The 142446-nt window shown below is 40.1% G+C and overlaps 1 protein-coding gene across 4 annotated transcripts; it reads right to left on the bottom strand.

Annotated features, from left to right (window-relative positions):
• Positions 1–50352: 50352 nt before the first annotated feature.
• NCK2 (NCK adaptor protein 2) lies at positions 50353–135250 on the bottom strand. 4 transcript variants are annotated; one of them, XM_066313711.1, is made up of 5 exons: positions 134904–135250; positions 103155–103226; positions 81489–81730; positions 61096–61817; positions 50353–51743 (listed from the first exon to the last, which is right to left on the bottom strand). In XM_066313711.1, exons 3-5 carry the CDS (start codon positions 81712–81714, stop codon positions 51549–51551), a joined length of 1143 nt encoding a protein of 380 aa, XP_066169808.1. In that variant the 5' UTR covers positions 81715–81730; positions 103155–103226; positions 134904–135250; the 3' UTR covers positions 50353–51548. The 4 variants fall into 4 exon arrangements, with proteins under 4 accessions (XP_066169808.1, XP_066169809.1, XP_066169811.1 ...); XM_066313712.1 differs by lacking the exon at positions 103155–103226; XM_066313714.1 differs by lacking the exons at positions 81489–81730; positions 103155–103226; positions 134904–135250 and adding an exon at positions 64461–64615.
• Positions 135251–142446: the final 7196 nt, after the last annotated feature.

Genomic DNA, 142446 nt, shown 5'->3' with positions numbered 1-142446 from the left:
TAATTACTGACGTCTTTTGGAAATAACATGATCATGCATACCTCAAAAGTACCACCACTGTGGCTTGCTGTTTACTCAGCAAAACCCAGTCCACCTGGCACAGATTTTTAAACCTAAAGGAACTGTGCCTGGAAGCCACCAAAAGCCTTTTTTTTTTTTTTTTTTTTTTTGCTGACTCCACCGAAAATACGAAAATATCAGTGTTTACTTGAGATGTCTTCTTAGGAAAATAAAATTTAGCTTCAGGTCTGATCTGTGACACTCCAATGCAGTGAATGCTTTTTCAACAGCAAAGGCGAGTTAAGCAAACTCTGCCCTGCTTTTCCCCACATTGCTGTATCTGCCCACATGGCCCTTCATAGAGTCATGCAGTGGTCCAGATCAGGGAAACAACTTTGGCAGCAAATACCCCAAAGGAAAAGAGAGAAAAAACCTTCCCATCATTTCAGTTGATCTCCTGATTCACCTTCTCACTGCCTGAATGAGACACCGCACAGGGGATGGGAAAACCCCATGCAATGTTGAGAGCCAAGTCAGATGAGACTGAGACACATGGTGACGTCTCACCACCAAGAAGAGCCTCTCTTCTCCCTTCATCCCTTCCAGGAGCTACTCTCACCACCTATACCACCTTGACTCCAACATCATGTCTTCACCCACACAGTTTAACTCACGAACTCACCAGAAGAGTAAGCAGGCAGAAGAATAATCCAGCAAAAACGAGCCCAGCAGTAATGGAGGATTAACCCCTCCTTCAACTGCACAGTGGCAGCAGCAAGACGTTTTGTGATAAGGGCTGTACCAACACACAGAGAGGCTTGTTTCCTGTAAGTATTCCTTAAGAAGCTCTCGTAACATTTCAGCCTGTTTTCCCAGAAAATTAAGAAGTCTCTGCAGAGATACCTGCTCAAAAGCCACCCAGATGACAAGCACCTCCAGTATTTTGTCCTGCAAGGGCTTTAAAATCCCTGTCCCTCCATCCGGCCCAAAGGTCTTGTCTTTTGTGAGTCATTTCCCTGAAGCAGGTGAAGTGCTGCCAATCAGAATAATCTGGGAGAGAAATCCAGTCCTTGGGACAATTTTGGGCTGGGAGGTGAAGAGACAAATCTGCCACTAGTTTTATTTTTACAGCAACAGGAACAAAAAGGGACTGTACTGGCATGATTGCTTTTTATCACCTTGCTGACTCCAACTTTTGCAGCAAGAAGAGAGTGCATGTCCTTGCTCGTCCCCAGGCACTAATCTTCATGCAGGTTTCTGTCTGCACACACCTTGCTGGCTGTCTAGAGACTGAAGCATGTGCCAAGGAGTTGCTTTCATGGATGTTTGGCAGTATGCAAGGGACACCTGCCTGCATTTCCTCATGGAGCGGGTTTCTGCTGCACACATGCAACTTACAGCACCCTGATCCTCACTGTCCAGGTGCCACAGAGCAGGGGATGCTGAGGGCACCCAGCCCTTTGCCACAGGCCTTCATGAAGAGGTAGCTGATGTTACACTTGTGGCTGAAGGCCGTTCATGGGGGACCTTTGCTGCTCTCTCTTTCCAGCTGCCATGATCCATGACTGTTCTCCAGCCAGAAGAGCCCAATGATGCCCCAGTATGCCACTGCCGAGGGTGAAGTGAGATGGCAGCTACACCAGAAAAGCACCTCAGTAAAGCTTATGAGCAAGAGCAATCCTGCCATATGGCCTAATCCAGTCTCCTTCTGTAGGCTGTGTGTCCCAGCCTGAACATCCTGCATGTGGATGATACAACAAATCACCAGACAGAAGTGTAATTCCCTGTCTGTCTGGAAAACACTGATAGGTAGCAAGTCTGGGACAAACCTTCCATAATATAGAAACCAAAATTTCAGCTAAGCAAAAACTGCATAAAAGGATTTCTGATGTTGTTCATAGCCACCTTTCTTACAGCGTGTGACTCCAAGGCTGCATCTTTTGTAATCAAAACTTTACCGCATAAACCCAGAGTCCAGAAGAACAGCTCTGAAGCAATACCCCAATTCAGAAGTACAAATCTTTATATGCTAGAACTAGTTGCTCAGATAATGTTTTTCAAAAACTAAAAAAATAAGGATTAGGAAAACAGTCATGAGACAAATCAAGTAAGACTTGAGTGAGAATTTTGCCTCGGCACATAGCCTTGTGTTATTAAACCAGTAACTGGAGCAGAACTCTCCTTCTAGACAGATGCAAAAGAAAAAAAAAAGAAAAGAAAAAAAAAAAGGAGGTGTTGACGAGTCATTATTCTGAATTACTGGAAAGTGGGCAGCAAATTGACAGGTAGCTTCCAGCAAATTTCTGTGCAAAGGTTTAGTAGAACTTTCCCAGTCAAAGCTTTGAGATTTTCACGACTTTCATTCCTGATCACTAAGAAAGGCTTAGACATTACCCTGAGGAAGCTTCAATATTTAGAGATCTGATAATGCACATGTGATGAGGAAATGTCAGCAGAAGGGGGCTACTTTTAGCACTGTGGGAGATGGACAGAAGGGAATTCTGTTCATGAAGATATTTTATTTCGGATTGCTTGACCCACATTATTTAAATAGCATGTCAGCCTAAATCAGAAAGAAAGACAGTTTCCTTTTATACATTTGTGATTTTCCTTTGTGTTGTCTGTAATTGCTGTAAATAGATCCTGCAGTTACTGAGCTATATAATAACTAAATCATCTATCTTGGGAAAATTCTTCCTGTTCTCCTGACGACTGCCTCTTTTTGGCTGCCCCCCACCTCCTCACATTCCAGTCATGGCTCTGTTTATACTCCTGTATTTTTCACAGTACCAGTAGCTCAGACTGGAACATATTTGCACCTCTCTCCCTTATGCTAATGGACCTTGCTATGAATGGCCCCTTCTGTGAGGACACACGTGAGCTTTCAGAGCTCAGCAGCATTTTGTTGAAGGCATTGACACAGAGGTACCCTGCTGCCAGCTTTATTCCATAAATAACTACTGCATCATTTTTTGGAGAGGGGTGGCGAGAGTGGTGAGAAACCACAGCATCCCTTCCACAATCACCTTGTCCCAGTTAAAGGAGTGAATTCCATCAAAATCCTCCTCCCCTTCGGACTTCAATGCTTGTCTAAAGCAGATGGCCCCATAAATAATACATCCTAGGAAACCCGATCAGTCACCTCTGGGATATGCTTGAGCTCCTGTCTCTCATCATATCATCACTAGATTAGCTCTGGGAATTCTTTTAATTTAATCCTTTTAACAGGTCATGTGTCAAGGAGCGATGACTGTGAAATTAGATGCATTTGATTGGGCTGCATTGTTGGTAGCCTGAAGTCAGCAGGTCCCCACTCACTCCTTTTGGGGATATTTTGGGCACTGCACTCAGCTGCTGACCCCTCACTACCCAAGCCTGAGGCAAGGAGGCCCAGGTCTGATATGGCTGAACATGGGGAGGCCAGGGAAAGGGGGCCAGGGGCCAGAGTATCTGAGCAGCACCATCACAAGTGGGCTGAGTACTCTCAGCTGGAAGACTTTGAGCAGGGAGGTACTTGCTACCTTCACTGGGAATGGAAAATGCCATATTTATTTTAGGATGTAAGACATAAATCTGTAAATTCCACTGTCTTTAGTCCCCTATACTTCCTCAAATTATTGGATTTTAGCAGGGGCTCAGAGACATCCCACAGGACTTCTTCTCATATTCATGCAAACCTCACTTCAGGTAAGTGGGAAGAAATTCTAGGTACCAGTGATGAGGTGGGTCCTTTTAACTGTTACTGCCATGATGACACCAGTCTCAGGGCTTCCTGCCCTCCTGCCCTCCCTGCCCTGCTACAGCCTCAACCCCACACACAATGGCAAAATGTCCCAGCTCAGTTTGTGTTACCTTCATCAATGTCTGCAAGGATGGCTGTGCAGGGTGGGGCTGGGGGAGACACAGGGTCTTTTCACATAGGGAACAGAGGCAAGAACAGGGCTTCTTTCCATGCCTCCACGCCTGTGGAGCCACAGCCTGGTCCCTGTGGTCACACAGGCTGCAGCAGGCAAGCTCAAAGTTCCATTTCCAAAGGGTTTGGAAACCACTCTGCTTTTTTTAAAAATTTGTACCGGAAAAGAAAAGCTGGGCTTGAGTTCTTATCTGGAAATGCCTGCAGGATGCAAATATTTGAAAGTAGCATTGCTAAACGAGAATGGCTTTTAAATCATAACAAATCATATCTTGCATTTCTGCAATGCCTTTCATCCTATGTTCTCTTCACAAACATAAACACATGAAGTTCAACAACACATCTGGCAAAGCATTGTGCTGTGTGGGAGCTTTCACATCCCAGTTTGGTAGATGAGCAGACATGTGGGGTCAGTGGTGGCTGCCCATCCCACGTCAGACAGGATATCTGCAGCAGTGGTTGGAACATGGCCAAGATCTCAGCTGGAGTTGGGAGAAATCTTTCCCTGGTAGCCCTGGAGATTTATTTGTCAAGACATTTGTCACAGACCCAGAAAGTTAAATCTTGAAGACCGAAGGGGACGAAACAAACTCAACTTTTCCAGTTATCTTTTTTGAGATTTTCTGTGTTCATCCAATGGATTGGCAATGTGGAGATGTCACCCCATCTAGGTTTCTGTCTTCTGCATGCCCAGTTGGTATTCTGCTGGAAACCGATTATCAAGAGACACATTTACTGTGTGGCGAATCAGAATTTGTTATTATCACCACCCCATTAATTTCCACACACATCTGCTAGAGTACTTGTTTCTGCTTGTGTCTCACATTTATCTTAATCTAATCCACTTTTTGCTGCCCTTGTCTTAGTGCCAGCAGTTATCATGAGGTGCCGTAAACATTTGTTAGTTAACCATTTATGATCACCAGCTTTTCACACTCTATATTACACTACTTGTTGGAGTTTAGTGTGTTTAAGATCTGCCATATCGTTACTATTTTGCTACATTATGAAATAAGTTGCAAGTAAGCACTCTGAGATGGTCCCAGCCCTCCAGGGGCAGGAGGGGAGAGGAAGTTTGGGATGTTCAAAGAGGTCCAGGAACTAAGGAGCCCAGTTCCTCCTGGTTATCAGAGGGGCTGAGCTGGGCTCAGTCTGTGCCAGCTTCTTCTGGAAAGCTAAACCTAAATCCTTTGATGAGCAAATAAGTCAAGAGGTTTTGCACAAGCCTTCTTCAGGTCCAACACCAGCCTAAACGTGCCCTGGCAGATCCCACCGCACTGGCTGCTGCCACCCCTCTGGTGCAGCAGGAAGGTGGAGTGGTGCCAGCTGGTAGGAAACCTCAGGCTCAGCAGCCCTTCATTTCAGAAATGCTGGCTTTATATCTGCACCAGCTTCCTACAGGACACCTCAGGTTAAAATGACTTCTGCTAAATCAAAAGTATTTTTTCCCATACTACTTGACAGCCTCTTCCTCTGTCAAATACAATTATTTCCCGCTAATTAAAGGGCTGCACCCAGGCTCAGCAGGATGTCGGAGGAATCCCAAAGGTCAGGAAACCCAAGCTGACTCCCTCATAGCACTACATCCCATTGACCCTCTCCTCCTTGGAGAAAGAAGCAAAGCCTGGGCTCCATCAGCTGAGGAGGCTGTGCTGGTGTCAGATGGGATTGGGCAGCAGGAGTCAGCACTCCCATGGTGGCCTCTCAGCATGGTGGTCACAAGCAGATGTTACTCAAAGGTTTAGTATGGGCCAATTCTGTATCTGTCAATGGGCTAAATAAAATGTAAAAAGGGTCTTGATATCATCTCCTAGCACCAAAAAATTGCCTTGGTGTGCTGTGATCCATCCTGTTTGGATTTACTGTGCCTTGCTGGGGTTAAATTTCCTCTTTCTGCCTTTCTCTGAAATACATATACAGTAGGCAAACATTGGCAGGATAAAAATATTCCCCCAGAACCTCCCAGGCAACTGCACAAAGCCTAGGTGGAGGGAGTTTCACTGCACTAATGGCCTTATCAACATGTGCTGGCACTGCCTGGACCTGTGGCGCTCCCCAGCCTCTCTGTGGAGCAACGAGGCACCAAAGAGAGGATTCACCGTATTTTTATCCATGCAGCAGCAAGGAGGCACCAGAGAGAGGATCCATCCATACAACCTGCAGCAGTGCAAATAACAAGTGTGTGCCTTTACCAGATCTAATCTGCCCCGATATTCCCTCTGCAGCTGCTCCCCTGTGCCTTGGTCTCCCTCCAGCTTGCTCACTACTCTGTGACTCTCTATGGATTATGTGCAGCTGATCCAAAGAGAGCAGCATGTTGTAAAGGGCTTGTGTTATCACACTGACAGAGGTGCCCACCTTCTTCCCTCTTCAGGCTCTGCAACATCCCATTAACTTTAGCAGTGGGAGATTAGTTCTTGTGTTAACGATGAATTCACCTGACTTAAATTTCTATCCACTGGATCTTGCTATCCTCTTGTCCTGTAACTTTATACCACCCCACTATTCCTTTATCAGATAGATTTTTCTGTCTGCAAGAACATAAGGCTGTTAAGATTTTCATCTAGGTGGGAATGACAGCCCTTCTGCCTCAGGTCACACCTGGGAAGGCTTGGTCTCCAGGCTGAGGGTCACTTGGACTGTGTTCCTGCAGCTCTCCCCAGTATTCCTCAGTCCTCGTGCAGCATGGACCCCCTACCTGGGCATCTCTCTCAGAGTGGTCTTGTACACACTGCACAGACAAACAGCAACATGACTGCTTCTGGCTGATGTTCCTCTTCTTGTGCAACACTGTCCTGGGAAGTTGTGTTGAGGAGGCTATTCATAATCCCTCTCAGGGCCTGTCTGGGACAGATTCTCCTGTCTTATAGGTACTCCTTATATTTTCCAAGCTGTAATGTGCCTCTGTTTTAGAAATATTTAAACATGTTTTGGATGGCGACTATTAACCAGATATTATTCTTTCTCAGTAACCTATCATTATCACTGTAGTTTCATCCTCTAACTTTCCCAGAATGCATTTTATTTTATAGCACAAGCTGATCGTAGCACTTAATGATTTAAATACTAGACGAAATTCTGCTAGTTATAATTCTTTAATGTTTTTCTTTTTAAACAAGCCTTCTTAACTGTAGTTAAATATGGGTCTCTTCCTCTTAAAATCTGTTTCTGGTGGTGGCTTGGACTATAATGATGGCTGCCAGAATCCTGCTCCAGACTCTTGTAGTGTAGAAGACAAGACAAGAATACTGTTGATCTCCGTGCCAAAATTAAATCCCAGGAGCTTATTTAGAAGCAATTTAGCTTCTAAAGTTAAATTACTAAAGTATCTGAACATTTACCAGCTTAATTAGACTGGATCAGCAAAATCTCATTCAGATGTAGTGGTTTCCTCATTTCCATTTAGATATGGATCTGTTTCGGCTTCGGCTGTGAGCCTTCATATCCAAGTCAGCAAAAATGCCTACAGCCTTTTTTTTCCTCTTCTCACTTGTTTCTTCCTTTTTTTTTTTTTCTTTTTTTTGTCTGTCTAATTTTTTGTCATTACATAATGGTATTCTGCTTCACTCCAAATACATTGTTCTATCTGAAACTCACTGGAGCTGATGAAAGTCCTTCCACTGCTCTCAGAAGGCTCTACCTGAGGCTCATAATTTATGCATTACCTCGGCTGTAAGCATCTGAGATATGTAAAGAATATAATCGCTTTCTATCATGTCTTCTTTTTGTTCCTTCTTTTTTTTTAAACACTCCATACAAGCTCTTAATGGAGCAAATGACATGGAAACATAATCGCTATTCCTGCAGGTTTTGTGGCTGTGCTTGCTACTTATTCCTTATCACCTGAAGCGATAAAGCTGTGTTGGTGATACCATAATTGAGTTAGTGGAAGTGATTTATCAAGTTGCCAACAGAGAATGAAAACTTTGGGGGCATGGGGGGAAACAAGCAGCAGGAGAATATGGACTTTTCAGAAACAAGGATCTTGCTTTTTATGCAAATGGTTATGTTAATGAAAATCAAGGGGGAAAAAACCCACAGTCAACAATTTTGCTTACAGAGCAGATGATAGCTTATCTAAGGAGAAGGCTTTCAAAGCTCGCCCTGAAATGTCATGTGTGTTTCATTATCTCTCTGATAAAGCCTAGTGTGTAGGATCTGTTCTTCACTCCTTGCTGCTAAGTGATTAGGAATAAGTCTATAATTCATTATGAGGAGAAAATGCGGAAGAATCCCATACTTGAATGCAGGAACAACAAACATACTTCTAGTGTTTCTTTCATGAGAAAAAAAAAAAAATCTCAAGAACCAAATCAAAATCCTAATGGCTTCAAAAGAAAAGCCTCACTGACTGCAACGGAGTTTGAGGCAAGCTTTTGGTTACTTCATTCTCTTATTCTTACTTCTATAAATTATTATCTAATATTTGCATTGTAGGACCACTCAAAACCCCAAAACTTGGGGTTCCATTGAGCTGAGCTCCAGATAAGCATCAAGACATCAAATTCTGTAAGTGAATGTGCACCTAACAGCTTCTGGAGCCTGTGAAAGGGCAGAGCCCTGCAGCGGCCTCAGGCCTGGTTGCTCCCCCTCTGCCAGGGCCAAGGAGAAAGTCAAGTCTTCCACGAGGGCTGCTGTGGGGACCGTGACCTCCAGCTGTGACATCCTGGGGGTGACACCCACAGGTGGAGGAGGCAGCTGCCCAGATGTCCTGACCTGCCCAGGTGTCCTGACCTGCAGCTACATGTTTGATGAAGCTGCACCTCAGCAGTTAATCAGTGAGCCAATGAGTTTAAAATTAAGCTGGTGTTCAAATGTTGCTGAACAGTTTAGGAGGAGAAAGCGCTGACACCTGGCAACAACACTGCAGTTTGAGAGCTCATACAGTTTCTGGGCACTGGTGTCTATGGAAGCTGCTCACCTCTGGAGATCACCACCTTTCTCACCAAGCCCAAAATAAATTCATTACCACAAGAGGTTTAATTTTATTTGGCTGGGGAGTCATTGCTTTGGAGAAATTCTCCTTTTTATTTAATTAATTGTTTGGTTTTCCTCCCTACAAGTACAGGAACTCTGAAACAACCCTATCAGTAATTCCTAATTTTGATAAATTAATTGTCTCCCTGTAGAGTGATTGATTACAGGAGATGTTGAGAAACGCATTTGCATGTTTCAGAGTGCCTCAAATTAATTAATTATTCCACTTGAGTAACAAGTTAGTGAGCAAGATGAAGCAAATGCCTTTGGAATAACTGTTTGCAGCTCCTTTGTTTTTAAATAGGCAGCTAACAATGTACCACTCTCTCCTTTTCACCTGTTTTATTTAAACTAAAGAGTTCATTAAACTTAAAGCTTAACAAAGTTTTTAAAGATTGTTAAAATGAAGTTTCTCAGAGAGGAGAACCTCAATGCATCCCTTCCAGTTTGATGCCAGGGCCACCATGAGATGCCCAGAGCCTGGAGAAGGATCACAGGTCATCAGGAGAGCACCTGAAGGGCAGCACAAAGGAATTCCTGCCACCCCAGCCAGTCATCTTCATCAGGGGGCTCAGCTTAAACACCTCTGTTCAAACACACAGCACGGGGAATAAATGAGAGGGGTTAGGGTTGTGTGCATCCCTGCAGAGCTGTGGCCTTAACAGCAGCATGGAGGCATGGCTGCTGTGACTGGGATGTTGGAATGGAAGGGTACAGGCTCTTCAGGAGGGACAGGCAAGGGACACGAAGGAAGTGGTGCTGCTCTCTGTGTCAGTGACCAGCTGGAGGGAATGGAGCTCCGCGTGGGGATGGATGAAGACGTGACCAAGAAATTATGAGTTCAGAATAGAGGGAGGGCAGGGACATGTGTCAGTACCATGGGGGTGTGCTACAGGCCACCCAGCCTGGAAGACCCAAAGGATGTGTCCCTCTATAGACAGAAAGGAGCAGCCTCATGTTCACAAGCCCTGGTCTTCATGGGGGACTGACCACCCTGATATCTGTTGGAGAGAAAACACTGCATGGTGTCAACAATTCCTGAATGCACTGATAACTTCTTCCTCCAAGTGGCAGAACACCCAATGAGGACAGGGTGTTAAACTGGACCTGGGTCTCACAGCAAGGAGAGGCTGGTGGGAAACGTGAAGCCCAAGGGCAATCTGGGCTTCAGTGACCATGAAATGGTGGAGCTCAAGATCCCCAAGGCAGTGAGGAGGGTATGTCACCCTCCTGCTCTCCTGGACTTCAGGAGCAAAGATTTTAGCAATTTGTGGATCTGCTTGATAAAGCACTGTGCAGTAAGGCACTGTAGGGAAGAGAAGCCCAAGAAGACTGATTGATATTCAAGAATCTCCTCCTTTGAGCTCAGGAAGGTGCATTCCAACAAGGAGGAAGTCAGGCAGAAACACCAGAGAAGTGTGGATGAACAAGGAGTTCCTGGACAAACTCAAACACAGAAAGGAAACCTGTAGTGGTGGAAACAAGATCAGGCAGCCTTTGAAGAATGCAGAGAAATTGTTCAAGCAGTTCAAGCAGATCAAGTAAGGAAAGTTAGAACCCTGACAGAATTTAACCTGGCCAGGGACATCAAGGGTAACAAGCAAAGCTTCTATAGGCACATCAGTGACGGAAAGAAAACACAGGGAAGCGTAGGCCCTCTCAGGAAGGATGTGGGATACTTGGTTACCTGGGGCATGGAGAAGAAGACTGAGGTACTCTACAACTTTTCTGTCTCCATCTTCACTGGAAAGTGTTCCAGCCACACTACTCAAGTTGCAGAAGGCAAAGGCAGGGACTGGGAGAATGAGGAATTGCTCATTGTCGCACAATTCCACGGGACCTGAGGAGATACATCCTTGGGTCCTGAGAGAACTGTCCAGGGAAGTGGCTAAGCCACTATTCATCCTACTTGAGAAGTTATGGCAGTCTGAGGAAGTCTCCACTGGCTGGAAAAGGGAAAATATAACTTCCAATTTTAAAAATGGAAATAAGAGACACCTGGGGAAATACACACCAATCAGTCTGTTCATCAAGATCATGGAGCAGAGCCTTCTGGAAAATATATTAAGGCACATGTAAAATAAGGAAGTTGTTGGTGACAGCCAGCATGGCTTCACAATTGGCAAGCCATACATAGCAAATATTGTGGCCTGCTATGATGGGATTACAGCACTGGGGTATAAGGGAAAAACAAGTGATATCATCTACCTGGACTTGTGAAAAATATTTGACACTATCCCAGATGACATCCTTGTCCCTAAACTGGAGAGATGTGGATTTGATGGTAGAGGACTGGATGGATAAGAAATTGGGTGCATGGCCATAGTCCAAGAGTTGTGGTCAATGGTTCTATGTCCAAGTGGAGAACAGTGACCAGCAGTGTTCCTCAGGAGTCAATACTGGGATCAGTGCTGTTGGGACCTTTGTCAGTGACATGCACAGTGGGATCGAGTCCACCCTCAGCAAGTTTTCTGGTGACAGCAAGCTCTGTGGTGTGGCCAGCATGCTGGAGGGAAGGGATGGCATCCAGAGGGACCTGGACAGGCCTGAGAGGTGGGACCATGCAAACCTCAGGAAGTTCAAGGCCAAGTGCCAAGGTCCTGCACCTGGATTGGGGTAAGCCAAGTATAAATACAGGCTGGGCAAAGAATTTATTGAGGACAGACCTGAGAAGAAGTATTTAGAGGTACTGGTGGTGCATGAAAAGCTGGACACAAGCTGCCAATGTGCACTTGCAGCCCAGAAAGCCAACTGTGTCCTGGCTACATCAAAACCAGCAAAGCCAGCAGGGCAAGGGAGGGGATTCTGCCCTTCCACTCCGCTCTGGTGAGAACACATCTGGGGTGCTGCATCCACCTCTAGGGGCCCAACACAGGAAAGGCATGGATCTGTTGACATGAGTGCAGAGAAGCGCCACATATGATTACATCTTTGAAATGGGCTGAAACATCTCTCCTGTGAAGACAGGCTGAGATTGGGGTTGTTCAGCCTTGAGAAGAGAAGCCTCCAGGGAGACTTTATAAATGCCTTCCAGTACCCAAAGGCAGCCTACAGGAAAGGTGGAAAGGGTCTTCTCACAAGGGCATGGAGTGATAGGACAAGAGATAATGGCTTTAAACTGAAAGACAGCAGGTTTAGATTAGATATTAGGAAGATGTTCTTTACTGTGAGGTTGGTGAGGCACTGGCACAGGTTGCCCAGAGAAACTGCAGATGCCTCATTCCTGGAAGTGTTCAAGGCCAGGTTGGATGGAGCTCTAAGCAACCTGGTCTAGAGGAAAGTGTCCCTGCCCATGATGGGGGAGGATTGGAATGAGATAATCTTCAATGTCCCTTCCAACTTGAACCATTTTATGATTTTATGATTTTTCATATGAAAGAAAATGCAATCAGCTTTTCTATTAAATAAAAAAGAGGATAAAACCCCCATTTTAAAAACATATCCACAGGCATTTTTTATTTCTGCAGCACAATAGATGTTTTCTAATCTTCTATTTCCCATTATAATGTGTGTTTTTAGTTCTTGCTTTTTCTATCAAGACATCTCTAAGGAAGACCTGTAAAATTGCTGTGGCAACATTTTGGCTCATATTTTATTCTCTTGGTTTGTAGACAGAGGTGCCTTCCTTCCTTCTAGGTCAGTCCAGAAGCCATGCAGGGCTCCTTACCATGGCACCAGTATGGATCTTCCCATCTCCCCTGCATCTTCCATGGGGCTACCTTGAGAAGACAGCACCACAGTCCCCTGTGCTTTCTCTTTCAGAAAAGCCACTGAAATGCTCAGAAGCAGTGAGGGTACAGCGGAGGAGGTAACTCTGGTCTGTCATAGTTGATGCTGCATTCAGACCCTTTTGGCCATGTGAATCCATGAGGAAGCACTGAAGAGCTGCTTTGGTAACTCTCCCTCAGCCCCTTCATGTGCCCTGGTTGTTTGCTCTCCAGTTCCCATGCCAGGACAATGCCTCCTGGCCAGAACAGTAATGCAGCCGTGCAGATTTATTAAATGTCTGTGGGGTGAGGATGCCTCCACTTGTCCAGTGTCTAAGAGACTGCATGATCCTGCCTGATGAAAGATGATGAAAAAGACATGACAAACAAAGGAGCAAAAGTATGGAGGGGGTGATAAGAACTGTGATGAGGTCTCCAAAACTCCAGCAGAGGAGCAGGCAATGAAGGAATAGTCCCACAGCCACTTCAGTCAAACTTCAAAACTCATAGAGAAAATAAGGACGGTAGTCTATCTGCAGTATTGTGGTTGCTGCCAAAAGTTTTTCCTGTTGATTCTTTAATTTCTGTTTCATGATTAAAGTGTCAAGAAGCCTCAGGCAAGTTTAAGACTGTGATATGTAAAGAGACTCCATTGCTGCATGGGGAATGAGAAAGTCTTTATCTAAAAAGTCGAATTCAGAAGAAGAATTTGGAATGCAAAAGTCAAAAGGCTTAAAATCCTTGATATCTGTGGAGACCTCAGGCAGTAGACTGCTCTCTTCAGCTTCTTCCTCTGGGTCACTTGCAACTTTCAGAATCCATTACAAGAGTCCTGCTCCCAACACAGGCCTGGATGCAAGTAAAGCATAGTCAGGGCAATAATCCAAATTCTCCTACAAGCTCAGTCTGAACTACTAGTATGAATAATACAACTGGAAGAAGCCTGACTACTAGTATGAGTAATACAACTGGAAGAAGCCTGAAGAGTATATACATATATATATATATATATATATATATATATATATATATATACAATCTTTGGCAGTCACAGGCAACCATATAAAGGAAGGACCCACACACTTTCCTTGCTTTGCCACAAAACACTTCATTAATCCATGAGAAAATCAAGATCTTTGGTGCAGAAATAAAGTATGCAACAGCCACCCCTAAGGACCACAGAAAGGTGAAAATAAGTGTCCTAATGGCCTAGGACAATGCCAGAGTAAGAAGCCTGTCAGCAGAAAAAGCCTAGATGATGTCTTTGGAGGCAACTCATTGGTTCTTGATTTGATTCTTGTTTCTAATCTGGCAATCATCTCAGTTCTGAGTTTGAAGACCAGAGAGACGACCTCGTGAGGTTTCTTGGTCCTACATAGGGAAGCTTTGCCTCTTATCCACCTTCTCCCCTCCTGCTGTAGCCAGTCTCTGACCTCCAGAAGGAGGAGAGACACCAAGAATCACATCCTGTCCAAACCTCCCCTGTTCCCCCTATTCAGATAAAATGAGCATTTTGGGAAGACAGGATGTGCCCTGGGTCCTACAAAGGACCATCAGGAGCACAGAATTAACTAATCTTTATCCCACCCTGGCAGACGTCCCAATTAATGGAGCATTTTGCCAGGGAATCTGTGGCTGAGGATCTAGCTGCATTTTTGGGATAAACTCTGATTTAGAAGTTTAAATATTTTAAATATCTCATATTGAATCAGGGAAACTCTGGGTAGCCATACGTGTTAGCAAGGGACATGGTAGGTAGGTAGGAGGTTTATTGTTTGAAAAATTATTTTTTCGACAAACAGATTAAAATCAGGGGGTTTGAGAAGACAAAAAGTGAAAATGAGGACACTTTTTAAAGTTCCCCAGAAACACTGTTATTTCCCTGCATGATGTCATGTTCTTCTATTTTTGAGTTGCTACCTCAGCAACAATTTGATGTCACAAACAGAAAATAATGGTTTCAGGAGAGAGAGATATAAAGCAGGAGCAGATGACCTCTTTAAAATTAATAATAATAATCCTCTTTTCCTGCAAAAACCTTTTTTTGGTGACAAAAAGCTAGCAGAAAAGTAGAAAAATGAAGTGATATACAAGTCCCAGAACTGTCACTAAAAACTGTGGTTTGTTTTAAAGCTTTCAAACAAGACATAAGTGGGTCTTCTAGCCTGTAGATATTGCTGCACCAAGAAAAAAGTCAAAAGAAAATAAAAAAGATTCTTCTGTCTACTCTGGAATTCCTACCAGAACATGGTCTTGAGCATCATATCAGAGCAGTTCCCACAGAAGACAAGGTCAGAGTTTGACCCTTCACTTTATTTTTAAACACACTTTTTTGCATTTGAACATGTAAGTAGTAGCAGTTCAAGGGAAAAATAAGAGGGTCCAGATACTTGAAATATCAGCAAGGAATGAGTTGATTCTGCTTCCAGTTGATGCATTTATTGCCTCTATTGCCATGGTAGGACACCACAGTATACTGGACAAGCATACCCCAGTAGATACATTTTTTGCTTTAGAGTGAAATAAATGTCTCAGAAAATGCAAAACTGAAAAAAAAAAAATGTACCAGATCATAAATTAGGGCAAATTTATGATCTGCCTTGAGTCAAGAGAATACAGAAGATAAATCAGGGAGAATTGAAGGATGTTACGTGCAGTTCTGAAGGTGGGCGAAAGAAGACTTTTCATTGAAGTGCCTTGAAAGAAAAGAAGACTTTGGAAAGAAAAACTTCTTAAACATCAAAAGATAAAGGACACCAATCAGGCTTAGGGAGTTAGTCTTTGAAATGCAGTACCAAACTTCTAAGTCAGCAAAACATGTGCAGATTTAAGTAAAACAGCACAATGTTCTCCCATACTTATGAAGTTATTTTCACAAATGAGACTGCATGCCTCTATTAACAAAATTCCTTTTTCTGCAGCCTGCATATCCAGAAATAAACCAGTAAAGCAGAAAATCCTCATGGTGAGAGAAACTGAGAGGAGTGCCAGAGCTGCCTATTTAAAATCTCTCCTAAAGTTGGATACATCCACTTGCTTACACATGCTAGTGTGTATCTAATCACTGCAGTTAACAACCCAGCTGCAGGGTGTAATTCAGGCACTTTCATAGCCCAGACTGAGTGCATCAGGTTGGACATGGAAGCACCTTCTCATCATTGCTGTCAGTCTACTTTTGGGGGGATATTTTAGCACTAAGATGGTGAAGCTGAGTGAGAGGAGCCAGGGGAAGGAAGTTGCAGTGCTGGTTTTCTCACATAGCTCATGAGTTTAAAGCACCCAAACAGGAGACGCACTTAAACCCACACCCATCCAGGTACACGCATCATCTGTGTATTGCCTTCCACGAGATAAAAGGTTTCATTTCCAGCTTGCAAGAGATGGTGGCAAACAACCTGGAGAACAACAGGGCTGCTGAAGTGATTTTGAAGTTTGTTTGAAGGTGCTGGAATACGGAGGCAGAAAGAAAACCACAATGAAGTCTGTAAGAGGATCTGGACACATATACTGTAACAAAAATATGTTATCACAGTTTCTGAGGGACTTCCCCACCACGGCAGGGATGTTTGTCAGCAGTCCTGAGTTGCATATGAGGTGAGAGTGGCACTTCCTTGAGCCACAACATTGGATGGGACAAACATGGTCACCTTCCCCTTCTGGCAAGACTTCTGAAGGAAAAACTTCCATAAATCCAAGGGAGCAAGACTGGGAGGCTCATTGTCTATTAACAAAGAAAAAAAAATGGTTCTTGTCCCACTAAGGAAACCTGAATAAAGAAGAGACAGAAGGAAGATATTTACCTATTAAAAATAAATGATGCAGACATGAATTTTTGAGACTGGCACCATATGGCTGGAAAACATCTCCAGGAAAAAAACCCAACTTAATCCTCCTGAGACTGACTTTCTATTTAATAGGAACTTGAGCAAGGGTGTGCTCACTGGGGACCTTTTAGCACTTCTTGTTAAAGCAGATGCCTGGCTGCTCACCTGTGGTAGCAACACATGGCTTTTCCCTTCATCAGTGGCTTGTGTTACTTTGGAAGTGTTGGGTTTGTAGATCTTCCAGGACTATAAAAAATCGTCACTTGTTGGGTCTCTCCCTATACGCTGCTCTTTCAAGCAAAGACCAGACAGCATGCAAACCACATGCCAAATGATATTTAAATACATGTCACCTTAAGGACCCTGTGGTTAGGAGGCAGGTGTGTGAGCACTGTGAGCACTCCTGAAGTGCTTTGGGAAGAAAGAGGGAAGGAAAGTCAGCAGACACCATGCTGCTGGCACTGCTGGCCCATGGAGAAAGGGCCAGGGGGTGCAACCCCCACATCTACACTGCCCAGACCTACAGTCTCTGCCAGCCCTGAGCCTGAGTTTCCTGTCTGGGACACCAATTACATCACTACAGACTCCAGTCCAAACCCGAAAAAAACATACTGGACAGACTGGGAGGGGTGGGGAGCAGAATCAGGCCAGGCTAGTAGTGGGTTTGAGACTGAAATTCCCAGTATGACTACATACATACTGAATGAGAGTACAGTAAAACAGGCAGGTCAGACACACCTCATCCCAGGATTCAGGGTCAGACATGGGAGAGTCGTAACCTTCTTTCTCACCTGCCCATGGGAGACCAGATTGTGCAGAAGGTCCATTTTACTCCATCCTTGACTCACATCTTGCATGTGAATGGATGCAGCAGGATGCATCAAAGGAGCTGAGGAACAAAAATTTAATCTCTGTGAAGTTTTGGCTCAGACATCCCACTGATGTTTTAGCAGCCCTAAAATGAGGTGAGGATTGAAGAAAGCAGGTTCCTGGGAGACAAGGGATGTGACCTGTTGAGGAGAGCTGCCACTCACTCCTTGTGAAGAATGGATTAACATAATATGATAGACAGGTCATGCATGTATTTTAATTATGTGTCATTTATTGCTTGAATAATGAAATATCAGGGTCTTGCTCAGGCAAAGACACTGAAGAACAACAGAGGGAAATATGTCTTTGGGAGAAGGCTGCAGGATTTGTCTGGGACTAGTAATTTAGAAGGGGTTATGGCTCCTGTATGTCAATAATGTATGAAGGACAGGGGTGTGGGGGCACCCCAGCAGCTGTAACACAGCTGGCGCAGGTCTGGCAGGTGATGGAGAGACCAGATGCTGTGCAGCAGCTGCTTCAGCCCCTGGAGGGGATGTACACATCCCATGCCATGCTCTTTGGCCTTCTGGCTGTCACACCTAGGGAAGCTCATGGAGCTGAGAGCAAGTTAATGATTTTTCAGAAGTGAAGCCTGGAGTGAAGGAGGGCAGTGTGAAGCTCACTGCCCACAGGAGGTGATTATGCCCCGATTCTTCTAAAAGCAAAGACAGATGAGAGGTTTTAGCCCAGGTCAAGCTACCCTAATACGGTCTGTCAGGGATGGTAATTAAACGCACACACACACACGGAGGAGGAGGAAGGGCAGAGCACTCCTGTGGACTCAGATCTAGCCCTGTTTTCTGTTCTCTCTCCCTGTATGCTGGAGTTGCAGCTACGCCACAGCCCCGAGCCCCAGAGGAGCCGTGCTCCCCCACTCAGGCCACGCTCACCAGCCTTTGTTTCACAGGTTTTTGCACAAGGTTTACATCGCCTGGCTGCTTTCCCTGCCCCCATCCTGCTGCTGCTTTTTAAGGCGGTTTCCGAGAGGAAAGCCCGAGGACGGCCGGCACATTCGCAGCAGCGCGGGGAGCTGTGTGACCGCAGGGCTGGCGGGCCGCCCCGTCCTGGGAGCACAGGCCCAGCCCCGCGGCGTGCAGGGCACACGGGGAGCGCTGGGGCCTGGGTAGTCTTCCTTTGTTTAATATCTTTCTGTATCATACACAAAGCTGTATATACAGCACAGCAGCTGTCACAAGAGTGGACATGTCCTGTCATGCAATGTTTAACTCTCTCCCGCTGCCCCAAAGCCTGATCTTGCAGCTATTTCCAGCAGTGGGACAACAGTGCCTTTTGTCTGCATTTGCTTTGAGCAGCTGGGCCTCCAAAACATGAATGCTTACATTTTCCCCCTTTCCTTCTCCCGTTCTCTACAGCCTCAGCTGGAGTTCTTGCATAATAGATTGAGCCTCTGGAAGTCAAGCATTTGTGAGTTTCTTGTGAGACCGCCTCATTCCTCCCTCAGTACCAAAGCACCTTTGCTTTGTCATCACTGAGCTGCTGGCAGGGCTGGACTCTCTGACACAATGATTGCAGGTTATGAAGTAATATCTGCCTTGCATCACTGTTTTCTTCTACACATTGTGATCAGGTAGCTGTCACCATCACTCTTTGTCCCTGTGGCAGCTGACTAAAGTATCTGTGTCCCCGGCACCATCAAGCCCTGCCAGTGTCTGTATCTGCCATTGAGAGTCCCTCAGGTGACACTTTCCATTTTCTTCTGCTTCTGTCAGCAAAAATAATGTTGCTTTTGTTGTTCCTTCCCTTCACTCAGTTCTGCCTCCCTGCCAAGGTGTTTGCCACACAGGACTCCCCCTGCTCCCCCAAATGTCACAGGTCCAGCTGCCAGCAACCCCCATCACTGCAGAACCTGTAACAGGCCTTTTGCACTTATCTGGATTATTAGAAGCTATTAGTCAAGTACCTGAATGCACTGGGCTATGCAGAGAGATAATTTTCTCTTTGCTTTTTCTCTTCTGCAACAAGCCTTCCCTCACAGCAGTCACATGCCAAACTCCTACCCATGCACTTAATTTTTGGTATGGATGCCTAGAAACAGAGAAGCTAAATTGGAAACCCTTCTTCACTGCTGCATCTGGTAAACATTATCAGCCAGGGGTCTGCAAGCTTTGATTCAGGTCAGCTGGCATCAAAGGAGACTTGGGAGTGTTTGCTTTCAGTTCCAAGGTTGAACAAAATAATCTGTTCTAAAGCTCAGGCCTCTTCCTGCCCTTCATCAGGGGTCACTTTGTGCAGGGAGAGCAGGGGAGAGGAGAAATGGTGTGCTGAGCAAAAGTGTCTGCTTTGTTCTGCTGTGTTAGGGCTGGTGTCAGCAGACCTCTGAAAGAGGGAGGTAACCATGCTACCACTTGTTCAAATATTTTGAATAATAAAGGTGTTGGTTTAATAAATGTCCTGGAGGAGGAAGAATTGTCCAGCAATAATAGTTCAGCATTTTCCCTTCTGAGCCTGGAGAAACTGTAACCAGTAGTTAGTGATCTGAGAGGGAGGGCAAAGGCAGGATGGGGATCAAGATTTAATTGTTGTAAGAGGGTTCTTTTGGCTTTGCTTTCAGACATGACAGTCACTACTGCAAGTTCCTCCCTGGCTGATCCCTCCTTAAATACAGAGTGGCAATGTGCAAAGCTGGAAAAATATTCACATTCAAGCTCAGGCTGTGCTTTTCCCCAGTCATTTACCTTCCTGATTAGGCAAATCCTTCATCTCCCAATACTAATAATCTTCAGCAATTTTGTATATTTTTTCGTTCTTGTCATTTCCCTACACTTTATTTTTTTGTTGTGCAAAAGGAATATTCACCCTGATTTCTGAGGATCAGCTGCATTCCCTCCCTCAGGCAGAGCTGAACAGGCAGTAACTCTACATTTCTGGCTATGTTGGAGAGTAAGAAGAGTTTAGAAACGACAGGTTTGCTTCCTCAGTGTCCTTCTATCTCACATGTGGAGAGCAGGGCCAACAAATCTTCTGTCTCTTGTCCTCTCAGAGGTGCAAGTAACTAATCAGAAAAATGGTCAGAACCCAATGTGATTCGGGCAGCTGTTCAAGAGTAAATTGTTATTATTATTATTAGTTCTACTACTACCAGTATTTTTATCACAGTTGCCTTGTGTTTGCTCTTTTTTTCCTCTAGCCAAGAGACTACTGAAACAAAGGGAAGCAGTTTCAACAGGAAAGTGTGAGAGATGAGCCCAAGGAACCGGAGAGAAAGAGGAGAAAGCCTCTCATCTAACACATCCTGGACTAAGCCTGGCACTTTCTAAGGAGAGGGGGTCCTCTTGTTTCTCCTGATGTACTTTTTGAGAAAGACTTACTAAGCACATTTCATTCAGTGCACCCCCCTCAGGCACTGTAAAAGACCCTGAGCTGGGAAACTGAGTGTGCAACAAGGCACTGACCTGACACCAGACACAACCCCCACTCTGAGTAACCACAGGAAGCAATAATCACTAACTCCTGGAAGAATAAAAATCCACCTCCACGCAGCTACTCATTTTTGAGGCCCACAGATTTCCTTGGGCTTTCTAAATATCATCCCAAATGCTGTGTCCAGAGAGGACCATAATTTTTAAGTATGTTTTCAGTTTGTTGAATGAGTGGTGTAATGTATGTCCTTCATGCCTCCTGCTGGAAATGCACTTCCTGATTTCTATAACGAGAATGAACTTGTTTGTTGTGGATATATAACCTAAGAAATTCAGCCTCTTTTTGAATCTAAAAAAAATGTTCCTCAGCTTAATTTGGTCCCATGAGCAGGTTGCGATGTTCTGTAAGCTTTTGTGAGCACAACTAACCAAAATACATCAGAACAAATATTGGCAAATTGTTATTTCTGCTGCTTCCTCTGTTTTGCATAACCACTGTCTCAGGCTTAAAAATGTCATGGCAAGACAAGCTAAAGACCTCACCCCAGCCTGCCCATTCACACGACCTCAACACCCAGTAAAAAAAAAACCAACAAGAAAACCCCAAACCAAAAACAAACAAACAACCTCCCCCCCAAAAAAAACCCAGCCAGCCAAACAAACAAACCCAAAAAAAGCACCAAAACAAAAACCCAATAAACAAAAAACCAAACCCAACTAAACAAATAAACAACAACAGAACCCCCCCAACCCCCAAAAAAACCAAACCCCTTTTTTAAGATTTTTTTTTTCTCCTGGGTATTGCTCTGATCTGGTGTCACAGCCCCATGCCCAGGGGACGGGAGTTCTGTCTTTAGTACTGCTGCAGAATTCACTGCTTCATCAGGTCACAGCCCTTGTTAATTCAGTTAAATCACATGAAAAAGTGTTCTGGCTGAGGTGAAAGGGTCAGGAAGAAATAATATATCTTGCTTCAAAGTGTCATTTCTACTAAAATGCAACACATTTCAGGATACAATGATTTGATGAATAAGTCTTTCATCACTGACCTAGCGAGCACATGAAATGGCCAGATATGTGCCAGGGCTGGAGATTTATGGGTTTACCAATGGCTTTACCCTTGTACCAGCTCCAGCATTCATTCCTCCCCTAGGGACCTTCCCCATTGCTGTCTCCTACAGCAGGAGAGCGCTTTGGCAATTCCAGCCTCATCAAACCCTCCCACAGGTCCTGCTCCTGTTGGCCATTACCCTGCACAACAACACAACAGCCCCACGAGGGATGCTGGCAGCAGGGTTTCGGTGTGATGTGCCAGGACACCTCTTCCAGCCTTGGCTCACCCAGCCTTTCACCTCTTCTGCCTGCAGATCCATGTATCCTGCTGATCCTTCGTGTCAAGGAGCTGGAGAGATGACCATGCAGCAAAACAAAGCTTTTTTTTTTGTTAAATTATGTCACAGGGATTGAGTTAGGGTTTTTTAGTGATTTTCTCTACCTTTGGGTAGAGAGCTGTGACTCAATGTCAGTGTCATCACAATGCTGCAAACTTCTGTGCAGGTGGTGGCTCTATCGGCTTGAAGTTTTTCACGTCCACACAGCCTTCTTTATTAAATATGTGGGAATTGGATCCCATCAGTCTAACTGAACCCATGCCAGAGGGAGGTCCTGATTTAATTGCTACAGATGGAGTTACAGCACTACCAAAACCATGTAGGTAAACCCTTTTGTATCACACGAACATGCAGCAGGGCTCTTTCTGCTGCATGAGGAAGCTCAGTGTAGTCTATTCCCTTCCACCATACAATAGCTCGTGAGTTATGCATGGGCAGTTACCATTCATCAGCACTCAACCTCGTATTTGCCTAAAGAAATCTTTACTACAGCAATTTTCTTTCCTATCAGTGGCTCTTTCCATTTTCCTTCAAACTTTCAGAGTCATCCTTCCTTTCTGGCCTCAAACCCTCAAGCTCCCTGAAAAAGCAATCACACACGCTGGACATCTACCTTGATTTCCACTGTGCCAATCTAAAGTCAATCCCACAGCTCTGAGTCCGGGTGCAGCCACAGCTTTAGGTGCAGTTGGGCTGATCTCAAGGAGCAGATTTTATTCTTTCGTTAAAGATCTGAGAAGCTAGAGGAGATAACTCTCATCCAGAGCCATATGAAACAATAATTACCAGGGAGCACACCTCAGGGTGAGGACCTGTTAATATTCACTGTTTCATTTTTCAGACACACACGACTAATTCCTTTCCCTGATGGAAAACATTTCTGGGGGGTGAATGCCCCATCTCAGCATTAAAGCATAATAGGGAAGATGCAGAAGTTCTTGAGAATATTGGAACACATAGCAGAAGCTACAGAAATAATCTCTTCTATTATGGGAAGCTTTTTATTTGATTAATAAGTGACTTTCTAACATGAGCACACAGATTTGAAGGGGGTGGCAGGAGAGGGAATGCCTGCAGAATTTAGATGGCAGGGATCCATGCCTTGCTCCAGCTGATGGGTGGGAGACACTACATGAAAATAAACACATGGTCTTTCTCTGGGTGCAGTTGGCAGGAACAGCAAGAACCGGATGCAAAAGAACAGGGAGTTGGTTTGATCCTTCTGTTCTTCCAACTGGATGCCAGTAGAAAGTCTTCAGCATGGGGACAAAGAGTGCATGGCCTGTATCAGAACAGGCAGGAAGATAGCTGGTATCTGAAGCTCCCGTCCCCACCAGTTCATCACACAGTCCACACAGGTTAGTGAACAAATGTGCTCATGTCACAAGGATGTCATCTGGTCTTCAATCCTCCCCATAATTAACCACACACACAACAGTGCTACCTAGCAGAGGTGTTTGGGTTTGGTTTGTTTTCTTCTTTTTTCCACTAGAGAGGAAGAACTCTAAATAGGGCTCACAAACACACTAACAATACATGTCTGTTACTAATATTTAACTGCTGTGCCTGGCTGAGGCATTAAGAGTCAAAAGGAGCACAGGGTGTAAACAGTAAAAACAAGTCACTGTAGCTGGAAGGAAGGCTAAAGACTGTCAGCATTTCAACACTGGAATTATGTGATTATGTCTTGAAGAGCCCAGTTTAGGGATAAAACTCAGGTTACAGTAACATTGTTTAGAGATGGGACAAAGCCTGAAGCTCCAGTTGGCAATGGACTGCCAAAGCAATGTATAGGCTGAAAAAAAATTACCCCCAGACAACCTTTTTCCCTGGGCTCAAGGTAAGCTGAGAGTCTAGGGTAGGGTTAGGTTTGGGACAGAAACAGGGAGAAAATTGGGACAGAAGCTCTGTTGGCATGGGGCTGCCAAGGGGATTCCAAAGTAAGGAGGATGAGGAAAGAAAAATGTTTCTTCCCTACCCCTTTTTCTTTTAAATGATGGCCCAGGGCTCACTTCACATTTAGTGTTAGGATTAAGGTTTGGGTTTCCTGAAAGATTGCTCCTTTGACATCTTCATTGGGACCACAGCAGGTTATTCCTAATGATAGTTAACCCAGGGTCAGGTTTTTGCTTTAGGAGGGAGCGATACCCTGAAGCTTCAGTAGATGTTGCATTTCCCACAGGCTGCCAGGAGAAGCAGCAGTCTCCTGGAAAGTCATTCCTTTGACAATTGCTTGATTTGGGCTGTTGTTCCTCAGCAAAGGGTTACCCCAGGCACAGCCTTAGAGCTGAGTTCAGTGTTGGGAAAGGGAAAAAGTCTATAGCAACTTATGGCATTGGTGTGGGATTTCTGAAGGGAAGTGCAGGTCACAGAAATATTTCTCTTCTGATTGCTTTTTCATCTGGACCACTGTTCAGTGTGCTTGACTGAGGATCAGCTGTCCTCAGGGTTTAGGGCAAAAGAGGGACAAAGCCTACTGCTCCAGATTGCAAAGGTCTGCAAAGGGTTTGGAAGTGGCTGGAATGAACAATTAAAAATTTAACTCCATGCTACAGCTTCCATCTCAGCCACAGCTGTGTTCTTACCTGTGACACAGCCCACACCTGGGCTTGGGGTTACAGTTTGAGCACTTAGAGGTCCTACAGTTCCAGCTGGCATGGGGTTGTTAGTGCACTGCCAAAGGCAAAGGAGAGGCAGCAAAGAGCTATCTCCCCTCACAAGTTTGTAATCTTGGCCATGTCTTAGTCTCTTTGGCAAATGCTCAACTCACACAGAAGATTTAGGGCTAGGGTTAATTCAGGGGAATGTCAAAGCCTAGAACTGCATGTGATGTGGAGCTGCCAAGGAGCTCCTCAAAGGGAGGGACTGGATTCATTAGGATTTTGTTTCTGAAAATTTCATCATTGGTGTGGCTTGTGATAATCCAGCCAAGGCCAATGTTTAGGGTTAGGAGAGGGAAAACCCTTGAACTCCAGTTGTGTTGTGGCTGACAAGAGAGAATGTAAAAATATTTCTCCCATGATAGCTTATTGATTTCTGGTACAGCTTGTGGTCCTTGGAAAAGGGCTTAGTCTGTGCTTAGGGTTAAGGTTTGGGTTGGGAAAGGAGCAAAGCTGAAAGCTCTCATTTGCCTAGGAACCCTGGGGTTTCCAAAGGAAAGAACAAGCTGCACAAAGACTTTTCTGGGAATCTCTTCGTCTGGGACCATGGCTTAGGGTCCTTGGTTAAGCCTCACTCAAGTCCATTTGTCAAAGGATGTTTGTAGATTTTTTTCCTCAGTAAGTGGGAATTTGGTCATGCCTATTAGTTTTATTTTCCTCCTCAGGGTTAAAATCAAGTCTTATTTTAGATGTTACCTAGAAGTCCTTTGAACTAAAACTCCCAAATCTCACAAACTTGGCTGTACAAAATGACTGTTCACAGTGCTCAAAAGGAGGAAAATATAATTGATATGAGGAAAACACCATAAATAACTCCATGAGACTGGCTCTGCTCAGTTGTGCAAGCCAGGGGATATATTCCACAGACAAATTCATAATTTTCTTGAAGTGGATAGAAGTCTACCAGAACTTGCTGAAAACTTGCTGATTCTGGTCATAACTTCATACTTGCAAGCCTGTTGACAATTCCACTTAAGTAGCACCAAGTAATTCCCTACTGGGATATGGCCAATTCAACACTGTATTGCCAAAACAATCGAGCTCTTCTGCAAGCAGTCACATGTGCCTGAGCTCAGGCAAATGGGCCACAGTACACACGCTTGGGCAGGTCAAGAAAATTTCTAGCCTTCAATTCTTCTCTTTTTCTTAATAGAATCAGTGGGACAGTTCACCATTCCCAAAACATGAACAATACCTACAAATTGTACTCTCCACCCTGTGAGTGGAAGGAGGTAATGGTATGCTCTTACAGCCTGGGTCTGCTACGAAAGTGATGAGGAAGGGCAAGCTCACTCTGAGGTACTCCAGTGAAAAAACTAAAAAACACTTGAAGCTGAACAAATCCTTCTTGGCAGAAACTAAGGGAAAATGGGGGAATGATAGAGTGAAATTGTGAGGAAAGGCATCAGTGGGGAAGAGAAGGCTGAGGATGCCTATTAATGGGGAAGGGTAGTTACCATTGCAGGTGTGAGGTACCAGAGATCACTCAGAGTTCCTTCTCACATCTGCAGTAGAAAAGGCTCCAAGGAGCAAGACTTGGCTTATGGTCAATGGGTCAGGAGTGTGTGGCCTAGTGGAATGAGACAGGACATCCATATACTGGCACTCACCTGAGGCAGGATGAAGGCAGAAATAGACTTGACACCTCATAGGTTTGCTGGTATCAAAACCACCAACTGATAGCCGTGCTTACAGAACATTAAAAAATTTGATTCATAGGAAACCCTGCAGAAAAATGTTCAACGTCCTCTAGTGCTTCCCAGATGGCAATCTCCAGCACATCGCCACCTGTGCTGGCCACTGACAATTGGCAGAATGTAGATCACTAGTGGTGCAAGAGCTGCAGGTGGCCTTGCATGACAAGCCAACCTGTGCCCAGACAAGTGTGTTCAGGGAGCAGTGAGACCCAGGCACAGCCTGCTGCATCACCCAACAAAACTGCTCTCATGGACAAAGCCAGAGTGCTGCAGGTAAATCCTGGCAGCTGCACCCATCTTCAAAGGTCAGAGAGTGAAATGTAGGGACTTGTACCTTCACTTGGTATTTCCTGGTTTGTCACCCTAACCTTGGTGCTCTGGCAAGATGTTTGTACTCAGGAGTAAAAAAGACTGGGGCTGGCAGGGGCAGGTGGCCACAGAAGTTGTCTTGTAGTTGTTTTTTCATTGAAAACACAGTTCAGCACACAGTGGGACATTCCAGGAGGTCTCATCCTGTGCCTGCACCTGCACACAGTCAAACGGCTTGTTGGATCAGGGCCACAAGGAAAAGCTTTGCTGAGATGGAAGAAGAAAAGGGAAAAAAATACAGGATTAACACAATGCACTTGGCTCTATTTCAAGAGCCTGTTTTGGTACCACAAGGATCCCAGCCCTTCCCAAAAGCGCACAGGGCACAACTTGTTTCAGGTCATGCTACAACCTCAGCCAAGTTATGGGCCTTCAAGTGCCAGGCCAGCCATCAGCTTTTAGAAGCACAGATGCAAAACTAACATGAACTGAAAGCAAGATGTTTATGCCCTCACACAAAAACATGACATTCAAATCCTATTCAGAAGTAGTCCTGCAAAAATCAAGCAAAATTAATAGCTCATATCAAAGTTGGCCTCACTTCAGGAAAATTTCTGTTGCCTTGGTAAACACAGCTGAGTCTCCATTTTTCTCCTTCCTATTGGCAATGTACTTCACTTGCTAAATAAAGATATCTAAACAATCTTTCTTTATACAATAATTTTTATGCTTTCCCCATCGGTCTGTTTCAGTCACTTGCCCCTACTCTGTGCAGCAGGAGCAAGTGCAAAGCAGCATTCCGAGTATGCATTAAAAAAAAGTTTGGGGTTTTGGTCAAGACACTAACAGGAAAAAACCAAAATTTTCTGGATGTAAATGTAAGGTGAGAGAAAGTCCCTGTTCCTTCATCTCTCTCTATGAGACAACGTCCTGCTACTGTTTCCCTTACAAAAATCTCATTTTTTTCTGCACAGAACTAATGGTACAAATTTACCCCAGTATACAATCTAGTATTCAGAATCCATCAAAAGTATTTACATGCATAAAATATTTCATTTTTCTGTTCTATATCCCAAGATCTTTATTGCTCAATACTGACTAGTTATTTCTGCAACATAAATACTTACCTTATGATTAAATTGCTTTCATTTTTGCCTTCCCTTGGAACTCCCTATAACTAATTTCCATTCATTCTCCATCCCCAGAGGGGCATTATCCTGGGCAGAAATATCTGCTCAAGGAGAAGTGGAAATGGATAGCTTTCTCTATCCAGTCATTTCAGCCTTTATGGCAATGAGCAGAAATCCCTGTTCATCAGTCTAACATTGATTTTAACAGGTCTTTGGGTTGAGGACAATCCCAGAAGCAGTTTCTGAAAAATATCCTGCTGGGGTGGTTATCTGGAGCTACTTGCCAGATTCTCCAGCAGCCCTACAACAGATGGTACATAATGGAGCAGCAAACCTCTCCCTGCACCTCCAGCTGCAAAGAGCAGCATTGCTGCACCCAGCCTTGACTTTTTCCATCCCAAAAATCCTAAACAACCAAGAGCATCATTACCTTTGAATGCAAATGGTCTAGGCCATACTCCTCCCAGCTTCAGTATAACAATTTCCCATGTGTCAATCCAACACCAGCTTTTTTCTAATGATCATCCTGAGATGAGGAAGAACCCTGTGAAACAAATTGTTATGCTGTTGGTGTAGCCTGCTCCCTATTAAAATAAAATGGGGGATGATGATGAGAGGACACATACATTACTAGGTTGAGAAGGAAGAAAACTGTGTGCTTACCTGTAGTGTCATCTGAACAGCAGCATGGCTGTAGCCAATACATGGCATTTTAAGCATGCATGAGCCCTTCTCCTGTGCTGCAGGGAAAAAGCAACTCCCCTGAGACTAGGAAGAAGGATTTACTTGCCTCCCTATGCCTTGGCTTACAAATACATGCCATTAATTTGGATGGCACTGGATACAGTGCTCAGTTACTGCTTCATCTATTCAAATAAATAATTTGGTAAAAAAAAAAAATAGCTGTTGTCGTTTCTATGGAAAAGCAAGCGCTTCTCACTTCACCAGCTGGACAGGCAAACCTTTGTTCCATAACCCCTACAGGCTTTTCCAGTGGCCAGCACAGAGGGACAGACTGTGCTTGGCAGAGAGAGGATGAGTGTAGAGAGCATTCTGCTGGTGTGCCAGACCAGTGGCTAACCATAGCCTGGATGAAGGGCAGAGGAACTGTGTCAGTCTGTTGGAGCTGCCAGATTTCCTCAAAGGAGATGGTTTTCCCCACGCCCACTCCCCAGTCTAGACCACGCTTTGGCCCCTTGTGAATGTGGCCTGTTGTCATTCATTACCCAGACGCTGCAGGGCTTGTAATTCAGCTCCATGCCTTGGCCATGGTGAGAGAGGTCAAAGAGGAGAGCTGCCTATGAAGGAACATGGATTTTCAAATAGCATTTTGTATCGCGGCGCTGCTCAATTAGAAAAGGTTGGAACACCTCTCATTAAGCTTCTGGAAAAGGAACCTCCCCCATGTTTTAATAGCAGCTGGTGCAGACAAGGGCTGTTTGCCCTGGTGCTGCTGTCCTTGTGTGAACACAGCCCACCCCAGCTCCTGCCTGGGACCAGTGTCAGCTGGGGGGATCCAGGCCTGCAAAAGGGATAGGTGCAGACCTCGTGGAAACTGTTTGTTCCCCAGTTTGGGGCTGGGACAAGTACCTAGTTGGGGCCCTCCACAGAGACAGTCATGGTCTGTCTCCAGCCCTGCGTACAGGAGACCTGATGCATATGCCAGACACATGCCACTGTCCTCATGTTTCAAGAGAAGATCATAAGCATCAGGAGAGAGGAAGATGAAAGGTCTACCTGATTTTAGCATCATGTTCAGCTTCAAAAGAGCATCAGAAAGACCTTTTTTCTCCATGAGAAGGTAGAAAGAGCCTAGAAATAAGCACCAATGATTGGCCCCATCTGCACTCATATTGCCAGAACTTATTTTGAATTACAAATGTAGAAAGGGCACCTTGTGCTTGCACAGAAGCGGCACCACCCACAGAATGATTCAAAAGCAAAAGGTCTGGTTTAGCCTCCAAATTGAACTCATCGCTTAAATAACACTATTAGGATCCAAGTTCTCCCCCACCTGCTTTTCTTCAAATGTAGGGAAAACCACCAGGCTCAAGATTAGACAACAGGACATTTTCTCAGCAAACATGTTACTGAAGCCCAGCAGATGAGGAAAGTACAAAACCTGCTATCAACAGGAGTAAAGAAGCAGGGTTTTATTATCAGTAAGCAGTGACATGGATGGAAGAGCAGCAATACGACCAGTCAGGTTACTTCAGTCAGCTGAATGACTTCTGCATCATGAAAGTTCATGCTTGTGCTGAAAACAGAATTGGTGATTTTCTCTGCTGGGATGGAGGTTTCTTCAGATCAAATCAGAGTGTACAAGGACACCTAAACTGGCAGTTTAATTCTGTTACTGTACAGGACCTGCTTTATGAACAGACAGCACCTACATCTGGAACTGCCAACTCAACCCCTTTAATTTACTCAGAACTGAAAACACAAGATTTCATAAAGGACAAAACAAAAAGGGGCTGTGAGAATGCTACATCCCAATGCCTCCCATTACAAACAAGTATCTGCAAAATTATAATAAGAATGCCTCAATCACAATGTCGATTTTACACAAAAGTAGAATGACTAGAAATTAAATACAATAATCTTGTCTCTGATCTTTTTCCGTCTCCTCTAGTTGCATTAGGCATGCAAACTACATATATTTTCTTTTTCAGATAAACACATGCAAGACAATGAAGTGATCTTGTCTGTAGCAGGTTCTGAGTGCCTACTTAACATGTTTTACTAAAATTTCTGTGTCAGCCTTTCAGCTGAGCCAGAAGACAAAGCATGGTACCAAGCCCAGGTGCACTGACTTTGTCAGATGCTTTGTGACACGTAACCTTGATGTTCACTGTTCACCTCTGCTCTCAGTCAGAGCAGGGATGACACCAAGCACCAAGAACTGCCTGCTCAGGGGGAAAGCCCTGGAAGAGGTGAGTGGCTGCTGGCAGAGGCGGTTCCTCCAGTTCTTACTGTGCCTCTAGTACAGAAACTGGGGGCACGTAGAGCGAGATGTGCTTCATAGTGCTGTGAGAAGGGGCTGTTTATCTACAGAACTGGTTAAAAGGTCAATGACTTCACAGCAGGACGAGACACACAGAGATTAAAGCTGATTTCATAGCCTGGACAGGAGATGGTGCCATAGAAGAGAGGAGGGACAAAGATCCTGGTATTCCAAAAATGTCTCAGACCCCAGAGTAATGAAAGAAAACACAACTAGCAAAAGGAAATTGATAGAAGTCCATCAGCAATTTCTGCCATAATTATAATTGTTTTGAGTGCTCACCAAGTAATAAAAAGAACTGTTTTTAGAAACCTTTCCCAGGTGGTTGGTTACTACAACAAACAACCCTGTGTGTGTGAGGTCAGCCCCCAGCTGTGCATGGAGCAGCCCCACTCACAGCTACAAGAAAGACCCACACTTTCAGCAAATACCCACTCCGAGAGCACGATGCTCTGCCTTGCCTCCTCTTCCAAAAGCTGTTCCAAGGCTCTCCAGAGTCATCACATACCAGCCTGTTAGAGACACCAAACTGATTATACTTGTTCATAAAATGTGTTTACAGAACCACTTAATTCCTGTTACTAGCACTTGACATGATGGACTGGTTTACTTGACACGACTGCAGCTGCACTCCGCACTCAGACAATCCCCCAAGAGCAATCCTGAGACATTCCTGCAGCTTAGCCGCATGTGGGCAAGCTGGGTCTCACCTCCAGAGACTGAAACACGTACAGTGCTCTTAGCTGTACGTGTAGCATCCTTGGCACTTGCCAGCTCCCAAAACTGTTAGTGTTTATCTGCTCACCCATCACTTGCATCAGCTTTTCTTCTGCCGACCGGTGGGATGATCCAGTTCTAAAAGGCTCCATTGCTGCGCTGTACATCTTAAATTATACATACAGTTCTCTGCCATAGGAGAAAAGCAATCAAAGTGATTTATTTCTGGGTGAACAGAAAGCGTCCCCTTTGTTTCAAAACAGTAATTACTGTGGGCCTCATTCCAATGCTAGCCTTAGCCATGGCAGGAATTACTAGAACAGAGATTATTTGTGGAGTAAGGTATTTCTCAGCAGGTATCAGGATGTTGGTTTTCAGCCCTAAAGCCTCTATGTTAAATACCACACCTTTAATTATTTCAATTTACCTTTAATCAAAGGATGTGAAACTAGAGTGCCTCCCTTTCTCTTTGCTGATAGCTGCTCCCACAGATATGCAGAAAATCAATTAACTACTGCAAATTGTAGAACAGAAATAGTTATGCAGGTATCTGTGAAGATGCTAAAAATGTCAGGAGAAAAACGAGATAAATGTCAATGTTATTAAAAATAAATGTCTACTTAATGCAACATTTACTTAAATGTTTGCCGGAAAACAGTAAAGAAGGAATTTAAATCCTGATGTAGCACAATAACATACTTAGGTGAAACTCCACCTCTGCACTGAATGGCAGACCAAGATGAAAATCTCATTCCAAACCCTGATATCATCTGTGCTAGACCTCTGCACAAAAGTGGATTTTATCCAACTTACAGTGACTTTGTAAACAACCCACTTCCTTTTTACCAATACTGAGTTTAGTTTTCTAACATTTCCTTCCACATCCACAATGGTGCCTTATCAAACCCCACAACCTGGCAGAGTGTTGGGATTGATACTCCCTTTCCCATCCAGCAGGACCTCTAGGTCACTGGTCTGCTGGACCAAAGCCTCAGGCCCCTTCAAGAGCTGCTGTCCTGAGTTTAAACAGAAGACCCTGTAGCAGGCAAATAATACATGCGTGTTTCTTTGGTTCTCACAGTTTATCAAATAATGTGGGTGGCTCTTACAGTGAACTGACTTAGTTATTCCCTCAGTTGTGTCCAGTCTTCAGGCACATACATAAACAGTAGCAGCAATCATTTAATGTTTTCTAGCAAGCTACTAACACAAGAGTTAAATAGTAAAAAGCCAGTAAATGATCCCTGAGGAGCCCTGTATATACTCCAACAGCTCAGAGATGATTCCTTCTATCCATTTCCACCTGGAGATCCATCAGCATCAGAACCACTTTCTGCTGGACATGGGTAATTTTCTCTCTGGATCAAGATGTGAAGAAGGTCCAGCGAAGTAGTCGAGCAACTACTGCAACTTTTATCAGGCAAGCTTGTAATCTTGGTAAAGTAAAATACATCAGGGTGATTTGACAAGATCCATTTTCCTTAGGCTCAGGTAGAGAGATGCTAATGAAGTGTTGTTTCCTTTATTTGTTAATAAAGGACTCTAATTTCAGCAGTTCCCTTGTTTTACTTTGGATCAATGTCAAGCTGATATTAGCACGAGCACCCAATTTTCATAGCCTGTTAGCAGTAGTCTTTTTTCCACTCACTGACTAAAAATCAACATACAGAGATCAACAGAGCTCTTATCTCCAGGTCTTTAAAATTCCATGGATAAGAATTTGTTGGATTTAAGAATTCTAAAATGTTCAGAGACAGCAGTTGTCCATGGTAACCTTCTCTAGCTTGTGTCTCAATGGAAAAGACTTCAATTTCATCATCTGTGATAAAGCTACATCTTCGCTTTGTTAGGCAATGCAAAACTGTGTATTAACACTGTCTTGAGTACTAATCTTAATAGAAACAACCAAAATTGAGCCTATTTCTTGGCTGGACATTCAAAGATCCCACCTGCAAAGCTCCTGAAAGCTGGTTTCAGCTCTGCACAAACTTATCTTCTCAGCTCAGTAAGAATAAGCTCTTTTCTAAAACATCTTTAAGCGTTTCTGGCCAAGCTATAGCAATTTATTTGATGCTTGTGTGATGGACTAGAAGAGAGTATAGAGGGCCCCATGCCAAAGAGTTAAACCTCTTCTAAACCAGAATAAAATACAAGCTTTGTTTTACTTAATTTGGGTTATGAGCAAGATATTGGATCACTTCCTAATTTGACTGGCATGATTTATTTCCCCAAAAAAGCTGTGCTGGAAGCAACCACTGTAACACCAGGGTAACACTCAACTTCATATACGTGCATGAACAGTGACAGAAAACAGCAAATGTCCTCACATGCACTGGCAGCTCCTAAACCTGCGGGGGTTGTACTGCCTGACAGAGAGAAAGCTGGGACCTTGACACTGTTCACACTAATAAGCACATGCTTGACTAAGATTTGAATAGTGGTTGTAATTGCCATCTGCATTATTTGCTTCTGCTGTGTAAAAACAGTGGCAGGTCCACATTTTTTGAATATTCAAGGAGGAAATTCAAGATGTCAAGACATGCCTTGACAGACTAGGGGGGTCAGGGTATGCCGCTCACATTGTCCATTTCTTTTCACACACTACCTCCCCTCCTTTGGATCAATTCTGACAATGTAATGCTGCAGCCTGAGTTCTGAGCCAGCTCTAAAACTTATCTTCCTCATAGAGGGCAGAAGGAGATATCTGCAAACCATAAAAGATTGCATTTGCATAGCTTAGATATTATCAGCTAACATGGAAACATAATATTCTTCCTTGTATCCCAGTAATATCTCACCCATCCTAGTTTCCTGTTCTGCACATCAGAACATCTGTGGCAGCAAATACACCCCTCAACAAGTTGGAGGTGCTGCACAGAGAGTTCCTGCACTCCAACCAATCATGGGAGTTCCCATGAAATGGCTCCCATTAGATACCTGTCAGCAATCCTTCCCTTTCCATTGCTTCAGCCTACTCCTGCTGCTTGATGCACAAGAACAACAATGCTCTGTAGCCAGACAGACTGGAGTGAACAGCACAGTTCTTAAGAAGTTTGCATCGTCAGAGATACAGCTCTTCATGCCTCTCGGAAAAAAGACACTCCCTCTCCAATTACGTTTTAAAAATCCACTGTAGATTTTACTGGCACTGCTGCCAATGACAGAAACCACATTGTCAGTATGAAAGATGAAACTGCAACGTAACCAAGAATGAATGCCCACTTTTGTGCAAAAATGCAATCCTAGAAAGCTACAAAAACATTCAGAAACAACAGCTCTTTTATTTGGCCCTGATACTGCCTTCGTGTACAATCCAGTCCACCAAAATAAGACAATCCCCTGTCATTAAAGATGATCTCATCGAAAAGCAGCTCCTAGCAAGTTTTCTTGCATGGGAGGCTTTAAGTGCCAGCCCTGATGCAGCCTGACTGGGAGCGGTGTTTGCTCAGCACATTCTGGTGGTTTCAGAGACAAAGCCAGCATTCCCAAGGCTCGAGATAATCAAGCAGATGAAGTCATGCACTCTGAATGTTCCAGAAAGAGAAAGGATGGGGGGTGTGGAGGGTGGGTGTTGGAGGCAAGAATAGGGGACTACATTAACATTATCACACAGAAAAGTAGACAGGAAAAACGTTCCCCATTTTATGATTGACTACATTAATGACATGCTGGCACTACCAGTCAGAGAGTATTTGGAAGAACGAACTATTTAACACCAGGAGAAGTCAGACTGACAGGCAGGACATCTGAAGGCAGGCATTACAATGCAGCACCTACGTGCTCTTCCCAAGGACAAACCTTTGGCGGCTGCAGACAGAGCCTAAAGCCAGTGAGGTCCTTTCAGGGACGTCAATTAAGCACCACGTTGTTATCACCCTCATCTCTTTTGAGGAAGGTACTGCTAATACCAGTCAACAGCACGTAGAAGTAAAAGGTGAAGCACATGCGTACAACAAACCCTTTCATTCAGAGCTGCTCAGGGAGTAGGCTAGGGCAGAGAGGAGCAGAGAGCAGTTCTCAGCAGTGATACTTCAAAGGCAGCCCCAGGCTGGGAAACAGGCTAGAATTAGATACTGATAACCACCAACATTTCAGAAAGCAACTGGTGTTTTAAGAATCCTTGGGTGTTGAAGTTCAACTATAACTGCTCAAAGGAAATAAGATTTCCAGTCTTTTCTAGAAAACCCTGTACTAGCTGCTTAAAAACTGAAATCATTGTTTTGACCTATCCCTGAACTCCTGTGACTTTTTATATTCATCTCTGCCTGCAAGCCCTCCAGGGATGGATGTGGCCTCACACTGCAGCATATTTCTGGGGCTTATACTGCAATTATTATAATGGACATCTTTCTCTTCAGATTTGGGGAGAGTGTGGTGAAAATCCTTTCCCTTCTCATGTGTTTTCAATCATTTTGTCCTCCTTCTCACACACATGCATCTCTTTCCAATTCAAAAATATATCATTTCCCTGCAGATAGCACAGCTGGATGGGTACAGCTCATTACTTTCTGAGAAGTTTCTTTTCTTCCAAATTGCCTATTTTTATTTGAACTCTAGCTTTATGCTTTCTTCTAACTGGGAAGGGATTATGGGCATGGTCGCTGCTGCTGGATGCAAGTGTACTATGTATTCCAGTTATCTGCTGCATATTAGATACAGACCCCTCTGGATGAAGTGGAAATCTCCCAAGGGAGCATTTTTGAAGGAAAGCCCATGCCAGATGCCATGCCGGAATTTCTTACGAGACAGGCAGCTGCAGTCAAGCTCAATTCTCCTATTCCCACTGAAATGGCAGCATGAAACATTAACAGAAAAAACAGTTTACACTTCAGCATTCCAGCCATGGACAAAACACAGCTAGCATCTCTGTTGTCAAACATCCTGCCATCTCTTGCCACATTGATTTCACTCCATGCTGAGTCTAGTGGCAAAATCCCAGCACTAATGAAGTTAATGGGAGTTTCACCAGTGGATTCAAGAGGGCTGAAATTTCACACTGACTCTTCAGTCATAAAATTCCCTCTGCTCACCTCTGAGCTTAACAACTGTGCCCGTTACACTCAGCACGGAGGATCTGGGGTTGATCCAATATCCTTTTAAGTTAATGGAAAGGCTCCCACTAACTTTAATGAGGACTGAGATAGATGAGTTAGTGGATGAGAGCATTTTATTTGAGAAAGGGAAGATGATGATTCACAGCCACTCACATTGTCTTTTTAACCCTTCATGTACTATTTCTGTGCTTCCCTAAGCCCATGTTGATGTCATTTGTTGCCAATAATGATTTTGCAACAGTGAGGGATATTATAAGCATTCAGGTTTTTACTCTTCCCTCCTCCTACCACTTAATGTGAGCAATAACAATTGAGAAAGTCTGACTATTAACAGAAGCATTCAGGAGAGAAAAACACAGATGCAAAAATGCACTAGAAAAAATTGTCTGCTTGGAACCACGCTTGAGAATATGCCACAGCCTCAGTTATGCCTGCAGCTCACAGCTCTGTATTAAGGTAATGTCTTTTGCTGGGAGCACACGAGTAACCAAAGAGCTGTGACAGCAGAGTTGTGCTTAAGAGAAAAGCATTATTTTTGTATGACTGTCAATCAATAGACCTGATTTAATGCTCTTCCCCTGCTGTGTGAATGTCAGTAGAGGCTCATTCCCCAGCCTGATCTTTTTTGCTCACCCCCCATCCCATGCCTGCTGCATGAAAAACTCATACTTGTGTACCTTGGCTTTCTCTTGCTCTTCCCCAAGATGTTTTTCTTCAAACACCTTCTTCACAGGGCACCTTTTTAAAAAGGGCTTACTCTTAATACTGCCCATTTGTTTTAAATCCCAGTCCTAGAACTGTGAAGCAGTTTCTTTTATTCTGGATGAAGCAAGAAAACAGGTTGCACTGATAATCCAGGCAAACTAGGTCTGATTCAAGTCTCAGAGACTGTTGGAGGACTGCGGATGTCAGGGATAGCAGCATGACACCAAAGCCCATGTGAACATCATACAGACCTTCGCTGTGGTTCCCCTCTACCAGTGGAATGAAATTAGGCTTTTACTAGTTATTTCACACCTTTATTTTCACTGCTCTCTTTAAACCTTACCCTCAGTATTATGGCATGCATGAAAACTGAGCAGAAAGTCTCAAGGCCACATGCAGGGTGAAAATGACAGTCACAGTCACTTGAAGCACCAGCCAGTGCATTTTAATGCCGTGGCGCTGAAGGGAAACATTTCAGCACCAGAGTTCAAACCCCCAAGGACTCACATCTCCATTTTTTTATTTTTTTGGATCCCAAGATATTCTCAGACCAATGTATTCAAAATGGAAATGAATAATCACCAGCTTAACAACAGTCATTAATCCCCTGTAAGCACACTTCTGCATGAATCTATTAATTCTCATTTCCAAGTTTTCAGAATTAAAGTGTTTGATATAGTACATGCTACTTATTCCCTTTAATTAAACAACCTCCCACTGCTAAAGTCAGTGGAATCTTTCATCAGGCAAGAGCATGCACAGCCCTCATGAAGAAAGTTTCTGGGCTTGCCTGACACACAATAAAATACTGAGCATCAGCTGGAGTTTCTTGGCTCACCTTAAATCCCACTTGTGGCAGAAGCAGCAAGGGAATTAATTCCCTGCCTTCTTTACAACATTCTCTCTCTTCTCTCTCTTAAGAGAGAATTGCACAGTTCAGATTTATATTGAACATCCTCTGTACCTGAAGCGTGGCTCTGATGGACAGCAAAAAGAAATGATGAATAACATTGCTGAGCACCTGAATGACAGCAAATCAGTGACTTATGGGAAACTGTTTTGCAGCACCAAAGCAATTCCACATGAACAAACGTCCATTCATATGATGAATCCATGTGATTTGCCACTTGGCAATGAATTCGAGTAGCAGAGGGATACACTGTCTAAGCAGTGCTGAATAGCTGTGTTTATACTTCTCAGGGCTGCAAAGCATGTGGAAGAACAGGAGTTCTAAAAAGCCAATGGCAGAAAATGCACAGTACCATTTAATTTTTCTAATTCCTTATTTAGTTGTCTCTATTTTGGGGGCCATCTGTAAAGCATGTATACAGTGTACAGAAGTAATATTATGATATTTGTGATTCATTATCATTCTCATAAATAAAAAATGGAAACATACCAGTGTGTCAAGAAGGTGGACCTTCACACATTCAAGACAAGCTGAAGTTTGTAGAAGCTTTTAAAATGGTGTTTCATAAGTAGGGCCCAAGGTTGTGCTTTCAGCTTCATTTGTGACAGAAATCTCACATACTGAGCACACAGATACAAGAGGAGGGCACAACAGTGAAAGCATGGAAATTGTAGGGGGTCATTTGACATGGGTGCCTCACATCCAAGCAGGATTGTGACACACAAGGGAGCTTAGGACTAGAGGAAAGCAAAAAGGAGAGCTTGGCATGGAGCAAGCATACTCATCCAAAAGAGCACACGCATCTGAGGAAGTCATGTTTTTGAGCCCAGAACTGAAAAATTGTGATTCCTTTGAGACTTTAAAGATTTTAGGTCACTTTGAACAAGCTTCCTGTAAGTGTGTGCAATGCAAGTCATTCTTGAAAATCCCAGAGGCCTAACACCATCCCCTTGATGGAGTCAGATTACAAGGAAAACTTGGGTCATTCAAGAAACATCAACTAATAACAAAGTCATCTCTGGCAGTCCCAGTGGACTGCAGTGTAGGAGGTTGTGAATCACTGAAGACATGGGAAAACAGCAGCAAGAGAAAGAAAAAAAGAAGACCAGTTTGCAGCAATAAACAGGTGTAACCTCACTAAATGCTTCTGCAAGCAGTTGTCAGGACCTGATCCCTGCCTGGAAACTCACTGCTCTTTTAAGTATCCAACCTCCAACATTTTATAACAATTACTACAACAAGAAGCTTGTGAAGCTCACCAGTTCCAACCAGTAGAGAAGAAAGGAACATCATTAAGCAGCAAGCTTAATGCTGCTTCTTACAGAGAAGCTGAAAGAGAACTCAAGAGGAACAAACTGCCAAACTTCAGATACAGGTGTGTGGTACTGCTATACCATCACAAAGATAAACACCAAAATCCATGAGATGAAGGAATTGAAAACAATAATTTGTAATCTATTTTTCGAGCTCTTTCATACACTGAAAAAGTTTTTCACTACAATGGTGCAACAAGTGACTACCTCAAAGGCAAGTTCCAAAGCTGGGAATATATGTGACACTGTCTCCTCTGTAATTCCAGAAGACTGGAGGAAAATATGTTTCTACAGAAATACAGGCTGGGCATGACCTAATAATAATCACATTGCAGCTCAGAAAACTGATGGTTCTGTGCTGCATCTAAAGCAGTGTAGGCAGCAGGGCAAGGGAGGGGATTCCGCCCTCTACTCTGCTCCTGTGAGACCCTACCTGGAGTGCTGCATCCAGCTGAGGGCCCCAGCACATGAAAGACATGGACCTACTGGAGTTCAGAGGGCTGCAAACACAATCAGAGGTTCGAATACCTCTCCTAGGAAAATAGGCTGAGAGTATATGGGTTGTTCAGTCTGGAGAAGGGTCTAGGGAGACATTATAGCTCCTTCCAGTACCTAAAGGGAGCTGACAAGAGAGCTGCAGAGGGACTTCTCACAAGGGCATGCAGTGACAGGACAAGGGGGAAATGGTTTTAAACTGAAAGACAGTAGATTTAGATTAGATATTAGGAAGAAATTATTTACTTGTGAGGGTGATGGGGCACTGCAAAAGGCTGCCCAGAGAAGTTGTGGATGCCTCATCCCCACAAAGTGTCTAAGAGCAGGCTGGATGGGGTTTTGAGCAAACTGGTCTAAAGGAAGGCGCCCCTGCCCGTGGCAGATGATCTGTAAGGTCCCTTACAACCAAAACCATTCTGTGGTTCTATGAGACATCCAGAATTTATTTTTAATATTGGTTTATTATAGATGAAGAAAACTTGCAAAACCTCTATGAGATGGGAATGTAAGGTCCAAGTGCATAGGCACAGTAACATCATAGCATTCCTTGAAGAGCTGGAACATTATTTGAAAGGTGAAATAAACTGAGAAAGCAAATAACATTCTTCTCCAAGCTGAGGTTTTCTAGTCCCAAAGTATCATATTCTTTAAATTCTTACTATTAAGGTTTTATCCATTAAAAATATCTAACACTTAAAACACATTCCCCTAGGTAGGATCAAATAACATTAGACAAGGGAGCTCTGAAGTCGGAGGGCTGAATTTTAATAACCAGAAAATCTGAGAAAAGCCACAGTAATTCTACAGCAGAAAACTTACGAATTCAAATAAAGAACAGTGCAATAGTTCATACTGAAGTAAGCATGAAATCCCCTTTCATATGACATTCTCTTTGCAGATTTGGCACAATCTTTATTTGTTATACTTTTTGCAAGATTGGTAAAGTAAATATGCCTTGTCTAAGAAAGTTCGGAAAACACTGATATATAATTTAGTCAGCTGCTTTGGAATAAAAGTTAGCTTTTCTGATCCCCCATATCTTCTAAAATTAGGCCTCTTAAAATCATAAGTGCAAGTGCCTTAATACCTTCTAATATCAAACAGAAGTCAGTAAGAAATGAATTGTATTAAAGTTTGATCCAAAGCCAAGTCTAGTAATTTTGATCTTTCTATTAAATTTCAGCCTGCCTTGGTATAAGCCCTTAAAGAACATGTAAAGTAAATGTTCATGTTCTTTGTGGTTATTGCATAATGTTGTGAGGTTCTTTGCAAATTATTTCCTTTCCTCAGTTCATGGTCATTGTGGATTAAAAACAAAAGCACTCTCAAACTAACAATCAGGGTGCCAGACAATGTACATGGGTGCTTCTCAGACTAGGCAGCATTTGAGGAGCAGTGATTTTTGTCTGTGCTCACATAATGACACACAAATCTTGCTGAAGCATATTAACAAGCCTGTATATTCAAAACATGTGGTGAGCGTAAATTGTAATCATTTACCGGAAGACAGTACCAAGACTGGCCAGTTTCCTGAGTTCTAGGGCAAGAAATTGAGAAGGGTGGAAGGACTGTCAAACTTCTCTATCAGCTGGAAATGATAAGGATTACAGGAAGGGTGAATGACATTGAGAGAAAGAAATGTCTTCATTAACTTTTCCTATTTTTTTCAGTACCTATCATTTTAGATGAGCATAAAAATCTATAGCTCTCTAGATACAATTTACCATGACAATTTCAAGACTGTTCTTCCTAATTTCTGCTGACACAGATAAAACCTTCTGGAAAAATCTCTTTCAGGCCAGTAAAAGATGGCTTTCACGACTGGAAAGCAAAGCAGCTGAAAGCCCAGGGGAGGATTAGTACAGAGCACCTCGTTAATAGTTCATAATTCACTTGCACCCATCCTGACCGGGAGAAGATGGGTCCCATTCAAAAGTACAAGACCACACAAGGACTGATGAGGAACCAGCAGAGACCAGGTCATCCATTATCACTAACAGGAAGGGTATATTTTGGCTCAGACTCACTGCTTTTGCAAGAATTATGTTCTCTTGCTTTAAAAACAGAAGCATCATAGTCAGTCAGCGTTTTTAATGCCTTGCATCCCCCTAATGTATGCATACTGGTAAGTATACTGTTACAACTGTATAAATAGGAAGGCCAACACATATATTAAGACCTCTTTATTGAAAAGAGATGATTCAGAATTGACACACACCATCCTTTACCTCTCCTCATCAAGATTTATGCATCACCAGCTCCCAATCCAACTCATATCCATGCTGATGTGAAATTATATTGTATTGACAGATAGCCTCATACTGTTCTTCCACACGGGATGGAGCAATCCTGTTTTCTGTGTACTGATGCCAAGCAACACTTCTTCTTATGGCAGTGGGCAGTGATATTCTGGCATGGATATGACTATGCAAGTGCAGATGTTTTTCACAGTCAGTGGGCAAGGCTGGTGTGAGAAGCAAGTTCAAGGTAGTTTGATTGCAAGTATCAAACTTAAAACAACTTGCTCAAGTATCAGGGTTGCAAAACGTATCATAGAAGCCAAAGGGGTATGTGTCCCCAGGCCATCAGTTTGGTGGGGAAGGAGGAAGAGCAGAGTTTTAATGCGATTATGCATTACTACTAAAATTGTTGAAGTATTGATTCTCCCGTCCCAAGGTACTGAGCTCACCAAGGATTAAGGCAACCATGTGCAGTCTAGGACGACAAGGATTAGGCTCGTTCTCAAGGGTAATCAAAACTTTCCCTGGCGACCAGTCTGCTACAGAGAGGCTTGCACTGATTCTGAACTGAGAACTGAGTCAGTTCTGAAACAAATCAAATCTGAAGCAGTCTTTTAAATGGAGGGAAAGTAAACATGCACACACACATCTATCTGGGACAAAGGGGATTTCTTAGATGTCTTCATTTCCTGCTGCAGAGGCAGACTGCTTATTCAAGCCCACTGCTATTTATATCCTGCCTCTGTATCTTGAGAGAAAAAGCATGAACCTCTTTAGAATGAAACTGAAGTTCCTCTGGCTTGGGCCTGCTGAGCCTGGTCCCTTAGCAAATGCCTTGTGCGATCATTTTGAACTCAGCTCCTGCTCACTGGTGCAAACAAATGCATCAATGTATTCGTGTGGGTGAGCACACTCCCAATGGTGCTGTCACCAGTCCTTTTATGCTGCTTCATTTCCATGGCTCCTTGGTGTATGGTCTTTGTCTGCTCTCCATCATCACTGTACAGCGCACAACAATTACTTTGGCTCCTCTTTTCAGTTTGAGCTGTTCCTTCCTTTGGTATGTGGGATGGGGCCTATTTTTTTCTTTTTAATTAAAGGGCTTTGTTTATGATATCAGGCTTTGAATGAAGATTTTATAGCACACACCATAATTGTAACAGTCACAATAAACAGCACAAACTGTTTACAGCTTTTACAGCTATAACACAGCGTTATAGTTATATGCCAGTGTATCATCCTCTCCACTCTATCATCTTAAGTATGGATCAATGCAATTCAAGTAAATCACATCTCAAAAGCTGCTACTGCTGAATTGCAACTCTCTTGGAGGAATCCTTGCTATCTCTCTGTTCAGTGCTGGAAAATACCAGCCAGTAGGTCAAGACGAAATTTCAGCAAGCAAGAAAGAAAGGAGGGATGGGCCAACACTCCCAAATACCAACATAAGAATTTCACTGCCCTTGTTTTGATGAACATGCTGTGTGACACTTGTGGTAAATATGCAGAAATACTGGCCATGTATTTTCCCACTCCCCATTTCAGAACTGCAGATGCTTAGGCTGCGTGAGCACCTTCCACAGTGAGAACACACGCACTGAAGCTCCAAAGTCAAGCTGATGATTCAAGTGGGCATTGTACCATCCAATAATCATCTCTGTGAGTAAGAACAGGTTTGCTCAGGTCATATAGTTATTTGCTTGATGATCTGTTTCTTGATGTTCCCACAGCACAAATACAGCTCCATGCAAGGAAGTGGGCTCCTCTGCAACCTGGGGGTGTAAGGGAGAAGTGTGGAGCAAAGCAATCATTCCTCTTCATTAGGCAGGCTCTAAATATTAAAGATTGTAAATGAAGACAAGAAGAAGGAGATAAAAAACTGAAGAAGCTCTAGGGCACAAGAGAAAACAGGTGAGAAAAGCAAATAAGCAGAGTAGGAGACCAAATACAAATGAGGCAGGAGGGGAGAGCAGATGAATAAAGCACAGAACAAGCAGGATTCCTGGAAGCTCAACCAGCTTCACTGAAAATTATGTCTGACCATATGCAACTGCACTAGGAAAAACACAAGAAAAATTATTCATCTGAGTCATCATAAAAGTAAAATCATTGCAGTTAAACAGTAAAATAATAAAAATTCAAGCTAGGTGACTGTGTGGTACCCTGCTCTCAAAGACTTAGAACTAATATGCACATCTTGATTTCAGATATATTCCTGAAGGTGGCTGTGCTTGTTCTTCAGAAATTCTAAGACTATTGCAGAATTAACATCCTGCTAATACTGAGGAAAGCAATCTCCTCCTTCCAAAAGTAACCAAAGTAGTTCCTGGCATTGCATTATATAATGAGCTCCTCCATTATTACAGTTTTAGAATGATTTGCAAGCTTTTACAAAGCATTTGATTTAAACCGGAAGGGTAACCTATTCCCTCTTTTTTTGTTTCTTTTCTAAAGAATGGCCAGAGTTCATTCTATTAGGAAAAAATGCTTCCCAGAACTATCATGAAGTAGGAAAGCACCTTTGGCTCTTATTTCCCCAACACAGGATAATGCAATTCATCATGAAGAACATTATTTCCCAAGAAGCCAACACTGGATGGAAAGGCCATTGTTCCAAATGATCGACAAAGTTCCAGGAGAGCAGCCAAGGACCAGAAGACTTTCCAGGAACTAACAAGACTGTAAAGATAGATGCACATGTATTTCTAAGGTAAAAAACAAACTGGAGAGCAAAAAAAGAGACAAATCTGATGTTAATTTAGGGAAACAAACCTCCAAGACCACTATTAAACAATATGGGATGTTGCCATGGAGGTGCCCATGACTGGTAATCTAATGGTCATAACATGACAAAGGACTGAGCTGAGAATGGTAACTTTTGAAACATGCTCAGACTTCTAGTTTTTACAGAAAAAGTAACACTGAAGAACATCATAAGGCTGAGAACATAGGTATGGTTATATACTGCACCAGAAATGCCAGCTAAAATGAAGAGATAATTTCTCTTAAACCATTCAGAACTTCATAGCAGAATGATTACACAGAGACAAGCCGGAGAAGTGGCACATCTGATCTCTGTTAGCACAAGAAATAACCCTGAGACCTATAAACAAAAAACATCGAACGCTGATAATGTCAGCATTCGCTGCTGAACTAGTAAGGGCAAAGGACAAACATAACTAGATTTAATGAGTTCTCTGTGGCACCCACCCATTCCTGGTGGCTTCTTCAACACCTGTTCTTCTCTTCACACTGCACTCTGTGCTTAGCCCAAGCTAGTTGCACTAGCCCTGACACTATGGAAATCTCTTTTAACATAATCACAGTTGCTCTGTCTTTGGTGGAGACAGGCTGTGGCAGCATAAAGGCAGGCCAGTGCCAGTGCAAAACCAAGGAACTTGAATTAGCACCCCACTTTTCACTGGGACACAAATTCATTAGGAAAGCTGTCACAAACACCAGTATGCTTAATTTTCCTGGGGCATCAACATTCACATTCTCTCCTGCAGTGCAAATTCCTGAGAAATTATTTATGTTTAAACACACTGTACACCAAAAAAGGGTTAAGCTTAAATTCTACAAATTAGCTATACATATTCAGATGAAAATAAACATCCTAATTCTCCAAAGAGAAACCATCAAGACACTTGGTTAATGAAGCCAGAGCCTGTTCTCTCTAACTGCCTGCTGGTGCCCTTATCTGCAATTCTTTAAGGCTGTATTATCATCATCATCATCTCTGGACTTAGTATGCCAAACATACCAGCTGCCCACAACTGAAGGGCTTCTTTGCATTACCAATTATAATGGCACTGAATGCACTACTGGTTCTGTGACATAAAGAAGAATTACAAAAAAAAAGTCATCAAGCTTATTTCAACTTGAGAGAGTTGAACTCAGGTGAAAAACTAAGTCAGTAACCCACAGAACCCGCTAATTAATTACCATATAGATGTATGTATCCAATCTAAAGGAGATCAAAGTTAATCATAATTTTTTTAAAAAAGTAGCCCATTATTCACCACCAATTTCAATTACAGGTGGAGAATAATTCCACTTAACACATTCCCTTGGCCTCACCCAAACTCAAGAGATGTTTTTTGGGAAGAAGCTTAGAAGCAAAGTCTGGCTTGAAAACTGGAGCAAGACACCTCTTTTGAATTCTTTCCTCAAAAATCAAAGCAAAAAGCCCCACCACCAACAAAGAAGACTCAAAATCTGGGTTCTCCCCCTTTAAGATAACTATTTTCTATAATAAGACATTGAGATCAACAACTTGATCTATCCATTCCTTCAATAAAATGGACTAAATCAGCATTAATTTCTTAACCTTTGTATTACTTCATGCACACATGCCATATGATGTCAAGCTAAATTTCAAACTAAACGCATTTAAAAAAATAGGAAAGAACATTTCTTACCTATTGCTCTTTCCTCATAACTGTGGACTCCCACTGCTGAAGACAATCCGTCAAGTTACAAGATTCTTCTTTTTTCTTTCTTTTCTTTCTTTCTTTTAACCTCTCACTCTTAAACCATTTAATATTGCCACATGTGAAAGAAAATGCAAGGAAAAACTTGTCTAATGTGTCAATGGCTACATGCCACTTCTATTAGTCAGCTTCTGTATCAGCCTGGGTGGATAGTTCAAGTAACAACAGGGGAAACAGCCTATTTCCTAACAAGAAAAGACGCACTAAGACTAAGCCAGAAAAAAACCAAAAACATTTTAAAATACATAAAGAGTGTAGGATGTTCCAGAAGCATGCAAAAGACCAGAAAATACTACAGTTTTAAGTATAATAGACTTAAGATATTTTTCACATTAAGTCAATTTAGATCAAAAAACATGTGCTGATTTCTCCAACAAATTGTAACTATATCCAACAACATGAAAATCCACCTAAAAAAGAGAAGATGACATCAAGCTATTGTTTTTGCAAGACACTGGCACAAGAACATACCTTAGGCATTATTATCACATACTAAAGCTAGTACACATTTGGGTTGCAATTGCAGTATACTTTCTAGAGGAGTATTGCTCAACTGATTTTCTAGTTAGTCAAAATAATGAATGAATGGCAGCATTTACTTGCATCCTTTCATTCACGTGAGTACAGGTGATCTTTAATGCTCTTCAGGACTGTGCATGCTGTACTTTTGCTGGCCTACACTTTTCCACTTCATAAAAAAGGCAGTGAATTTTGAATGTACTGAAAAGAAAGGAATAGGAAGGTTCACAGTTCCTAGAGCATTTTAAGGGATCAGTGTTACTTTAGCAATACAACTTTCACAGCTTATTATATGTTAACAAGTTTCCATTTAAAAATGAGTCATTCCATCCCACTGGAGTAAGAAAACAGAACCTGTCAGATTCAGACTGCAGAGTCTGCCCAAGTTTCATTTACCTCTAAATCACTGAATTAAACTATCTTAAGACCAAGAAGAAACGAAAACCCTCACAGTTATTCAGTAGCTTTTGCGAAGTAAATTGTCAGACCTAGTTCAAAGGACCTGTAATCCTTTTTCTAGCCTTTTATTTATAATTTAGGCAAAATTATCTGACTCATTTTTATAGAAATTGTATGGTGGCATTGTGGAAGATCTCTTTCCCCACAGTGAAACCACTAAACTGGACAACAAACTTTACTGTATAGAAAAGCTAAAAATAAAGACTTGGAGGAACAACTGTAAGCTTTCAGGATTTAATATACATTTATGAGACATGAAGATCTGAATAGAGAATGCTAAGCAGAACCATAAAACTGTTGACTTCAGAGTTTGTTCATGCAGTCAATGACGTTAAATACCCAACTGCACGTCATTATTGCCTCTTCTCTCCTCAAAAGCAAAGAATAAGCAAATCCTTTGCTTTTATAACACAGTAGGTCCCTGTGAGTTTACCTGGCATATTCTCGGTGCACTCTTATATTAACCCTTTACTAATTTGTCCCCACCTAATATGTGATACCAAAAGGGATGTTACTACAAACAGTCAAGATAATGTCAAGTGGGAGCTTGCCATCAAGCTCCCAGAGCTGAAATTATAAACATGGATCTAAAATTTCTGCCACTGTATGGAAAGTACAGCAACTGTTATAGATTCACAAGTCATTCCTCCATAGACACCAGCAAGGCAAGAAAACTTTAACAGTTGCACAGGAATAGTACTTAAAACTTAAGCACCTGTATGAATCAGGTAGGATGGCAAAAGCCAGACTAAACATCATAAAAAAAAATCACAACTTTTACTCCACCAGAAATTATTTGAGCCTTTAATGAATATTGGAAGCAAAGAAATTCATGTCACCATGACTCTGCTCATATATATTTTTTAAAAATCCCGCCCCTGTTGCAAGCTTTGACAAAGAGGCCGTAAGTAGTCAAAAATAAAGGTGAGATTTTGTCAAATAATTAAATGAGGTGTACAAAATAGGAAAATAATAATAAAAATCCATGTCTATTGCTCCTTTATGAAGCATTTAGTATTGAAGATTATTAATGCTTAAGCAAGTCCAACAAATGAGATCAAAAGGGCAGGAAAAGGTGGCAAAATTCGTATGAACATACCTCAATAATGATGGGAACCACTGAAGAGTTATTAATGAGCCTGTTGAACAGAAAGCATGCTGATAAAATACAGCATGGGAAAAAACAAAGTGAGACTTACTTAAAAAAAAAAAAAAAAGAAAAAAAAAGAAAATAAAAAAAAAGAAAAGAAATTACTTGAACTAGTCATTTACAGGTCATAAACTAACTGCTGCCAAAACAAATTACTTTACGATTCACACCTCAAGACATAGAAGCTGTTTACAGAGCATGAGGTAACAAAAACAAGCAAAGAAAATTTAATAAATCCATTAAAATATAAAGCACATAGTAAAACCTTCATTCAGATGTCTATTTAAAGCTACTAAGACTAGAAAGGAGTTAGGAACTAAGAGAGCATGTAAAAATGGACTAGAAAAAACTGAAAAAGATTGCAAGAGGCATACGAAGGCTCCTGAAACAGGAAACATAGAGAATATTTCAGGAAAAAAAATGAACACAGGGCATGAAAGAGTAGATTAATCAGTTTACTGAAAAGGTAAACCATTCCCATATATAATTTTTGCAAATACTACCAAGAGACAATAAGACTGAAAAGCAATTCACTCAAACCTGAAAATGCTCATACAACATATAGCTCACTTTCTTAATGTTATTGCCATACCTGGTACATGCTTAAATTCACCTAAAGAAAAAACTAGGCATTAGAAGGCAAATCCCTACATTCTCTGCAGAATTTACTCATTAGGTTTAAGAAGCCCACTGTGGAGTCCTCCTGTAGGTAAGCTGCAAACAACTGGTACTTCTCACCAACTTCCTAAGGAAAACTTTTATCTTCTTAGAAGACATTTGTGGGTAGGTGCTCTTCAGGATAATGCATGGTCATTTTGGATTGCTCTGAATTACTGCTTTCTTTCATTAAGCTTTACCAAGCACAAGTGTCACTGCCCAATTTTTAGTTAATGCACATACAGAAAAATAGATTTTTTGAGTTCCAATACAAGCTGTTAATTCGGAAAACCTTACAGAAATAAGATTTCAAAAGGGGTGGAAAAATAGTACGTGCATAGAACTTCAGAAATGGTACTTGCCTCTTGGATCTGAGCAAGACTGCAGTTCATTTGCAAAGGTGCCAGTGCAGTCTCCTGGCAGTAGCATGATTTACCCCAAAGCAAGTCAGACAGTGCTCGTATCTGCTTAACCTGCTCTAGAGTTATACACAGAGGTAGCTGCACTACTACTGAAACACAGAATAGGTAAGAAATGTGTCTTAATAGGTCCATCTTGCAGTTTTCATTAAAGCTATGAATGGACTTAATTATCACAGAAACAAGAAACACAGAGCTCATTAGACACTGCCTCATATCAAAACTGTCCTCTGCAGTCGCAGATGATTTCTTTTTAGGCCACACAAATTCCAAGACAAACAAATTCATTATTCACTGTATCTCACCTTGCTAAAGTAACACCAGGACTACCACCCAAGGATAAATCCAGTACTCCATCATGACGTAATACCTTTTTTATTACAATATCCAAAAAACTGAGTATGCAAGATTTTGAGATCTCATGATCCCTTCTTCAATCTCAGGAATGTGCCATCTAAAGACTGTATATTTAAACCATAAAGGAGTTTAAATGTAAAGAAAAGAGAAAAATGCATTTTCTTCATAAACATTCTGTGTGTCTCTTCCTACCAACCACGCCATCCTCTGTAAAACCTGAATATTTCTTTTCGTAAAGCAAATATATATATAGTGTTGGTAGCCCGCCCCACCCTGTCCCAAGATCAGTTTTTATTAATCTTCTGTATTAGTGTCAACAATCAGCTACAGATACATATTACTTTGAGAATTAAATACATAATCGTTTAATTCAAACAAGCAGAAGGGCAAGAGGAAAAAGCATTATGTGGATGGCACATTTGGTTGTAGATTACCAAAACATTCAGCCTTTACAATTCAATTATTCTTTCTCTAGTAATCAACTTTCAAATAAAATTTCTCTTTGTTGCAATTACAGACCAAAATACACTAGTTTTCTTTTACTACAATCTTACCATAGTAGTTTAAGAAGTACTATTACAAAATGCTTTTAATTAGTGTACTCTTTACAAAGAGTCAGAGAGGCAATGTAATAGCAGAGTACAGTGTAAAGAGTGCTTCTAGGAACTAGGAGGTTTTGTATTATCCTACTCGGTAAGCGATATAGCTACAGAACTCACAGCCACAACTGTTATGTCTACTCTCTCTCACTTAAGCAGCTGCAGCTTCAGTGCATTCAAACTGTGCCTGATGTCTCTGAATGGAGAGTTCTGCCTGCATGAGCAGTCTGAACAGATTAACACTGGTTTGAATTGAAAACACCCCTCCTTGATCTGAGCTAACTATGTAAACGTACACAGGAGAGGGGCATTTTGAACTCTGCCGGGAAGGTGAGTGCTTGCCATGGTCACCCAAGGGAAACTCTCAACTTTAACAGAGGTGGTCAGAGGTTAACAAAACTGGAACACAAAAAGAGGCGAAGAAAAAAAAAAAAAAAAGAAAAAAAAAAGGGGACAAACAGCAACTGACAGAGCAAACACTCTAGAAAGAGCCTATTCCTTAAGCCTGCTTCAGATATTGCTCTGTTCTATAAAAGTGAATTTAGGACCTAAGGCTTGTAAGTTATAAGAGGCCCAGGTGGCCAAGTCCATCTTCAACGTCACTGAAGTGCTTTCACAAGATATAGCTTTTCCCCGTGTTCACTGGTGAAGATAGGAGCCTTTTTGTAGTGTTCCACCAACTCATCCATAGTATTAAATCGTCGCTGCCCAATACAATAGACATTGTCCACGAGCTGCACCTTGAAATGTTTGTTCTTCCCCGACGCCTTTAGAGATACTGAGAAGTCACTGGGCTGTTGAGAAGAATTCAAAAAGAAAAAAACAAATACATAAAAGTGAACAAAATGATGGCATAATTTTGCAGTTTCAGGAACAAACTGTGTCACGTAGTTGACAATAATTTACATTAGTCTGTTCCACAGCTTGGTGCTTTAGCTACTTAAGAAACCAAATAGCTTATTATTTAATAAATAATTGCCATTGTTATTAACATGCACAGTTAAGTCAGTTAAGTGAAAGCTTCCCAGATGCACAGTCTGAAGTTGCCAATTACATGACTAAATTACAAATATTATCTTAGTTACTCAATCTAGATGCACAAGAATGTCAAGGAGAAGGGAAGAATTTTTATCATGCATGTCTTCCTCACTACAGTGCCCTGGAGAAAACAATTAGTACAATATTGCTTGGGTAAGATGAAGAAAATTTCCCTCATTTCTCTTTTTTTAAAGCTGTGACCACTAGAGGGCCATTCTTGCTTTGCATTGCAAAAGACAAAAACACATGCACCTTTTATCTTCATTACCACATGTATAGGGAATTATTTCTCCCACTGAGTACACTTTCTTTTATAAAAAAAGGGTTATATATATATATATATCTAATAGATACAATTTTCTACAGAAGAAAAACAGTAAAAAGCTCACCACCACACCACCCAGAAAAGACAGAATTTATGCACTAATTAAGTTACCCAGGACATAACAATTTTTAATGATAAATCTCTTCATTCTGGCAATCAGTTGCTTTAACAAGAAGAGTACTGTCACCTAAACAGCCAGAATGAGACCATTCCACTTTCTTCATCACACACCACCACAGGAGGGTAGAAAGGACACAGTGTCCCTTTGCTTCCAGCTGAACTCTGTCTCCAGCCACCTACTGCTGCTGGCTGGCCACAGAGATGGTGTAGAAGCCTGGGCAGTAAGAATTTAATGCGCTGCTATGTCTCAAATTCCAACAATCATTCAAGCAGGCAAGTTAGAAAAGGATGTGGCTGAAAAGGGGGGTGTGCAGAGGTAGGGCAGCACCTTTTTGGGGCCAATTTTCCTGTTCTGCTCCATAGAGACCACACATCACAAAACAGTGCAGGTATAGGAATGGGGTCAAGGAGCAGGCAAGTCCAGTAGAGGGGGATCAAGACCACCAAAAGACCCTCAAAGCTCCTCCCCATTTCCATAAAGGTCCAGAAGAGTACACATACTGATTCATTTACATGAAGAGCAAGAAACCTAATTCCAGGACGGGAAACTTACCTATAACCAGGTAGTCTCACAAAGCCTTGGTGATGCACCCCCCAGGCCCTGGCTACCCTGTTGGCTGGATTGATCCTGGACCCAGGACTGCAGATCTCCTTTCCTCTGCAGTCTGATCTCCCTTTCACCTTCTCTTTCTTCCCTCTTTTCTTTTATTATTACTCTCACTACTAGACAGTAGGGGCAAAACATGAATTTCTATGCCAACTGTGTAGTTTGCTAATAAAACTTCACGAGCTTCTTTTGCACCCTTGTGGTTTTTACCATTCATTGATCAATCCTGGGTGCTCCCTTCCATGCTGGAGTGGGATATGACAGATGGGTTTGCCCTGTGAGAGGTGTATGGAAGCAGGAAAATGAGTAATAAAAAGCACACACTAGAGACTGTAACAAGCATTTAGTGGAGTTAAGTAATGCCTGGTGCTATTCTGAAAGTACTGCTGCAGTGTGTCAGTCCACTGAAGGCATGGCTTCATGCACAAACTGCTGAAGGAACATGCTAGGCTTTTCACACAACCTTAGTGTGGCCCTTGGTCCTCTCCCCACCACGCACTGCTTTGGCTGGGCCAGCACTGCAAACCTGTGCTTTCCCAGGGGAAACAAACCCCACCTGGTTCACAGCACTGCCTTAGGAACAATACTGAGTACAACCGTGGCACAGCAGAGGAGCAAGTGGAGGGGTCAGGAGCCCTCACATGTTACTGCTGACATCAGACTTCAACTCACAAAGCCACACCCCGAGTCCTTTACACTGCATTTACAAGGGGTCAAACACACCCTGAGTACATATTCAAAAAAGCAACTTCTCAGACATGCTGTCTTTATTCCTGCAATAAAATAGGTCTCTGTCTACACATCCCTCACATCCTGCCTATCCCAAAATCTCATCTCTTGCTTCTCCCCTTCTGTTTTAGCACTAATGCTTTCTCTGTCTTCCCTCTGACTCCATGAGTCCTGCCCACAGCAAACAAAGCTCCTGCCATGCCTGTTGATCTGGCTCTGTTCCAACTCGTCAGACTCGAGGCTTGGCTTTGGGCAGCAGCTCTTCTCCTTTTGTACTGCTAAAGGCAGCATCAAGCTCCCCACACCCTTGTCCTCACCCTCTTCTACCTCAAGCCACTACATTCCAGATCAACAGACATCACTTCTTTAAAAATTATTTTATGTAACACCCATAGGATAATTACTTGTTCCATCTATAATCTGGGGTCACTGGGCCCTGACCAGGTCAGCGCAGGCTCCATCAGGAAGGCTTCCTCTGGCATTGAGCAGCCACTGGCTCAAAATCCATGGAACACTCTCTGTGACTGCCAAGAGGGGACTGGGAAGGGTGGGAGAAAGTGATGGCAAGAAATGTGCATAAGAGCGTATCTCTGGGATTTCCAGTGCTCCACCCAAGATACATTTTGCGCCCTGTCATCCATCCCTAACTCCAAGTATCCAAGAAAACTGGGATTTTAAGCCAGCTATGTCTGATATGAAGGCCCTGCCTGAGCAGCATCACAAAGAATGCTGCACCGAACTCACACCAAGACTGGCTCATTTTCAGCACCTACCACACTGAATTAAAGCTAACCTGGCTGCACAAACACTTGCTGTGGTTAAAGCCCTGACTGCAGTGTGGACAAACGCTCCAGCATCCAGAGCCATGGAGGCCTGGAACCTGGCTCCAGTGGAATCTCCACAGTTCCAAGCAGCAGCCATTGAACACTAATAACACACAGGCCCTGCACAAAGCTGTCCAGAAGCTTTGGGACCCTGGGGTCCTAGAAGAGCAATTTAGAGCATGGGCTCTGGGCAGTGTGCTGATTGCTGTGCCCTGAACACAGGCAGGTCTGTTGGATCTCACTAAGGACAGACTGAGGCACCAAGTACAGATTAGCCGGTTAGGATTCAAAAAACAATATCAAAGCTTGCTGACTATGTTTTGCTGCTTCAACAAGTGATGCCTACGCCAAACAAAAACCAGTAATCAAAAGGCCCTCAATTAAACCAGAAGAACTTACAAACGGGAAGTTCATAATCTGAACTAAGCATCTGTTTGTTTGTTTTAGGAACAGGAAACAATGTTATGGTAAAAGTTTAAAAATAAGTGAAATAATCACTTCGCTCTCAAAAAAAAATTTAGTATTTTCTGACAAAGCACAGTTGTTTCTTGCATGTGAAAATTATGAGCTTTCAAAGCTCCTTGAATCTGTTAAGAATCATTATTTCTTGGCCATAAACGATGTGCTAATGACATGCAGAGAGATGCTGGACCTCTGACCTACTGCCCTATAACCCAGGCACTGGCCAGACTTCTATCTTTGTGAGGTGATTCACACAATGCATTAAATACTCTTTCTGCTAGTTTAATTATAGCCTTTGTGAATGAACATATCTTTTGAACTATTGTCTATTCTCCACAGCCTTGGAGCCTGCTAGTTAGATTGATACATAAGTAGAAGACGTTATCATATTTTCTTCAGAATATGTTACAAAGTTTGTTCTTTTTGTTATCTGATTTAATTTAAAAGAATGTAAAAAGCGGAAAGGCTGATCTAACTCTTTTGAGAGTCATCATCCGGTGCAAAGAGATGGAAGAGCTCAAACAGCTGTTGCAAAAATCCTGAAACCCTTTATTGGTCTCAGAGTAGTAACTTCTATAGGACTCAAGAATGAACAGCAAAAGCAATTTGGCTTGTTTTTGTTTATATTTCGGTTCCTTCCTGCCCTAACAAATACAAATTCATGAAAAACACTATTAAAAAAAATTTAAATAAACTATTGCTCTTAACACTACCATTTCAAAGTATGCTGGTTCGATGCAGTTTGAACTGGTTCCCTGCTGTCCTCCTTGGATTTGTTCCAAGTCTGTTTATTTTATTTACTGTTTAAGCTATTTTGTTCTAACTGCTGGCCAATTTTTTGCTCTTCTCTCTCTTAAATTAATTGCTACATTTGGATGTTTGCATAGTAACTTTTCCAGGAATAAAAGACTCACGTACACCAAGTAAAGGCACATCAGAAGTAAGCTTTAATCCCTTAAGTCTATAGAAAAGTTAATGATTCTGCAACGGAGTTATAGAGCATAGCTTTGTGGCAGGGAAACTGAGTACTTCTGCAGCATCGTAATTGAAAAGACCTAAACCTGAAAAACCTAACTTGAAGTTAAATCAATTCCTAAACCAAAAAATTAAAGATTACCTCTAATGCACCAGTTCAGGTGTAGTAGTAGTTTGAATTGTTTTTTATTCCTTTATTTTAACACATCTTTATCTAGAGATGACCATGAGCTAGCTGGTGCCTATAGCATATGGAAAACAAAAGGTAGAAAGTTGTTTCTTTATTTCTTTAGTGAGGAATTGAATGATCTTAAAAAAAAGAAAAAAAATTTGAAAACTACCATGAAAACAAGTGATAAAGCAATATAAGGAAGAACAAGTGAAACAGGAAAAACAGAGTTCTCTCTTCACACTCTCAATTTGAGAATGAAATGATAATTTTATAATCTATAAATGGCAAGGTTGTGAAAAACAGCTCCCTCTGAAAGTCTTTTACTGATCCTGTAACTTCTTTCAAATTTTCCTTTTCAATCCAATTTCATTTGCCAATGTCCTTCCTCCAAGAAAGTTATTCTCATGCAGTCATTATTCAAACTATTCCAGACCCTTTGAACTCCCATCAGTGAACCTGTCCTGGGGATCCCCAACTCCTTCCACTTTCATACCCAAGTTTTCCCTCACTTCTCCTTTTACTCAGTCACCCAGCCAAAAAACTCAAAGTCATAGCTCAAAGATCCACGGTCAGGCTGGAAAGAGCCATCTTGGAGAGTTAATTCCTTTCTCTACCCCTTCTGTTTCATTTGGATATAACCAAATATCATTCTCCTCTCTATGTAATGTTCATGTTCCAAAATCAGTATTACACAGGTCAGAAACACGAACTGGTGTCACTGATCTTCAACTGCAGCTCTAATAAGATTTCTGTTCTTCCATTTAAAAAAAGCCACTAGGATATTTCTTTATGCCTGATTTCAATGAAAAACTTTATCCTCATGTCTGCTGTACTTATCAATCACTGCATGTCACAGAACATGACCAATGTTCACTTAAACAGTTGCCAGATGTCATTGCTTCTGTCCAACAGTTGCAGGATTAAAACCCCAGTGTCTCGGAAAAGGAGACACTCAGAATGCTACGGAATTAGCATCTCAAAAAACCCCACAAATTCTCAATCCCTGTCTCCTCCCTCCATTGTCATTGCTAGACAAACAGAGAAGCTAAATATGACCCCACAAAAAACTGACAAATCCAGTCGTACCTACAAGCCTCAGCATCATTTTAATACACCTAAAATCACCAGGATCATCCTAAAACTATACCCTGCAACTCTGTTTAGGATGGGTTACTGTAAATTGAATGCTGTGACACTACCACCACAAGGTAGTCATTACTTCCTAACGAATAACTGCTCCTGAAATCATCCAAAAATTTGCATAGCTCACTCATAATCTGAGAAAAATAACACCACCTCTGCTTTGTGAGAAGACCTCATAGGACTACTAAGCACTGGTGTTCACCTGATCACCAGTTTTGCACCCACAAGCAGAGGACTGCAAGGGGCCCACAAGTTCTGACAGAAGCTCCCTTTGAAGTTTAAGGGTGTCTGCAGCAAAAGTTCTGCTCTGAAGCCACAGGTGAGATACCCCTGCTTCCTGTTAGCTACAAGTACTAGTGAGCACACTCGTTTTCTGGTGTGAATCTGAACAAAACAACCCTCTCCCACCCCAATTTGCTTCTATACTCAGTGAAATCAGAGATCTTCAAAGCACGATGATCACCCACCCAACCAAGACCACCAGTACCAGCTAAGACCTGTTTATCTTGGGTTAGGAACTACACAAAGAGACCAAGAATCTGACAGCTGAAGAGCCTGCAATCCAAAAAGTGGCTCTACAGAAAACTGCATAGGTTAAATCTGCGCTTTTTTCATTGTTTTGTTACTTAAATGAGACAAACTGCAAGTTTCATCAACCTAGTAGCCCGCACTGGAAAGAACAATTAGTTAGCAGTACTTCTAACTAGGCACGTGCCCAGTTCTTTTAGATCTCCAATACTAAGGTGACATTACTTAGGTATAACACACTTGGCAAAAATGTTATCAGTAGGTAACTGTGCCTGTTACATAAACTATTGGCTTAAATGGTTCAAACAAGTTTATGGTTCTAATAATAGTATTTCGTAATTAATGAAGATAATCAGGCTCCTAGCTACCTTACAGAGTTCATCTCAGGTTATTCTCCTCTATGGTAGCATCCTGTAGACTTAAGTGTTACTGAAGAGAATATTTTTGGCTAAAGGAATCTAGCTGTAAGACAAACATCTGGTAAGTAAAACCTAGAGAAATATTGTAAAATCTTGCAGCTACTAACACTGGAAATGGAAAAACATGACAGTCTCATCAAGCAAATACAGTGTAATACAAACTATCACTTATCCAAGGTGAGCTTTTAGTAGCTCAGTAACAAGAGCAAGATTGAAACTATGGAAAACTTTTCTGCAGACCAATTTTTGTAATTGTGGTGATGGAAGGCTACAGAAAACTCTAAAACAGGTCAAAAATCAGACCCAGGATTAGCAGCATGACCTACAGTTTCATCTATGGGCCTTTCTGGAAAGGAATAACCCCTGCATCTGCAACTTTAATAGGTGAGTTAACAACACATTGTAGTGGAAAGTGCTGGTCTGATGGTCAGATGAGCAAATCAGAGAGCTGACAACTTGGCTCTGCTCAGTCTGTTCTCTCTAATCAAGACCATCTGCTCAGATTGTAAAGACACTCCTGGTGACTTTTAGCCACAGCATGAACAACCTCTGTAGTCACATGTGTGAAATACAGCAACTGTCAGAAATTTTGAGTTATTGCTAAAGTCTTTCTTTATTCCATACATATTAAGTTTGAAATAGATTTTTACGATCCATTTCTCAGTGCTATCAAGTATGCCCATTCACTTATTATATCACTTGTGGCACTCCAGGGAAAAAAGCCTAGCAATTCCCAGTGCTTTATAATTCACATATATAAACGCATTATATGATGGAATGATACATAAAGATTAGGGCAGACGAAAGTCTGAGATGCAGTAAATTATTTCTTTAAACCTCTAATAAATATTTCTTTAAACCTCTAATAAATAATTATTTCTTTAAAACTCTAATAAAAACCTAAAACTCTCATGCAGTACTAATACAAGAGAGGCATTTACACGAATACCTACAATTTTCTCATTGCTAAAAATAGTCTCAAATACAGGGTTTGCAAGACCAGAGAGTACAAAAAGAAGGAAGAAAGGTAAGTTCCTCAATTCAGTGCTTTTCTTTTTCCTGCAGGTGTGCAAAAAACTTGCTGTGATATGAACTGGATAAATTTTCTGTTATCCCACTAAGTGTTAGATGCTAGAAATAGTTTGAAGACCACATTCTGAATGAATCTTTTTGTACTCCAAAGCAATGATTTCTCCAACAACAATGCAGGCAGAAAGTTTGAAACTGCTTTGAATACAAGGATTTAGTGTTATAATGTCATATTAAATTAAAAGGTTACTGTGCTCTTTCAAGGTAGTTCGTTTACTCTAAAGATAGAGGCAGACTCGTAGCAAAAAAACCCAAGCCATAGGATAGTGGTCACTGTGACACGTCATGCACAATAGGTAAGCATTTTTGTATTTTAAGTAATGTATTAATTTTCAAACTGTCCTTCTGGCACTTTCCCAAGAGATAAAAGGAAATTCATAGCTACAGTCTCAAGATAAATCACCATCAGCCTCTAGATCTGAAAGTGGGCTTCTACCTGCTGGACAGATACACCAAGAATCCACCATATGCAGAATGCCCACATCAGACAGGATGTTGACAGAAAAGGAATGTTGGGGGAAAAAAGAGCAACTACTGTAATTTAATGATTACAGTGGTTTTCTACATTTCAAGAGACTGTGTGTCCCACATCAGTCTTTTCTTGACTAAACAAACTTGATTCCTCTCAGCCTCTGTAAATCAGTCATGATTTCTAAATTCCTATTTTTCTTCCTATCTTCCTCTAGTTTACCTTTATTTAATCTTCAATTTTTTCCTGTTCCTCCTGTGCTTTATTTGCATTTGCCTCTGTTTAGTGATTACAATTAAGCAGAAATAGGAATTCAATAACACACAGCTTCAAAGAAAGGGTAGTTTAATGGCTATAATGCTTTTTGCAGAGCAAATTCATCAAGGTGCCTGAAATTTAATCAGACAATACTGTCTTCAGATAAAAATATCTGTGACTGTTACAAAATTGCACTTTGTCAATTTTGTCAATGTTATGTATGATATAAAATTAAAATCTGTCACTTTTTCAAAATCACAGTAGAAGGATAATTACATTTTAGTGCTTTAACTGTGAATTCTCTGGTCTCAGCATACATGAAAGTTCTTTCAGCTGATTTTTAAATCTGAATTTTCAGAATTACATGAATCATAATCAAAATTATTCAGATCCCTCTGATGTCATCAAGGCTCAATTTTCAGGGCATATGAGCTGCTGACTTGGCCCTCTCTGTTGTATATAACAATCTTAACTAGATATAATAATAACTTTACCTTATTACAATCTAAATGATCTGAGTAACTCAAAAGTACATGAAAATGGGATTTTAATTACTAAAGAAACTATGTAATTATTCAATTAAAAGCAGAACAGAACTGACCAATGCAAAGATACTATTTGAAAATAGCTTTAAGATTAAATCAATGACCAAATCTTCAATCAACTAGAATTATTTTATCTTGTAGTGCTTTAAATTTGAGGACTGCATAAGAAACATACGAAAAGCCAAATGGAAACCTGAAATATTTACTTGATTGTCCGCTAACTTAAAAAACCCCTGGATAATAGAGACCACAGCTGTTAAATTTTAGTGTAAATGTCGCTGCATTTCACTGACAGACCAATTCTCACAAGCAGGGAGGGTGCTGGTTGGTAATGCCAAAGCCCTGCTCGCTTCTTTAAGGATAAAAGACAGGAATCTGTTAAGTGCCGTGCTTGCTAACCCATGCATGGGGGGTTACAAACCTGCAGGCCGAGCACCACTTACCGAAGATTCACTATCTCTAACAAGGAAATCTCCTTCCACTCCCCTTTCGTTCAGGGCACACTCTGCTTGGTGCCGGGTAACGTTCCCGTAATACCACTCTCTTCCAGCAAATCGTCCGGTAGAAGATGGTCCCGTGTAGCTTATCTGAGGTGGATGGGAAGTGTTCATGGAAGGACCATCACTAATGATTACTACATAGTTTTTAGGAACAAGACCAATTTGACCTCTGGAATTTTTACATTTCCACCATTCTGGGTCATTTTCTGGCTTTTCAATGACTTCCATCGTTTCTCCTTTTTCAAAATTGAGCTCTTCCTCTGTCACCGAGCTGAATGGGTACAGTGTCTGAACGATGTGGAGTACTTTGGCGCCCTGGCCATTACTCATGGAAGCGCCTTTCCTTAGGCTGAGAAAGCTGGGTGAATCTGCAGTTGCCTCCTCAACCTCCTCTACCACATAGTTCGAAGGGAACCAGCCGATCTGTCCATTGTAGCTACCTCTCCACCAGCCATCGCTGCACTTCTCCATGACAATCACTCGGGACCCTTTAACGAGGGACAGCTCGTCCTCCCTCTCGGCAACGTAGGCAAACTTCACGTAGGCGGGAATGTTCAGATCGTAGATCCGGTCGGCGCTGCTGCCGTTGGAAGGGTATTCGGCGTCTGTGCTGGGAGTGGGGGAGGCGTCTCTCGCGCTCGTCTTTCTCTTGGTTTTTCCCAAGCCTGTTAAAGACAGAAATGTAAAGTGGTCACTTGGAATGCCTGCTCCCAGACTGTAAAAGCTGGATGTGGTGACATGCTGTAGCCTCCCTCACTTCAACAACACTGCTAAATGGAGATCTCTTCTGTAACACTACATAGTCAGGAAATAGCAACACCTTTAAGAGATTCTCATTAACGTCCAGCTGATGCACCATTAGGTAAAGAGCAATCTGTGTTATGATTTCTATTCTCAGAAGTAGTAGAGTTTAAACATGCTTAAACACAGTGATTTCTTCACTAGGAGAACAGCTGATCACTGAAACATTTCTTGAGCTTGCTGTTATGTATCTTTAAATTCCAGCCAAATGACCATGCCTTTTAATTTTTCAGATTACTTCAACTTGGCTCAAACAAAAAGTGAAAGAAAACCTACAAAAATTAACAAGCACAGAAATAAAACCTAAAGTTCCTCTGCAGATTGTATTGTTCTCTTTGCTTTGGCAGTACCCAGGCAGAGACAGCTGCAATTCCTTCCATCTGCAATTCCCCTTCCGAAACCCACACCTCTTTCACCTACATTTCATCACGTACTGTAACAGCAGAAACCTGATGATGAGGAAGACCATTTGCATATGTTTCCCTATAATCTGTAAATTCTGATGCCCTGTCATGGCTTTAATTATAGTGTTAAATACAACGTACAGAAGAAACAACAATAACATTGAACACATTTTTTTTTTTTAAATTAAGACAAACCATACTAATGTGTCCGTTTAAATATAGAAAAACTGCACAACACACTTGGTGTACTTTTCAAACATTTGCAGCAACCCTTGCTTAAGCTTATGTATAAACAAAATGACAAATAAAGTGAACAAGTAGCACTTTCTTGTGAAATTCTGAAATTATAAAATTTCTGAAAAACAAAAGATTATGTCTCAGTATAGCACAACCAAGCAACACCCAAAATGTCATGCAAAGGACAGAAAACAAAACCATCACAGAAATAGGAGTACTTTTCTCCATACCCCTAGAGCCTGGGTAGCAGATGAGAGATTTAGTTGAGACACAATAGCACTCATGCTGATTATGCAATACTTAATGGAAGGAATATAAATAAAGGTACTTTGTTTTTCCTTCTTCAAATAATCTGAAATAAGGAAATGCATGCTATTTCGTTTTTAACAATTCAGGCCCTTTCAATCAGCCACTGCTAAAGTGTGTTTTAATATATTTAGATATATATGTACTTGCATATCTAGTGGGCATTTTCAGCAAAGCTGTTTGTTCACCACAAAACTTCATGCTTATTTCAGAGTTATCTGTACAGCACAGACTAACACTGCATAACAATGCTGCAGGGATCACTGCCTAGAAGGGTTAAATACATTAATACATGGTCTTATGGTCTCAGAAGACGGCAGAAAATTCTGATGATCCTAAAGTGTTTCCTGACCTTCCCCAGCAGGGCCTTGTTTCCTGCTGGAGCCTGCTACATCCTAATGTCATTCTAAGTACATCACTTCAGCCAGGAGCCAGTGGCTGCACTTTCAGGCAAAATGAGGGAGGCAGCTTATTGTACTAGGGGAGACAATCACAGGAAAAGAGTGTACAAGCGAGTACTAATCAGAAGCTGGGCAGGCTCTGATCTCTGCCAAGACTGGAAATTTTCATCAGTTTAGAGATCATTTTTAACCAAAAAGACAAGGATGTTTCAGAACTAACGAGCATTAAATTACAGTGATATAAACAAACACAACTTAAGGGTCGTTCTGTTAAGAAAAGGGGGAAATTACTTGTTATAAATTCATGGAAAACAAGCAACTGTATTTCAATGGATTCACTCTACATAAAGCCCTCCACTGAGACTGAACCTTCCAGATTAAAAACTTAGGCTTTTATCGGCTCACTAATGAAGATACACAGTTCACTTCTTGGAATTACAGCAAAGGAACTAATGAAAAAAGCAGTAGATGGTGAAGTAGCTGGCCTAACTAGTTGAAGCTCAGAGCACAGAGATAACTGTGGGAATTCAGGATGTAATGTGACAAGAAAACGCTATAAACTTAAGAATCTAGAGAAAAAACTGTTGACAAACAGGTAAAACCCCAAAATTTCTCAAAAAAACCTTCTGAAATCTGATAAAGGTATCTAAATATTTAGGGAAAAGTTATCATTCAAGCACTTTCTTTCATTGGGAGTTTCATAATTCCCTCCTTTTTAACAGACCTTCCAACGGTGCATCTGACATTTCAAATGCTGCTTCCTATCATGCCCATTTAACATAAATTATTATAAATCAGGTGGGAAAAACTCCAAAAGAAACAGAAAAGTTTCTAGTTTCTATGAATAAAGACTACTAGAGTTCTTCAGTTTAAGCTTAACATTTCATGTGAACAAACTTTTTAAGGCTGACAGCATGGTAATGATTAACCTTTTGCAATAGCAGCAATGTACACCAAAGACTTTCCAGTTGGTTTGACCAAAGGAACAAACTATGCAGAGACCCATCTGCAGTCAGGCACAGCACAGAGCATGCACATTATCTAAGAATCATTTTTTATGTGAGGCTGCAACATTCATAACTCTGTCCATGACTGAGGAGGAAACAAGTTGTTCCATGAGCAGAATGAAGGAAATCTGTTCCTGTTTTTCTCTTTATACCTCCTGCTGAGTTATTCCTCCTCTTCCTCCCGTATCTCCTGCAGGATTCACAGTAAGACTCCCTACTGCTTTCACATTCCCAGGTCCTTCTCGTATCTCTAGTTCTCACTGCAATCTCCAAAATGCCTGCAAAGCAAACTCCATCTCCCATTGGTGCTGCCCTCCTCCCTACCTCTGTTGGGCTGGCCAGCCAAGTACAGTGCCTGGTGCCCCACTGCCTTTCAGCCCTGCCTGGACTGAGCAAAGAGCTAGGGCTGCTCTGCCTTCTTCTCCAGTGAGAGACACCAGCAATGACTCTCCCAGGCACAGACCTGGAAAAAACTAGTTGATCTCTGCCCGTCTGTCAAGACTGCCTAAAATTGGCAGTTATCAAGGATGGACAGATGGACGGACTATGACAGCTGATTGTGACAGCATGACTGGTGTAAGCTTCATTTCCTTAGGAAAGTCTAAAAATACAGTGTAGTGGGATGGCTCATCAGCTAAGCAAGAATAAAGTTAGGACAACCATAAACTTTTTATATGTATCTATAACAAAAAACACAACTCCATTAAAAAAAAGAAAAGTACAATCCACATGAGTCATCTCTACAAGAGTAAAGCACCACTATTCTACTAACAGAAATGTTCACTTACTATTCTTCATAAGGGGATCCCTATTATGTCTGAACAGAATGAAACCCATATAAAGGATTTAATGGAAAACAAAACATTCAAGCACTTTTGGAGTCCCATGTACAAAACTTGAATATACTTGCAATTCCAGGCATAGTTTTAGCATGTTTCACTGTCTTTGTTCTAATGGAAATCTATCTACTAATCTATCTACCTACTACAACTGTACTTTTCCTATTCTGACTCACTGGTTACAGTTCATCTGTAACAGAAATAGCTGTTGTAAGGAGTAATCTAAAGCAAGAGGCTAACTTTCAAGTGAGAAGTGTGGAAGGAAAAGAAGCATTGCAAAGCAGCAAAGAGCCTGTTTTGTTACTGCAATTTGTAGGAAGTAACACCACTCAGTCTACAAGTAAACCACAATTACTTCATTTTTACTCATATAAATACATTGTCAGGTGATATAAGCTGGTATTATTCTTAGGATATATTACTGAGACCAAAAAAGAAGAAAAAGAACCAACTGGTTAGCAACATTTCCCAAGAAGGACCCACTATAAATCCTCCTCCTCTCAGCAGTGAAAGAAATCCTCTGGCCTCTAGCCTGGTTAGTCCTAGGGAAACCAGAAACGTGCCTGTCACATCACTACGTGCTGTCCTTCCTTTCCTAGCTCAGCTGCAGCTCTAAAGAATAGCTTGTTTTTTGAGCAGCAGGCTGAAGACCAGTTTCCTATGAATTTGCTTCCTGTCACTTAAGTTTCCATCGTGCAAGCACCCCTTCATTACCAGCTTGTCCTTGAGACAGCCTTTCCATTGTACCTATAAGGTCCCCAAGCTTGTACTCCAATTCCCTCTCCTCATAGCATTTCCAGCCTTCCCACCTCATCCTCCTTTGACCTCCCTAGGAAATGTCTTGAGCTCCCCCAAGCCCCAAAGCTCAAAGTGGTGGAATCTCCCTCTGGTTGTTCTCCTCTGGCCCGATGCTGGGACAGTGCCAGTTCCCCTACCCCTACGTGTGTCCCTTGCCCTGCTGGCCACACTCCTGGGCTGAACCTTGGCTGCTGCCAGCACAGAGGCCCCAGCCGCTCAGCCTTCTCCTGCTAAAAACAAAAGGATTCCTCTCTCTTCTGCCTTCTGTGATGTCACTGAAACAGGGCTGCAGAGCTACAGCCTCTATGAAAATTGGTTCATAGGATAAACAACTTCAGCTATATTTAAAACATGATCTTAAAACATACCTTATCAAATACATACATAACACTTGCATAGAAAGGGTTTTTTTGCCACTAGTATAAGTTGTATTCCATTTGCTAATTATGGTTTAATATTCCACAATACCTTTACTAGAAAAAGCCTATTTACAAAACAGAGAACTTCCTAATTTTACAATGTTTTATTTGACAAATCATTCCATTCCTGCAAGCTGGTATCCTGTCTGAAATGATGAGTGACCACATTTTGTATTTTAACTGCATTTGACCATTCCCAGAGATAAAAAAAACATCTCCACAGGCTTATCTATACTCACAGTTAAGTTCTGCTTAAGAATAACATGAACCAAACATTAAAGGTATTTGCAAAATTCTCTAGCACCCCCTTCCTAAGACTACTCACTAAATTTTTAAAATTTTGTATGTAGCTCAACTTTAGACTAAATACAGCTGCATTTCTTTTTCGAAGCAATTTTAAGTGACTTTTTTTAAAGTTGATTTGCTATTACTGTCTTTTGATTTGATATTACTGTTTTTTCTATTTTCCCTCTTCCATATACAAAAAACATTATTCAGACCAATGACAATTTCTGAGATATTGATGGCAAGACCAAACACTACTAAAAACAACAGATACAACTCCTCCAGAATCCTCCAGCTTCTTATTCAAGTATCAATAACAATTAAGAAAGGACACTCTTCTCCAAAAGTGACCTTTAAACTAGAGAATACACTGCAAAACCAACAAAAATGTCTCAATACAACTGAGTTCTGAAAACTACTTCCTCTTTAAGGGACTAGAGTTCTATTAAATGTTGTTCTTCAAATATCCTGTATCAGTGTTGGAGAAGCCAGTTTTAAGCCTAAATATGCAGCTGGAAATAAAAAAAATGGATCCTGTTGAGTAAAGCTGTTAGTTCTCCCCATGGCAATTAGGAAGCCAACTATTTGTACATTTCCATCTATTGCCATATTTACATATCTTAATAGATTTTCTAATCATAACAAGTCAGAGCTAATTTTTCTATAATGTATTCAAACCTTTATGTTTGAAATTAGTTTTTGATCAGTTATATATTACTACAAAGCTGTCAATTGGCAAAAAAGTAACTTGAGCAAGATAAGAGTCACTAAAGAGAGAGCTTCAATTACTAGTGCATCCAATACCAACAGGTACTCTCTTTCATAGTCTATTTACAAATACATCAAGTTTTTTTTCTCAATTAAAAACCTAAAATATGCTGCATCACCTAACCAAAACACAGAAAATGATACTAGAGATAAAAAGGACACATGTACACACCCACAACTCTCACACAGGCTGTCAAAGCACGGGTTTTAAACTTAGCATGAATTTTGAAAATTTATTTATGAGAAGAAAATTAATTTAAAAAAAGATCCTTCATGAGAAATACGAATTACCCAGTAACTAAATTTTAAAATATATTACTGACCATTACTCTCTGATTAAAAACAGAAAAAAACCCAAAAAATCCCCCCAAACAAAAAAAAATCCCAAAACAATTCAAGCAAAAAAACCCATTCAAAAACCAACCAACCAAACAAAAAAAACCCCACCCCAAACAAAACAAACAAAAAACACAACAACAACAACAAAAAAATCCAAACAACAAAGCAATAAATTGTGAAATTTTTCATACTAATTTTAATGCATTTTAATTTAGGCACCCTTCCTCTAGAGTAAAATGCTTTTAACAGTACCACTTGCTTTACGGTTATAAAAAAGCCTAAAAGAACCCCATAAAGTCACAGAAGCCACATAAAGAACATAAGTACAGTACAATTTTAATGGAAATATTTTAATTTCAAACAATTTTTATAGCAATGGGTTTCATTCTTTAAAAATAACCCCATTACAATTCAAACTGAAACAAAGAACTTTCGAGTGCTGAAAATTTTAACCTTATTATATTCTAAAACATCAACTTCCATTGAAGAGCTGAAAGATTCAAGATAAACAAGTTTGAGGCTGGTAAATTTGAGGAAGTCAAACAAATTATCTAGGAGAACTCCCAATATAAATATCCAGAGGAAAAAAAATAATTGCTGCTAATTTCAGAGTTACATAAAAAGTTAAGAAATAAATTTCAGCTGAAATTCAGATATGTTTCAGTTTCCATAAACATTAAATCAAATTTTACAGAACAGCTCTCCTTGTTTTAAAAATCTTCAAAGAAAAGGCAACCAGATATTTTCATTCAATTTACTAATCCAGTATTTTCTGTTAAATGCAACAGAAACAAGCAAATCTCTCAAAATTCGTTTTTACTTATAAGTAATATTTCTTCAACATTTTAGCCAATTTTCCCTTAAGATACTTAAATTTATTTTTATTGTGTATTCTAACAAAACTGCAATTCCACCTGACTTCATACAGAGACAGCTAAAAACAATGATCTTTTCTTGTTTAACAAATAAGTTATTCATCTCTAAATATTACGACAATGAATTATATTGCATATTAATGCATACATTTAATAAGAGTGCAAAGTGTACAGTGGCTGGTTTAAAATGAACTAAAAATTGTATTAAGAGACAAGCAATTAACTTTTCAAGAAAATTCTTCAGAAAAAAAGCCCACCATAATGCAATGTAAATTAACTAATTCATCCACTCAGTACAGAGCTAAACACAACTTCTTGTCAACTGGAATATTCAAATCAGACATTCACGTAGTTCTGTGTTATTTATCATTGCTTTTATTATTTCAAATTAACTTGTCTTTGCTTCTTTATTACTAAGGAATTCAGCATACCGAAGTTTCTTCTGTTACACAGAAAGAAAAACCAAACATTTCTGCACATTTTCAGACTGCAACCTCCCACTTCTTCTCCTCCTCCACCTACACGTACAGTTTCCAAGAAAATGTTCAAAGGCTAAGATCCATATGGGATAGTTAGTGTTTCAGAAGCAACATATCCATCAACAGCACTTTTTAAAGGACACTGCTATAAATTCCAGAAATCTTCAACTCCATTAGTGATACAAAAATGATGCTTTACAGCTCAATTAATGACTTTTTCTATCTGCTCTAAGAAGCTCAATATCAAAAAAAAAGCCACACCAGAACAAATCAGAAAATGGAAACTCTTCTCTAAATGTCAAAGTGAAACTCTGACATTTCAACAACCAAGCTACTTTATCACTGCTTTTCAAATACAGGAAAAAGCAGTGTCAAAGTTTTCCATGCATCAAACACTATTCGGTCTGGAGGCTTCTGTAAAGAAATCAACAACTATATTAAAAACAACTATTGCATTAATTCCTGTAATTTACACTGTGCTACACACATGCCTATTTGTGATTAGGAAAGATACACTCAAATTCCAGTACCAGAGTCTTCTGTACCCAGAGCATTTTAGAGCAAAAGGTTACAATTATAAAGATGTAATACAGGGACATATGTGAATAGAGACAAACACATGATCTAGAGGCTTCCATAAATTGCCTCATGTATGTTCTTACCCTAGTGGCAAAATCAAGTGGAAGACTCAGTAGGTAAATTTAAATGGTCTTGAGATCTAAAATCTTCTATATAACAGGAAAATAGAAGGCATATAAAATGAATGGGGTTTCTCAAGACCTACCATTCCTATTTCTCTCTACATATTTAAACTGAAACTTGCTTGCTTTAAATCCGCAGTCTCTGCTTTCCAACACAAATAAAAATATTTCCACCTGATTTTTAATCTTATAAATGACACTATCTTGATTTTGAAAGATATCCCAATATGAGAATTTATCCAGCAATACCTTAAATCTAAGGCAGCCCTATAATTCTAAGAACATATCTATAAAGTGTGGGGAGAAGGCACAGTAGCCATGTAGGATTTCCCACTGCTTTCTGTTCCCTTGATGTAGAGAAGAAAATCTACACTGTTTTGCCTCCTTCAGAAACACTAACAGGATATTGACAAAGAAATCACTAATATGAATGAGATGCTCCAAACTGTCTACCTCAATGCATACTCCTGTCCCTCAGGAAGTATATTATAGCTTATCTTCCCTCTCCCCTTCTAGCACTTGGTGAAAAGATGATTTATATTTAGCTATCTCACATTTACATGAAATAAAAGAGGTGCACAGGACAGCTCAGGATACAAATTTGACTTCCCAACACTAACCCACTCAATTAAAAAGAAATTGGGGAAAAAAAAACCCCACAAGTACAACGCAGACTATACTGAATGCAAGACAACAACCCTCCAATTTAAAGACCTTTCCAAATAACCAAGATGGAATTATTCTGTTTTAAACACATGTAACTACAGTTCTTAATCATTTCACCTCTCGTATTACTCTCAGTTCTGTATTTGAAAAGCAAAGATGTGATAGATGGAGACTGAAGTTTGGATCACCAAGCCCAAACCTGAACAGAGAAACTACAAAGCACCAATTATACAGCCCCTTAACTCAAAGAAATGCTTTAGAAGACAATGATGCAAATACTGACTAAAGGGAAGTACCTCAGCATCAAAAAGCTCAAGACAGTCCCTCCTGACAGTACAACAGTCCTTTGACCTTACTGTGTTTGACTCCAGTTGACCCATACCAACACCTAGCAAAACGTAAAGCCTTAGTAATTCTACCATATGGCCCAAATGCTTGTATTATACTACACTAATGTTTTCCAACATTAAATAAGTGTTACAAGAAAACACAAGATGTTTTATTACATTTTCTCTTTATAAACCTCAAAAATCCTTAGAAGCCTGCCATTGATACTGCAGTTTTTTTGCAGTTTGCTAACTCCAAAAGGGGAAAGCTAAGTATCATCTTTCCTGTACCTAACTTTCTTTCTGAATTTAAATGCACATAGTTTTATTAATCAAGGGCTCTCAGGTTATTTGCAGTTACATACACAAAACCAGGCCTCTCTGTCTCTGAAGGGGAAGTAACAGGATGAAATGGCTCGCTTAACAAAACAGCCCATCTCCTCTGAGGTTTAGTCCTCACAGCCAAAACACAAAACCCCAGGACTCACACACAAACCAGAACAATTTCTTCTGTAGATTTAAACTCAATAACTATAGAGTAATAGTAAAGTAATATATTTATCTCCTCTTCTGAAGAACAATTTACTGAATGAACAATTTAAAAAATCGTACAGGTTGGTTAGTAAACTGGTAGAGCCCATATACAAGAAGAATGACATTTCCATCACATCAAAATACTTTTTTCCTTTCTTTTTGCTTTCATTTTCCATTCCTTTTATTTACGAAATCCCAAAGACTGCAAACAGGAGTGATGGCAATGGTTGCATGCAATTCAGACAGTCTACAGCCTAAATCAACTTCTAGTGCAAAATACAGCGACAAATAGTCATCTATTAGAAAGAGCACCCTTAAAAGTCCATCTGTCCAAGCTGACCAGCCATTAAGAAAGGTGTCCATCCAAAAGAACTTGCTGAGACCACAAAAATAACTTCCTAGTAAACAATCACATTCACCACTGAAGCAACTCTCAGAAAAAGCCATCTGTGCTGGAACCTTTCCCCCTAAAACAACGGAGGGGGCATTCTCTCCAGCTTTGTGCTTTATGCCTACATACACTCAACGCATGTCAATTCCTGTTTTATGGAAAGACTCCGCAAAACAAACCACTTTTGAGACTCAGAAAATAGAAGGAAACCTTTCCTTACATATTCTAAGACAAAACACAGTTTCTTTTGGCGTGAATGCTAATTTACAAATTCTGTTTGCATGGTATGAGAATATATCAGAGAATAGTCGCCTATTCGAAAAACCTGAGAAACGGAATGCAATGGAAGCCAAGTGGAAATGAGCAGAGAAAAAGAAACAAATTAATACTTAAAAAATACCCTGGAATATTAAAACTCAAGACAGTTTAAGGCCACAAAAAGAAAAAAGAAAAAGAGATCCATCCAGTAATATCAAAAGAACTACTTACATATTGAAGGAAATAGCCACATCTGAAGGAAAAGAACTCCCCAATGATTCTAAGGTGGGAGAAAGAACAGCAGCTGCCACCTATGTATTGAAAAATCTCTTGTCCTTTGAGTCACTGTAATTCCTTGGAAAATGGTGTCCCTCAGAGTACATACAGGGGTATTGATTTTTGCCAGTTACCTTAGTTGGGTCTTTAGAATGGTGACCCAGCTCCATACATCAAACAAGGTACACAATACCTCTAACACCTCAGCTACTGCCCTCTGTTTCTTCCCTCTGCTCCCAGCTTCACGTCCTAGGACATGAAGCCAAGGGGGATGACAGTATGCAGAGCACACAAATACATGTACCCCTATAAATGTGTGCCTATGGAAAAAGCCCTACCCAGGCAGATGGGTGCAATGCAATGTAGTGACTCACACTACAGCCCCAGTTCTGCTGCCTCAGCCAACTTCAGTTCTCCTAGGAACCCGAGGGAAAGGAAGAAAGAAGGGAACACTATGTAAGGAAACCAGTACAATACAATATGGAAAAAAACCCATACTCTATTTTCACTGGTTCAGAAGAAGAGACATAATTAGCAGAATGATTAAAGTATTTTATTCTATGTAAAAAAATGAAACATCAAAAGAGTTGAGGGTTCAGACAAAAACTTTTAATGCTAAGAAAGTAAAAGATTGCCTCCACAGCTGGAACAGGGTGTAGGAAGAGCTATCGGCAATAGAGTCCCTCTTTTTAACAGTGAGCTCTGAAACTACCTTGGGAGCTAATTTTTGGGCTTGCTCTAAGGCCAGACATTACAGGTTAAAACATAACTGGCTCAGAGAGGGGCAAAAACAAGGGTACTCCAAGGTGACAATTGAGGGAAATAATACCAAAGACATCAATACACACAGGCACACTGACTTAAGGTGATCCTTTTATCTTTTCACACATAATTATGAATAAAATAAAGGCTCATTCTTTGATCTGTAAATGTCAATGTACCTCCAAGCACACACAGACATTCTGCATGGGAAAGGGGGAAAAAAGCATACCTATTAGATAAAATTTCTAATACAATGAACCAATTTATTTATTCAGTATAGATTAAAAATAGGAGGATTTCTTTATTCCTTCAGCCTTGCAATATTTTACTGCAACCATCACAGCAGAAAAATCTGCCTGAAAGGTAGCACACATCATGGTTTCCATTATATATTTGTTTTCAATTCTTGAAGCAGCACATTCTTTAAATTATCTACTCCAATAAAGCTAAAATTTCAACAGAATACTATCCAATTGTAAACTGAAAAAAAGCAAACTCCTGAACCATTACAAGCTAGCACTGCAACAAGCTTCAGGTTCTGCATTCACTGCTGCTTTTGGCTTTTCACTTTGGAGCAGGTAATGGGCCTGGTACATACATACATACATACATCCAGCAGAGAAACTCTTATCAAGCAATGAAAGAAGCATTATTCTGTACCATGAGTTCTCCAGAATATTCACAGAAATTCTTTGCTTCCAGCTCTTTAAAAGGAATGAAGTTTGTGTTTCATTTTCATTGGGGATTTTTGTTGCGGTTTTGTTTGTTTGTTTGTTTTGCATTAGTCTGCTCTGCAACTTCAAATTTTTTCCTTCTCAAGCAGATGTTTCTTTAGAAATTACAACATGGTATTATTTACAAAGTCTGATTTTAGTTCCACCTAGCAGAGACATGGATTCCTTTAATGCTACTTTCAGTTAACACAGTTGATAGGCATATTAAAATTATTTAAATGTTTGCGAGTGTACAACAGGTCTAAAACCATAAAGTCTGGAGTTTGTTTTGCATCCTAGATACACATTCTAACATTTTATAATAACACTAATTCAAAATCAGTATTTTTTTGCAATTATGTATCTAATCGATAGTGAGAAGGCAGACCCTACTCTGTCATCAGCATGTTCTTATGTAATTTTTCATATGCAAAACTACTGCTATTATGTCTCCATATCTTCAAAGATCATCAATAAAGTAAAAATGGCTACTTTACTAAGTCTAGGTTTTAATGATGATTTTGAGGCAGATATATTACCAGAAAGTATCAAAGTATTTCAATAATATATTACACTAATCATCTGCCTCCACTCCAGTGGCATCAGCACTGCCAGCACCTAATTCATGTGCTCTAGATGGGAATGGAAGAAATCTCTCCCCTGTGTTTGAAATCATTGTGAACATCTCCCATTTCTCCTTTCTCAGCAATCTATGTAATCACAATCATCTATTATTACCATGAACAAGGAAGAAATGCAATTGTTCCAGTTTATTTCCACCCCGAAACTAAAGACAGCACACCTAAAAGCAGTTCCCATTGCTGCTCTCACTACCACAAAACACCATGTTCTCCTCAATTCCATCACTGGTGAAGAGTCACCACCGTTGCCACACTGTCTCACAAACAAACATACTTACTTTGAACAATGCAACTACAAAGCAGGATGAAGCACAGCAGAGAAAGTGCTTCTGTTGACCAAATTCGACCATGAAATGAGCTATTCTAGGATTCTAGGAAATTGAGCAAGAATTTGTGCTGTGTATAAACATTTCCTCTAGTTCCTCTCCCTAAATTTGAACTTAAATTTCCTTATTCAATCCTCCAAGAGGCATGACAGACACGCCACTACTGTCATGCACACAATTTTCTGACAAGCTAGAAAGCTTCAAAACAACCATAAGTGACACAGAAAAAATACCTAATTTTTGCTGAATTTCTATGAGGGGACTGATTTTATCACTAACTTCAGCTAGAGATGTTTGACTAAACAAAAACTTCATATAACTCCTTCTTAGGAATTTTTATGTGATAAATAATCTGACAAGTAGCTATGTACTTTAAGAAGCTATTTATTTTTTAAAATCAACTGTATTAAATGCTGTTTTTTGAAGGGAAAGACTAGCATTTCTTACAGGTCTGTGACAAACAAGGCCAAAAACACTGGGAAATCGAAGTCCTAAAGAGATTAGAAGAACTTCTGTTTGTCTTGTAGGGTAGAGCTGCTTTTATTAACATGAGCTATTAAGGCTTAAGAGGCTGTGCTATTCAACAATATACTTATCATACAGTGATACCCTAATTATTTTTATTTCCACCATTCTTTCATTCTGTAGCAAATTTTATACCCTTATGGTGTCCAGAAAAGACTAGAAATGGAAATAACTAATTAAGAACTATCAGAAATATTTTCAAACTGGTACTACGATTTATTACCAATTTAATGTGTTTTCTGTGATCTTGCAGATGAGGCTCAGAGGGGTCACTGATAAACAAGCAAATTCATCAAGCAAAGAGTACTGAAGAATCAATTTAGTGCTCTGACTGTGCCAAAAATACTGTGCATACTTCTTACATTACCCTTTTAAAAATTAGTGGGGAAGAACTGGAAAATAGTCAGCTAAAACACATAACGTTAGAGTTCTATAAGTAACTTCCACAAGTAGAAGACTTCAGTAATCAAATTTCAATATTTAAAATTTAGAAGCAATCTGATGAATGTCAAAATACCACCTTATACAATTAAATCTACCACCCATATCATACCAAAATCAGATCACTAAGATAGTTTTAAATAAAAAAGTCCTCAAAAAAAGCCCCACAAAACCCCCAAACAGAAGAAAACACCCCCCCCCAAAAAAAAACAAACAAAAAAAACCCCACCAACCAAACCCCCCCCCACAAACCAAAAACCCAACCAACCAAAACAGCCAATAACACACACACCAGAACTTAAACATTGATAACTTATGGAGAAAGATTTCATAGCCATGTTATACAGAACTATGATGTTAATTGTTTAAATCTGAGTTGAAATATTTGTATGTAAGAAGGAAGTACACCAAGCCTCTTAACCAACAGTAATGAGGAACAGTTTTCCATTACAAAAAAAAATTGCATTAAAGAATGACCAATTCCTCATTTCTGCTTCTTACTAGGCAGTGACTCTGCAAAGAAAAGAGATAACTTCCCAGTCAATTTCCAAATGAGCACTGAGAAAATGGTACTAAGTAGCTCTCAAATGGAGAAGTTGTAGGTTATATGAAGTTATAAATATGAAAAAAACCCCAACATTTTCATAAAAAAAACTGGGGAGAGGAGAGAGAGAGATAAAATTGTTGATTCCTGGCAGCGTCAGTATATATCGCATTCAGGGACTGCTCTGCAGATCTCTGCAGACTGACCCAGGTAGACATACACCACAGGGGTTGATAAACACAGGAAATACTCCTGGATGCTCATAACACTTCTGAAATTACCTGCTAGGAACACTGATGTAAGCAAGGACTGGCTTCTCAACATTACACCTCACTTGGCAATTCTTACATTCTGAATCTGGCATACTCAGTGAATTAAAACTAAAAAGTTGCTGAAAAGTTTTGCGGACTTCCAGGAGCTTAATAAAGGAATCGTTTTAAAAGTCTCTCATGCAACCCAAACGCATTCATGAAATATTACCAAGATTACTGTTACTTGCCATCACCACCAAAACTCATCAGTTTCTATTGTTCCTGCAGATTTGCAAACTCCTCTCCTGTATTCTTAGTGTCCAGTCTCCTTTTCAATACACATTTTGATAAACCTTTTTCTTTTGCAGGGCACCTATTCAAAAACCCACACCAAGAGTAAAAATGTCCTCAAGGTTTCTTATCTAGTTGTTCACTAAACGGAACAAGACCAGAAACCTCTATGAAAAGCCTATATGCAGTGCTGGCTGTGAAGCAAAAGCAGTAACATTCAGAAAATCATGGATTCCCATGAAAATGGCACCCTGCTGCTGGATCACACGCTTCAGTCACTCATGGCACGCTGCTGCCTGGGGAGTTGTGCTGCTGCCAGGAAAATGACTTGCAAAGGGACGGAAAAAATGTAGAAGTTTTATTTTGAGTACACAAACAACTGACTTCTCAGTTATTTTGGCTTCCTTCAGATAAGGTTTCTGTTTGGCATGACAGAGATGAGCCAGCAGGCATAGATCATCTTTGCTGCAGAAGGGGAAACCCGTGGAGTTGCACTCAGAGGCAGCTCTGGGGGTGGTGCTGGCAAACACCCACTCCAACCAAATGGATATGGGAATTCCTTTCCACCCCCCCAGCACATGGGAAGAATTATATTACAGAAAATTACAGTTTAAAAGATGCTGGAGGTCTCTTGCTTAGTAAGACATGCAAAATGTATAGAAAATACACCCCCTGCAAAAGAAAGGAAACTATTTTAAACTTTGTTATAATGAATGAAGATGAAATTTTAATCACAGGCATGGAAGCTGGCTTTTGCCTTAAGAATAGTAGTAATTACCAGATTTCATTCAATATGAGCAAACAGAAGACAGCAATTTGAAATGGCCAAATTACCATTAACTTTTTACTTGCAGTATCACTCAGTTCAGACAAAAAAGGGAATGAGAAGATGAATCATTTAAAATACTCAATAGGTGGCCTCTACACTATATTTCCATAATTAAAACTAGGCTATTGTAGCTGAGTACTCATTAGACTTCACTCAAGAAAGAGATTTAAGAAGGCACAAGTAGTATATATCAAACAGAAAAATGACAAAATCAGGCATCCATCAGTTGAAGAATTACAAGACTCAAAGTTTCTCCAAGTAATTTAAGGAAAGTTAAAAGTTACGGAAAATTCCCTGATATAAGGACTAAAAGATGACACAACAGAACAGAGTAAGCCCTTAAAAAGGCAAAGACAAAGTGAATGGCGTAGAAATGGATATTGTTTTGTAGAAAGGCATAGGATGATTCTAAAGCATCTCTTCAGAAATTACTGGGGGTCATTTGAGATTTTGGGTGAGCTGTTTTTCAGTCGACAAGGAACTGATTTAATGAACATATGCTAAACAAGCATTATTCAGCATTTTAAAAAGTACCCAACACATTTAGGAGAGCTGTCTCTGAACACATTTTATTTGATGTTTTTTTCAAAAAATGCCAAAATAAAATGGAAATTGAAGAAGCCTTAAGACATTGCTAAAATTGGGCGGATATTTTAAAACATCAAGCTGTCTATTCTAGGTACCCATATGTCCATTAACCTTCCACCAACTGTGGGCCAAAAAAATAGTAAAGTTGATAGGACTCTATTAATAAAATATTCAAGGGTTGAGATATAATTAATGACAGTCAACAGTTCTGGGAAAATTAGTTTTTAGCATCAAACAGGCATGACTTAATTCTCTGATGAGAGTATAAGTTCTCCTGATAAAAGCAAATTCAAAAAGATAGTAAACTTTCGTGGTGTATTTGGTTTTTGTGTACAAGACACCAACATAACTGGTGGCATTAACCGGTTTCATTGGAACACAGACTGCCAAAGATGAACAACTATTCAGAAGATGCATCTTCAACAGCAAACAAGGGGAACTATTAATTAAATAGTTACAGCTCCTATGGGGTCTGCCACAATTTGAACTATGGCTGGCACTTTTCATATTTATTGAACATAAAAATACAAATCAAGCACCGGTAATTACTGTGGATAAGCACAAGAGTGGCAGATAGCTACAGGTAATCACACAGACAACACATGACATATGCATGATAACGATGCTTTCAGATGAATTGTTTTTTTAACAGAAGGAAATGTAATCTATTAAGAAAGAGGCAGGGAAAAGTGCATCTCCATGGGAACAACCATTTGCATGAGTGACACAAGTATGAAAGGGAGGTGCAGGTATATCACTGGAAGCAGATATGAGTGCTGTTTTTCTCCTGAAATTTCACAAGATTCATGATTAATTATTGACAGACTATTAAGTGACACTTTGATGGGGTTTTTTCAAGTTCAGTACCCGGTATTTTGGCAGTAGCTTCAAGATCAAAGCTGGAAACAGATTTGGTTTAAGGACTAATACTCATGACCACCATTCCCAACTGTGCTGGGTTAGGAGGTATCTTAATGAGAATTTTCTTGTGGTCCTTGAAGAGGCAGGCATGACAATACATTAGACATATTTGTATTAAGAGAACTTAAGAAATTGCTCCACTGAGCAAAGCAAAACTTTCAAAAGCTGTTTCACTAGATGAAGCATCAGTCTTGCAATTTGCAAGCCTTTGTTTAAAAAGGAGGAGTGCATTTTTGATGGCCTCTCAAAACAATGGACCCTCTAAGGAAGGACACATGCTCTGCTTGTTCTGAATGGGAAATTACTGTACAGCAAGACAAGAAAGGCTTACAGACTATAATTTAGTTGAGAACTCTGATTCAGGAAAGGTAAAAAAGTTGTACAAATACGTGGCGCACAGCACATACACGTTTCATTACGGTAAGAAGTCGACAGCACCTAAACTATTAGAAAAGAATACTCTTCAGCACCAGTTCTTTTGAGTGGATGTTAAGAATATTCTGAATACATTCGTGAGTTAGGTATGCCTCAGGCAGTTTCTCACTGTCACAGGATGTATGAGCTTAAAAGAGCTTGAGAGGTGCTTTACAGTCTGGCTGCAGACCAGGTAAACGTGGTCACAGCACACAAAAATCCAGACTCTATCATAAGGCACTTTTCACCTCAGCTGAACGCACAGAGGAAACGATTAAAAAGGGAACAGGGAAGATGTAACTTGTCATAACAGTGCTTCAGAACTTAAAAACCCATGCAGGTGTGTGCAAAGGGCTGAAACTTGGAAGATGTGACACCTAGGGATGGTTCAGTCATGAAACCACCGAGCTTTTTTCTCACACCTCTTCATCATTCACCAACAGAGTGAAGGGAAGCACCCTGCACCATTCAGTTTTGTTAAGATTGAAAATAAACAGACAAGGTCTAGGACACACCTCTATTCCTTTCACTTAAATAGATTTCTGTTGGGCATAAATAAAAATGTGTTTACATCATGCAAACATTGCCCACATTTTACATGAACACTTGAAATACTATTACAACAGGATTGCAATCCTTTCCTAAAATAACTTTCAGACAAAATACATACATTAAATTTATATTTTAAACAACATAAATCTATATAAAAGGAGCTCAATGCTACAACTGAGACTTTGATTTTAACCACATAAAACTTTGAAAAGGGATAAATACATTTCCTGGCACTGTAACCAGTATACTCCAAGAGTATCTGTAGAAAGGACTGTGGTACTAAACATTACCACGGTAAATTTTATGATAACCTTGTTTGCCTGTCACCCACACTCTAGTCCCCAGTTTCCATGTACTTTGTGGCAACTCAGCAGTGGAAGACACGATAATAAAGGAGTGACTAAGAAACAAAATGTGTTAGAAACAACTTTGGCACAGGACAATACCACATAAGCTATTGCCATGTTATTTTTAAGTGAATCCTTTAACTTTTTAAGTCTAACCCCAAACCTTAATTTTTCTACTGAAGAGTCATTTTGTGCAGCAGTCTGCAACAGAGCAAACTGTAGGACTATGTAGGACTTCATAAAACACAGATAAAAATCCAAAACAGAAGCAAAAGAAAATCCCTCAAAACACTTTTAATGTGCCTGTTTCTTTTTTATTCATAACATCCTAAAATACCACTACTACGTTTTTCTGGCATAAACAACAACAGCTTACCACTATGGATATAACCTTTTATAGCTTTCTGCAAAGCTCTTTTTAATCAGTCTTTAAAAGTCAAAGAAAAAAACCAAACATATCACTTGACTTTCAAATAGATTACTTAAAAATGCACACGAAATTTTTCAAAACTAGATTATTTTATATGTATGAGATACTGATGTGAAGGCTATGTGTAAGTACAAAATAGAATATATATTTCAGGACTTGAAAATCAACAGAATATCTCACCACAGAAACTTAAACCCCTGGCTCTGTACATTGCCACTATGTAAAATCCCATTCATAAAGTGATTTAGCTTTAGCTGTGATACCTATGCTGAACAATCCAGTTTACATCCTTAATCTTTCAAGTGAGAGAAGCTGGCATGAAAGGAGAGGATTCAGCAGTTGACATGTGTATGAAACTCACAGTTCTTCAGTCACTTAAAATAGACAACCTTTGACAAACTGGAACAAGACTAACATCTTTTTTTCTGGATGTGATGCAAGAAAACACATTACCGATTTTACACAATTCTCCACCCACATCCACTCACTCTATCTCTCCCTCCCTCAATCACCTACCCATCATGTCACCTCAAACTAAGCATAAGGACAATCCAAACATGCATGTTAAAAAAATATTTATATCCACACTACATTCCCAACCTGAAACTCATCAAGTCTACTAAATTTATTCCAAAATACAAAAGGACTTACCCAATGTGTCTTTCAGATTTTTAACCAGAGAACCTTTCTTCAAGCTGTTTTTTCGCTCCACATAATTTGATGGCACATATCCCGTTTTGTTGGCTGCGTTTCTTACCCTCCACCATGTCTTAGAATCATCTAATAGCCAAAGACGCTCATTTTTCTTGATGTCAAGTTCTTGGTCCTGCTGTGCAGTGTAATCCCACTTTGCAATAACAATAACTTCTTCTGTCATCTTTCATGGAGTCCTTCTGCAACAAAATATTAAAACATTATCCTCAGTAAATTATGCCATGTAATTCTTACTCGTTTTTTCCTTTGAATTCTTGTAAAATAAGCAAGAAAAAGGCTAGAGCAAAATGAGAATGCCATATAGGGAAAGCCCTCTTTTAAAAAAAAAGGGAAGTCATAATGACATTTTTGGGTTTTCAGCCAGTAAAATATGGCAGCATCTTGAGAATAAATTTTAGTCATAATGTATTACATTCACTTCCTCAGAATGTACATAAAATGTTATACGGATATATATTAACAGCTTATTTATAAAATCTGTTTCGTTTTTGCATATAGCATTATAAAAGTATACTTTTATATGCCCACATGTGGCATTCCAAGTTCTGATCTAGGGAAAAAAAAAAAAAAAAAAAGGCAGCATTCCAAAAATGTATTTTCCTTCTGCAGTAGTTCTGCATCCTCACATTACTATCAGATATATAAGTTTTCTGTATTTAAACAAAACTGTCCATCTTTACTTAGTAGAAAATTAAGAAATAATTCAGTATGTAATGTAACCCAGCAGGGAAATCTGCCATCAATAAGAGGGTACTGTCTTCAGCAAGCCTTTGCTCACCATTTTGTGCAGGCAGCACAAAACTGCCTTTAAGTCTTCTCTCTCCCTTTGTTCCCAAGAAAATCCCAGCTCAGCACAGTCCAGCACCAGGCATTACTCAGCAGGGTAGAAAAGAGCACCCACTGGATTTCATTTCTTCCCCACCTCAAACATATCCAGAGTTCCATTAAGACTGGATCTGAATTGTCTCTCTCTCACTTACCTGTAAGAACAATCTTTTGCAAAGCTATTTGTCAGCTGCACAAAGACAGCTGCATGCCTCCACGTTTTCCTACGCATCCCAGCAATTACCAGGAACAATGTGAGGCAGCACAATAGTGTGCAAGGAAAAGTCCAATGCTAGCACCAATGACATTCAAATGTGTTATAATGCCAACCGAGACATGTTGATTTTACCCTCTAAATTCTGAGAAGTCACCTAAAATGTTCTAATTGCTGCTATGGGGGTTGGGGAAGAGGGAAGTGGAGGAGGACAGAGAGAGTAGGAGGTGAGAACATATTTGAAAATCAATGTAGCAGATTTTGGATTTTTTAAAATAAAAGGTGTAGACTTCATTTAAACTACAGATTAGTAGAAACAGGTGCAAAAGTACTTCAAACTATTAATGCGCAAAGATTTCTGTAATATTTGATTTTGTTGCCTAGGTCTTGGAAGTCCACAACCCTATCTTCTCTGATACCTAGTCGTTTACATAACAGAAAGGTAATTAAAAACCAAACTTCATTCATGTTCAGCATGTAAGTTTTATCACCTATATTCCGAAAAGTGTTCCTTCTGCAGTCTGTAAATAGACACACAAACACATATACACACTTCCCCCTTTAGCTACAGTACAAACTGTGAAAACTGCATGCCAGACAACCCAGCTTATTTACTCTAGGAAAAATAAGTGCTTTCCTTATTTCATCTATAATCATAAAATATAATAGCAGACTCTATTACAAATTAATAGCCTCCTCTTATCATGAATTTTGTTTCCAGGAGAACACCACATAGGCCTGAGCTATGGTTGCTAAACCATTTGACAGTGGAGCTCTGGCAAGCACCAGCAAAATCACCGTCATGGCCAAGGCAGGACATTATTTTTGAAAATCTGAAGCTGAGTTGAACAGGTTTAAGTTCTCATTCTCCAATCAAAAACCACAAAGAACATACAATAATTAAAACATTATTCAAATATGCATTTGCATGGCTGAGGTCCCCAAGATGAATTTAAGAAGGACTTATGATGCTTTGAATAACTGAGAAGCACAATCCTTACAGCTCAAAAAGCCTGTGACTTATTAAGTGGAACGAATAGTTTTACAAGAAGTAACTCAGTAACTACTCAACCATTTTTTTCCCCTAAAATAATAATTCCATCTGACAATGACAGGGAAGAGCCTGAACTTTGGACCTCAGTCTTCAATAAACTGCCCTGCTTTCTGACTGACATAAAATGGACAGAAAACCTACAGGTCGATAAGCTGATGTAGCCACAGGGGACTGCAATCAAACAAGTTCTGGAGGCTGGTGTTGTCAATATAATCTATCTCTCCAATTTAGGTTGGTTTATTTTATCTCAACAATTGTAAAATGGTCAATTCTTACTATTCCTGGGGACATGGAGAACATGAACAAACAGGACATCATCAATGCAGTTGGTTGATGTTCCCACTACATAGGCTCCCCTTCTAACAAATGTTATTTTCACAATACAGGCAAGTTAAAATGGTTAGTATTACAGCATATTAATAATAATATTTGAGTAGTGAGTGGTGGAAAACTGTTAAACACTTCCTATACCTCTGAAGAAAAAAAGAATTCGAATTGACTCCTATTGTAAGAATCATCAAGTCTTTCCCCGCAGTGGGGGAAAGGACACAGCAAGGACAGAAGCACAGGACAAAACTATTTACCAGGGCTGACAACCTCAACTGTAGTCCTCTGAAACCCAGGACATGGTGCTCAACCCTACCCGATTTCTTAAATTCCCAGTAGTGTAGACATGTCTGAATAATGATTTCATTTCACAAGCAGACTCCTTGCATGATGCAATTTTGGCAGATGCATTCAGGTATAGAGAAGCCAAGTTTCCTGAGCAACATGCTCACAGATTACCCCTTTCAGTAAAGTAGTCCAAGTTTTACTACATGTTTAGTGGCACAAGCTTTCCTTCCCAAGTGGAGACAGGATTTAGAGTCAAAATGCATAATGTAATTGCAGCTAAACATTTATCCATTTAAAGCTGTATACGTATGTGCACAATTTAGTTGTGTTGGGTTATTTTTTTAGTTTTAGGTTTGTTATTTTTGTGGGAGTGAATTTTGTTTTGTGTTTTAGGGTTGCTTGCTTTTTTTGTTTTATTTTGTTTATTTTTCATGTGGGGAAATATATTAAAGGTCTTACAATTATTTCCTTATGATTACATCTCCATCAAGACTGTCTCCATCAAGGACAATATAGCTGTTCCTGTGACATCTGCAAAGCTAAGATTTCTTAGTATGTAAATAAGGACACATTTGTTCCCCAGAAAGGGGATTGTAGAAGTAATAGTTTTGAAATGCTTCTGCAACACAGCCATGTGCCAAATAAAAGACTACAAGGAGACAACATAAGATTTGGGGGAAAATGAAAAGAAAACACAATAACAGCCTTCCAAAGCATCTGAGAGTACTGTAAACACTTGACACAGACTGAAAGCATAAAATTTCTTTAGTGTACTGCTTACTTACTGAAAAATAAAATACTACATTTCCCAAAGATTTTAATGGCAACATAAGATTCCTTCACATCAAGAAAATGAAAATCCATTACTGCTAAAAGTGTACAACTTTCTGAAAAGTTCCTTCTCAAAATGCTCAGAAGTCCTAGTGCTGAAATACTGAGTTGTCTTATCTACCTGACAGAACAACATTCCACACTTTAAGAAGCACCAGTGAAAAGCTCTGAAATATTTCTGCAAGGAACTGTAACAGTCTTTCCTCCACAAAATCCATAACATGCAACAGTCTTTTTTCCATACAATACTGTTTCACATGAGCCTGGCTTTTGCCTCACCATATCAAGAGTCATTTGGTTTACTTCTATGGCAATCCAACTTCTAACCTTAAAAACCAAAAACAACCCAAAATGAAGACACTACATGAACTGAGAGCAAACAGAACTCCACAACCCATACCTTTTAATGGCAATTCTTATAATACCAATAGATAACTCCAATTCCTTTTAATCCACCAATTCCTTCACTGCTATCAGTCTTAAAAAACTAATTTATTTTACCAATTTATTTATTCATTTATTTTATTGTATTTTTGCTGAAATATTAAAACTAATATAGCTTAGATTGTGTCACATGTATTTTCAGCTGCTTCATTGCTTCCCTTCAGATTAGGTTTTGTTAGGAAAGGAAGTCCTGTCTTCAACGGAAGCTGCCCTACTGCACAAGCACAAATGAAAATTTTTCTACACAAAACTGTCCTTGGGAGAGACTGAAAAACTGAAAAACTGACCAGCCAAGAAGGCAATGAGCAAAAACTCAACCAAAGCCAAGACAGTTACAGCTGTACTGAAAGGCTGCTCAGAGGAGTGAGGAACACTAACCAACCATATGGCAGAATAAATGCAGACAATGGTGGAATATCTAGTACTGTTGCTTCTGTATGACTTTATGAAAACAAAGTCCAGAAAGGAAAAGGTTGTGTTCAACAAACTATCAACAATCCAACAACTTCGTAATAGCAATGACAGGAAAAAAAAAACCTGAAACAAAGAAACACCTATGCCATTTTGAAACCGTGCTTAAAACTGAACTATGCAAGTAATATTTGAGATGATGGAATGATGGAAATTTAAACACAGAGGACTTAAGAGAAGTAGCTCTAATAAGCTTGTAAACCTACTAGTGATTCTTCATGTGAAAGATTTATTCATATGGTGTCTTTTTAAATACCAAAATATAAAGATCTGTTATGCAGATCCCATTCTCTTTCTACCAGGCTGAGATTCCAATCCTCATTCTCTCCCACTCTTCATATACAACTAATATATTTCTCCCACAACAACAAATAGGAAAGGACTCTTATCAGCATGCCACCTGAACTGGAATCTTCTCCTACAGACTGACACAAAGTAACACTATGACTACTTTAATGCCCTGGTCCAGTGGGTAGAAAAGCAGTATTTTTTCTTGCCCTCAAGAGGAAGGCTCACAGTTATGTCACAAGGTTAGTTAGGACAGTGCAAACAGAAGGTTAAGATGCAGTGAGAAAGGAAGCAGATGCTCTCCTTGTTCAAAATTTGTTTTGCAAGAAGAAACACGACTGAAAAATGACTGACAGTAATGCTTGAAATTTAATCCCTCACCAAGGGAACAAGCAAAAATTCTAATAATAGGCAGTGCCAATTGATATAATAGACTGTTCTGGAATTAGATGTTTTCTAAGACACACTGAAAGAAAGGGACAGAATTGATACAGAGGCTTTTACATGACATTGATGTACATAACACACCTAACTGCTACACAATATTAACTAATAAATAATTACTTTATGGTATTTAGTTAATTACATGGGAAGAATGGAAAACTAACTAATGATGTATCATGGTTTTCTCTAACATCTGAAGGCTGAACAACCTCTCCTCCTGTCCCCAAACTCTGAAAAATCAAGACGTATTTTGACCACGCAGCATTTGTTGCTGACAGGCTAGCTATCTGGTGCCCACCTGATTAATCTTTCATAAGCTATAGAAAGTAGACAATATTTGGTCCTCTGAGGTAACATAGCTGCAGAAAATAAATTTTTAAAAGTCTGCGTTCATACAGAGTGGTTTCATAGTTACCTGAATGTGCTTTACTGTATTCTGCAATTAATAACTTCTATTAGATCACTTCATCTAAAGTGATCACTTCAAACTCTCTAAATCTGAAGCTTTCTTGTTTATAATGATGCAATCTCTGGTTAGTCTGCCTACAGCTTCAGGAAATTTGAAATATTGTTTTCACCCACAGTTTTTTTTCTTTGTTACATGTGTGGGTGTGTGGTTAGTTTTCTTACATCAGCCTACATGAATAGTTTTGACATATAGAAAGATTTAAAAACCCACTATCTTTACATCTGAAATTGTTTCGTTCAGTTCTTGAGGACCAGTAAAACACTAACACAAAGAACTCAGAAGACATTAAAAAGAACCAGTAATGTGAATTCAAATAAAACTTGTGAAAAAGTATACACCTTTTGGATCTACCTTTAGCCTTTTCAGTGGAACACGTTTGAAGAAATGGGAAAATAAAATCTCCTTCATTCAAAGGCCAAAGATAACCTAAACCAAAGAAGACATATTTCTAATGACTGTTACAGGGAAAATTCAAAATGCAGAGGTTTAAAAAGAATAAACAAACTGACCCGAATTATAACCAGCTGTTATAATTATAACCTTTGTTATAACCAGTAAAACCCTTTCCATGCTTTGTTACTTGGGCTATTTGCTGGTGCTTGGACAAATAGAGATGGATCACATAAAGGCCACTTTGTCTAACTGCTTTTGCAGTTTAACACTTTAATACTTCATATAATGTATGTCAACCCACCCCAAGAGAGACATTTCTTCAGAAAGAGGTCACTGCATCAAAATCTACTGTAAGACTACTCTCTCTCTCTTTTAAAGGAAGTTAACTAAATTGCTGTAGTGAACAAGCATTCATCACCCAGCTATGTGGTTCTAAGGTGTCAAACCTGAGCAAAAAAGCCCCCCACATCCAGGCAACTTAAAATAGTTGACTGTTTTAGCACAAACTTCACAATTAATTTGGGGTATTTCACTATTAGGTCTCATTAGGATGCATTGATTACAGAACTGAAACTGATAGCTGAGTAAGTGCAAGTAATTATTATCTAATTTACTTTGATGTGCAAACTGAAGACACAGTCACAATCAATAGATGCTGCTGTCTGTATTTTAAGGCATCAGTTTTCCAAAACTGAAAGCAAAGATGAGTGGAAGGCTGTGAAAAATAAATATGAACAAAGACATAAATAAATCAATCCACTGCAAAGGAAGAATGTTTTATTACAGTTTGGACCTACTCTCACAATTTAGCATTTACAAAATAACTGGTTTAAAAATCAACCTGTTAAAAAGGAAGTAAAAAGCTCTAGAAGTTTTCTCTGTCCCCTCTCCCTGGTCCTTTCTGTGAAAAAGAAAACCTAATAGCAATAAGCTCAAGTCCAGAAATGCAAGCTGAAAGTACTCAAAGAAGTAAAATTCAGCTCAACAGGAACTATAAAAATGGTATTAGAACTGCACTGCAGTAATTTAAATATTAGCAAAAGAGTAAGTACAGAATTAGATAGAATATTAAGCTGACTGCACATGACGCAGGAAAAAAAAAGTTGAACACTTATTTCTACATATGGGATTATTTTACAGAGACAACCATTTTTTTCCTTGTCATTAATTAGCATATAAAAGTAATAAGAAAAATTAAAACACTTTTAATATTCAAATACACCCCAAGGGATCAGAAACATCCACAAAGCTATTATAGTTTTAGCTATTCACTAATTTTTTTTCAACTTCCTCTGAGATCCTGGTTTAGGCCTACCCATCCAAGCTGGACAGATTTAACAATCAGCTGAGGGACAGCCCCAGCCACAATGTAGGAGTGGCTCAAGGGCAGGTTCAGTAGCTGCCATGAGCTTTCCTAGCAGCACCAGAACACCTGCTCTGAAGTGCAAAAAGCACTTGGTTTGCTTTCAAGTCACTTAGGGGGAAAAAAATTTAAAAACAACCAGAAAGGCATAATTATAGATGAAATGGTGAGGGCAATCCAGGCCAATGCAACACTTAATGGCACCAGAGGTGCTACAGCCCGTGCATCCAGGAAGGACAGCCCTGCCACAGTCCCCTTCTACAGGCACAAGAAAGGATGGGGCTTTTAGATAATACTTCTTGTTAACATAACCAGGTGATATATCTAAAAAAAAAGTGAAGGATCACTCATGATTAACCACTAATTTAGAGCTGTACTAACTAACTTGACATTGCTACCTACACACCTCAGACCCTGTCCCCTTGATGTGGCCTCTGTTTATGGGCAGAGTGGAGTGAGGGCTGAGGTTTGTTTCTGCAGCCTTTGACAGCCGCCAGGCAAGGTTGGCCTCTCCTGGCCCCACAATATATCTGATACCCCAATCTCTAATGCAGCTGCAGCTGTGTGCTGGCACCTTGTATCTCACCTTGCAGAACAACTGCAAACAGGAAACCTCAAGACTAGCTGAGTGGTAACGAATTTCTGCATAGCTCCAATAGAACACAGATCTTAAGCACACTTTTTTTTTGTCTTGTAAGTTGCTTAGAAGTCGTTTTAAAAGACAGACAAAGAAAAAAGAGAATATATGTCAGGAACACCCAGTAATACTTCTGTCCTGATAAGGAGTCAAAACAGCATTTTACCATTCAACAAAAATGAAATCTTTGTGTGTTTATCTAAAATAATGTTTGTAAAAACCTTTCTCATCCAAAATTTTCATGATGTCTATCACATGAATGAGTCTGCTCAGGTGAAATAAGCAAGCAGGGACTGCTTCAAATGACCTCTTAAACTCAACATTTAAGAAAAAGGAAGTTTAAACAAAAAGGCTCAGCAAGACCCACTTATGTTTTGCTTGCAGTCCAGATACTTAGTGATGTCAATATCTGATGGCTGTAGGTTTTTCCAGCTCTCCAAGCTCCAGTTCTGCAGGAAGGTGCAGCACAAGTGTCTGTTGTACAAGACCAGTGGGGATGCCCACAAAAGAAGAGGCTGCCAAGCACAGTGAATGCAGTAAGGTTAATTTTCCAGCTCACATTTTTTCTTCCTTTCTTGAAGGCCAAAGTCACAAACACAGAACCACTAAGTTGGAAGAGACCTTCAAGATCATCAAGTGCAACAAGCCCTAACACCTCAACTAAGCCATGGCATGGAGTGCCACATCCAGTCCTTTTTTAAACACATTCAGGGATGGTGACTCCACCAATCTCCCTGGGGCAGACCATTCCAGTACTTCATCAATCTTTCTGTAAAAACCTTTTTCCTAATATCAAACCTATACTTCCCTTGGTGCAGCTTAAGACTGTATTCTTGTTCTGCCAGCTGCTGCCTGGAGAAACTCCCACCTGACTACAACCACCTTTCAGGAAGTTGTAGAGAGTGATAAGGTCACCCCTGAGTATCCTTTTCTCCAGGCTAAACAAACCCAGCTCCTCCAGTCATTTCTCATAAGGACTGTATTCCAAGCTCCTCACCAGCCTTGTTGCCATCCTCTGGACACGTTCAAGTCACTTCACAGTCACAGCTGCCCATTATTCACACTACTACAGCTTCGTAATTTGAGGCATACAATGTCAAAATCGCAAGACAAAACACAACATAAGACTTCTGAAAACATCAAATAGGAATAAAATTGCTAATTGTTATGTAAAAAAGTGGCTTCACCCAATGCAAACCCTACCTGACTAACTTATCAGCCTTCTATGATGGAGTGACTACACATGTGGATAAGGGAAAGGCGACTGATGTCTGTCTGAACTCCAGTAAGACCTTTGACACAGTCCCCCACAACAACCTTCACTCAACACTGAAGAGATATGGATTTGATGCATTAATTACTCAGTGGATGAGGAACTGGCTGGACGGTCACAGCCAAAACATATCTGGACACTGATCAATGGCTCAGTGTTTGGATGGAGATCAGTGGCAAGTGGAGTCCATACTGGGACCAGCACTGTTCAGTGTCTTCATCAGTGACACAGACGGGGTGCATCCTCAGCAAGCCTACATATAACACCAAACTACGGCTGACAAAACTGAAGGATGCAATGCCATCCAGAGGGACATGGACAAGCTCAAGAATGTGGCCCATGGGCACCTGAAGAGGTTCAAAAGGGCCAAGTACAAGGTACTGTGCCTGGATCAGGGTGACTCCATATAAGTACAGGCTGGGGGGATGCAGGGATTGAGAGTAACCCTACAGAGGACTGTGGAGCATTGATAGATGTAAGCCTAGACATGAACCAGCAATGTCCACTTGCAGCCCATAAAGTCAACTGTATCTTGGGCTGCATCAAAAGCAGCGTGGCCACACATCAAAGGTGATTCTGCCCCTTTTCTCTGCTCTGGTGAAACCCCACACAGAATACTGCATCTGGATCTGGGGCACAGATCTGGCACACAGAAAGAGACCTGTTTGAGCAGGTCCAAAGGAGGGCCACCAAAATTACCAGTGAGCTGGAGCACCTCTTCTGTGAAGACAGGCTCAGAGTTGGAGTTGTTCAGCCTGGAGAAAAGACGACTTTATAGCATAAATGGGGCCTATAAGAAAGATGGAGACAGACTTTTCAGCAAGGCCTATTGGAATAGGACAACAGGTAATGGTTTTAAACTAAAAGACAGTAGATTTAGACTAGATATAAGGAAGAATTTTTTTTTACAATGAGAGTGGTAAAACCCTGGAACAGGTTGCCCAGAGATGTGAAAGATGCTCCATCCCTGAAAATATTCAAGGTCAGATTAGATAGGGCTCTGAGCAACCTCATCTTCTTGAAGATATCCCCCCTCACTGCAGGAGGGGTTGGACTAGATGACCTTTAGAAGTCCCTTCCAACCCTAAATATTCTATGATTCTATGAAAAGTAGCAGATACTTTAGGCAGCTACCTCAGGTGGTACAAAGAGAAAGCCATCCAGGCTTTTATAAGATAGGCTGCTGCAACATCAGAAGAATACAAATGTGAGTTCTGGCCTGCTAATCATGCAATAGCACTCTAATTTTATGCGCTATTCACTCTTGTTTCATGTTGTGACTTTCACACAAGCTAACCCTTCCAATTCAATATTTAAGATTTTCATTAGTAATACTGCTATACCACAAAATTTCCTCATCTGGTGCAGTTCAAGATACAAATGCTTAATCAATGTGGCAGACTAAAACACATAATACTAAGTACAATCTTTTCTATTTATGTGGTAAGTGCCCTGCTGTTTCAGGAAGCTGAGTTTTTAAAACTCTTTTGATGTTTTACTTGAAAAGGATATTTCTATAGCCTTTTTTGGAACAGTATGCCTGTTATAAAGTAGGCAGTGTTCATTTTCAGCTTCTGACAGATGATTTAAATTTAAAGTTCTATTTCAAAGGACAAAAAATGGTATTCTACAGGAACAAGCTGGTATTAGAGCAGCTCATGTTACAGTTACACAGTACTAGCTACAAGCCTTATAACTTACCTATGCTTAGAAGATAGCAACAGTAACAAAAATTACAGTGAAGAGAAAACACCTCATCACATCTTTAACTAAGCTTAGTATAGTCACCAACAGATAAGGCAAAGGGCTTGTAAGAAAAATCTATCTCAAATCTTTCCATAAATAAGGGATGACAACCTTAAGGGATTAAGAAAACCAAACAAATGTGTTTCAGTTTGTTTGGGGCATGTGTTTTTTTAGGGTATGTGTATCTGTATGTCATTCAGAAAAACAGAAAAAGATTAACAGACAGGAAAATCTCAAACAGTATTTTTGCAAGAAGTTATTTCCCCATATCTTGAAGACTATACATCTTTTCCTGCCCTTTTATCATATACTTATCAGAAAACACAAGGAATGTGAACTGTCATCTTTGCTGATTTTAATTTGTTGAAAGATGAGGAAAAAAAAAAAAAATAATGCCTGAATGTAAAGCAACTCCAATGTCAGACAGTTGGCTAATATCACACTTCCTAGCAAGCCCTTCCTCCAGCCTTCACTCTCCCTGTGCTTGTGCCATCTGCCCTCAGCCTCTCTTTCCTGCACCTGCTGCTGCAATCCCCAGCAGCAGGCAGGGCTCAGGCAAGTACACGCAGCAGCTGCAAGTTTTTTTTCTGCCTCCACCAGCAGCCTAATGCAGATGCAGTGACAGTGAATGACCCAACCTGTGGTGACTATTTCCACTGTTAATGCAAAAAGTCTTCTTGCTTTATTTTGAAGGCAATCAAGAGCAATGGTACATTCTAGACAGCAGTGGGAAAACACAGACTGTGCAGAGAGAACATCTTCAGACCTTTTGACTGCAAACAAAACAAGACAAACAGGAAGGTGGCAGCTTTTCTGGCCCATTTTTCTTGGCTGCAGAGTAATCACAACAGAATCTCAAACTGCCTCACATTTAGATATAGCAAGAGGGCCAAAAAAGAGCATTGGCTCACCTTTTCCTGAATTCTGATACAAACAGTTCGAGAAAAATGATGCAGTTAATAAACTCTGAGGCCCTAAAGAAAACTTTTGGAAAAGAGACCTCATCTCACCTCTAAATCAGCAGCAATGATTAATGACTACATCTCTGCGTTGGTTTATGGGTGTTTCAGTGTTTCTGCAAAGTCAGAGACACAGATAAGCTTAATGTTTGTTGCTGTTGCTCTGCATGGCTCTCTCTCCACTCCAGGCAGACAGCATTTAAAGTTTACCTCTCTGTTCAGAAACATATGAAAGCAAAAACAAACAAGATAAAAGAGAAGAGAAAGCCAAGGAAGAATAAAACATACCTTAGGTGTCTACATAAGGCAAAATTACAAATCATTTCCCACCTAACAACCCCTCCACAGTTCTTTACAAAAACAGAGTAGGAGAGAGCCAAGCACATAAGGTCAAAAAATAAAATCAGATGCTCTGCTGAGAGGATATTTAGGTAAACTTAGCTATTTGACAGACTGGTGATACATGGCTCTGTGAAAGAACAAATTAAGTGTACCCCTGTTCACGGACTTTCATCCTTACTATCAATAAACCTTCCTTCTTGAAATTAAACCAGTCAGCCACTCAGGACATGGTGAACACCGTAAGATTTTATAAAGGAGACATCCTTGAATTTCTTTCAAGATTCCAAATAATGAAGTGTTTGCTGCTGCTACTTTTCCCATAGCTCAAACATTCAATGGTCTGCAGGAGTTACACTTCTCTGGAAGTATTAGTACATTTCTGTATTGTATAAACAAAGAACAGTCCTCAGACATAAGAAGTTTAACCTTGATCTCACACAGAAGGACAAAGCTCAGAATCACTGAGGATTGCTACGTTTTACTGCTAATCCCTTGAAACACCGCTACCTACTTTTCAAGGGATTTCACTTTAAACTGTCTATAAAATGCTGAAAATAAAACTGAACTGCTGACCTTCTGTTCCCCAATGGAAAAATCATATATTCACTTTTTAACTAGAAAGAGGAAGAGATGTTTGTTCAGTTCAAAAATCCACTTATTTCCAAAGTTTTAAAGAGGGGGAAAAAAAAAGAATATATTGTCCATTCCTAGACAAAATTCACTCTATAGTCTTAAGCAATTTATCATTTGCTTTTCCAAAAATTGCCCCAATCTACCCTGTAACAGTAGGAAAATGAGAAAACAAGTTTAATTTTTATTATAATTTTAAACTTTCTAGTTCACAGAGTATTAAATAATTCGAAGGTTCTGTTCAAACTCTGCTCCCATAAACTTTCCCGTTTACTGTCATTTTGAATGCTGAATAAGTTCTTAGATTTCTGGATTTTCTTATGAAGTCACCTGGATTAAAATTTTGATCCAATATCAAAGGATGCATGTAGCAGCACGTGTGTGTGTGGGGGGGGAAGATACTTCTCAATTAAAATCTCAAGGCAAAATTCCAAAGCTGAACTGGGATTAATAAACACCTATTTCTAATATCTAGCAGAGTTTCTCAGGCATAAAGCTGTTTTCTAGAAGCAGGGTCTTTGAATAGTACAGGTAAAAATAATCACTGGACATAAGATACCATTCTTGATTCTGTGCTTATGCATGTAACCACAAAGGCAGCTTGAAAGATGCAGTATTAGATTTCATTAAGAGACAGCTAACAGTATTAAATCTATTCCTCTATAAATCTGTACATCTTCCTGAAAAAGACTGGAACATGAGATAGTTACTCAGAGAGCTATGCTCTTAATTTCCTGATAGGACATGTACCCAGCAAAAGCACAATTTAAATAAAGAAACACTCTTGGATCTTTTATGAGACGCAAGTGAATTCTGCAGCTTCACAAGTCTCTCATCAGTCACACTGATGCTGTGCAAACCAAGAAAGTATAAGCCAAGAAATGGCAATTCCAGTCTCCCTGTAAAATTATTTGTTCTTCCATCTAACAGCACTTGAGAGTCAATACAGGAATCCTCTCTTACTACTCCCAAAACACAACGCAGAGGAAACACTATCCCTCAAACTTACCCAATCAAAACACGTTTCAAAATTACTTGCCCTGTAACTTTATTTAAATTTAAAACCAAGGCCACATTTTTGGTCTGGATTGCTGATAGCATTCATTTATTTCTATCAAATTATTTCTTACATTTCTTCCTCCAGTTCAAGTTAAGACCTCTTCCAAAAAATTGTACTTGTGAGTGCTCTGCTACACAATTATAGCAGTTAGCTATTGTTAATTCCTCAGCTGATGGAGAGGGTCACAAAGCCAAGAGAGAAACACCTTTCACAGAACAGGAAAGAGGATGAAAGGGGATTTTCTAAAACCCTTCTTTTAAAACCCCAGGAGTGCTTCAGAGAACACATGCTTCTGTAAGTACGTTAGGAAGACGCTCCTTATTCTGAGCTCTTATATTGCAGTTCAGGTGCCAGCTGCTCTAAGACAGCTCACACACACAATCTCAAAAGTTGTTCCACTGCTATTATCCCAATGCAATTTTCCATTGCACCAGATCTGCTGCTCAAAAGAAAAAGCTTCTGAAAGTAAATTTTCATTGTAGGGATATCTGACTTTTTCCATAGAAACAGTTATCCAAAACCAAAAATAAGCAATTAGGAAAGGCTGCATTTTTAGGAGCAAAACACAACATTCAAGACAAACCAGCATTGCCTCCTGATGCTGGTCTTTCACCCTCCTTTAATCCTACTCTCACCTTCAGTACTTGAACAAAATCGAGTACTTCCAAACGCCTCTGTATCTCCTCCAATTATTTTTCTCTTCTGTCAAATGTCTCCAAAGCTTGCTTTTCCTGAGTAAAACCTCCCTGCAATAATTTGGTTCAAAATTAAACATTTGGTTTGGGGTACTACATTACATTCCCTTTCATCCAGAAATTTTATGTGCTCTTGCACTGGTGAGACATTCTACCCTCACATGCCCACTCCTTACTCCTGCTAGATAACAATAAAATGCACCAACAAAAATGAAAGGGAAATAATAGCAGTCAAATAATTTCCAAACATGGAGACAGCTTGTGTGGATTAACAGCTGTACAAGAACAAAGATTAAATAAAGGAAAAAACAGGTTCAAACCCACAGGTCTGAAATGTGGAACTTTAGCCACAGAGTTCCTGTTCCTTCTAGATTAATACAAATTTAAAAATTTATATTGCTACTGATTTTCAATAAAAATGACTATGCCATTGCTCTCATACCAGTTCAGCTGGAAGTCATACAAAATACTAAGGTGCTACACTATGCGGTCAAGTACTAAGTGTTACATCTAGTCAATATCCAAGATGGACACACCACAACCCTGTTAAAAGTAATGTTACAACTGAAGTAGACAATTTCTTCATTACCTAACTCAGACCTTACTCAAACAACACAACAGTGTTACCAAATCTGGACCAAGCCTCAATGAAAGGCTTTCTGAAGAAAACTGATACAACAAATACTGGGAGCTGTCGAGCAGTGTATGAAAGGAGCAGCAAGTTACAACCCCATGACTAAACAGAAATAGGAGCCAGTATGTAAAAATTCACAAATCACCTCAAGGTAAGAGAATAAAATAGAATATAAAGAAAACAGAGAAAAAAGATAACTGGAACAAGCAGGAAGATGTTCTCATCCCCTCCTTCTCTGAGCCCTGGGGAGAACTTACAGAAGGAGACATCCCTTTTCCTTTCCTTACCACAGAATCCCTGACTGTTTCAAGTGACTAATACCAAGCATTTTTACTTTATTTGTTCTTTAGGCTCTTGCAAATTAAACTCTGAGGAACAGGTCTTGATCTGAATTGTTATTTGATGCCTTGTTCCTGCTCCTCTAGTGTGTAATAAATACATCTAGGTTCAAAAAACTCCACCCTGAAACCAAGCTATAGTCTGTAAAGCTAAGCAGCACTATGTCATTTCATCAAATATTGCCCTCAGTTTTGTTTCTCTTATTTTCAAGAATTTTGCAAGATTAATTAGGGTACTGACTCAGGATGCAGAAATGCCAAAATGCCCAGCCACCACCTACAGGCCAGAATCTTTAGCTGACCAGTGACCAACTTTGTGCTGTCATTTTTCTCCCCTTCTCCTAAACCACAGGAAGGAAGCAGGTCACAACGATCAGCAGGCTTCTGATCTCTCTGCCACCTTTTTTCCTGATAATATAATGCAGCAGCTGCTCTTCACACAATGGACATAAGCCCAGCATACAAATGGGACACCCCAATGCTGGCCACATAATGATGTGTGAGCAGTCACATGGAAGAAGACTTACCAGCTCACAGCTCAAGACTTCCTGAAGTTTCAGTAATTTACTGCAGTCAGAAAGTACATTACAGCAGCCCAGCATCCAAAGAGTGCCTGAAGTGCAAGCGAGCAGCTAAGAAAGCTAGATTCCATTATCCCTTTCAAATTCTATGGAGCACAATTGCTAAAGCCTTGTCTATGAAGTAGTTTCAAAACCAATTTTATAAACATACATACACACACAAGTTTTGTAGTTCTAGTAAAAAACATTTAAGCAAACTCAGGGATGTCAACACCCTTTCATTTTGAGATCAATATTACCATGCATCCAGATCTTCACCATCATAAACCAGCCCTCCAGCAAAAATGGAACAGACCTTTGCAGATCCCATGCAAATCCAGAGCTGGCAGGAAACACGATTCAGTAATCTTCCGGGAGAACTAAGCAAGGAAAACTAATACTCTGACTGTTTAATCTTGAAACACAAATAAAGAGAAGTCTAACCCTCATTCAACAGCATTTTTGGGGCTGGAATGTGATAACCTGAGAACTAATGGTATGAGACAACTGAGCTTATCAGGGAATGTGCTAAGAGCTATGGATTTTGGTGCAAGATAGAGAATTCAAAATCAGCCTCTTGGGAAATTTTGGATCCCCCAGTGACCTGCTGCTTCAGGGAAATAATCTCTCTGACATTACCTGCTGTACCTGCTAGCATGAGGCAGATTTCTAGCTCACATACAGTAACATGTCTGCTAAGATGATGGTATTGCACACTTAAAAAAAAAAAATCAGGCTACTGGTAAATTTTAAGTATTAGTACAAAGAGGTGGAACAAGCAGTCACAAGGAAAAGGTGTGCTACAAAAATTCAAGGACCCAAACCAGAAAGGAAAAAAACAGTCTGAGTGGCAACATGAGTGCCTGGAAGGATTACATATAGAGCTGGCGAATCAAATATCAGGAGAAGGATCATTTAAAAGAAAGGTGGGGGAACAAAAGAGAGGATGGGGCAGGTAGAAAATAGGCTACACCAAGGCTTTATTGTGGGGAAAAACTAAGAGCAGCTGACACAAACAACAGCCTCCAAAATAAGGAGGGATGCGAGCTGCAATCGATCCCTGAAACAGAAGGGTGTGAGGAGACAATACATAGGAAAGCACAGCTTAAATCCACAATGGCAAGGAATTTGTAATGTCTTAAAATCAGGCTCTCAAACTAAAATCAGGGAAAGAAAAAAACTGTAAAAGGTCTGCATCTGTATGCGTGGTATTCTATGCTTTGTGTTGATACTGGCTCAAAAAGTAAACAAGGCAAGCTCATTTTCTCAGTCCTCTCTGCTTAGTAGAATTGCAGCTTTGTTACTACAGTGCAAACAGTAATGGCAATCCAAGATTAATTAACCAAGTTATTAGAAATGGAATTCTACAAGAAATAACACTCAATTCACTAACTTTGAAACATTCTTCTCTTCTGTGAAATTCACCAATTTCAATATCTAGATAACACACCAAACCACTTGGCTCAGACAAAGTCCACATTGGCTATTTTACACCAAAACTATTTCCATCACGAAAAAAATGTGGCCACTGTTATATTTTTACTGAAATTAATTTTCCTGCATTGATGATAGCTGTACAGGGTTCTCTGATGAGGAATCCATATGGACTGCCGGTTAAAGCACACTGCAAAGGATATTTGTGGGCTGTAACAGGTACTGCTGATACCTACAAGTATGAGTTGCACCTTAAACTATCAAAACTAGAAAAAAGTAGATAACTGACTCATATTTCATATTCAACTTCCATATTATTAGTAAATTAAAACATGCCTATAGTTCAAGAAAAGAACTACAATTACTACAAAGAGAAACAGAAAAAATGCAGTAAAGAAAAATAATTATAAAAAAACAAATAATGCAATCAGGGAAGATCAATTTCTTCAAAGTGTGTATCTGTGGTAATGGAAGTCTAAGAAAGGGCTGAAAGGGTTCTTCCCCACTGTCCTCAATTATAGGTTAGAAACTATTATGCCACTAGCATAACAGGCAGTATTCTATAAATTCATTCCTTACAGTAAATGTCTGTAAATATACTTAAGTAACACTGAAGTTACATTCAAAGTCTCACAATCACTTTGGGCACCTGAGATAATTGGCATAATTACATAAATATTTTTCTAAGGGAAAAGAATCCAGACATCCAATCAGCATATACTTTTCATTCTCTTCATAACTGTCAGAATCAAAGTTTCCCACAACTAACTAATATGAAACACTGAGAATAGGTATTGTTTTCCTTGGGCTAAAAAATATCCAAAATCAAGAACTACAAAAATGCTGAATCACAGAAAAATACCAAGAAATATTCTGATATAGCATCACAAACAGTTCCATCAAGTTGAAATGCCTCTGTTCAAGAGCTTTTTGCTCTTGAACAGAGGAGGAGGATCAGTCTGTCAGAAGCTGTGTGCAGGTTCCCTGTCTCAAAATGTGAAGAGCTCATGTCTTTCATGGTTGCTCTGAGAATCTTACAGACAAGGATTTCTGCTCTATGCTGTGGTATATGCCTTTGACAAATCTGCTGAGTACAAAGACATGGAGAACTTTGCTCATACCAATTTGGTTCTGATCTCATCAAACAACCTCCCTCCTGTGTACAGAGGTAACCCTAAAGAACCAAGTGCTCCATACAAGTGTATCATGTCTTAAAAAATCATAGAACATTTCTCAGAAGATTTTAATCTAAAATAAAAAATGCTTAATTCACATATCAATATTGCAACCACTTTTCAAAATACTTTATTGTGAAAATACAATATGAGATCTTATTTTTGATTCAATTACTACAAGTGAATGATGGACAAGTTCAAAAGTACAGATTATCACTACATAGAATACCATGTTAAAGGAGATGGAGAGGAATACAAACAACTGAAAAAAGCCAGCTCGCCCAGCTATATAAAAGACGACCTGGGAGACCTTGATAACCACAACAAAATCCTGTAAGGATACATGATTGCCTGCAATTTGGTGAAATTTAAGGACTTTGTGCAATTTCTGAAAATTAACTTTCTTGCCAATTTCATTTCCTTTTTAAAGTGCAAAAGGTTTACTATGCTATGGTTCAGCAAAACATTACAAATGTAGGCTTTACTGAACCTACACCTACATATTAATTTCCTTTTGGGAACAGCATTAGAATGCTCCAGCTTTTGCAGATTGACAAATTTACCAAGCTGAATACAGTCAATCAGAAACAAGCACATGAATGAAACAAGGGTAAAATATTAATACAGTTAATTTTGTTACTGAAATTGAGTACCCTCAATATTTGCTGTGTACAGTTAGACCACACTCATTCTTCAGTAAAAAAGAAAAAAAAAAAACGAAAAGAGAGACACTCCTTACACCCCCCACTAATTAACAGGTCCAGGGCAGTCCTTTCTCACCTCCTTTCAGTGAGCTGTTATCTATTTCCTGCCTCCTGGAGAAATACATAAAACCCTCACCTGATCTAAAGAACTCCATTTTGGGCATGTTTAGTTACCTTCCACATTTACTGGATTAAAGAGTAAAAAAAAAAAAAAAAAAAAAAAAAAAATTACTCAAGGTGCCATATATATCACAGCAACTAGCTCATGAGATAAAGAAGACTAAGTACATAACCAAGATTTCAGACACCTATTTTCTTTAAGTGAGCAATGGAATATTTTAAAAATTATTTTCACTGAACATTGAGCTTAAAATTATTACAAAAAGGACAAGAAAGAGATTTCAAAGATAAAACTCTAATGTATTTATACTACATATTTGAAATAAATACATAATTTAGCCCATAGGCAATAAAATACCAGCTTAATTTTGAGAAGAAATTATTGCAGAAAAATAATTTTACAAGTTAATAGTTTGATGAATCATTTGATTTAGGACTATGTATTTATTTTGTTTTCACATTAACAGCTCTTTCAAGAATATTTTGATTTTGCTATTTATACACCACAGAAAAAGTATTAAAGAAAACTTACTGCAATTTCTACTCCAGAAAACTAGTACAAAAGGTTTTGCACTATTAGTCTTTAAACACCAAACACCTAAGTGTTCAAGGTTACACTGATCTGTTAGAAGGACCAGGGCTATAATTTTTTCCAGTACATTTAAAGACCTATGTTAGATAATTTGAAAATACAGTGCAAAAGCCCACTATCTCAGTATTACTTCAGAATTTCCTTTTCACTTTAAAGGAAGATCACTAACTCGCAAAAAAAATACGAGACATAGTTAAGACTGGATTGCATTTTTAATTCTAACTGGCTCACCTTCACTTTATTGAATAAATCAATCTAATTTGAACATCTCATAACACCTAATTGAACAAGTATTTAACTGAACTCACAGCAAATATCAAGGCACACAACAACTTAATATATTGCTTTCCATTTGAATGCTCCAAAATGACAACAATTGGACTTCATGACTTCCCCCTGAAGTAGGTCACATTACTTTTATTTTATAAACAGAGAATTTGAGTACGAAGTAGCAAGTCCACCTGTTAAAGTACTGAATAAAGCCAAGATTCCATGCTGCAGCTACTGCAATGCTGAATGTGTATTCCATGTTCTGCCATTTTGCTTTTATTTTCTGGTTCAGTTGCAATGAGTGTGATTTCTTAAAGGTTTCTGTTAATAAATTCCTACTAATTCACAGAGACCAACTACAGCTACTAGAAACTGACAACAGAGTACACAAATTGAAAGAAGTTAGCCATACTCTACCCCAAAAAACTTCTACAGGAATATCAGCTTTATTAGATTATTTCGGGTCTTCAGAGTCAGCCTAGGAAGACGCTCTCTGTACACTGAATGCAATTCTCTTTTGCTCTCACATATACCTTCTTTCCACCCAATACTTTCAATACTCAACACCTTCAAAGCTATTACTTAGTTTTTAGAATCCAACCAAAGAATAATACAAAGCCTGCCCCACCAAGGTTTAATGACGACTGATTCTCCTCCATACTTCCCACACCATCATGTTGTGCTTTCAGGCAGCACCTTCAGGGGAAAACATCCCAAGTCAAAGCAGTAGATAGCAGGAGATGGAAGCCATAAAACAGGCTCAGAGTATTGATTAAGAACTAGATATTCCACTATCTTTTTTTTTTTTTTTTTTTGAAAGTAAGAGCTAGAACTGATTTGCCCCAGACCACCGACAGAAAAGACACACTATTTAATCATATTTAATCATTCATTCAGCAGTTAAAAAAAAAATCAAAAAATCACAACTACACTGCTATTACATAAAAGCCAAAACCAAGCAATACATCCAGTTTACTTGTCATCTTAAGTTACGAAAATAACCACTGAACTTGAACCACTCACCTTTGACACACTGTTAAAAGGATCCAAGCAGTGAAAGGCAGGACTCTCCAACAAAGTTATACACACCACCACCTGAAACAACAAACATATACTTCAGTTCTAGCACTAAACTTAGAACACTTCCAAATGGGTAATTTAGCTTTCAGGCTGTCAAAACCTCCTATGAGATGCTGAAGAGTGGGCAGAATGGCTTGAACTTGATCCACCTGTTTAGCATAAACACACCCCATCTTCACATTTAACTTCTCTCAGTGAATACAAGGTGATTTTAACTCCAAACAATCCAAACTATGTACAAGATAAGCCTTCATAATACACAGGAAAATGAATCAAGAAATGGAATCAAAAATTCAGCTTTTGAAAGACTGTATTTTACAAAGCACCATTATTTACTATTTCCTTCACTCTTGCATAGTCAGTTTAACCTGACTGAATTTTCTAATAAAAAGAGAATGCCTCTACATGTGGAAAATCATACAGCAACAAAAACATAGTCAGGAGTTTCGTAGGGCAGTGAAGTATTTCCATGCAGAAGGCACTCACACACATACAGATGTGTAATTCAGCTCGATTACTACCACATGTGGCTTGGAGCCTTCCGGCACACGAGATGGTGACCCAAGGAGAGAGCTCTAACAGCAGTGCTGAAGTTTGTCAAAGGGTCAGAGAACCACATTCAGGGAAATTCTAGCTGGATGTCAAGAAGGCACAAGGGTGGCTAAGCAAAGCCACATACCCTCTGTGAAAGTGATGGGCCTTCTTCCTGGGTGAGTCTCAGATTCTATGGATCATGGCCCCAGGGGCAGCCTCAGCCCTGACAGAACAGGATGGCTTGTCCAGAGGTCCCTCCCTGGCCTTCATTGTTCTATTAAGTATTTCTGGCCACAAAAGTAACTGTTCAGAAGAGAGGTCAGAGTATTTAAACACTTATTTCTGGTTTTTAGTGACTCTTCTAACATCACAGAATGCCTGATGAATTCAGGGACTGAAAATCCATTAAGATCCAATTCAGAAAAAAGAAAAAAAAATTCTCAGCAACTTGTGCTGCAGCTTCTACCTCATGCCTCATAAGGACAAGGCGTTAAAACTCCTATACAACCCCAGGCCACTCATGCACAAATGTTTCTGTTCAAAATCTTTTCTGAACAGATTCCAAGCAGTTGTGACTCCCCAAAAGAATCCTAAGAAGAAATTAACTTCAAAGGAGCAAGTCGCCCAGTGACCCATTGCACAATAAGGAAGTGAGGGGAGAAAAATTGACAAAGGTATTATAAATACTGTACACAAATGTTTCAAAGTGAAATTTACTCTCCCATTCATTAATAGGTGGAGTAACAGAACTACTAAGCCACAGTTTGACAAACATTTAAACCTAAACATATTGTTAGGGGGTAAAGAACACAAGACTCCCTGACCCTCAGCTCCTGGAAGTACACTCTTTGCTCCCCAGCAGCTGCAAGGGGAGACAAACTGTTACCACCCTCCTGAAAAACACACAAGATTAAAAACAATAAATGAATTATGGAGGACAGCAAATTATGAGGAAATGTTATTCCAACGGAAGTGCCTCCTGATCTAGTTCACCCCCTGAATGAAGATTTGCCTGTGACAGCAGAAACAGATGAGACTGGAGGGTGACCAATCGCTTCTCCACTGCCAGGTGGTGGCTGGAATAGCTGCTGCCCCGCCTGGGTTTTCAGTGTTCTGCAGACGCAGACCACAGGCAACAACGCTTTGCTGTAGCAATTTTTCTAACCAATTACAGACTTTAACTGTGTTCCCACTGAAAAGTGCTCTATTGAAATTGTGGGAAAATATCAAGTAAATGGGAAATATACTTTAATAAATGAAGCAACATTAAAACCCTGAGGCAGAGCAGATCTATTTTCCTGCTGGCTGAATGTTTTATAGTACATGTTTTTCTCCTGTCAATAATATAAGGACATTTTTAATATTAAGCGATAAAAATGAGAAAATAAAAATCTCCTCATTATTTTGGTACAAGATTTTCTGAATAGTACTATCCTTCCTTGACCTACTTCACAAATCATCTATCACTGAAGTGCTGTACCAAGTCTCCGATTTTGTTAGGGTATTTTTGTTTTGTTCCTTAAAGAAAAACACAACAGCTCCCTCAATTATTGCTTCCACTTCACAAATGCACACTTGTAAATAGAACATATGTTTGAAAGTGAGCTGAAAAACAGCACTGTTCCTCATCAATACCTAAAAAACTAGCCCTGTATTTATTAGTCAGATAGAGAAGAAGTACGGTTGGGAAAAGAAAGAGTCCAAATTTCATCTAAACACATAAGAAAAGAATGAGTCATGTGTTTATCTCAACATAACAATGCTAATTTCCTTCTGTACAGAAAGAATGGTTTTATTTTGGCAGCTCCATTAACACACTTTGAAAGCAGTTTGGAGTGTTAATGGTGATAATGCAAATAGTGAAAGGAAGAAGATGCACAAAAAACCATCACTCCTAACAACACTTAGATTGAAACAAAACTCTGTTAGATTAACAGACACAAGCACAAGATGTAAACTGGTCTCTGTCCTTCTTGGGTTCAGTCCTTCCACATTGTGACCCCATTTTCTATTTTTCTCATGATAAAAATCTTCACTTGGCTTTGGAAGAGCCAGAGGAAGTTTTCTGCTAGAGTCACACTAACAGTCACTTCCCCAGAGGAGCAGCCAATTTCCATCACACATTCCCACAGTCCAAAATTTAGCCCAAAACACTGTGATTTGCCAAGTGACACAAGCACAGCATGGAAACCCAGACCTCAAACATTTCACTTATATTTAGAATGCTCCTCGAAATGTTCCTTTAAAATGTGTTCCTTGAAACAATCTTCAGTTACAGAAGTTCAGGACCTTTCTTTTCAAGGGTTGAAAAATTGTAACAGCAGTTATGGTTTGGGACTATCTGCCCCCAGGCTGAGTTTGCAACACACATGAACTCTTCTGGTTCTCCTGCCATATCCTATCAGCCAGGACTAGAAAGAAATATTTGACAGCACAAACATTCTAGGACATAAATTGTTAAATTTTAAAGGGTACAAAATTATTTCCAACTGCCCTCAAAAGCCTTGCAACACATAGGACTTAGTGTGCACCCAAAAGACAAACTGGGGCAGCACCAGAAAACTTGGGAAATCAAATCAACAACTTTTCTGCAAGTCAGCAAAGGAAATGGAGCCACAGAGATGGGCAGTCTTCTCCCATGGTATTCCCAGTGCCCATCACTTCTGTGCCATTTAGCACGAGGTCCATTTGCCATACCTCACTCAATGCATCTACTACTGGAGTAATGTCAGCCCTGCCACATCTAAAATGCCACAGCTCCTTACCACTCATGAGTCTCTTCATGGCCTACATTACCCTGAGGCCCAGAGCAGAGGAACAGAAGACTATGACAAGGAATAGAAATGGTCGAGTATAGGAACTGGATGAACATGGGATTATAAACACACAAAGCAAAAAGACAAATTTATCCAGTCTTCAATAGTCACTTTAGTGACTCATTTGCTTTCTAAATCAAGGTCGGCCAAACACAAGGACTATAAAAGTTCCACAGTAAAAAGCCCCTGTCAATAGTCAGAAATAAAAATTTGAACTTGATGCTTGCAAACGAACACCAGAAGGTAAATACCAGTAACATCTAATATGATAAAAACCTTATTATAAAGGTTACTACCTCACAGAAAAAAATTAGTGGTCTTGATTACATTACAAGTAACAGCTACAGTTATTAACCACCTCTTCTTTCACTAATAGCTCTAATGTGCTCCTTTTTCTTTCTCTCCATGGCTAAAATCCACATGCAACCTTACAGCAGTGATTTTGATGACAATTCTCTCAGGCTCTCTTCCCAATACCCAACCACTTCCTATTTAAATTCTGACATGAAATAGCTAAAATAATCTCTTTGATACTTAATATGCTAATACACAAGAATGATCTGACCATAAACCTGTACTGCACAGAGTGGGAATTTTAACTCCAATTTATGTATTACTGGTGACCTTCTGGAGAACAAATGAAAAGCATCACATTAATACAAATGCTCCTGTGGAGAAGATCAAGTTGGCAATCTGCCAGTTCATTACACCATCTAGCTTCACTCCAACATTAAATATTGCCTTCCTTTATAATTGACTGAAATACACTGGAGCAATTGCAGGTAACCACTTTGGGCTATTAAAGTATTCCATTAAGACTTCTCCATTAGGCAGACATTTCAAAAGAAGTTACATTAAAATAGGCTATGTTCAAAATATTTTAACTATGCAGACAATTGGGCAAGCACAATCCAGTTCCATGGAGCAGCAGACAGATCAGCCTAAGCACTCAGCCTAAGCCCAATGCCTGAATTTGCTTAAAGGGAAAAAAAACCTGACAAGTTTTTAATACTCTAGTATATGCTTTGTATTTTAAACATCCTAGTCATACCTATAGTCTCAAAATAAGTCTTAATATTAGCTTTTTCTACAGCTAAGAAAATGGTTATATTAAAATAGTAATACATTTTCAGAGTCAGTATGAAACACAAGGAGAAAAGATAAAAAAGCGGGTTTACATCATATTTAGGATTTCAAAAAGGCAGCTAATTACAACGCTGCATTACAATGTGTATAACATTTTAAAAATAAAAGAGTTAAAATCCTTCCATACTGTATAGTCTATGTAACTAAGCTTTTCATCTCTTAAGATTGTGGTTCCCTAACAGCAAGGAAGCAAGTGAAATGAGGCTCTACAAGAACAGGTTCACTGCCTTGCATGCATAAAAGACTGTGAGATACTTAAAACACTGGGAAAGATTTGAGCTTGTATGCTAGCTATAAAAACGGAACTAGCGCTTGAAGGAAAGAGAAATTTCTGTGTTTAAATGGGCTTTTTTAAGTAGTCCAGGTTTGGAGTCATCACCAGAGGCTGTATAAGTTACCCTAAGAAATTCATGTCTCTGTTGAACAGCAGACAGGCAGGAAGAGGTTGTGCATCTTCCCTGTGCTCCCGTCTGGATGCAAGAGCTGTCGTGCACCTCTGGCCATGCTGTCTGTATCAAAGAGGAAGCAGTTAGACACGTATCATTGGTCCTTCAAACAACCCTTTTTTTTTAAATAAACATATACTTAGGGGAGAATAGGAAGAGAAATGCAGCTAGAGAAAACATGCATGGCTCACACTTTAATCACACAATTAAAGAATCTTTGCTGACCTGTATTTTCATATAACTCCTGCAGTCCAGTGTATATTCTCTGTACTGGAGTACACAGGCTCTGTTTTCAAAAAACAAGAACATTTCTTACATATATTTGTGCAGCCACCTGATCTACTCATGACACACAAGTAGTTGGTTGTTCAAATAATATCAGTGTTTAAAATAAATATTGTCTTTCAAAACCTAACTGCCACGGTAAGCTTCCTATTTATTCTATGTATATCCTCCAATCACTTGCATGACTAGCATCTTTTCAAACTGCAAAGAAATGAGGGTTACATCTGTTAGTAGATGCATCTGCTGAGATTTGTACAACATATATTGTACAAACTTCCATTATTTTAAGAGAAATCACATGCTTTTTGCATTCTACACATCTCCCCCAAAAGTCTGAGCTATTCAAAAACCCAAATACTGATAACAAATTACTACCTAAACTCACTGTAATATGCAATTTTTAAAATTCCTAGATTAAGCAGAATTTTCTATCTTGATACTTGCTGATATTGATCAAATTCATATTTAATTATGCTGAGCTGCAAAATTCTGTGGCAGCCCTTGCACTAGAAAAAACAACCAAAAAAACCAACATAAAGCACAGTGGAAAAATCATGAATGGGTGGCCAGAAAGATTCCCCAACAGGAAGCCTATGAAGGCATGTAATACTGCAGTCTCAAAACCAAATAACCCCCATAACCAAAACCGCACACATCTGTTGTTCAGACTAAAAATCAAGCATCAGAGCAAGTGCAAGCTGTGACCACTCTGCAAGCTGAAGGAAGCACATAACAAAGGTGCTGTGCCACCATCATAGCTCCATTTTTTTGCACTCCTATTCAAGAACTATCAGTGAAAAGTGAAGTATTCAATCACCATTTTATATCAATCTCCTATTTTTCCTTCTTTATCTGCAATAAGAAAACAGAGCTCGCAACCTTTCTTTTCTTTCTTTAAGGGTTTACAAGCTGGCTCTGTAAGGATATGGATAAATATCCCTAAAGCCCACAGAGGAGAAGCAACAAAGGTCTTGATTCATCTTTAGGACAGCTCTAACCACTACAAGAACCCTTACAAATGTATGTGGAAAGACCTGCATTGCCCATTGTAACTGTCAATAGATAAGCAGAAACTGAACTATACGTACCAAGGCTGTTCTTAAACTTTGTATCACAATACATCTCTAGGGAAAGGAAAGGATTAGACTTCAACCCTAGGTAATACTTCACTAAGTGAGTTTCTCAGGCCATGATTTGAGCATAAGAATTATTCTGGTTTCCTTAATAGGATGCTTTATTATTCAAATTACAGATACCATTTTTAGAAACATCTTAGTATCTATAGTCAGTAAGAATTTCATAAACTGGTGCTTTATACATACAGTTTAATAACTGGTTCCATTTGAGCTTCAGCCTTTTTCTTATCAATAATTTAATGCTTTGTTTGTAAAAACTGTACAACAATCCTTTCCATTAAATACAAAATCAGCTCAGAATCTTGGAGGATGACCTCAGTGGTTAGCAACTTAACAGCCCCAAGCAGCTCCTTCACAAATCTGTTTTCCCTATTGCATCTTTATGTAAAGCATTTTAAAGGCAAATACGTATACAACCCACTGGATTATACCAGTTCTCTCAAACCTCTCTACTAGAGTCAAAGCTTTTAATTCAATACTTGTAGGTTTCAGGACTGTGAGTGATGACTACAAATAGCATGTTAATATACTCTATAGTAATCTAGTAATCTGCACACATATATTACTGAAAATTAACACATCCACTGGAAAAAGATTCACGGAGAACTGAAAACAACATATTTCAATAAATTAGCTACCACAGAAGAAGGTAACATTAACAAAGTATCACAGAAACACTAGGCAGAGACAACTGGTTACCACTCATGGCTAAGATGACTAACATTTGAAAAAAGCAAATAAACCTCACAGTTATACCGTTTGAGATGATTTGCTTTGGGGGGTGAGATATAACAGAAAATGGACTGTACCAGGGGCTACAGAGAGTCAAGTAAGGTAGACTTAGGCTTCTGGAAATTCTAGCAAAAACTTAAACGCTGACTGAAATCCTTATTAGAGTTTCTATTCTGGTAAATTATTCATTCTTTCTTAGTCTGAAGAAAATTTTTCCTATGTGTACATTCAACACAGTACTGTCTGAATTTAAAATAATATTGCCACTACTGTCTTGGTGCTAAAATATATGGCAATGGTGATTTTAAGAGGGATAGGTGAAGGTCAGTGTTTGTCTTTGAAGTCACCGGGCAGATACAGAGAACTAGAGGAAATGCACAGAGCAGATTGTGATGTCTTCAAAGAAACCACTGTCAGAAATTTCTTGATAATTCAAACTGCAAGGTGGCAAGTGGATAATTTATGCTGAACAAGGCCTGGTTTGGGCACTCTCCAGCAAAAGCTGCCATCACCAACAGCTGCAGCTGTCATTCCCCACACCTGAGCCTGTTTGCTGAGGGTGTCTGGGTTTTACCCCTCCTCCAGATACTCAGCCACAAGGAATATGGATGCTCTAGGCATTACTGTCCAAGCAGAGTATCTGACACTGAAGATTTTGCAAGCTCTGCCCTATTCTTTCAAGGCAAACTGCATCTGAAGCAGTGTCAGCATGAAGAAGCCACTTGACTCAGACAGGACAGCAGAAAGAAGTCCAGGTATCCTGGCCCTCAGCCCTCAGGTGAAGAAATATATAGTGACTTCACCTGAGGGAGCAAGCTGAAGAAACCGCTCTAAACCACCACCACAAACAAGAGCAGAGATCTACTGTTTACCGAAACTCAGTATTTCATTTACAATGCCAAAAAGCACAGGGCTGAAGAATTTGAATAAATAGAATGCAATAGTAAAATTGAGGTGGGGGGAGACCACTCTACACAAAATCCCTTACTAACATCAGAATAGGCTCAAATAATATTTGGTGTTAGTACTCAGAAATGCTCTGATGAAAAATATCTTCTTTGGGAGGAGTAAGATATTTTTGTCACAGTCTATTTGTATATCAAAGGCTGTGAAAAACCGATATTTCAAATTTAAAGTTTTTCTAGGTCTCCTCTGATAGTGTAAGTGATAAAAAACAAAGTTCAAGTTGCAATAACCTGCATAATGTTCAAGTACAAAACTACCAAACTAGAGGTTCACATCTAAGAGCCAAAGGGAACTGGAAGACAAACACGTGGAACTTGGAAGTAGTTCTGCCACTTACACAACTTAGTAGACGGTACAGTGGCCATCCTCTTTAAACATGGCAGAACAGCAGTCCCCAAAATCTCCACCTTCACTGTGCAGGACAAAGATCCTTAGATCATTATCTCCTTCTGAAAATAATAGCTGAGTTACTAGGACCTCCACTTCTCAAGAACAGAGTTCCCAAAAAAAACTGGTTTTTCTTCCAAGTTAACCATCAGAAAGGCAGCTGAAGCAGTTTTTGACTGAAGCACACAGAAATTTTGCTGTAGGTTGGCAACAGGAGAAATGTTAACGCAGCTTTATCCATAGCACACAGCAACTCTAGCCACAGGCTGTGCTGCTACTGGTGTTTGGAAGATAACTAGGTATTCCAGAATCTCATCATACCCAAATAAAATTTGGCAACAGCCTATCTCCTGAGTTTTTTGCCCTGATTATTTCCCTTTCATGTCTTGTACACATTTGATGGTGTCTTATTCTACTCATTTTAATCACAGCAATTCAGTGGCAGACTACAAATGAAAATGCAATAGAAACATTGCAGGCCCTGTAACAATAGTCAAAACAAAGATTTCCTATGGCAGCTGTCAAATTAATGACATCTCCAAAGCTATCTAAATACAGTATCTGGGCAGAAATCCAATGATGTCAATTCTGTCTGAATACCCCAAAAGAGAGTCCTACTGGGGTTAGAAGTGGAAATAATTTTAAGTGCAGATTAGCTACATAAGCAGCTCCACTCTTGAAACCAGAACAAGGGAACAAAAACCTAAAGGCATGACATTTATCTGGATGCAAGCAAGAGGGGAAAAGGAGCTGTTAGACATCTGGCAAAAGGTCAAAGCCAATTACCTTGTCCAAATTTGCCCCCCAAGATAATAGCTTCCAGGTCCACTTCTTTGAAAAAAGACACATTGACTCAGGTAATTACGAAGATTTCTGCTTATCTCTTCATCCTCAATTACCATTTTGGTTTTTCCAAAATTTCTTTTCCCAAGAAAACATTAACAGCAGTAGTATAACATGCCAACTTCCCAGAAGCACAAAATAAATATACCTCAAGTCTACATAAAAGAAAATAATACTCTCTCTCATTCTGACAAATGGTATTCATTGACAAATGGTATTTTAATTTAAGAGTATGATTCCTTGCTGCTTTCCTTAAACCATTTTAATTGCTGATTTCCCTTTTTCTTTGGAAGCGTATATGTTATTGCTTAATTATGTGGCAAATTCAGTTTACTAACCCTGCAACAGAATTCTGTTTATTTGTGGTTTTAGAACAGATAAGGATCAAGAAGAAAGGGAAATAGTATTTTAATTCAACAAAGAAATAATATAATGAAATTTTTTTTCTTCCTTTGCAGGCATATTAAAATGAAAGTTTATCTGTTTTTTAAATGAAGCTATTCAAGAGACTGCTATGAAACTGAAGAAAAAAATTGCACATGCCAAATATCTGGAGCAATATATATTGGTTAGTAAATACAATCTACCTAGAAAGCCTTATCTCTATTATGAGTAGATGAATAAACCTTTAAATATAAATAAATGACAATAAAATATAGCAGACTTGTTTAGATAAAGTTTCTAATCCTGACCTGTCCAGAACATTTTCAGTGGTAAAGATATAACTCATTTTATATATATCGGAAGTGCCTCTGGTATCAAAACAGCATAAAATTCAGGAGAGAGTAAAGCATTCATTATTAATGTGGCTATATTTAGGACTGCATATTCCAAGCCTATGCTTCTTACACCAAAACTCATACAATTGAAGGTGAGTACTTTTTGTTTCTGTTTTTCTCCTGAATACAGCCATTAGCAATACTCAGAAAAGTCTCAAAACAAGAAATTTGGTCAAAATCTGGTACATTCTAGAGTACAGAGCTAATTCAAAAAGAAATTCAAAGAAACACCTAATACACCAGTGCAGGGTAGCACTCCAGAACTCAAGATAGCCTTAATTTAAAAGCAGTGCCAATGGAGAGCAGCTATCATTTTCTGACAGCACTTAATCTCAAAATCATTTTTCAGAGATATTCACAGACATCTCTTTGCAAGGCAGTAATGTTGGTTATTATCAGCTTGCGCCAAATTCAAATCAGTAACCCAGATGTTTTCTGCTGTTAGAGAACATCAGATATAATAATTTTAGCAACAATTTTAAACTTCTAAACTAACAACATTATTGCATTTTCATACATGATACAGTTAATATACTGAAAATATACAGTTTATATATATATAAAAGGATTTACTTAATTGAAAATATCTCCCAACTGAATCACACAGTCATCATTAAGCCTGCCAGAAGCACTTTGACAAAGCCTAGAACGAAATTCTTCAGCTACAATTTTCCTCAACTTTCCTTTTTTTTAAGGATATATTCAATCAATCTGTTTCCAGTTTTGTATGAGATTTAATTTTTGCATTTGCTCTCTACAACAGACTGAGCACAGTACCATGAATCCTACTTCATGTCACACAGGCACTGCAAATCCAATCAAATCCAATTACGACTCCATTAGGTCTCATTTAAATCCCATACGGTATGACAATAAACTGAATGAAATGAGAATCAGCACATTTTTCAACCATCTTTATAGGATGGCATAGATAGCAATCACAGCTTAATAAAATTTCATTTACAAGAAAGCAAATTTAGACCTACCTTTCTCTGCCAGGCATTTCAGAAAGACTTGGGAAATGCCTCTTCTTCCCACCATCCCCAGTTTGCTATTTCATAGGTCTCGAACTGTTCCTTCTGCTTGTGGCACAGAAGTTTGTCCTGGTCCCAATGCTCCAAACACAAGTAAACCATAACAAGAAGGCGAACCATAACAACACCAGGTGAACTCAACATCTACTCCAGTGATGTCCCAGTTCTTATTTTCTTGTTTGAGGTTGTTATATTTTGTTTGTCTGTTGCTTTTTAAAGAGTTCCTGGGTAAGGACCCTTTCAACAACAGGGTTACTTCATGTTGGAAAACAGGATGGGGAGATCAGAACGAAACCTCACCAATCTGAAGGGTACTGAAAAGATGATGAAATTTTTAAAAATAAGCTCTAATCCTATCTGGATTTTAAAAACTATCATTGCTAAATGTTTCAAAGTAAATTTAGACAATTTTCAGAAGCTCTGAATACTTCAGCACTTCAGTGCATGCACTTTATTCATGGATATATAATAATCAAATGTCTATCTCTTCATACAGTATTTCCCAAGTTCATCCAACTACCCAAACGCAAACATTTACAGATGTCCAGGTCTGTCCTTTCTTTTGGGAACAAAAAACTGAAAGAAAACAAATTAAAAATCCCTCATTTGCAGTAGACAGTCACAACAGCCAAAGCTCTCTCTGAAGGGTACACAAGAGCCTTCTTGAATAGCTCTTTCTCAACAGCTAACCTGACTAAATCATCTTCCTCATGCACGCTAGAAATCAAAATGTCACGATGCCATTTAAACACATGATCTGTTGCTAAAAACCAAAACCCAAGAAAACATACGCTTGTCCACTTTCAAGCCCACATGACAAATGTTTTGTTTCTAGTACAGAAAGGCTCTAAGTTTCAAGAACAGACTTTTAAATATTTCAGTCATTTCATGAAACAATTCTAGTAACAATTTGGTCCTTTATATGCCTATTGATAACCTGAGAAACAGATAAATTCCAGACTGAGAGAGGAGATGCTGATGGGGGGAGGGAAGGTAATTAAGTAATTTCAAGGTTTGTACTCCTAATTCCACAATTAAAATGGGAAGATCTGGGCCAGAGCTTTCTCAGTGCAGGGGAGATTAAAAGACAATAACATGAGGTTGGGGTTTGTTTGGTTTTTTTCCTTTCTGTGACAAAAGGAAACAAAAGGCGGAGGCCTTTCTCCATGCATGTTACTCAATCCCATGGGCTTTTCTGGTGTATTTTCAGGGGGTTTTCCGCACACACTTTAAAATGGCTTTATTGACCTGCAGAAACAAAAGCTTTGCTAAGAGAAATACGAAGACACTGGCTTCACGATCTGAACATCTTTCCCTAAAAATGAAGCTAAGAGTATCATCTCTGAGTTTTTTTTTAAACAAATAAAGATCTGAAAGCATTAAATTGTACTTGTATACTTAAATAATTTTGAAAATTCTGGTTAACTTTAAAGGAGGCAGAACAATTTTCTCTCCTTTCTGCACAATTTCAATTATATTGGTTTTCTTTGTAATTTACCAGTCCTTGCAGTAAACTATGACAGCAAATATGGATCCTATAACAAGAACAGATCCATTAGGGAAGTTTCACATCTCTAACTGCAAAAGAGCACAAGCATCCCACATGCTTCAGAACACAAAGTCTATGACATGAACCCTAAGTGCAACAGTCTCAAAAACTCACTGTTAATTGCTAGAAGAATACATACGATTTTTATCTAAAAAAATTAGTTAAAGCAACCTTTCATTTAAATCAGCAATATCACAAATGTGATATTGCTTCCAGTAAGAATTAAGTATTTTCAAAACTAGAACCTACCTACAAACTGTGAACGTATCAAGTGCTCAAATTATAACTACTGAATTTTTAGAAGCACTAAGTACCTTAAGAAAGCAGTACAACAAGCTTCACATTCTTAGCGCATTTGACATATGGTGGCAAACAGAAACAAAAAAAAAAAAAAAAAAAAAATCAGCCCAGGAACAGACATGCCATGTGAACAGGATTCAAAATTTTGGTGATGTTCCAGGAATCAGAAATAAACCTAGCATGACAAAACAATATCAAGGATTAAAAGCATGATGAACCATTCAGTACTGGTGCTGACACCATAAATGGGGTACACCATTCATTCATTCCTTTGCCAAAAAAAAAAATTATTCTCACCTTGCATTTTACTAGCTTGTAGTAACTTTACATGTGCCAACTTCCTTCAATCAGAATTATTATGTTTCCTGCTGATGACAGGCATTAATAAGCTCAGGAAGAGTCAATCAATAATCAACATTTCAAAAAATACCCAAAGCAAAAACTCAGGGCAATTTTAAAAAAATTTTTAGAGATATATTACCATAATACTTTGTGAGATACAAAGGAAACAGAAGACAGAAAAAAGAGCAGCCCCTCAGAGGACATACTAACCAATATTTCTAGTATGGGGTTCTACACCTATGCCACAAAATTTTGAAGTAGATATTGCCACACTTATAAACTTTAAGGACAAATGTTACACACTTTGCTTAGCTTGTGTTTCAGAAGCCAGTTTTAGCTTTGCTCCTAAAAAAGCTAGCTGGCTTCACCACAGAAACATGAGTCCTCTTTTCTGCAGAATACAACCTGATGGGACCTTCAAAATGAGAATTTAGGTCTGAGAACTAAACTCCAAACTGGCACAGGGCAAAAATTCCTCCTGTTTGAATACAGCTTGAAGGAAGAATCACCTCAAAGGAAGGTGGTACTACTGTTTCTTTGTCCAACCTTTCCATGTTCCCACAGGCATCTTCCTTTCCTATCAGCGCTCTCCCTGGAGCAGAAAGGCAGGAGGACTGCAGGGACCTGCTACTTGAAGACAACTCACACTGGTGAGCAGAAGACTAGATAATCCCAACTTAAACACAAGCTTTGGGAAGTTATTGGCACATGTTAATCAGCCAAAGAATAAGCTATTAGACTAATACACATATCCACAAACTTTGAATGGCATCTTGTGTATCTATACAGAAGCTTTACCAAAAAATGGTATGAGATCACAGGATCCTCAAAAATCAGAACCACAAGATCTCTGTGATTCTCAGCAAGGCAGGAATCCCCACCCCCATCTTGAATGACTGACTCCGGCTAATTACCACCAAATGTAATGAAACAATTCTTCACTAAAAAAACCAACCCAAAACAAAACAAGCCAACCACACACATCTATGATTTCAAAGAAAACCTGCAGAACCAGAAGTATGTGTAAATTGATGGCCTAAGGGCAGCAAGAGTTCTGCTTCAGGTCTACAGACTTCTCCAAACAGTACCAACACGTAAAAGAGACTACAAATCTACCAGGGCTACATTTTGATTGCTAACACAGGCTATCATATCTTCCTTAGTGCCATTACCTGCAATATCTACCAAGCAATAAAGCTTGGATGGGCATGCAATCACAGTTTTGTTTCAGAATTGCTCTTCGCTGGTGTTTTCAAAACAAGAATATGGAGACCAGATCTAGTTTTTTAGTAAGTGGCTAGTAAAGATAACTCACATGAGAAGGTCAACCAGTGAAAAAGCAGACAAAGAAACAAGACAAGAACAGCCAAAATGTTAGAGGAACACTGAAAGAGATGCAGAAAGGTTTTAAGCAATCAGCAATTCCCTTCACAGACAGGGAAGGAAAAATACACAAAGAAGACCTATGCAGAGCTTAGTTTTAACTTCAACTGATGACAACCAACTACCAATCATTACAGTATTCAGAACAATTTGATTAAAAAAAAAAAAAAAAAAAAGGATTGGCTGGTAATAGCCTTGGAACAAACACTTTTTTGATACACTGAAATTTCAGAGACAATACATTTAAGAACATTTATACACAATGAAAGAGACACACATCACCTGCAATGACTATTAAACCAAAAGAGCTCAGGTTTTAGCTAGGGTTTTATATTTGACAGCTTAAACTTTAATCCTGAAAGATAAAATAAAACGTCAACAAATTCTGTCTTTCAGAAAGGGAGGAACTGAGGAGATGATTGTTTCTAATTCTGATCGAAGTCAGAGACACATGATGAAAAGTTCGGCATACAGGGTTTCTTAAAATGGCTGACTACATGTTCTATCTTGTGATTTTTTCCAAGAGTTTCTTACCTAGGTTTCTTTAAAGATATGAATATACACAGAATTTCTAGAAAAGTTGGAAGAGGAGTTTTGAAAGAATTGTATGAAGAAAGAGGACTAACAAACAAATTCACAGTGTACTAATATCCCTCTTAAACCATTCCAAAACCAGTTTCTATATGGACAGCAATTTGAGAAGTGTATTGCCATCCTGACACAAAACCTAATGCTTCAAAATTGTTTGTGCATAAAGCGGTAAAGTTAAAAACTCTAAAATGGCCTCTATTTTATTCCTACCAAAACACACAGAAATTGCATTTCAGAAATTCCAAATTCTTGATTTCAAATAAAAACTTCTTATTGAATATATACTTGGTGCTATGTATGGTTTCACAGAATTTCAAAAGCAAAGAACAATGACTTATTACCATTGTGTGGATCTCTGTACTCCAGAAGTCTTTGAGTGGAATACCTATTACATGAACTAAGATTTTGTATTAAGAAAGTTTGCTTAAATTAATTTTTAAAAAAGTCCATTGTCTCAGAAAGAGGAAGATAATTTGAAAACACACCACATACCAAGGGGGGAAAAAACCACCAAAAAACATCTAGAAAGGAAGTGATTTTCAAGTGATTTTCCTTTCAAGGAGGAATTTTCTCCTCCTTGAAAACTCCATGAATTTTTCAGTAGTTGCCCACTGTCACCAAGAGGACATACTCTCAGCATTAGAAACCCCCCACTTGGTGTCTGTTCAGGCTCCTGACTGTGACCTCCCACCAGGGAGAGCTGCCCCGAGGGCCAGAGATCTCAAGGGCAGCTCCTGGCCCTCCTGCTACCACTGGCAAGAACAACAGCCTCCTGCTTCTCAACTCATCAGGACATGCAACTTCACCAAACTGATTTATTAAATAACACAGACCTGACAAATCAGTATCTTCTAGGAAGAAGGAAAGCATTTTTCCACTGTGTGCATGAAAACATCAGAAATGTTCGTAATCATAAACGCCTGTAAAAGTGCTGCTTTACACCACTGCAAGATCATTCTTTTGCCGTCATCTTTTTGAAACAACTGGAACACACAAGGTCAGAAACAGCAATTAACTGGCACACAGCAAGTTAAATTGAATCATAGAGATGACCTAACATAGTGGAAACTCAGAATCTTATGAAAAGCCTAAGGGTTTCACACAAATCAAAGAGCATGAGGCTGTGCATTGAGTGTTCATGAACAATTACTGTATCAACGTACATTTTTTAAAAGAAAAATTTTGGGGAAAGGATTTAGTATCATAATGTGATTTCCCTGGTGAACATTCTTATTGCTAGAGGAAGAAAGAATTAATTTTACCAAATTCTACCAGCTAAGCAACTATTGTGGCAAAACATTAATCACTCAAATTAGATATCTCACAAGTACGTTTCTTCCCTCTTTCTACATAAAAAAAAAAAAAAAAAAAAAAAAAACAAAAACACAAAAAAACACCAAAAAAACCACAACAACAACAAAAAAACCCACTTCAAAATTAATTGTCTTTGATTCTGAAGAAAATTCACAGAATTGTGTGAGCTGATCACACAACTGATTGTAAGGAACTACCTTAATAGCTTGCCTCTGCAAGGAGGAGATGCTTTTTATAACCCAAACCTGACACAACTTCCCCAAACATCTTTTCTGCATTTAAAAAGTTTACGTAAAGTCTCCAGGATGAAAAATATCTCGTGGTACAAATACTTTCAGTAATGCTTCCTCAGCTTTTACTAAACAACAAAGGCTTAAGAAATCTACTCAAAGTATAATCAATACAGAACCTTTTAAGGAAGCAGAGCATATACAGAAATAACAGTTCAACAATATTTAAGAATTAAGTTCAGGCATTAAAGTCTGAAAGAGAAGTTTAGGCACCAAAAGGGTTGGAAATGAAGAATTGAAAATGATAACAGTTGCCAGTAGCAAAAAGATGCTCAGTATTTCTTGCAGTCTCCCAGAATAGCAAAGCAGTACATAAACCGACAGCCCTGCTGAAATTAGTGCATATTTTGAAACATAAATTACATCTACACCTTGCTGCATTAGGATGGTGGCTCAGAAATAAGCACACAATCCCTCGAGCAGAATTTACTTCAAAGCCTTCCCGTTCCTCTGCCTACAGTGCTCGGCAATAGATAAAGTTGAGAATGTGGTTTTCATTCATTTCTTCCAGGCACTCTAAAATTCACACATGCACCTCAGAGTGGTTTGAAATCTGGTATGCCATATGGCATTACACTTGCCATTTTCAGAAATATGTTGAATATGAGTTCCAGAGATATAAAGCCCTAATAAAAAAAGAAAAAAAAAACCAAAAAAACAACACAACAAAACTCCTGAAGCCAACAAATTCTGCTCAAATGCCACCACCTTTATACTAAGCAAAACTGGAAAGCCTGGGCTTTGATCAGGCTTCAAAGAACCTCTTCATTTGCCCCAGAAAATAAATCTGATGCCTTAGCTTGTGGAGGCTTATTTCCCTACTGTTTTGCAACTCTGAAAAGTTATTTACACTTGCCTTAAGTGAGACTGAAGTAGAAATGACACATCAACATCAATAGTAGATTTATACAAACACATTGCCCTTGGAGCACAAAGTAAATGATTTACAAGCTGCAGAACAGAGGAGAATCAGGATCGAGGGTTTTATGGCTATTCCATTGTGAAACAACCGAAGAAGAAATAATTACTTCTCATTCCTGCATAAAATGTTTAATGGTGCACATGATGAAGTAACATTCAAAAAAATCAACCCCCTCCGCAAACAAAATGCCAAAGAATTAGCAAACAGATTTTTTTAAAAAACCTGACAAAAGAAATAAGGTTCTCCTGCTGGCTGAAATAATCACACAGTCTCCAAGCTCAGCAAATTAGAGTGAGATTTCAAAAAAAAAAATTGGCAGAGCTGAACTAAACATCTAGCTGTTGCCAAAATGAGAGAATCCTGTAGGTAGAAATCAACCACTTCATCCTTCTACTAGCATTTCTACTTTCCAGGGATGTCTAATTTCCACTATTTGCAACCTGTGATTAAATGATCTTTCTTTTCTGAGAAAGAAAGCTCAGACTAGCAAGCTGAAATCAAATAACATTCCAAGACCACATCGACTTTCCTCCTTGCTTTTTTCTTTCAAGGATGAAACCGCAGTTGCAGAGAGACAGAATCACTCACCTTTTTGGAGGCACACACAGTTCCTCTCTTTAAACCTCCTATTGCATCTTGAAACTAAGTTATCCTAACACACATCTTTTTACCCCAAAGATGAAAATTAACAGAGAGTAGTAACTCTGTTGACAAGACTGCTTTAAGAGTGATACTATGTTTTTAAACACACACAGAACTCAGGAAAATAATCTTACTCCAGAGGGGAGAATCCTATATATATACTCAAGTAACAAACTTTCCACCTGTGTATTCCATATAAACACCTGTTTTGGAGACAGTGTATGTGTGCTATTTATCCAAGTATTCAGAGGTGACTTGGAAAAAAATAGCAAGGAAATACAGGTGGTTCTATTATCAGAGTGCAATCCAGACCTACTGCAACATCTCTACGAATAAAGAGGAAAATCAAGAGCATTTAAACCGTATCTGGGAGAGTGTATTTGCAACCACCTAAAACAACTCATGACAGCATCAACTGGGATATGTAACATAGCACAGACACTTCCACTACACTAATCCATCAAGCTCATCCCAGACCAGGATCCATTCAGATGCTCCAGCTGATGAGGGTTTCAGCCATGCCGAGACAAGACTACCACATACCTGCCACTCACATCTCCTAACAATGAGTGTATCTGCTCATTGCTGCTAGAGGCAGAGGGCTTTGAGAAAGCAGAGGGCTTTTTCCCCAGGCATAACTAGCACAGAGCTGCCAGCCGCTGGTGTTGCCATCTAGGGAAGCTATTCCTAGAAAAGCAAGAAAAATGCGTGGGCTGAGCTGAAAAGACAACGTAGAAACTAAAGCAAGCAGAAGAGTCCTCTGTAATACAAGAGGTGAAGAAAATCCCCATGTCTGCTAATACTTAGGCTGACAAGCAGATCTCTCTCCCCAACACACGCCACAGCAAATAACCAGGTTTTTCAGGTACACTAAGCCTGAGGGTGGGATGCAAAGTGGCTTCCACACGCAACAGCAAGATTTACTGTGTCCAGCAGACAAAGTACAGTAAATTTCCTGAACATTTTAATATTTAGTGCAAAGAATAGTAAAACCAAACAAAACCCTAGAAAATCAGCACTTTACAGAACTTTCCATATATTTCGCAGATGGCATTGAAACCATCTGCTGATGCTGCCAGAACAATTCAAGAACCACCAAAATCTATGTTTGACAGGTCCAGACCTACTGTAAAGAAAGGAAAATCTGAATTACTTCAGCATGATACACAGAGGTGTTCCTGGATAATAGAGACTACATTTCTTCTTTGATCATTCTTCCAATAAAAGCAGTGTGAAATTCAACATTTCTGATACTTTTAATTGTAGCTGTAGAAAGCAAAAAAGCTGTCAGCTATTGAAGTCTCATGCACACCACCATCCTCCCACACCTATTACTACGCTGACAGAAGAACTAGAGAAAGCACTTACACCGACATACCTAAAATATCAAAGAGCCACAACCAATTCTCAACTGTGCATACACTTATTTTAATCATAGTTTTCTTCCTCCCAAATATGCTTTTCTTTACAAAGACCCAAGTCTAAACCTCAGAAAGTTAACTAAACACATTCATAAGTGGCTTGAGTATCATAACTCAGTTGATTAAACATTTGGAAGAGTTCACCTGGTGGCTTTGAAGTGAAACAGAGGACTAATTCGGGCTCTGTGAGAGGCAATATAGTTCTTCAGAATCTATCAGTAAAGTGGTAACAATCCTTTAGGTAAAGCAAAGCCAACAGATTCAAGGTGGGAAACGAAGCTATAAACAGTAAGAATCCAAAAGTTTACTTCCTGTATGCAAGGTTAGCAAACTACTACAACATCAAGGTACATGTCAGTCTTTTCCTTTCTTACTTACAGATTTAGCCTTTAAGGTGCCCAATGCACTTTTTCAAGCTCTTGCTACCTATTTTAATTCTATACTTAAATATCTTCCTGCATTCTGAGACAATTATTATTTTGCTTTGATGCTTTTTTCCTTGGATGTTTTCCAGATGAAATCCTAAATTGAAGTTCAGCAGAAAAACGATCAGAGCACTACATTTCAATAACAGAAGCATTGAAAGTGGCCTTCAGTGTATTAAAGTCATTGCTGGAAGCTACATATGAAAATATATTACCCACCTCAGAAAAACCTCCATTGTTATAATTTGGTCATTTCACACATCAGTGATCAATCTCAGCTGAGCACATTCTGTAAGTCCATACATAATGATAAAAAATTAGACATACTGGAGAAAAATTTAAGTCTTTCCTTTGTGAACAAGTATATTCACCTAGTGATTTTATATAGAAATCACATTTCTACTGCTTCTTGGTATGAAGCTAAACAAGGTGAAGATATACAAATTGTTGGTTACAAGGGTCAATGACTCAGCTAACTGCATTATGTCCTCTTAGCAGCAAAATTGATAAGCACAAAACAATTACTTTAAAAAACAATCTTGGAAGTATGCCTACATGAAACTTTTTTAAATGTACATATACATTTAAGGCTACTAACTGTGAATCATACTTCCTTTGTCTAACTCTTCCTGAACTCAAGGTTTCTATTTTCCAACTCTCTTTCCTTTACCTGCCCTTAAAATGCGTAAGTTTCAGATCAGTGTTGCATATATAAAGTCCTCAGAAGCAGCAACTGTCAGTAAGTATGTTACAGTACATCTACAAGCTGAAAACCCCAGGCTACATTTTATTTCTGTAGAGAACAACATAGACATTCCAGGACAGCAATGTTCTAAAGAAATATTACAAAAAAAAGGAGAATATATCCAGACTACTGGAAAACAGAAAAATCTGAAATAGTATAGCTTCCACCATTCTCCCAACACCCTAAGACACTGGAATCCAGTGCTGAATCTCATCACACAATTCTCTCTACGGCAGCTCTCCCATACTATAAAGAGTGGACAAGCAGAAGGAGGAGGATGCATAGTGAAGGAAAGTACAGTGTGATTTTTATACAATTCCTCTTAGCCAGTTCATACTGGTAAATCCTACCCCAATTCGGGCCACAAAGTTGAAATTTAATTAATCACTCCCAAATACCAAGTTGCAAGCGTACACATACGAAGGCAGAAAATAAGAACATGCTATTCAACAGAATAACCTGTAAAGCACCCTACACTTTCTCCTACCCTGAGCAGACATAAGCACAGACAGCCTCATTTCAGTGACTGTGTGCAACTACATATTTAGTTAGAGCCAACAAAACACTAACAAAAATATCTTCATCCAAATCCTATTCACAGCTGTTAATTTAATGGAAAGACTCTTCCGGCATGAAGAATACATGAGTAATAGGCTCCCCGGGAACTTTAATAGCAGATCATTAGACAAAGGGCTTCATAACACAGCAGCTGGACGCCATTCAGCTACCTGACAGCCTCTGTGCTGCTTGTGAAGAGTGCATTAACCACAGGATGTGGGTTTCTGAGGCACTGACCGCTGCTACCCCGCACTGCAAAGGGAACAGAAAGGAGCTGGGGTAAGGAGGCAGATTTGGATGCTTTGATAGAGGTATTAGAGCAAAGGGCTGCGTGATGCAAAACACAGGATGAGCGGTCGCACACAGCAGCTGCAGGAAAACAGATTTCTCCGCAAAACAGTTACACACCGTCATTTTTGCCTGCCTAAATTTACAGTATTTCAAATCAGTGCCACTGAAAAATCTAGAAAAATAATGCAAAATTTGCTACATTTCTCAATGCAATAATGTTTCTTCTTATTTAAGGAAAGATATATATTGACTGACCCATCTGGCAGCCCACCCCAATACCCTAACACAATTCCAGAATATATTCAAAGAAGAAGGAAGTTAAAAACTATTATACAGACATCTTGTAGGCAAGGGTTCAAGCATATCCTCATTTCAGAAATCTTATCAACTCTACTTTTGCATATCATGTAACTGCAGTGCTCCAGTCAAATCTTATTGCCAAATGTGTGTAATCATGCTAGGTAGAATACATTTTTTTCTAGTTTTATCTAACTTTTTCTTTTCTTTGCTTAAATATTTCTGCCATATGAATGGATTACAGATAACCCAAAAACATGTCTACTCACAATCAAGGCTATGACCAATCCTAACTATCTACAAAATACTATGGCATGGAAAAGGAGGAGGGAAAAGATCAACAAAGCAAAGACACAGGTGATCACCATCAGTTTAGATGGCACAAAAATCAAGGTATGCACCAACTGAATCAAAGGTTTTCTTGAATTAAGAATTTACAGATTCATAAAATAAAATGGTACTTCCCTAAGAAAAGCTAAAGGTACACGTACACAATTGCCAAAACTATGAATTATATTGATATTAGGTGCAAGTATTAATATTGAGGTTTGGAGTTTTGATTGTTGTTGGGTTTTGTGGGGGTCTTCTTGATATGCAGTAGGTGCCACAATTTTAGAACAATAGTATCAACAGTTTAAAAATCCACTAAAATACAGCTGTTTAACATCAGGCATGACATCCTGCAAACTAGGCACACCTCTCACATACAAAAAAGCCTGTGGGAAGAAAATGGCACAGGAGAAAGAGCCAAGGGGTGCTACCACTCAGGTCGGCAACAGGCAGGCAGAGCTGACCAGGGAGTGGCATTGGAAAAATGACCTCTCTAGCACAACTCCACCTTGACTCAACAGCATTCATGATTCACTGACATCAAATTCAGGAGTGCTACTTTTGAAGAATGAAGCATTCAAAATTTTACTACCTGATTAGCAAGAACAGTATAATCTACTAAATACCAAGCTGCTTCAAATGCTATGTACACTCAGTAATGGTATGTATGGCATTGCTGCAGAAGAGTAAGTCAATAGCCATTAATTCAGATTGCAGTTATGTATGGTATCTTTTTGTAACCACAAGTATATCACTTATATTAACTCAAAGGAATCCAAATGACCAGCTACTTAACCATTCAAATTATCTGTCCAGAAAGAAGGAAAAAAAAATCAAAGAACAGAACAGACAAAATCACAAGGGTAAGCTGAAAAGACCTTTATAACAGAACACTGAAATCAGGTCTGGCTGCACCATTAAACAACCTAATACAGTTAAAACATGGGGGGGGGCAAAGCATTTTAAAAGTTATGAATTTCCATGATCTGCATTAATATACTTGTTTTCAAACCTTGATTCCTTCAAAACAGGAATTACAATCCTCAATGCATTTAAGACCCTTTCTTGCATCACATTTTAGGTTTTGTTTTGGTTTGGTTTTTTTTTTCAATAATTTTGGTTGTCTGTTTTAAATTCTAGGTTTCCATGTTTGTAAATAAAACACAAAACTAACTAATTCCTTGTTTCCCCCAAGGGACTAACTTCCTACTTCCTTTTTCATCAACTTAAGCAGGCATATATCAAGCACTGCCTGACCCACACCTGTTGTATAACAGCTCAGTATTACTGTTCAATTAACAAACCTTAACTATGAGGAGCCACACTGACTTTATGGGACTGCTGGAAAAGTAATGGCATAAACAATGTATAGGCGTAAAGTCTGTCTCTAAAAATAAGCTGGCTGTGTGACACTACAGCAGAAGTTCCATAATTCAATATGCACGTTGTGACACATAAAGAATGTGTAACTAAAAAAGAATTGACCTGCAATGTAACAGTGGTCCTTGTCTTGGGAAAGATGTACATATGGCTCAGCTTCGTGCTTTGTAAATAAGAGATGATCACTCCAACAGGACCACTAGTGGTACAAAGCACATGCACAAGGCCATAGGAAGGAGAAGTTGGGATACAAAACAAAGAATGAAACTTCGGCAAAGCTCGACATTGTGTCTTCCAGAGAGGTGAAAGAAATACCGAAATAAAATAAACATCCAGAATCTCTTGGCAACAAAACCAGAAACTGATCCTAAAAGAATACAACTCAGAGTATTATCAGACAAGACTAACCCAGGAAGACACACATTGTCACGGTAACAACATTATGCAGACTCTAACAGTTTTCTGTCATAGGAAGTCTATAACATTTCAGTTCATTATGATTCCCCATGCATCCCTTATGAGCCTCAAAGCTCATAAAAATGATGTGTCATATTTTGATACCTGTACTAAACACAAGCTTTGTGATTACTAGAGTTTAAACCCAATACAATCCACACAGTCCTTACTGAGATATCTGATTAAATTTCTAATATTCATGAACTAGAATTTTAATATTGAATGCTCAAAATGATTTAGGCATTTTGATATAACAGAACATAAGTCATTTAGTGTCAAGTGGAAGGCAGCGCCTTTATTATAGCATTAATTATTTGGGATATTAGCATTAATTTCTTTCTCTATTTGAATTAAATGGAATTCAAAACAGTGTGAATTTATTAATAGTCCACAATATAATTATTTCTATATTATCCCTGCAGCACTAGCAGAAAGACTGCCTACAGACCTGAAATGCAAAGAAAGGAGATTGATCATCAATTTTTCATCTTTTTTCTGAAAGATGGGAAAGGTAAAGCTCAGGATGTTTATATTCTAAATGGCTTCACTCTTTTTTTGATACAAAAATACCCATCTTTATACCTATAAATGACACCTACATTTTTTGCATTCAACATGCAATGATTAAAAGAAAGCACAATTAAACAAGATACACCATAACCAACTTCTTTTATGACCGGAGCAAAAACATTCTTAATTAAAACCACAAAGCTGAAAAAATAGCAGGGACTCCTACAAAATTTCAATACTCACTGGAAAAAATGCTATGTTTTAACTTACATTTCCAAAGTAGCTACATAGACAAAATTCCAAGTTCTGGTAGGAAGGACTAATTAAAGACACAAACACGGTACCTTCTTCTCAGCACCTAAATGGTACCAGTTATCAGTTCACTTACGTTACACTTATGTATAGCCAGATAGTATTGCTAACAAAAGTAATTCATAAGTATAAATAAATGAATACACCATCACGCATGAAAAACTGCTGTTTGCAGGTCATTTGAGTCAGTTACCAGAGCACTAGATACTGACAGACCGTAATCCAGCTTAACATTCTAATACAAAACACACAAAACCCAGCACTTACAGGGTTTTACCCAACTTACAGGACTTCTTCAGTCCAGTTAAACCAGAAACACCTGGCCAACTGAGTTTGCAACACTACATATAAACAACAGCCAAGCCTATAAATAAACCAAATAAGCCATCTGTGCCACTGACTGCCCCCGTTTGCAGCTCATCTACACAGGTGTCAGCTCCTGGCCCTGTCCTCTACAGCTGAACTACCATGGAGTGTTTGCACCATCACTGACTAACAGCACTAATACAAAATGTAAAAAATGAGTGAACAGAGTGCACATTTCCAACCTAACAAATACTCAAAATCTATCCTTCTGATTTTGCTGAAATTATTACTAAAAATAGTGAAGTCATTTAAAACTCATACATCTTTAAAGTGTTTGGATGAAGTCCAAATAACTCTCTTTCTCTTCTACTATTTAACAAATGAATTTTCAATCTAAAATTACCAACTAAACTTTCAACCAATATTAAATCTATCTAAAATGAAAACTCAAAGGGTACTTGTAAAAATAAACTTAAAAATCCCAAACTCAAACCCAAGAAAAAGCCTCAGGTAAGTTTTGCTAAGCCAGGTGGCAGTGTGCATTTGCAGCAGCCCAAGTCACCTGTGGTGGAATCCAGAATGCTTGACATGCCATCATTCAAGACCTGTCAAATTTGATAACACTCTGTGTGTGTCTGGAAGGACACCATCCATTCAGGGAAATGAATGTGTCATTTGTTGTCATGACAGCTATCAAAATTCAGCCCGAGAGCATATCATAGAACCACGTATCTCTCCTTCTGCATTAAAAGGTTGAAAAATACTTTCCTTGTGCTCATCCAAAACATCATTAGGATGTCAACTAAGAAGTCAGCTCCCCTGAAACAGCAGTGGCCCAGGATGGCACTGGGAGCCAAGTCCGACAGACAACGCGTGTGGGAGAAAACAAGTGTGATGGATACGCTGCTATTGTAAGAACAGGGAGGAAAAACCTTGCGGCCGTGGTATGCTGAGGGTGTTCTCACTGCATTAAAACCAAGAGGTCAGTATGATCAATGCTTGAGACTCTTCTTTGGCATCAGCTCTAGGCTTTGCTAAACAGGAGGTTTCATGTATTGCTGTTCCTTGAAACGTTTCTTAGTCCAGAATGCTCTAAAAAATTTAGAGTAATACACCAGTTTAACTCTCCATATACAGACTAAGTTTTAAAAGGACACAGTGTTCCTCTTCTCTCCCAAACCTATGAAAGGACTGAAAGAATGAAGTGTTTTATTTTGCTATATAGTCAACTAATACTTAATTGGTATAAAAAAGCATTATTTGAGCCAATTTAAATTTGACAAGGATGAGTTAGAAAATCCTAATACATTTTATCTATAGTTTATATGCTTAATAAATATCATCATTACTTTCTAAACCTTCTCACCCTTGCAAGGATCTAATCTTATCTTGAAGGAAAGGCTGTAAGACCATGTTTAATGACCTTTTGAAAATAATATAAATAAAAACAATATAGTTGAATCTGAAGTGAAATTGACAATTTTTTTCCAAGACCTTGCTTCTATATTCTTAAAAATAAACCATTTACTTTTTAAATTATGCACTGCTAGCAGAACCAATAATCCACCCCAGTATGAGCAAAAAGCACCTTCCTCTGTTAACCCTCTTCCTGTTCTCCTGCAGGGTCTGATGGCTCCTCTGTATTTGCACAGAACTGATCCAGTGTGACCCGTAGGGAAAGACAGGCAAGAGACAGCACTCAGCTAAAAGCAGCTTCTCACACTGTAAGAGGACATGACCCGGACTCAGAGGACCGCATCAGGAAGAGCCTCTAGTTTCTCCATAAACTTCAGTACCTGCTTTCACATTCATGCCACTTCTCTTTATTAAGGCCTCCATAAATACTCTGATCATTTCTGGAATGTAGAAACTTCAAACAGCTCATAAGGTTAAAATCGGCCTTTCTATGAAACAGGTAATAAACTGAAAGCCTGCTCATTTATTTTTGGTTATTGATGCCCCATCTATCCAAACAGCACAACTGCTGAAACACAACAGGCTACCTAACTATATTTCTTTTTCTGATTAGACATCTTATTTGACACAAAGACTGTATTTAATTTAATTAATTTTTTAAAAATACTTAAAAAATGAGGTTGCCTAAGACAGGTGCTACCTGATTCTGTAAACATGTTACATCCACATTTTTTTTCTAATAAAATTTCTGCTGTATTCTATCTGTGATATAGAAATATATTCTGTCTGTGGTGAAAGCACTACCTGCTTTCACATCTGTTTCTATGGTTGTGTGTACTCTGCATACAGTAAGTGATAAGAGTTAAGGAAAACTTGGTAAGGTAAAAACACACCTACACAGCATTTTGTTTTGCACTTGTATTTTGTCACAATTTTAAGAGATTTTGTCACGATTTTAAGTATAAGAACACTTTTGAGAACTCAGTGATCCGCCAAGTGTCCCATGTTCATTACTCTGTCCTGCTCCACCAAATAATCAACAGTAGTTACATGTCACCATGTTAATACTGGCTAACGAGATCAGGACCAAAACCAGCATAGCAAACCTACAGTGCAAAAAAGCCTCTAAGCCACAAATTTCTTTTCTACAACTGTGAACAAATAAAGGCTATACCAGCATACCTGAGCTTCCACTCTAACAAATGCTTTTCATAGCATGAGTATTTCTAAAACTTTACTGACACCAGAGTTTTGTGTATAGCTGCAGTAATTTAACATGCAATGTGTTGCTATTCTCTAATCAAGATTTATTCCTCCACATCTGAATTCTTAAAATTTGCAACACCCTATGAAAGCTTAAAAATGTACACTGTCAGGCCACCTTACTGCACACAGATTTTATTTATGCTGGGTTTAAAATATGAACTCCCTTCATTAATGGCAAGAAAAATTTATTTGTTGCGTCACATATACTTAATTGAATATAAAAATATATATTTCATGTTTCAATGCACTTTCAACTTACTCATGTCATTAGCATTTATGAAACAATTAAGAATTCTCATGATGGGGAAAAATGATTACTTCAAGGAAAAAAAACCAGAACAACAAAAACTTAGCATTTGGAAGAATTACTTTACCCACTACTGAACAGAACAATAGTTTAATTGGGCAGAACACCATTGACTATGTTATTATGAGAAAACTAATGGGCCTAATTAATTTGCAGGAAAAAATTAAACTGGAACTATCTTAAAACAGAAATAACTTTTGGATTCCTGGGCCAACATGCATAAATCTGCAAAGCAAAACAAACAGAAAAGTCATTTCTCAAAAAGTGTAGCAGAATTTCATGTAGTAAAGACCGGACAATGTGCACAGGTGAAATTATTAGTGCAGGCCTCCTTTCTTCCCCTCAGCACAGCAAAACAATACTATTTCCCACACTACAAACACCATCCCAGCTCTCTAAACATCGTTCACTTCAGGAACTAGCGAGAATTCCTGACTTTCACTCCCTGGAAACTATTGTTCTACAACATTTCTGTATACTTAGTAAATACAAGGACAAAGCATACTACCTTTAAGTTTACGATTTCATGAGAAGCAGAAAGCTCTCCTGCAGAGTGCTCCAACTCTCCGTCTCGCCAATGACCCACTTTTGGGGAGCAGGGTGTCCAGCGACGAGCACCCAGCAGCAGGCTGACTAAACTAACCGAAACACAGCAGCATCTGGTTTCAGTTTGCAGCTATCTAAAAACTCCCTCAAACACCTCTATTAAATCCACATCAGCAATCTTCCTTCCTCAAAACACAGTGGGAGTGGGGTTTGGGAATACCCACAGCTTAGAAACCATCAGTCCCTCAATACAAACAGAAAATATCTCTCTAGAACATTGCCTTTACATTCAAAGATGCCTTGGTTTTGATTTCAAACCTGCGGCAAGTAAATTGATACAGCACCTGTCTCCATGAGTCTGGAAGCAGCTTTTATGCTCAAGGAGCATGAAAAATGCAGATATTCTGGGTAGTTTTGCTGCTGCTCAAGACTACGACCAGCAAACAGAGCTATCTAGGTATCACTTTTCGAGTGGCTACTGTTATAGTTACAATTGAGAAAGCCATGAGCGCTGCAAAGGATTAACATACCAACAGCAACACAAGGCACAAAAAAACTAAGGCTGGAAAAGCAGCAGACACCCCTGACCTTCTTCAGCCAACAGTAGATGGAAGGTGACATGGAAGAGAGCAAACACCCTCCCTTAAGCTTTCAGACAGCTAGCCAGGAAATCAGAAGAAAGTAAAGGGAGGGAAGTTCCCTTTCTGTACAGCAACAAGCCAAAGGCTGGAGTTCTGAATTTATCATATGTTCAGTAGCCATGATGTAATAAAAAAGATCGTCCAGACCATCAAGGGCTAACTCTGCTGTCAGTTTTGGGAATATACAGCAAAAGCGATTTTGTGTACAAATTTTTTTTTCCACAAAGCGGTCAGAAATGTAATGCAGTAGAAGGAAGAAGCAAATGCAACAACGAATGTTGCTTTAGACAGAACAACAGCAATAAGAGCTAACATTATAATGAATCTGTATCTGTTTCATGGCCTATATAAAAATATTTGCTAATTACAGCCTTGATCTTCATGGTACAGGTGCCTTCTATTGCTACATTTATTCACTGTTCCCAAAAGTGACATCTTCTGTCAAAGTCACAAGAAGAAAGTCAGTTACAAAGACAAAGCGATCTGCTTAACTTCTTAAACACACTGGGGTGAGACAGAGGCTTTCAATTTCCAGAGTTGTGAAATCAATATTTCAGAGAAGCAACAACATTACATCAGAAATTACAATCCTAAAAATGAAAACACAGTACCATTAACATCATCTGTGGTGCTGACTGCTTCAGATTCCTAAAAAGCAATGGCAAAACAAGTACTTTCAAACAGAAATTCTTCATAATCTCCTACCCGGTAAGTCCTTTCAAATTCCTCCATATTAAGTTACCAGTCCAAACTCCCAATGATACAAACCACGCATGGTTAGGCCATGAAAATTTGTTTTTACAAAAGGCCACTACCGCATTTCATGAAAGAAAAGTCTAATTCTCCCACGTTGAGCTGCTAGAACAGCAGCAGTATGTTCCTCAGAAACAAAAATGCTTCACGGGAAGAAACACTGTTCAAGCTGAAGAATGCATTAAATTCTTGCCGACTTTCAGTCAACTTTTAAAATAACAAAAGGTTTCTCTCTGTTTTACAAAAAAATTGACAGTTCCGAGTGAAATACTACGTAGAATTCACGGGATAACCCTGATGCACGCAGAAGGCCACATTCACTGTTAAAAAGCAGTGGAAGATATTAACATAGGAACTAAAGCCGAGAGCCCTCAACGACCAGCCAGCTGCAGGTCAGACCTGAATTACAAACCTGAATCCCGACCTGACAACCTGATCGGAGATAGGCCAAAGTGCCTACCCCGCCAGCCAGGGGCAGCTGTTAGCCTGGGCACATTTTTAACTTGAAACAGAGCAAGAAGACTTACAAACTTCAGTAATCTTCTTCCCAAAACACGCGGGGATGCGCTTCACTGAACACTCGGTACATGAGATGTAATTTTACCTTCATGTCCTTTACCTGCACTGGCATCGACCGAGGCCACAGCGCACCGCGCTCCTTGAGAAAACCCCCGGCCTCAGCCCTACTGCAGTCGGAAGTCGGTGACGGAAAGAAAACCGAACTGAGGGGGCCGAGAGCCATGTCCCCGCCGCAGCCCGGTGTGCCCGGCCGCCCGGCGGTCCCCGTGCGGGGCGGCGGCGCTCCCGCTCGGGAAACTTTCGGGTTGCGCCGCGCTCCGGCCGGGAGGCGCTGCCCGCCTTCCCCCGGCGCTGCCCCGCGGCCGCCGGATACGCCGCCTCCATTCACCGGAGCCCCGCGAGGGGTGCGGGGGGCTGGCGTCCCGGCCCGGCGCTGCCCCCCAGCCGGGCGGCACAAAGCGGCGGCTGTCACACGCGCACACACACACAAGCAGCAACTCGGGAGGATGAGGAGGAGCCGCCCCCGAGGCCCCCCCGCAACTGGACGTGGCACACAAACACCTCCTCCCGCTCCGGGCCCCCCGTGCCACCCCCGGCAGGTAGCGGCCCCCTCCTGCGCGGGGCGGCCGCGGAGCCTCGGCCGCCCAGGTGACACCCGCCTTTCCCCCGCTCCCGGCGCCCCTTCCTCGCGTCGTCCCCCGCGGCCGCCACAAGTTTGCGGCGGGCCCAAGCCCCCGCCCCGGCCCCATCCCAGTCCCGCCCGCGGCCGCGCTCACCTCCGACCGGCCGGCGGGCAGCGGAGCGGGGCGGGCGGCGGCGGCGGGGAGGCTCCCAGCCCAGGCGGGCTCCGCTTCTTTGTCTCCTCGGCGGCGGCGGCGGCGCCCGCTCACTCCCCCTCCGCTTCCCTGTGCCCTTCCCCAGGCGGATGCGGGCCCGTCCTCCGAGAGGGGCCGGCTGGCTCCCCCCTCTTCCCCTTCCTTCTCCTCCTGCGCTCTTCGCCGGACGCGTCCAAGGCCCTGGCCCTCGGCGGCGGCAACGGCGGCGGCAGCTCCGCTCTCTGCCTTCCCTCTGCCTGCTGCGCCCGGCGGCGGCGGCGGCGGCCCCTCCTCCGCGGACCTCCCCCCCGCCACAGGCACAGCCCCCGCCCCCGCCCTGCCCTTCCTGCCGCTGCCGCTGCCGGGATCGCGCGGGAGGAGCTCCCCGGGCTCCCCCTCGCCCGCCGGGAGGCCCGCTGCTCCCCCGCCCCAGCGCAGGAAGGACGGGCAGGGACAGCCTGGGTGGCTCCCTCCCCTTTGCGAGAGGACCTCTCCGGGACCGCGGGGCGGGGCAAAGGGGGCCCTGCCCGGCGGGAGCGCCCTGGCGCCTCCTCCCCGTTCCAGCCCCGTGGGACCCGGCGCTCCCGGACAGGCTGCCCCGCTGGGAGCGGAAGCGCTTGGGAACTGTACTGGCGAACGCTGAAGGACCCGGGGATGGGGGCGACGCGCGCGCTTCGGGGCTGGGCCGGGGAAAGCGCCCCGGAGCGGGGAGGGGAGCGCCGCGGTTCGCCCCGGGGCTGCCACGGGCCGGGGGCTTCAGGGGCCTGTGGCGCGGGGCCGCCGCCGCCGGGCAATTTCCAGCCGCCGTATTGGGGCGCTTCCGCCGCCGCCCATTCGCCGCGGGGCGGCTGCAGCCCCAGCTCTTCCTTCTCTGCCCTGCCGGTCCGGGGCGAAGTTTCAGCCTCGGCGCTCCGTGTATCGGCCCGGTCGGGCGGTGGTTGTAGGTGGTGTGACCTCGGCAGGAGGCGGTGAGCGCGGCAGCCAGCCCAAGCCACAGAATCAGAAAATATCCTGTGTTGGATGGGACCCACAAGGTTCGTCGAGTCCAACTGTTTGCCAGCTCTGGATACTCCACCACCATGTGCTGAAAGCGTTGTCCCATTGCTTCTTGAACTCTGTCAGGCTTGGTGCCGTGGTGCTGTGACCACTTGCCTGTGGTGCCAGTTCCAGTGCCCAACCACCCTCTGGGTGAAGAATCTTCTTCTAATACCCAACCTAAACCTCCCCTGACACACTTCAAGCCGATCCCTGGGGTAAGCCAGTTCTGAACCGAGCCCCGTGGCTGAGTGAGTTATGTCCAGGCCGTGCCAGCCGCTGTGCCCCTCACGGCACAGACCTCCGCGCGTGGTTAAAGGCAGAGGAGAGAAGCCCCTCGTGGTGGCCCTAGGTTCTAATGGAAATAGCCAACTTGCCAGCCCCTGTGCTTTCCCCTTGGCGCACTCCCCCCCCCGTAATGTCCCTGATCTGTGGGGAAAGATCATCCCTCGGGACGGGCAGTGGAGAAGCCACTCTAAAATGCTGTAAACCCTTTACAACATGGCAGCTCCGAGGGAGAAGGGGCTGGAGTGTTAGCCCTACTGGTTCTTCTCAGGAGATGTTTCCTGGCTTGGGAAGCAAGGCTTAGGCAACACCACTCTCTCTGAATCCAAGTTAAAGTCAGCAGCCCTGCTGTCTTGTTTTCTGTGACCAAACTTAACCTAGCAGTGAGATCTTGTGACAAAGATTTTAGAACCTTGAAATATGATAATTTAAAAATGTATGTCCGGCCTTAACATGCTCCTGCTTAAAATGGTTTAGAAATCCTCAAATAACTCCCTCTTCCCCTCGTTAACTTTTGCAAATTCTCACAGCATTTAATTGATGGTTTGGGAAGCCCCAAGTGCCTTCACGTGCCTGTGAGATAAACCTGAAAGGAAAACGTGGCTACTTCTTTCTTCCAAGACTGTGCATGCACCTCAGGGAGGAACAGAAATCCCCTTTCCTGGCTTTTCGTGCATGCATTTGACTTCAGTTTGGAGCGGTGTTAATCTTCCTTTTGAAACAATAATCTGACCATGCTTTTTTAGAGCTGGAAAATATTTGGGGTCCCTGCTGGCTCTACCTCACAGCATGGTCAGGCCTCACTCCAGCCTGCAGAGGCTTAGGCTGAATTTAAATGTGATCGGTCATCCAAGGACTTTCAGATAAAAGTCCCTCTTGTTTCTGGAACAAAATGCACCGGGGTAGTGATAAAAGAGAGGTGAATTATCCCTTCTCTCCTTTGCATTTATAGTACACAGTTAGGTTTCGGTCTCAGTTTTGTCTCTTCTTACCACACCCTTGCTAATGCCATCCTGCAACAAATCCTCCACTTTTTCTTTTTGCTATAGTGCTGTTGAATTGAGGATGTCCAAGGAAAGGTGGCATGAACCCTTCAAGGTTTCCAGGTTGAATTGGACCTCTAGAAGGAACCATAAGCTGCTGAATGAGCAGTAGCTCTCAAAGCTTTCCAGGTATCTGAAAAAAAATTATAAAACACACCTAACTTTAGCAGATTAATGCTAATAAGATTTACAGAATAAGAATGTTTTAGAGAGGGATTTAGATGAATACATTGTCTTGAGGCAAAGGACTAATTTTAGGACTCTGAAGCATACTGTTGTTAAATATACTCAATTACATTAAGAAGTGATCCATTAAAGCTTTTTTTCTTCCCCAACGTGTGGGTAATGACAAAGAGCAGACACTGTAGAAACTGTTCGCAAGGGTTTGTATGTTGAAGGATGTTTTAACTGCCTATTTGCTGAATGGATCCTTAGGTTTCCCCACAAAAACCACCAAGATGTTGCCCTGAGTAGTATTTCAAAACATTGAGCCTACTGAAATATTAATGTATGCCTTTTAAAATGTCATAATTAGCTGTTATCACTGAAATAACTGTTATTAAGAAGAGCTGGCTGCTTGTGATTTGAGTGAGAATTACATTCTAAATATGAGAAGATGATAAATTTGGGGGAATATGCACAGAAGTGAAAGCAGTACATGATGTGGCAGGCACACTGTTTTGTATAAAGAAAGTAAATATGTAAAGCATGAACTTTTGCATATGCATAAGAGTGGTGTTGTCCTTAGAAAATATATACACTGGAGAGAAGAGCATAAATATTTTTCCCAGCCTAAGGCCATAACTGTATACTAAAAAGTTAAAAAATCGGTAAGTAATAGAAATAAGTATCTATGTCTTTGGCAAAGGAACAGCATGCCTCATACTGCTGCTTCAAACAGGGCTACATGCAAATCCCAGACCCAGAGGTTGTGTGATAGATCTATTTTGCAATTAAAAAATGTCAGTCAATTCATCTTGATGTTCATGTCTTGCACAAGATGCTAAAAAAAACCCCAATAGCATGTCTTTTGGCTTATAGTTCTTTATTTTTTCTTTGCCTTTCTTTTTTCATGACTATCCATTTTCTGTCTGTCCCCTATGAGCTTGCTGCTTTACCGCTGGCCTGGCAGAGCAGTGCCTTCCACAGGATGGGCATGTGAACTTCTGGATCCCAGTCATGCAAATCCAAACAGCCCTATTGTATTTACACACATTGTGGCAGGAGACAACAGCCACCTCCCTATGTGGCTCCTTCTGCCTTCTGCGCAAATACGTGATCTTGTCTCCAGGTGCATCATGTTTTCTCACCAGCTGCTCTGTCTAGAATATGAGCTGATACCCGTAGGGAGATATTTTAGCAGGGATGTGAGATATGGGGACTGGTAAATTTAAAATCTGGAAAACAACATGGTCCAGTTCAGAGGTGGACAGCAAAGGTGTTTGGTCACTCTGTTAGTCTATTGGGGAGAAAATATATCGAATCTAAGTTAATATAGGTTGGATTCCATGGTCTGAGAAGTCTTTCCAAAACCTAATTTATTCTATGATTCCGTGAATAACTTCTTTCAAAAGCCGCTACTCCTGATTTTCAAAACTGCCTTTTAAAGGTATCAATAGTCTAATAAACTCCATTTATACATGTAGGGTTGTCAATACTGTGTCACTAACAAATGGGGGAAAAAAAGGTGATATTTAATTCTCCCTAACCTGGAAAAGAATGCTCATTTTAATAACATAAACAACAGAATAACAGAAGATAACAGAAAACTTCTGTCAGTGTCTTTTCTCTCAAGAAAAAAATATCTTGAAGGGTTTACATCACTACACTTTTAGTTTCTGCTTAAAACATATGCTCCGTTCCCATGTAGATGAAGGGGAATTACATGACCACTGCCAGGGGAGAACAGATCCCAAATACTCACTTAGTTACTGCTGAGTCACTTAAGTATATTTGCACTATGATTCTAATTCAGCCTGACGGTAAGGCAGCTGCTTTTCTCACTTACTGCATGGCTGCTGCATCCTCAATGACATTTATGAAAAACGTTGAGGGGAAGAACGTGTCCTTAGAGCTCACAATACATCCAAATTCTTCTATTCAGTGGACCAAAGCTCCCCAAAGGTGCTGTAAAACTGCAAGCTAAATCTATCAGCAGATCACATTTAACTATGACAAATTCTATCGTTATCTTTTGTAGACAGTTGCTGAGATTCAAAGTATTTATGTAAGGAAAACAAACCGGTGTTTTGGGCTTTGGAAATGTCAGGGCCCTTGATTCTCCTGTTTATTTAAAAGTGGAAGTGTGCTGAGGGACATCTTTTGAACTCTATTCAAAGGTTAAAACTGATCTTTCATACACTTTTGAAATTCAAAATGCTGCTGTTAAATGTTTTGACTCTGGTGTGTAATCTCCATTTTGTACTTAAATACCAAATTCTGTCCAGAATTGGCTGTTCTGCAGAGTGCAGAGACACGGACATTGCATCTTCCAGCCATGAGGTGCAGCCATTTCAAGGGAGGAGCACAACCTCCTGTTATGTTCCACAGCTGTGCAACAGTTCAGAGCCAGTGGTGCTGATATAGCATTCCACTGCTGTGGAAGCTAAATGGGATTGCCCACACTGGACTTTGCTCAGGACTGCAGGCTGATACTCTTATGGGGAAAAAATGTGTAGGGAGAGGCAACAGAAAAGAAACAGTGGAGGTTGTCTTACCTGGAGATCCAGTAGGTTGCATGACCAATTTGAGTTGTATAAGGCCAGAGACTGGTGCTTTCTTTGCTTGGGAGGAACAGTTTTCAAGTGTATGTAGTTGTTTACTGATGCAGGGAAGCTCATCCCATGGGCCCTCAAACTCCATAGGCCAGGTTCCATGGCAACTTCCTTGAGGAACCACAGCCACAACCTTGCAGCATTTGTGTGCCTGGACAGAATTCTCTGGCCCATCTCAGCTTTGTACAGCAGCCATGATCTGAAAAAGTGGCAAAGTGATGTGCTGCAGATCCATAGATACAGTACTGGACCAGGTCACCCCAAGAGCCTGGGGAAGTGGAGCAGAGGGATAGTAGTGCTGAGTTGGGGCAAGTGGTTGAAAAGGCAGCTACAGGTTGTGAGTGAGGGCAGCACAACATCATGTTGACTCTGGTTTAAGTTCCTACTTGGCTCTGTACTATGTGTCTAAATCCTTAATTATCAACTTAATATCAAAGAGCTGACTTCACTCTTTAGAGGTCTGACTGGTGTCAGTATCACAAACTGGCAATGCTGTAGTTAACTGCAGAGAAGGAAACAAATGCTCCTCATTAGCCTTCCCAATTATTTTCTAATAACTGGTGACTAATCATAGGCCCTGCCTTTGAAAACTGTTTTGCCAAGGTTTTTAATTGTCATACAGAATATATTGCACCTCTCAGAGCACTGATCCCAAGAAGCATAATATTGCGCAAAAAGTGCAGCCTTCAAAACAATGTTTTCATCCTTCATGACTGCCAGGGAAAGACTGGAAGCGTACTCTCTGTGAACTTAGAAAACTGTAGACAAAAGAATAATCAATGTGCTTTAAATCAGGATTTTACATTAGTTCCATGATTGGTGTCGTGATTGAATTTCTGAGTGTTTGAGGTTGACGATTCTGAATTAGGTCAGACAGTGTAAGTCATTTTCTGCTATTATATGCTGGCATGGATTTTACCTTCATGCAACATTTCCTGTTTGAATGTGTAATGCAGACTCTTACCGATCACTGCACAAGGTTTTAGTCTACAGTCTAGACAGTTGTACAATCCATGCAGATCAAACATCATCTGCAATGGTCATAGTCTAATCTGGGTTTTTTCTGGTTCAGAAAATACAGAAATGTAATCTGTGTTTTACTTTTCAATCCCTAATTAAAAGACAAGACCATAAGTAGTATGATCACTCGATGATTTTCCCTGTATTTATATGCTCTACAACGAGAGGAAAGGAACAGTGGGCACACAACAACAAACCAAGACTCCACCTGCCTCTGATGAAAAATTTAAATTCGAGATATTTTGTGTGGTCAGTTTTTAAAGTCCCTTCTTAATGTTACAGAGCTTATGATCTCTACACTTAACAAATGAAGTCATCCTAATTTTCCAATAGTAAATAGGTTAAAAATACCTAAATAGTTGTGACTTTAAAAACAGAATTTGTGTATACAAGATGATGGACCACTGTTTCCAGTAGAACTGGTACATAATGATTGTAAAATTTGGTGTACTCTGATTTTTGCTGTCACTCAGCAAATAACCTCAGTCATCACTGTGGAATTAATTGAATAGTACCTCAGTACAATCAATTGCTGCTCAGTCTAATTAAAATTAGAATTAGCTGGGAGAAAAATAGTGTGAAGAACTAATATGGTTGAAAGTGAAATTTTCCTGACTCCATCAGTCATAACTGAAATTGCTGAATGATTGTACATAACAGAAAAGCTGAATACCAGGCAGCATTATAAAAATCAGTGGTCAAATACAAATATTACATTAAAAAATCTGGAAACATTGAATTCTTAAATCAGAGATGGAGAAAAATTTTAACTATACAAAATCATAACTATGGGTTGTTAACTGAAATAAAGTAAAACTTATTTTAAATATTGGTTGTATCACAATTATTTTAAGGAAAAAGCTTTTTAGTAATGACAAAGAGCAATGAAAAAATAATCAGGTTTCAAAATACAGTTAGGGGTGTCTTGGTTTTGGATGGGGCTTTTTAAAGCAATCCCTTTCTAAGCTGCTACTGCAAAGACAGCAACATGGCAATAACAACTGGCTGAGCATATGTAAACTTGGATCTGCATCACTACAATTCTTTTACCTGATCTCTATTACATACAAGAATTGTCTAGAGACAGGAAAAACAATTCCAAAGTCAGTGTTCCTAGTCTTTGTTTTCCAACTGTCACTGTCACCCAAGTGCTGTATAGCTTTGGCTTAGTCAGGAAAGCTTTGATGGTATTCCTGAGTTGTATACGATGATAGTAATGGTTCACTGGAATGATGGAGGGATATTTTGTAGATGCAAAGCATGAAGGGCATCCAATACAAGTGGGTTATTTTAGTGTTATGGCTTGCAGCAGCAAAGTCAGTCATGATTTAGCTGACAAATCCAGTA

Source organism: Sylvia atricapilla, chromosome 2 (assembly GCF_009819655.1).
Source record: "Sylvia atricapilla isolate bSylAtr1 chromosome 2, bSylAtr1.pri, whole genome shotgun sequence".
NCBI lineage: Eukaryota > Metazoa > Chordata > Aves > Passeriformes > Sylviidae > Sylvia > Sylvia atricapilla.
The sequence above is the reverse complement of the archived record's forward strand: the minus strand, read 5'-3'. Positions and strand labels throughout refer to the sequence as shown.

What these genes read in the sequence shown, in the direction of transcription:
- NCK2 (XM_066313711.1), bottom strand. Translation starts at nt 81,714, where the DNA reads ATGACAGAAGAAGTTATTGTTATTGCAAAGTGGGATTACACTGCACAG. An exon ending in AAATCTGAAAGACACATTGG is followed by an intron (nt 61,818 to 81,488) that starts GTAAGTCCTTTT and finishes TGTCTTTAACAG; the next exon opens with GCTTGGGAAAAACCAAGAGA. An exon ending in TTAGAGATAGTGAATCTTCG is followed by an intron (nt 51,744 to 61,095) that starts GTAAGTGGTGCT and finishes TCTTCTCAACAG; the next exon opens with CCCAGTGACTTCTCAGTATC.